This window comes from Aulonocara stuartgranti (assembly GCF_965226115.1).
Source record: "Aulonocara stuartgranti genome assembly, chromosome: 10".
Lineage (NCBI taxonomy): Eukaryota > Metazoa > Chordata > Actinopteri > Cichliformes > Cichlidae > Aulonocara > Aulonocara stuartgranti.
In genome coordinates, this window is record NC_138946.1 from 32660587 (window position 1) to 32802431 (window position 141845).

The following is a 141845-nucleotide window of genomic DNA, read 5'->3' on the forward strand; positions in this document are numbered from 1 at the left end:
AATCACAGGCTGCTAACAGCTAATTAAATTTTACTTAAATGGACTGCTAACGGCAGAATAGTTTACTTCATCTCAACACAGAGGTGGTATTTGTCTCAATATAGACAGGAAAAAAATGATATAGACTCAAAACGAGGACATTCTGTTCGTGTGTGAGGTATTTCAATCAAAGCGATCCCTGAGTAAACCGCACCTTCAACTTAAATCTGTTTCTTATTCCGCTGCTCATTTCCCTACACAAAGACCTGAGAATCATCCTCAGAATACCAATGGAGAGGGAGAGAAGTGATTTGTTTGCTGGTTTGGGAAAGCCTCGCTTCAAGGCTCTTTGTGAGGGATGAATTAACACACATTGTGGGCTGCCCATTGAGACATGCAGAGACAAAATACCCGGCCTTTCAGCAAGGCTGAGCCTTTTTTTCCCCTGCAACTTCCTTTTCCTTGTTCTCTCTCCAATGCAGCCCCTCTTACCACCATTGCTCCAGTTTGTGCAAGCTGTTGTCCGGTAACAGTGGCAAGGTGGGTTTTGCTTTTAGTGAGGGACTAGAATTAGCAATGCAATGATTGTACCGTACTTACAGTAACACAATAATAATGATGCGTATCATCTCTCAACAAGCAGATGAGTGCTTCAGCGATTCATGTGTATGTCTTACCTTAATGAAGCTAGCCTAGCTTTATCACATTGAGCATTTATTTCCCTTTATTTGAAATACTTTCATGTTCCCAGTTTTTTAATGCATTAGCTGAAGGAAGGAGATTACTGTGCAGGGGTTTGCCCTAAATATTGCCTACACCCCTCTGGAGACCAACTTCCAGAAGATCTGGAAGTCTGTCAAAATGCTTACAGAGTCCCGAGGCGCTTTGACCTACTTGTTCTTCTTGCAAGGCAAACTGTAGAGGCACAGACACACTGAAAATATTCCACAATTGTAAAGCCATCCTTCACCACCACCAGCACTCTAAAAAGAGCAATATGATATTATTCTGAGCTAGCGTGAACACAACACGCTGTACGCACTCAAACCTTCCTCTCTGAACACAACTAGTAATTTGCTTTTTTTCCCCTTTAAGAGTGAGATTAAAAAACTGTTAGACATATATTTATTGGTGAGTAAGTGAGGTGAGTTATTATTTAAAATAACTTTAAAATGACATTCTGACTGTGTTTGGCCCGCTACAAACTGTAATCAAATATTTAAAAGGTTTAATATTGAAAAATCCAGAGCAGTCACTTGTTTTAGCCAGTGGCCACAGGCTGACGTTTATATAATACTTTTCTTTCATTATAAACAATGGTTTAACAACTAGAGGCCTCACAGCTGAAAAAAAAAATAGCAATTAGGTTTTTAGCTCCACACAACCAATGTCAGTAAACGACTGCAGCTTTTCTTCTTTGCCTTGCAAGACAAGCAGTGTTGGTCAAGTTACTTGAAAAAAGTAATCAGTAACTAATTACTGATTACTTCCCCCAAAAAGTAATCCCGTTACTTTACTGATTACTTATTTTCAAAAGTAATTAATTACTTAGTTACTTAGTTACTTTTTAAAAACACGATTTACAACCTGAGTAGCTGATAAAGTGATAGATCTTTCAGCCCAATTCTACTTTTTCTGCATAATCATCATACAAAATGTAATCAAATGGAAAAGTCTCTTTTTAAAACTTGTTTTATTAGTTTTAATCTTTTAACTTTATGCATCAAGCAAAAATTTAATTATATGCAACATTCTCTGACTGGAAGAAATTAGTTTAACATTTAAACCTATTTTCTGCACATTCCAGCACATAAATTTTTTTTGTGTTTACACTCAGTCTTTCAAATAGATGCAAGTAAAACACAGCAGAAAATAAATAAAGTCAAAGACTCAGTGGTCCTGTTGCTCTATTTTCACCTGTAAAGCAGGAGTGGGGTAGGCGGAGGTTTACCCTGGTGCAGGTGTGCCGCGGTCAGTGGAAGAATCCGCGAGTTTCTCTGTGAGTTTCCCATTACGTCGTAGCTACTCGGTGCTTGTTTGGAAGTTTAGGGGTTTTTTCACTGTAAAAAGAAGTTTTCTTCCCACGCACGATGGACACTAATGTTTTTGTCACTTTTTATGGAATCAAACTCAAAGTAAGGTCAGTACTTCCCCGCTTTAAACGCTGCACGCTCATACTCTCTCCCACACTCGATATATTATCCACTGTTGATCTGCACACAGCTGTTGTCACCAACGTCGCACTCGCTTACGTCACTGTCGTGAGACACTCTCGCAAAAAAATCACGGTTTTAGTAACGCAGTAACGCAGCGTTCCTACGGGAAAGTAACGGTAATCTAATTACCGTTTTTGCAATAGTAATCCCTTACTTTACTCGTTACTTGAGTAAAGTAAGGGATTACAGTAACGTGTAATCGGATTACAGTAACGCGTTATAAGTAACGCGTTACTCTGTGAGTTACAAGTAACGTGTTACTGCCCATCTCTGAAGACAAGTGAAGTTGATCACATTTAGTCTTACTTACGAATCTCTGTGACTGGGGACAAACTTTAAAGTTCAACATTCAAAGTTTGAAATGCCACAGCTGTTGCACTGTCCAGGCTCATTTTGATGAAACTAGATGGATGATGCCTGTGCTGCTTTAAAAAGAAAATACACAACCAGACAGAGCACAAATAACAACTACTCGTGACATTTTATTTTGGAAACTAAGCAACAGCCTTGTTGGACATGTGTTGCCATAATAGATGGAAAAGACAATCATTTAGACTCTCATAGATGTTTAAATGCTTCTAGTCAGAAGTGTGTGTATGTGAAGCGAAGCAAAAATGGCGTCAGAGTGGAAATATTTCACAACGTGACTGATGGCTTTAGGAGAGTTATTTCACCTCATCGCTTCCAGACTGGAGCGCATGTCTTCTTTAAAGCAACATTGTTTTCTTGCGTTTAATAAATATACATGACTGAGTGAACTAAAGTGCACACAGCTGTGGACTTACAACTGTCGAAGCGAACCTCTGGAATTTTCATATTGTTTTTCAATTACTGAGGTGTCACATGATTCACAGCCACAATCCATTATTTAGTAAAGGTTAGATTCAAGTTTAGTGGCTAAGCATTTCTTCTAAATGTCACACCTTTCAAAAAGAGGAAAAGTAGCACTTAAGGGTTCCAGAGAGGTGATTCTTCACTGTCAAAAAATGTAATTGTGTCCAAGGTAATTTTATGCTTCTTTAAATCACCAGCTCCTCATTGTGTGCACCTTAGATCTCGAAGACACGGGAGGCTCTTTCATTCTCCTCTTCTTGTACGAAGTCGGCTGTTCATCCCTCTCTGATACATGCCAGTAGCTGTTTGTCTCAGAGAGGATGGTCCTTCCCTCTAAAGCAGAGATTCTCCTTCAGTTTCATATAAATACTCTCTCACAGATGGCTTGCTTCAAGTCGTGTCTGCCTCTCTCTCACGTACACCCTCTTGCTGGAATAAGACAATTACTTACACTCATAATTACAGCAAGACAAGAGGAAGCCGAGCAGTTGCTTTGAGGGGAAAGGCAGGGGATAAAAAGGTGAATAAGAGAGGAGACAGTGACAGAGAGAGGAACGGGAGGAGAGTAGACCAGAGGGAGGGTGGGATGATAATGCCAAATAAGCTGCCCTCTCTTCTTCCACGTCTCAGTCTGTGAGCGCTGGAGCACGCCATGAGCTCTGGCAGCGCTCTCCCGACATGTACACCTGTAAGCTCTATTCATTCATTCAGGGTTGCAGCGTTTGTGTATGAACGGCAGTGACTGCAGCAAAGAGTGTCTGAAATCTGCTTTGGCGAGATCGTTTGAGCTTGGAAGCAGAAGCAGTGCAGGAGAAGGCAACACGCAGAGAAGTGGATGCTGAGCAGCTCCGGTCTGCAATTAAGGTTTGAACCCTTTTTATCTTTTCTCCTTTGAGTCATCCATCTTTTCAAATATGTAGGATCAACAGATAAGACACGTTTTCTGCATGTTTATAGGTTTTTCCACGCCGTGTCAGTGCTTATCGAACTATAGACTAAAGTGTAATAGAGATCATCTTGACAAATCCTCCGGTGCTCTGAATAGCTCAAATACAGAGAACTTTTGAGGATCACAGGTGCGTCAGTTAGGAGTTAATGGGGTCAATGTTTTATACTTTTACGGATCATTAAATCTGTTTTGATTCTGAAATAAAGAGTGACACCGAGTGATTCGTGTCTTGTGATACAGTCTGTCATCTTTGACTGCACAGTACTGCTGATATCTACGTCTGTTAATTAGACTTTGGAAGATATTCAAGGAGTCTTAGCTGCCAACTTGTCTTTCTCAAAATACTGGCACTGATGAATATGCAGTATAACGCTTAAGCATCTTTTACCGTTTCACAAAGCCTTGCAGCATTTTAGATGTACTATTATAAAACTATATTGCCATCAACTGTGTCTTAACCACTGGCATAAACAGCACAGTAAAAGCAATAAAGATAAATAAAGAAAACTGCACTAAAAATGTAAATCAAACTGAAAAAAAAAAAGATATCATCAGAGCTAATTAAGATGTTTTATTCAAGTCAGTGTTTCAGTTTTGCTCATTTGCAGGTTTGAAACTTTCAGTTTTGCGACATTAAAGATTAAGTTGGCTTTAATGGTTTCAAGTATCACCAACAATTTATCAAATGATGGAGCAAATTATTAGTGTGCTGATTACTTGAGGAAAACTTGTTGTAAAAAGTTACAATACATTATTATCTTTATTGTAACCAGCAGCACGTTTAGAAATAAGTTATTTTACGGGCGACAAACACTGAGCATGACACATGAAAGAAACACAGACTGATTAGGTAATACGGTAAAAACATATGAACTAGTGCTGTCAACGTTAATCTCATTAAAATGACGTTAATGCCATAACTGCATTAACGCGGCAAATCTCCGTTAGCGAGTTATCGTGTTAAAACAAGCTAACCCCGCTAACGCTTTGACGCCGTGCAGCTCCACGCACGGGCGGTTATGGCATTAATGTCATTTTAACCAGATTAACGGTGACAGCACTAATATGAACATAATATACAGGAAAATCCAAAGAATTTATATTAAATTTATAATTATTAAAATATTTATAATTATTAAAATATTTATAATAAATATTTGAATAATTGTAATAATAGTTCTTTTTAAAAACACAGAGGTGTGAATAATCGCTGTACTGGTGACTTGAACAAATTTCCACACTGAATGTGCCAAGTGATACAAGTGGACAGTGTAACATTGAGGGATGATGAATATGAATCAATATAAAGATTTTTGTAATAACATATAGATGTTAATCATCGCTGTATGTGTGACGATGTTCTTGCAAACTAGGATTCAACCTTTTAAGTAGGAGATAGGGTGCATGTATACATACATACACTACTATCATCACACTAAGATTTGTAGCGATGTTCAATAATTTACCTCGCCATTTGTGCTTCACCTTCTGTTGTCGAACAAATGAGTCTTGTTGAAAAATCTTCACTGGAATTAAGATTTGTCTGGAAATTTAATAATAATAATGGATTGGATTTATATAGCGCTTATCGGGGCCCCCAAAGCACTTTACAATTCCACTATTCATTCACACGCTGGTGGAGGCAGCTACAGATGTAGCTACAGCTGCCCTGGGGCAGACTGACATAAGCGAGGCTGCCATATCGCGCCATTGACCCCTCTGGCCATCACCAGTAGGCGGTAGGTGAAGTGTCTTGCCCAAGGACACAACAACACAGACTGTCCAAGCCGGGGCTCGAACCGGCGACCTTCCGGTTACAAGATGAACTGCCAACTCTTGAGCCACGATCGCCCCAATGGAATGACATTTCACTTTGAAATCCTCCTGAACTATTTTGAGTTTGCATCAACTTGTGTTAGATCGGTATAAAGCAGAATTAAGGGTAGCTCTGATGGATAGGCCATTCAGAGGGTAAATCATTACCCTTTGAACCACTATTGGAGGCTTGCTTTTTTTCTGCACACTCTGCTACTCTATTGATGTACATTACAAAAAAAAGTGCCTTTGAGTCAGATTGTTTTTACCCACTTGAAAGTTGGTTCAGATCAGAGGCAAATTCTCACACGAAGTAGAGGGAATAGTGCATGAGCAGATCAATACACAGAGCGGTTCCTCGCCAAACCAGCACTATCACGCTATGAAGCAGGATGCCAGGTCCTCTGAAGTTTACTCTGAACTGTACTCTCTCATGTCAGATACACTGAAAAAAAAAGTGTAGACAATAGAGTGCTAACTGAGTGAGCGTTTTGTGTGCAATGACTACGAAGCAAGAGCACAGATCTATAGAATTTTGGACAATGACACTCTTTGCAAAATCAAACAGTCACAAAGTGAATGTTGAGCTCAGAGGCTGAAGAAAAATCCTGCACTCAAGAATACTTTGAAGGAAACTGGCATATTATTGTCAAAGTCTACATCAAAAGGGTGCATTCATGAATGGATATACAAACGGTTACGACAAGGTGTAAGGTGCAGCTGTTTTCACTCTTAGCCATCGGAAAGCGAGTTATGAAACACTTTATTGGACAGAGGAAATAATATAACCTGTAAAACATGGTGGAGGCAGTGTTATGGCATCAGCATATGTGGCTGCATACAGCAGCGTAGTGGAAGTGGGTCAGCGAAGTAGCAAGATTATTTTATTAGTGGTGGGTCCAAATTTATTGAGATGTGTGCTTGCTGTTGTGTTATGTTTTGCTGTTTCTTCTTAGTTTATCATTTCCTTGAGAGGCTTTGCCTTTTCCAGGCCACCATTCTGACATAAGGTCAATCACTTCTTCACAATTTGTTGACAGCTTTAGTTAATAAGGTTCAATTTTTTTGTCTCAACTCCATCATGTACTTTTCTGTATAATTAAATGCTCTCAAAATAGGGCTTCCCCATAGTTCTTGTAGAGTATGAACCTGATCACTGCTGAAACTGTGAACCACAGTTTGTGAGGGCACGATTTCAGAAAGCAAACACTGTACCTGGTTGTCCTTTTGTGAACAATTGTAGGTGTAAATTTGTTATTAATTACGATATCAAAATAACTTTTTTTGCATTTTATTTTGGAGAAAAAAGTTATGGGGAGTCATATCTGGAAAGTGGTGTGAGCACTGAGCTTGAATTGTATTAAGGCCCAAACATGCCAGAGTTCATGTTATTTTCACTGGAAACTTTTCCTCTGAATCTTTGAGGATGTTACAGGACATTTTATTGTTGACAGCTGGATGACAGCATGTTGACTGAGAGTTCTGTGAGTGAGAATGTGACTGTCAAAAAAACACTTTTTTGTTTTTGTTTTGTAAATTGCAGGCTGTGCCCTAAAAACCTTCTCCTTGGTCCTTGAGTTGTAGCTGGCTAGCTTTCTGGAAGTGGCTAGTTATTTTAGTTAGGTTGCTAAAGTACCCGATTTCCCTTAAAACAGTCAACCTACAAAAATAACTTTGTGTTATGGTAAGAAAATAGAAGCAAAACTTGAAGATATTTGAAATTTAAATACATTATTGTAAAAAAACAAACAAACAAACAAACATTTCCACTGGTGTTAGGATGGAGGAAGGAGCTGAGTTTGCATATTCTGACTACAAATGGCAACCACCAATTGCATACTTAGTGCTGGAGATCAGAGTATGGTTCAGGTAACATACTGACAAGCTAGATAGCCCTCACTTCCTCCAGAACAATGCAAACCTACAAACCCGACTGACTACGCTAGCAGCAGCCAGAAAGCTTTGTAATTCAATTCAATGCATTTTATGTTAGACTTGGACGATATAAGAGAAATGCATTTCTTTTGTATTACACTCAAATTTGTGCAGCATTCTCCATTTGTACTGACACTAAAGTGTTCAGCCCGACTGTGACTCAGTCTTACCAAATGCCAAGAAGATACAGAACGTCATCCTGCTGATTCATGATGAGCTAACGAGCTTCACACATGGGAAGACAGAAAATGGGCCTTTTTCTGAACGTGAGCAAATGTCTTACTAAAGCTGACTATTTCTTTTCTTATTTTATTTTTACACGCTCTTTGTGGGATGATTTTATAATATGACTGCATTATATTGATAACAATACATGGCTGGAGACAGGGAGAGTCCTGAGACAAGCAGCTTGCCACTAAAGTTGTGAGGTCTTATGGTAAAACTGCACCCACTTTACCTGCTAAATAGAAACAAAGCAATATTTTAATCTAGGCTAATGGTATTGCAGTGTCTGATACATTTCATACAGGACATGCTGGTGCTATTTGGCTAGTGTTTTTGTAGTTCACAAGATGGATCACTAACACAGAAAACACAATATTTGGCACATTTTGTTATTGGGAACTGCTGATTGGCTCATCATTGGTTGTGTCATTGCACATTTTCTGGCTGATGATTCCAATTAAAAGTGTTGAAACCGAGCAACAACATGTATATTTTCACACATCCAAATTAAACATAGGCATAACATACTGTAAGTGTAATGGTGTGATGCGTTTGCCAAGTCTTGTTTGAGTTTATTTCAAACATGCTGCAGTTTTCAGCCCCTATAACTACACTCTGCCCTTTTCTTTAGAACTCAGATTTGATTAAATGTAACATCTCTGAAGTAATTTTGATTCACAGGAACAGAATTACACAAGACTACAAAACTACATGTGTGTATCATATGCTCATAGGGGATCAGCTGATCATTGGGGTCTTTAGCCTGACTTGTTATTTTAATATTGTAGTTTTGCTACATTTACAAATAATTTATTACCCAGCCCACTTCTCAACTTGTTCTTTTTTTTTCGAATCATCCATATTTTAAAAAAATAAATGAATTATTATTAGGCCAGTTGTTATTCATTATGTCAGCATGATAAAGTGTCATTTGGCAGTTTCCCCATAGTGTTGTTGCCCCTAAATACCAAGCTGCTCTGAGGTCACATAACATTATAAATCGACCAAATTTTCCCACACTCAAAAACGATCCAGATACTTATAAATGATTAAACATGAAACAAACGATAAACAGATGCTGCAGTTTATCAGCTGCTTTGTGATACTGTGTAGTGCAGTAATAGCGCTGCATTAAAATGATTCTGCTTTTCCAAAAACAACATTGCAGCAGCGTGTCTGTTTGCCAAGCACATCCTCCACATCCAGTTAAAGCTGAACTTGAAGGAGCCGGGGCCTGAATGGGATAAACCCCCTCTTCAGTATCGGTGAAGTGGAGCAGCAGTGTGTCCTTCTTCCACTAAATGACCCATTCTGGCATCTGAGATCGGTCTACTTAAAAGTTATTGCACTACTTTTAAAGTCCCCCCCGAAGCAATCGCAACAACCGGGAAACTAGTAAACAAGTTAATGTATGCATATTGTGTATCTATGTGTTTTTGTAATCAGGATGAGTGGCATGGATAAAGTGGCTGTATATAATGGAAACGGCTGCGGCTGTGTGCATACATTTCCTTCTTGATTGTAGGATGATTGTATATGTGCTTCTGATTGTTTTGAGTCTATTTTTAAAGCCACTGAAAGATAAAATTGCCTCTATGTGTGGATATCGGGGGTGGGGACAAACTTCCATTCAGCGAAATGTGAGTGAATGCTAATTTATTTAAATTTAACATGAGGGTTGTACACACATGAATAATACATGTGGTTTTATCCCTATAGTTTGACTTTTCCAGTTGTTTTAAGTCTGTACTTCATGTTGATTGCACCACTCTCTTTTTAAAGGTCGGGACAGCACTGGTTTTTAATTCATCCCAATCTGCACTGATCTCCTGTTAGAGAATATTACCAGTTATCTTTCAGATGTAAAGACAAGCATGTTGTGATGTCACTTCACTGCAACTCACTAGCTGCTAAATGAGCATAAACCACTTGCAGAGACTTGTTGTTTCTCACTTTGATCATAAGAATAATTGGATTATCTCATTACATGTCTTGCAGAATATTACAATTCATGTATACACTGAGTTTTGATGGAACTGATTGTCATTTGCCTCTGGCTGCTGATTTGATTTCCGTTATAAGAATGGTCACATAAGTAGCTTAAAATAATTACTACTTCATTAAGGCCATATTAAATTAATTGATACACCGATAAGACATGAATTTTGATGAATACTGATTGCCTCGGGGAAAACAAGCAGATAAATTTTTACTCCGTCATCAAATATGCAAGTATGCAAAACAGCAAAAAAAAAAAAAAAAAAAAGGGAATATTAACAGAAGGACTCCAACTAGAGGCTGTAATCGGATTATGGTGTGCCCAAAACCAAAGTGAATGAGAGTAGGCGTAGACGGTGCCAGTGGTGATTTTGTGGTTGCATATTATGCTGACAACAGTTGCCAATGTTAAACATATTTTAAACATACAAACTCTTTAAATTGCAATCAATCAATCAATCAAGGCTTTATTCGCCATGTGCAGGTTGCCCTGCAGTGAAATAGGGCACCCCCCCCCGACCTTACACACACAACACAGACATCACATGGGGATACAGGTCGGAGATCGGTAGCGTTACAGAAAAAAACACTGAAATATACACTACAATGGGAAAGTACAAGAGGAAAAAAAGAGACCTCTACTCATGCTGGGCTCCTGGGAGGACAGCATGAGAACAGGAAACAAAAAAACTCCTCTGCACAAAAAGTACATAAATGTCCACAACACAACATTATGGAACGCGTGACAAGTCACAGGGTCGGGTGGGGGGTGAGGAGTAATCCGAAGCAAACACAGCAGCCATCCTGCCCAGCGCTACCATTCCAGCGTGGGCTCAGACCCGCCGTGTTCCCAGGAGGGAACAAGCATCGAAGGAAAGGGAGGGGGGGATGAGTGTGTGCATATCAGTGTATATGTGTGTGTGTGTGTGTCCAGAGTTCAGCTGAGACAGTGTCCTTCGCCCTGCTAGGCTAAGTAAACAGTCTTCCAGCCAACCCAGGTGGCCTTGCATGGAATGGGAAGAACAGTCTAAACACAGTCGTTATCAGGGTGTTTTTGTTCGGCGCCAGCTGCGGTCGCAAGGCGGGAGCCGAAGGGTCTCCGCATGAAGTGATGGTGCTTTTTACTTTAGTGCGAACAGCTCATATGAATTTCAAAGCAGTTCTAACAGTCCAACACTGGTCTCTCAATCTGCCGTTGGAGAGCCGTGAGCTTCTCCATGATGTTATCAAACTTGCCTCTGTGATGTTGTCATTCTTGTGCTCAAAGAGCCGATTCTGAGAACTCACGACCACAGTGAGCCTCCCCAAGATGTAATCCAGTCTGCACTCAGAGATCTTATTCTGAGTATTCACGGCAGCTGTAAGCTTCTCCAAGATCTTATCCGTGCTGCACTCAATGAGCCCGTTTTGAGAAACTCACGCCTCGTCCATCGTTTCAATCCCAGCGGGCAGCCTTGTGGAGGTTTGAACAGCCGGTTCCGCTTTCTTAATTCTTTGATAAGTCAGGGCCAAGCCAGCTCCGATCAGCAAGAACCCTGTTACCATGGTTCCAAATAGGTAGATATCTTCAGCACTCAGGCTCACCCAAGCCCAAACTTCTCGTTGAGAAAAGGGTGTCAATTGCATTTAGGGACCAGTTGATCAAATCCATAATTCCTCTTTTAGGTTTTAGAGAACAGACTGTGAGAGAGTGTTCCAGGGAAAAGTAATACAAAAAACACGAGACTAGACAAGGACATAAGAGGCTAAGCAGGAAAGCTAAGTTAGAGGAGGAGGAGAAAAGTGCGACCGCCTTCGTCAAGAGCAAGAGCTGGCATCAAGGTCTTGCTGCTATTTGACAGTGTAACACTTTCACTCCTCATCTTCTCATTGTTAGTGTCAGTGGGGTGGCCTCGTGCTTTGCCCAGGCAGCACAAGAAGGTTGTTCAGCATTCTCTATAGAGAGGAAATGAAAACAGACAACAATCTAAATCCACATTTCATTTCAAATGACTGTATAAATCTTTGAATGAATTTTATTAAGAGTGTTTGATGAAGGTTCCCCATCATGCGAGGATGAGACTACATAAAGGTATTGCAGAGAAGCTCGCTCTCCCTGAGCTCTCAGTTAATTCCAGCCTGAGGTGTGACAACTGCTTTGGCATCTTATTTTTGGTACATATGATTTTAAATGGCAATTATATTATTACAATGCTATGTGGGTTTTTCACAACAAACTGTAGATGTAGAATGGCATGTGTACAATTTGCCTTGATATGTAGGACTGTAGTGGCCAAAAAGTACTTGATTGCCAAGTAGAGTTGGAGTTTTTGGCTTGCTGTTTATATCAGGCTCCAAAGGCTGATAGCTGGCAATACATTACTCTATGAGGAGGCTGGTCGTGTGCATAATTAGATACAGTAACAGTGCAGCATGTTTCCTTGTTAAATGGTGGACAGAAAATGAATCCTCAGAGCCGCCAAGGCTTCAGATCTCTAATGTTATAATTACAATTTCAGGCTAATGCTTCCTTACTGTTCTTTAGAATTTAGCTTAAATTTCACGCTATTGTGCATTTACACATTACACCTACAGGAGCTGCTCGTCCATGAAAACTCATGCCAAGGTGTCTCAGGACACCGCTTTTGTGCTGATGTTAATACCACAGGAGGTTTGGAGCTCTGCAATCATTGAGTCAGCAGAGTGTTGGTGACAGCTCAGCACAGTGACCCTGCTCTGTAACTATGAGGTCTGCCACTGAGTTGCTGGGGTTCCTAAATGCTTCCACTTTGCAATAACACCACTTAAAGCTGAATAACCAGGAAGGAAGAAATGTCCCAAACGGACTAGTTGCAATGGTAGTATCCTATTATAATACCACTCTCAGTATGTTCTTTAGAACACGTTCTTTCACAAATATTGTAAAGACTTCATTTATTAGTGTCACGGTGTTTATTGTTTAGTCTATATTTTCTTATAGCAATCTCAGTATCATTATGAGCTGTGATATATACATCTCATCGGTTCCCGACTGCAGGGTGTATGGTTCCAGAGTTGATGATTTTCTAATTAAACTAATAAGATGATGCTTGTTGCAAACACAAACTGTGCTGAAAGTAGGAACATTTTGCCTGTCTGAGCTGTGAAATGTACTGTTGGCACAGCACTATCCGGTACTCATTAACGCTTTCACTGAAATGTTAGACTTCACACCGTCTGTACTTGTAAACATCTTCACAGTAGAAAGCTGTAATCACATACACCCACATATAAAATTATTAAACTCTCACTTGCTACACTTTTTTAATAACTCATATATACTAAATTCTTTTAAAACTATTTCTCAGGTTTTAGATATCTCAGGCTTATCTGATTTATTTTTCCCCTCCAAACCCAAACATCCCACTTGCTGATGTGAAATTCACTTTAGTAATTCTATTTACCTGTCACTGTTGAGTCCACAATGATAACAAATCAAACCAGGATGCACTCTAAAGTGTCCTACTGACAAGTGAGGACAGGTTGGCAATACGAGCTGTTCATCTGTAGAAAGTTTGTGTATGTGGAGGTCAGAGTTAACGGCTTCATCTATCAGGTATAATCAGAATAAAGTCAGTGCAATGTAGATTCAGCAGATCAGGATTTCAGGATGCTAAACTTTTCATAAGTCCTTAATTGCCTTGTGATTTGAACAGTAATGCGATTGTTCATTATCACTTGATTTAATACAGTCACCATTTAACTGCCCATTCATTAGCCATCCACAGCTGCAATCAAAAGCATGTTATTGTATAGTGTAAGTTTTCAGTGATTTTAAAAAGCAACAGTTGTGTGCACAAGTTGAAAGTCATTAAAGATGAAAAAAAAAAACAGTTTAAAGACATCATTCAGACTTTGCACCTTGGTTTCTGACTCCAGCTACTGGTGGCATTCCCATGCAATACTCATCCATCCTATGTTGTTGTGTTTAATTAAGTGAAATTACTTTCTATACATCAACATGTAAGCATTTTTATTTTAAGCATAAGCTTTCTGATATTAGTATTTAAATTACATTATCAAGTCTATCAAGTCTATGAAAATTCCAAGTCTGTCCATGTAAGTCTTTGTTATTGTCTTTTCAAGAAAATGCACTGCTATCCTTGAAGATAGCATTTCTACAGGGGCATAAAATGCATTGAAGTTCAAAAAGAATATTTATAGTTCTTGACAAAAGGTAATATAGCTGCTTCGTTGCAAAACTCAAATCCTAAAACTGTAACATGAATGGAGTCGTGTGAGTCTGTTTGCCAGGAAATGTAACTCAAGCTTTCTGCATAAGCATAAGAAAAATGTATTACTAGGAAATTTTAACATTCCGGATTCCCTGACTTTTGTTCTAATGCTGTAATTGGATTAATTTTGGTAAATTAACAAAAATGTAAAAAATAATAAAAAAGTGTCGATTCAATCATGCAATCATTCATAATAAGGCTTCTGAAGCAGAAACCCAAAAATGAATACCCCCTCCAGCGTCCTGCAACAATGAAGCTAGATTTGTATGTATGATGCAATAATTACATCTCTGCAAACCAATAAGTGTTTATACAAATTCTAAAGCAGAAAAAATACTTTCAGAGGAAGAAATGTTGCCATTAAAAGCACATGTCAGTGTTGTCATGGCCAGCTTAAGAAAATATTTATTGAATGTGAGACTAGGGATTTATGTTTTAATACTGTATCAAGGCTTCTTCTTTCTCTATATGACACCTTTGAAATTGTATCACAGTATCATTAATCTGATCTGACAAATTCTCACCTCAGGAATAAAAATCACAGGATGTTACATTCTTTCCTAGCAGGTTAAACTTGTGCATAATTTTACTCAACTTTTCCTTATTAACAAAAACCTTCTCAACATGCCAAGCACAGTGAAATGTCAAAAGAAGAAAAGAAAGAAAAAAAGACAGTTTTTTTCACACTCTTGATTGATGAAGAGAAGCCCACATCAAGAGGACTGAGATGTGTTCTTCTCTGATTAGTCTGTTTATATGCGCACATTATTTTGAATAGTTTCTTTTTCTAAACACCATCATCTGCTCTCTAATAACATGCACAAACACACAGGAAGGTGTTTCCAGCTGAAAATGAGGCTGACACACATAATAAAAATCCAAACAGGTGATCATCTGTACACATTTCTAAACAGTCTTTTTAATGAATAAGAAATATTGTTGATGACTGAATGGAATTTGATGCAGGGATACAGACTATGAATATATGAAAGGTTCATTCACTTGAAAGAAAACTGAGCCTGAATACTGCTGCCTTATATCTTCAGAATGAATAATTTTCATATTTAAGCTTGCCAATGAAAAGGATAAATGATAATTCAGCATCAGTTGTTTGACCTGAAATAACAATCTAACTTTAATCTTCATGTTATAGTGTTTCAACCTTATTCTCAAAATGAACAATACATTTTTATTTCTTAATGTGGTCCTAATACTCCATCACACTCTTAGGAAAGCTTTCTCGTAATTCCTTAAAGCAGACTTCAGGAATAGTTCTCCAGGCTTGTTGAAGGACATTCAAAGCTGGTCTTTGTGCCAGTCTATCAAGATGATCCCACGCTGCTTCAGTAATGTGGAGGCACTGACATCCATCCATGTTTTTGCTGCATTTGGATTGTGTTTCGTGCTAAAAAATGAAATTGATGCCAATCAGATTTTTTCCGAATGGTATTGTATAGCAGATATTGTCTTCATTTAAATTTGATCTATATTGACTAGGTCACCAACACAACTGGCTGACATGCAGCCCCAAATATGACCAAACTTCAACCATGTTTGACAGATACGCTCACTGTTGTACCTCCTCTTTATATGCTGATGACAATTTGAACTAAATTTCAAATTAAGATTCATCACTCCATAAGATCGGTTTTCATTTCAGTTCTCGTATAAACTAGCATACGTCATGCTTTTCTCCTGGTTTCCCTTCTTTAAGAATGGCTTCTTGAAAGCCGAGAACTGAGAGTATTTCTGATCAGGCTTCAGTAAACAGTAGATATATCAATTGAAAATCCAGATGTATGTAGATATGACTTTCAGATACTGTTCATCAGCTATTGATAGTTAAACTTGCCAACTGACCACCACTTGTCCGGTTTCCTTGAATTTTTTAGGGACACCCTGCTAAACCTTTGACTAATTGCTCTTTGGGAATCACCTTAGTGGTGCCACGATACAATTTTTGTCAAGTGCGTGCAGGCAGGAATGGTGGACCCAAAGTGCAGACTAGGGCTGGGCTATATCATACCGTTCATGGTAATACCGGTGTAATGTTGGTCAACGATAGGAAAATGAAATATGGCGATAGCATATGGGTAAAACGCACATGCGCAGTGCCTTTGCTTTCATACGCACATGGCGGCGACGCAGAATGAGAAGAGCGAAAGTGGATCGTTGAATGAAACAATGAACCAGAACTGGTTTGTAAAAATGCTGCAGCTTCACTGGTGGAACTGGTTTAGCTTTCGTCCGTCAGATACACAACAAAGCACTATTTTTGGTAGAGCATGCTAGCGGGCCGTCGTTATTACCGTGTTGTTTGGAAAATACGGCGCACTTAAAATCAATCCTTTGATTTTTCTGAAAGTCGACAGAGCCCCTTATAATCCCGTGTGCCTTATGTATGAACTCTGGTTGTGTTTACTGACCTCGAAACGATTTTATGTGCACGGCGCTCGAAAATCTGTCAAATGTTTCAGTACAACTTTGCTAAGCTACGAAGCCGCACCGCTTGATGGATTGTCGGAGCATTACGGCTATCGTAGGCGGAGCCTCGCGGAGTGATACGTACTGTGCTTCAACATAATCTGTCACGATCTGGTACAGGGATTCAAACGCAGAGCGGTAAGGTATCTCCAAGGTGTAGTTTATTTACAGTGCCAGTGCAATATATGTACAGTGAAGGGATCCAAAACTCCGGGGGAATCACAGGGTAACTCGCTCACGTCTTCTTCGCTCACACTCACACACGTTCCCGCAGCAGGGAGGTCGCAGGTCCCGGGGGGGGGAAGATCTGAGGCAGACGAGAAGGCAGGTCACCAACTAATCACAAATCACGAATATGAAGCACAAGAGCTGTGAGAACACTAACGTTAGGGGTACAATCATCCAGCGACGAGAGGATCTGTGTTCCAGCCTCAAATAGTGCTCCCGGTGATGATGGGTGAGTGTTGTCAGGTGTGTGTGTGGGCCAAGGGCGGGAGCCCACAGTGAGCTCCGCCCAGGCAGAGAGGGAGAGAACAGAAACAGCAATTGTAGCCTTGTGGGGCCGACCGGGCAGGCACGGAGACCATGACATAATATTACCGTATTGTGTGTGTATAACCTCTTTTTAAGTTGTGTGGATGTTATACATGGTTATGCTGAGGATATGTCGGCCAGTTTCCACTGGAAATGCCTTTTGGTTAAACTGTCAGCGAGGAATTTGCATTTGCACTGTTACATTTTTATATAACTTTAATGCACATAAAAAACAGCTGCTTGTTTAAGTGAAAATACATTGATGGGGTTTTTTGCACTAATAAAGTTGTGGAGTTGTAAAGTATTTTGTCTAGTGTCAGTTATATCGTTATCGCAAATTTTCAAACGTATATCGTGATAAATACTTTTGGTCATATCGCCCTGCTCTAGTGCAGACTCACGGAAACAAAATGACAAAACACAAGTCCACAAGAAGCCGAGGAGCTCAAGAAAACCAAAAGTCCGTGAAGAGCACTGGAACTCAAAAAACTGTCCATAAAGCTCTCCGGGGATTGCCCGGAGCAACACAGGCGAGGAAAATCCGGGATTTTTACAAACCAATTCTGGTTCATCAGTTACATTTAACGATCCGCTTACGCTCTTCTCATTCTGCGTCACCGCTATGTGCGTATGTAAACAAAGGCACTGCGCATGCGCGTTTTACCCATATTCTATTGCAATATTTCATTTTCCTATCGTTGCCCAAAATTACACTGGTATTACCGTGAACGGTATGATATAGCCCAGCCCTAATGCAAACTGGGGGAGCTAGGGATCGAACCACCAACCTTCTGATCAGCAACTAACCTGCTCTACGTCCTGAGTTACAGCCAGCCAGGTTGTGGACCAGACGACGGCGTGGCAGCAGCAGGACCAGATGAGGCAGGACCAGACTTAATTGATTAGTCTCTGATTGATTTAATGTTCATGTAATCCAAACATACAGTGTCTGAGTTTGTTGGTTCGGGCAGAACTGAATCCCGAGAGGAAAACAGTCTGATTCACAGTGAATGAAATGTCAGAAGGTTCGGGACCGGGATGCTCAAGCGGAACATTCAGCAAACAGTCACTCTTACTCACCGATGAAGTTAGCTCAGCAGCCCTGGAGTGACAGCGGCGTGAGCGACGCCTTCCCTTGTGGAAGGGGGAGGCGGCGAGAGAGAGGACGGACCAGTTCGCAAGTCATCCAGCGGATTGAGCTGCGACTGCTCCAGTTGATCGGGCTGCAAATCCTCCGGCTCCTCACACTGAAGCGGTTAACCTCCAGCAGAAACGCCGTCCTGCTGTGGCAAACGCAGCTGCTTCACAGAGAACTCTGTCTGGTGCTGCTGTGTTGGCGTGGAAAGAAAGATAGCTAGCTCACTGGCTCTTACGTGCTCCCTCCATGCAGCTATGGTGCTGCTCAGTTTAGTGTTCAAGGAGAATTGATGAAGCCGGGGTTGTTCTTAATCATTGCGTCCACTGCGCTCAGTCCCACAGACATAGCCTGTAAGCTATCGGCCTGAGAGATGCGGTCCAGCAAATTAACCAACCTCTCCATTTCGGAATCAACCTCAGAGGCGGAACAATCTGCGGGGTCCATGTTCTGGTCATGATCTTATGTCAAGTGCAGGTGAACTTAAATACAGCTTTAATGCTGGACGGCAAAACAGAAAACTGGCTGCATTAGAATACAAAATAAACAGAACACACAGTACAGAATGAGGGTAGATCGCGACACTGACACAGAGAAACACAAGGCTAAAATACACAGAGGGAGCTTTCTGGGAATGAGAGACAGAAGCGAAACACAGCTGGGACAAATCATACATGACGAGACCAAAGGGAAGCAAAACTCAATACATTAACCCAGACTTTCAAAGTAAACCAGGAAACATAACAGACTGAACTTGTATACATAGACTCACAGGCAGACACTGAAACCATAGACACTACAAAGGGAACACGGAAATCACAACCAAAACCTAAGAATTAATAAAGAAATATATTTAAAAACAAAATACTGGGTCAGCGACTCAGGCACCCCAACAATTTTACCCCTGTGAATCTGTGTCTTTGACCTTTTTTCTTAAACTGATGTGAACAAATGCTGGGTGTAACTCAGTTAAATTTAATAAATTCTGTTTTCATGGATGCCTGGATGTTAAAGCAGCAACACTGATCATTTTATTAAAGATGAAAGAATTTAGCCAGTGTTTAACTCTCAGTGATGCCGCAGTGTTCGTTTGACTTTGGGACCTGAAGGTCGATGGAGTTTAGGACCCAGATTACTCAGCGAGGCTCCATCACGCAGTGCCACCAAAGTCGTACTAAAACATTTGACAGATTTTTGAGCGCCGTGTAGCACATAAAATCAGTTTGAGGTCAGTAAGCACAACCAGAATTTATACATAAGGCGCACCGGATTATAAGGCAAACTGTCGATTTTTGAGAAGATTAAAGGATTTTAAGTGCGCCTTATTGTGCGGAAAATACGGTACTAAGGTTTTCAGCATCTCTGCCATGGCATCAGACTACACAGGCCCCCCTTCCCAAGTTCATCAGTGAGTCCTGATCGCCTAAGGCACTGTCACAGGTTTATCAGTTGGACCAATACCTCTGTTTACTTGTAAACAGACCTAACTGTTGTTGATGATGTCTGTTGATTTAAAATTAGCTTTTGCCTTTTATTTAAATGCAGTTGTCCATAATGAGTGGTTTTCACAAAGTACATGGCAGCTCCTGGTATCTTCCAATTTTAAGGCTGAACTAGTAAGTTTTTTTCCTCTTGGCTAATTGCATCTGTGGTTTTACTGATATTGCCTGAATGTGGCTTTACATCTGGGATTTTACCAATGTCATGTTTCCCCATACATTTTCTTCCCATAGTGTATGTGTAGACAAACGTGTATGACTGCAGTGTCCCATGTGTGATGTCAAAAGACTTACGCAGGCTTGAAGTTAGAGTCTCTTGTCTAAACCACCTGCTGTAAGCACCATCAGCCATGTACCAGTCCTCCTTAGTTCCTGATATGAGCGTTCCTCAGATTGTAGGCATATTTTTACCCTATTTCTCTTTAGGAGTTTTCAAGCAAAAAGAGTCTATTCAAAGTGCACTCCTTTCATACGCCTGTCAGGAAATGAAAAGAAATGCCCTTACTGTCTGACTAGTGGGCCATGTGACTAGCTTTTTTTTCTTTTGCCTTAGATAAACAACTCTCAGTTTTTTGAAATCCAGCTTCATCCCCAAGCAAAATTTCCATTTGTGTGGCTGTGACATTTTTTATGTGATTTATTCTATTGTCCCGAATCCCCCGGCCTTTGCTGCCCCTCCACCTCGTCCCCTTGCCATCAGCTTGACAATCCCAGCCTTTGTTTTTGCAATGAGAAGCAGCATTCTTCCAGAGGGATGACCTCCTCTGTCTCTATAGAGGCTGGCACTGGGGACACGACCCTCCCCGATGATTGGATAGCACCCGCCGGATGCTGTGAGTGAAATCCACTAGTTGTCACCCCAATGCTGCCCACATGTGCGCCAAACACAAGCTCATTCCCGAGAAAGAGAACTCGAGGGATCCCTCTGTTCATCCCAGCTGATGCTCCCAAGCCTCAGCACCGCTATCAGGACCATTAGCACAGAACACAGGATCCAACTCTGTGGATCATCATTCGTTTCTGTGAGTATCCATTTGATGCTTTTTAACCGTAGTTTTTAACAATATACTTTAGAGTCAGGACTCCAGTGATCATTATATTATTGTTCTTAACAACTGCCAAGCAGGGCAAATTAATTTCTCCCTTTTTAGAAGAAAAGAAAAGAGGAGGTTTTAGCAGCACCATAAGAGGAGGCTGAAATGAAAGGTACTGAAGTGAAAAACTATTTCAGAGAGACTCATCCTTAAAATCCCAAAGCACACTCATTATTAGAATTCCAAGCCAGCAGTACATCAAGGCACCCAGCTCAAGTTTTATACCTCAAACCAGCTGAAAGGGATGAGTGCAAACACAGGAACATCAAAAACCAGAAACAGTAATGCATTAGGCTACCTGCAGCGATGCAGGTATCTGTCATACACGGACACCTGCACAGATCTGGATTCAGGTTATTATGCAGTTATGTGGGTAGGGATAAGTGAATTTACTTTGCAATACCTGTATTGTACTTTTATTAAATACACAGCACATAATAACTGTTGCCGTTATGGCTGTCTGTGTGCCACCTGGCTTGAGGACTGTAGGGTGGGAATAGGAACTGCTTTGTAATGAGGATTTGCCGTGGATACATGGATGCTATAACACAGAGTTAGCTGGGCATTCACAGAAATGCAAAGCTGTGGTCAATGGTGCTATTTATTGAAATTCCATATCATGAGTGTATCTGTGCGACACAGTGCTTGTAAGGCTTGTTACCCTTTAAATTGTGGCTCTTTCATCAGTATGCCTTCAGTGTGTACATGTCACATAGCCCCCAGCAGTGCCTGCCATTTGACTCTCATTAGCACAAACAACATTTGTATGGATTTCCCAGCTGAAACCGAATTTATGTTTCAGGGAGTTTTGATACCAAGAGAGACCTATTTATAGTGTTTATGAGCTCGTCCATACATTTTAAAGACATGGTCAGACACTTTCAATCCTTTTAAGTGCGGCATGAGGCCTGCCTGTCCTCCTTCCACTCATTGCTCTTTAAACCAGTCAGAGTCTATCAATAATGAGCACTGCATTAGAATCATTTGGTTTGATTTGTAGATGTGCGTCTCTTTCCAGCACAGCTTTACTGCCAAGTCCCATTATGTACTTGAATTGATTTACAGCTATTCTATCATTTCTTATAGGTAACGCCATAAAAAAAGGCACATTAAAAGAACACAAGAAGATTGCAGTCACATTAAAACACTGGTGCCATAGTAAATGTGTAGTAGTGGTCAGTTGTGTGTTATATAAACAAACTATCAGCCTGTTGTTGCTGATTGGTGTTCTAACAGGCACAATCATCGGCATGCTTCAGTGCTCGCACACAGTGCTATTGTTCACGGCTGAGCTGAAGAAAATAATACTACATTATGTAGATGGATCAAAAATGAATCATTCCATGAAAGAACCTTCAAATTGTTAAAAAATTGTTTTATGTCTGAGTTTCATGCAATGTTCGTGTGCTGACTCATCTGCCCCCAGCAAAGGTCATTAGCAAGTGGCAGACCTGTGTGCTTAGTGATGTGTATGGACACGGGTGCTGCGCCAAGAGGATTCTGAAAACCAATCAAGAGAGCACTTTCTCAGCTGATGGGATTTAATGAAAAAATCAATTTGAAACAAACACTGCCAGCACGACCCATGTTATTTTATTTTCTCCTTATCCTTCAAAGTGCTTCCAGTAGCGATGGTAGCGGTACTGTCATGAGCCATGTCTTTGATTATGCGCATTTTCATCATGTAAAATTATTCAATAAGAAATATTGTATTTGTCATTTTTTAATGTTTTCTTATCAGTCGCAGTATTGGGTCGATTGCCTGATAGTTTTATAAAGACAGAAATATCATTTGTTTACTCTCTTTTTCCTAAGATAATTTTTATTTGACATTGTTGGCTCTGTTTGTCAGTTGTTGGTGTAAGGAAACAGGAAACAGGGAAAGGGTATGACATGCAACCTGCTGGGAGGAACAGTGAAAGCTGCAGGCACAGCATGGGGTATGTGCCTTATCCGTTAGACCAATGCACACTTTCAGCTATTTGATTTTAATTGCAAATACTTGTAAATACTTAAACGTTGTGGGTTTAACATTAGTAAAGGGACTCAGGCAGCTGGAAACCATATATCTATGTATGGATGGATGTATGGATAGATGAGGTGTTTTGTGATGTTCTCAAATTGATCTCCCTGTTGGAGCTCAGTCTGGGGGAGTTTTTTTTCTCCTCGTCTTTCCTCATGTTGTGCAGTTTCCATTGTTATACCTCTCTGACCTGCCTTCCCCATGTGATGTTTGTGTAATGTATGTATGGTCGTAAGGGTAAGATGGTGCTGGCAAGGCTGGCAGCCTTAACCCAATTTCCCTCGGGATGAAAAAAGTATTATCAATCAATTAATCAATCAATAGCCTGGCTGCAATTACACTTTTTCAACTTTATATTTGAGCTTGTAACAGACATTTATGCAATATAATGAAGGAAATGTAGAATAAACATAAAGAATGTTAAATGCTTAAATTCAAAGAGAATTTGAATAGTTTTCTTCAGTCTGTTAGCACAGGCTCTCTCCTGTGAAATGCAACTTTTTTAAAAACCTATATACTAATAGGTAAGTATACATTAATATATAATATATATTAGTGCTGCCAAACAATTAAAGTGTTTAATCAGATTCATCACAGGGTTACTGTGGATTAATTTTGATTAAATATCATGTTTATTCTATATTAATCAGATTTCATTTTGCATGAGCAAACAGACTCGAGAAAAAAGGGAAAATATACGAACTTAATATGTTTATTGAACATTTGGAACATTCATGTTAACAGAAACCTCTGTAAACGTTCATCCTCTCTCTCTGTCACTCCTGGGGAGGCTTCAAGTCCTTGAAACGAGGACCTGTGTAAAGGTTCTCAGTGATGTTAACAGGTCTGCAGTTTGTTGCAATCCCCTCGGCGTCAGTCGATGTGTCCGAGGGCGACTTACTGAGTCCCCGATGCTCCGTGAGGGGTTTGTCGCAATTGTGGTTTGACATATATATATATATATATATATATGTATATATATATATATATATATATATATATATATATATATATATATATATATATATATATACACAGCAAATCCAGCATGTCCAAATTAACACTGTCGGATTTGATTTCAACACTATTAAAGTGTCTATATGGGTCCACACCAGAGAGTGTTAATTTAACTCTTTTTGGAGAGTTGGTACGTTAACTCTGATTTAGTGTTAAACACCAAATCTGTCTGGAGTTGATAATTTAACACTTGGTGTTAAGAGTTTATATATTAACTCTCAAAGAGTATTTTAGTTTAACTACGTAAGAGTTATCTTCTAATTCATTCTAAAAAGCGGGAAATTTCCTGTTCTGAACTTCTAGAAATTTCTTTTGGAAATAAACATTTACTAAAAAGATGCAATGGTTTTTGAAAAACATTTATTCTGAACTGTGCACCACAATTTCAAAAACATTTTCTGAAAGATGTAACAGTATACATGTTCTCACTTTCATTAGAATTTTGTTTATCAAAAGGTCTGACATGGTAAATGCAAATAACAGCATCTCATCACTTATTTCTTCAATACAATATGCATGTCCTTCATTCATCCCTTTGTGGAACTTCAACGCACTTCTGCTCTCCCCCATATTCCATCTTCACAAGCATATCCTGTGTGGAGATTGAATAAAAATTAGTTGACACTAATTAATGGCACAAATAATCCAGTAAACAATTGCAGCACAGTAAAAAAAAGGAATCCTCTTTGAGCCAGGTAATACTGAACTAAATGTAAAACTTTTTCATTTTTACCTAAACCGTGTGCACAAAACTCTGGAGGGATCTATGCTAACGTAGAATCCAGTCAGGACGCCTGCTACTGCTGTTTGCTCGTTTTTTTTTTTTTATGGGCGATCGTTTTCAGGCTTCAAGCAGCACCATTATACCAACATTTCACATTCTAGACATTGTTTTAGGTGTATTTGACCAAAGATTTGACTGAAAATTCACATGCAAGCTTTTTTTCAAGGCTGTGGTATTTGCCCGCAAACAATACCTTTCAGCTAGCTAAAACAGAATATTATGCTATCACCGAGCAACATGGCTAATGCCTTTCACACAGCTTTGTCTCAACTCCAAAGAGCCACAGAAGTAAAAGCTCATAATAATAATTGAAACAATCTTTGAAAGAATGACTTACCAAGCATGGCAAACAACTCAAATATGTAGAGCAAAATGTTCTGAAACGGCTTCACTTCAGCTTCGATTGGAGCCGTGCTGGGGGCGGAGTCTGTGAATTTACTCTGTTGGTGTCATAGCCCCTGTAGGAGTTCAGAGTTAAGAGGTCAAGAGTTAATGTTTCCATTGTAACACCTCCAGATTTGACATAGAAACACTCATTTTTAACACTCGATTTTAACTACTATCATTTTACACCTCAGAGTTACATTAAAAGAATGTGACTCTACTTAGAGTAAAATTAACTCTACTTTTGCAAGAAGACTATTAACACCAAAACATTTAACACTTTTGAATTTGCTGTGTATAATATATATATATATATATATATATATAAAACACCCAGCACGCCCCTGCGGGCGGTTTATCCTTCAAGCTCGGGTCCTCTACCAGAGGCCTGGGAGCTTGAGGGTCCTGCGCAGTATCTTAGCTGTTCCCAGGACTGCGCTCTTCTGGACAGAGATCTCCGATGTTGTTCCCGGGATCTGCTGGAGCCACTCGCCTATCTTGGGAGTCACCGCACCTAGTGCTCCGATTACCACGGGGACCACCGTTACCTTCACCCTCCACATCCTCTCGAGCTCTTCTCTGAGCCCTTGGTATTTCTCCAGCTTCTCGTGTTCCTTCTTCCTGATATTGCTGTCATTCGGAACCGCTACATCGATCACTACGGCCGTCTTCTTCTGTTTGTCTACCACCACTATGTCCGGTTGGTTAGCCACCACCATTTTGTCCGTCTGTATCTGGAAGTCCCACAGGATCTTAGCTCGGTCATTCTCCACCACCCTTGGGGGCATCTCCCATTTTGACCTCGGGACTTCCAGGTTATACTCGGCACAGATGTTCCTGTACACTATGCCGGCCACTTGGTTATGGCGTTCCATGTATGCCTTGCCTGCTAGCATCTTGCACCCTGCTGTTATGTGCTGGATTGTCTCTGGGGCATCTTTACACAGCCTGCACCTGGGGTCTTGCCTGGTGTGATAGACCCCAGCCTCTATGGATCTTGTGCTCAGAGCTTGTTCTTGTGCTGCCATGATTAGTGCCTCTGTGCTGTCTTTCAGTCCAGCTTTGTCCAGCCACTGGTAGGATTTCTGGATATCAGCCACCTCCTCTATCTGCCGGTGGTACATACCGTGCAGGGCTCTGTCCTTCCATGATGGTTCCTCGTCTCCCTCCTCTTTCTTGGGTTTCTGCTGCCTGAGGTATTCACTGAGCACTCGGTCAGTTGGGGCCATCTTCCCAATGTATTCTTGGATGTTCGTTGTCTCATCCTGGACTGTGGTGCTGACACTCACCAGTCCCCGGCCCCCTTCCTTCCGCTTAGCGTACAGCCTCAGGGTGCTGGACTTGGGGTGAAACCCTCCATGCATGGTAAGGAGCTTTCTTGTCTTTATGTCAGTGGCTTCTATCTCCTCCTTTGGCCAGCCTATTACCCCAGCAGGGTACCTGATCACGGGCAGGGCGTACGTGTTGATGGCCCGGATCTTGTTCTTACCATTCAGCTGACTCCTCAGGACTTGCCTGACCCTCTGCAGGTACTTGGTGGTTGCAGCTTTTCTAGCGGCCTCTTCATGGTTCCCATTCGCCTGCGGGATCCCCAAGTACTTGTAACTGTCCTCTATGTCTGCAATGTTGCCTTCTGGTAGTTCAATCCCCTCAGTTCTGACTACCTTCCCTCTCTTTGTTACCATCCGACTACACTTCTCCAGTCCGAACGACATTCCAATGTCATTGCTGTATAGCCTGGTAGTGTGGATCAGTGAATCGATGTCTCGTTCACTCTTGGCATACAGCTTGATGTCATCCATGTACAGGAGGTGGCTGACAACTGCTCCGTTCCGTAGTCGGTATCCGTAGCCAGTCTTGTTAATGATCTCACTGAGGGGGTTCAGGCCTATGCAGAACAGCAGTGGGGACAGAGCATCTCCTTGGTAGATCCCGCACTTGATGGTGACTTGTGCTATGGGCTTGGAGTTGGCCTCTAGTGTTGTACGCCACATCCCCATTGAGTTCCTGATGAAGGCTCTTAGGGTCCCATTGATCTTGTACAATTCTAGGCATTCCAGTATCCAGCTGTGGGGCATTGAGTCATAGGCCTTCTTGTAATCAATCCAGGCAGTGCACAGGTTGGTCAGTCTGGTCTTGCAGTCTCGGCTGATTGTTCTGTCTACCAGTAGCTGGTGTTTTGCGCCTCTGGTATTCTTGCCAATTCCTTTCTGTGTCCCGCTCATGTATTGACCCATGTGCCTGTTCATCTTAGCCGATATGATGCCTGACAGGAGCTTCCATGTAGTACTGAGGCAGGTATATATATATATATATATATATATATATATATATATATACATATATATAGATATAGATATATCTATATATAGTTAAACATGGTGAAATGTTCGTGTATTGTAGACCAATAGAAACCAAAGTGTCTCTACTGTAGCGGATTTGTGTGTTTTGCATGATGCCCATGCAAGATTATCGCAGATATAGCAAAAAGTGACGAAAAACTGCAAAAAGTGGAGAAGTTGGGGCAGAGCATCCAGCACGGCAGCCGACCTCACCGGCGCCATTTTGTAATTATGCTTAACTATATGAAGCTTATTAGACATTATGAAATAGATTGTATGTAAAAGCAAATTTTGCCAAAGTGCTTAAAAGAGTTTTTTTCCTTAGCAAATTTTCTACTTAAATTTTGTATTAATTTAACAAATTTTTGGATATCATGTGTGATTTCCATTGCAAATATTAATCAAAGTTATATTTATGGGGCTTGGCAGAAAAAACACTGGAGCGGCGCTGTGATGATATCAAGTACACTGCTGTTCCAACTGCAGAATGATCGCGCTGCGTTCTCCCGTTCACTGAAGTACAGACGAGCAAGGAAGCAGCGGACTTCAGAGTGCTTGAAACACAGAGGCCATGAGACCATACTCTCACAGTCACTGTTCACTCCATGGTGTGTGTGTGTGTGTGTGTGTGTGTGTGTGTGTGTGTGTGTGTGTGTGTGTGTGTGTGTGTGTGTGAGGGGTGTTTAGCTGCCCTGAATCAGAAACTGCTTGCTGTTTACATAGAGCGTTTATAGATTCACACTGAGTTTATTTTAGGTCTTTTTCTCTCGTTCAGCATTTGTTTCAGTTCTTCTTCATCTTGATGAGCTTCAGCTCCGGATTTTGCATCTTTTTTTTTTCATTTGAAAAATAAAATGTCACTGGCTCTTAGTTTTCACACTTAAGATGGCTGATATTTTTGAAAAGCTTATTCAATTAAATTAAACTTATTCCTCAAGTTCAGCTTTGAATATTTAAAATATTTAATATATATTGCATAATATATCAATATATAACTTCCTCCTCATCTGTTCTGCACAGTCGTTCTACTCTGTATCTATGCAGACTGCTCATGAACCCCATTAGCAGCTCCTTGGTGTTGGTGCTGTTCAGTTCTTATTACTCCAGTCACTGAATTTTGTGATGCTTCAGTTTATATGCTGGCTGTTCTTTCCCACTTTTCTGACAATTTCTCACAGTTGAACAAGTTGTTTAGCGGTAACTTCAGCTTCTTCAGCAGTTTTCAGCTGAAAAAGTTTTATTTTATTATAAATTACTGAATTCACACTGCATTTTCACAGGAAATGGCTATTTTTCTAGTTGAGAAACAGGAACACAATCGTATGAATGCACTTTTGTGTTCCTGTTTCTCTTTATTCTTTAGTATTATTCGTCCTCAAGTAGCTTTCGTATGTTTTGGGCCCTTTAACTACTTCTGCATACTTTTAGCAATTCAAGTTTTACAGTATTTTGCTACTTCTGCTCTTTCTGGTCATATTTTCTGCTATTTCTGACTTTTTATACTTTTTAAAACATTCAGGTTTTTATGGATTTTCTGCCCCCGTTATGGAAAGCTTCCAGAAATCTGTTAAAACGTGGCTGTTTTTTAAACGTCACTATTTCCACATCCTTTCACTTAGAAGCACTATTTAAACTCAAAATGCTCTCAAACCATTTGGTTATTATGGCATAATTCAGCTTTTGCTTATCTTTTACCGTTTTCATAAAATCCCTGCTCAGGTTTTTTGTCGCATCATGATGATTTTTTATAAAACACGTGATTTGCTATGTTTTCTCTGCAGTTAAGCTAGAGTGCACAACTCTCTCTGAATCTGTTCCTCATGTCCAAATAAATTCTTCTTACTCGCTCAATTTTAACTCGTCCAACACAAATTATATACCGAAACATAGGTTTTTATGTTTTGATACATTGATGTGGGAGTTAAAGGGAAGTGATACAAATTTCACTCAAACCAGAGCTGGAAGTCTCTATTTCCAGTCGTCCCATCTCCTAAATGAAGTAGCCACAGTTGTTTTGGTGCGAAAAAGTAAACAAGCTGCTTCTGCTTGGTGGATTCAAATTCAGTAGATTCACACCAACGACTGTATAGAAGGCAGACATTGATTCAGACATGATTGGCATTGAAACACAGAGGCCACACTCTCACAATCACTGTTCACTCCATGGTGCGTGTGTGTGTCCATATTTGTAAACATTGTTTGGTGGAGATGTATACGTGTGTGCGTTTGTGTCAGAGGGGTGTTCACAAGCTGCCACCAATCAGAAACTGCCTGTTTAGAGTTTAGAGATTCAGGCTGAGCTTATTTCAGGCCTTTTTCACTCGTTCAGCACTTGTTTCAGTTCTTCTTCATCTTGATGAGCTTCAGTTCCAGGTTTTGCATCTTTTTGTGTTGTTTTTTTTTGAAAATGTAAATTTCACTAAATGCTCAGTTTAGATAATTTGTTGGCTTTATTTAGCATATTTTTCTCTTTTTTTGTACTCGCAGTTTTCACACTTAAGCTGATATTTTGAAAATCTTTTGCAATTAAGCTCATTCACCAAGTTCAGCTTTGAATATTTCAAATTTTATATATATTGCATAATATAGCAAAATATCAATATATATCTTGGTTAACTTCCTCCTCATCTACTCTGCACAGTGTCTATCTGCTCTCTGTCTATCCAGATTGACCGGCACAGTATTTTAGGTCCTGAACTTCATTAGCAGCTTCTTGGTGTTCGTGCTGTTCAGGAGGAGGCAGTTCTTATTATTCCAGTTATTGCAATTTTTAGCTTAATTTTGTTATGCTTTCGTTTATCTGCTGGCTGCTCTTGTCTGTTTGTCATAATCGGATGTGTGGCAGGGAGATTAGAACCCAAACGCAGGTCTCCAAAAATCACAAGGGTAAGTCCAAAACAGCTTTATTGCTGAGCTCTCCCAAAACACAAGATACAAAAAACTGAAATTCAATTGTAACCTGGAACTACTCGGCTCAAGACACACAGGCACACAGCTAGATGGATGACATGAGCAAGAGCAGAGGGAAATTCAGACAATACGTAAACACAGGATAATGAGGGAACAAATCCAGGTTAATGAGACAATGGAAGCAAAATTGAACATCGTACACATGAGGCAGGAGACTATCAAAGTAAAACAGGAAGTAACAGACACAGGAGCACATTAAGACACACAACTTGACCAGGGAAGACAAAAGCACAAACATGGCAGACAGAGCTGAAAGGCAGACAGAGCCAGGGAGCTAGAGACACGAGCGAACGCTAGAGAACCGAGGACAAGGGAGACAAAGAGACAGAGAGACAGAGACACCAAACTTGACATTCATAAAACAACATCATGGATAACACAGACACATGACAGAAGTGGCAGACAATTAAAATAGCGACAAAACTGACTTCAAAGAGAGACAACAATAACTAACACAGGAAACTAGACATAAGAAGACAGGAAACGCCAATTTAACCACATAATAACAAGCCTGAAAACAACAAATATAAAATACAGAACTATAATATAAGTAAACTAGAAAACTCCTGAGTAGAACTCAAAACCTTAGGTCATAGACGCAGGACCAGGACACTGCTTTTTTTAAAGTTTCTGCTATTTTTTTTTAAATTTCAATAATGTTTTTTAGCTCTGACCACAGCATCTTGTGTCATTTTTAGCTAAATGTCGTGTTTCTTTATCTTATCTGCGGGTGATTCTTTCTTGCCTTTTTAAAGTTGCTGGCAGTCTTCCACATTTCAACAACTGTTGAAATGTTCAACAACATTGCATTCTCCTCAGAGTGACAGAGCATGTTCATTATCTGATCACATGGAGAGACAGAAGAACCCTAAAATTTTAGCACCCAACATTATACAAAGAATGGCTAACATGATAATATTATCCCAAAATGTTGTGTGTGTGTGTGTGTGTGTGCGTGTGCGTGTGCGTGCGTGTGTGTGTGTGTGCATGTGCATGTGTGTGTGTGTGTGTGTGTGTGTGTGTGTGTGTGTGTAATTCTGTTTATATGGACGTAGCATTCCCTTATAAACAGTACATTTGCACAATGACTGAAACCAGCCCACTGAATGAACAATGGGCTGTGAGGTCAGTTCCTTGATCATTAATATGCAAATTCTCATGACCATTGATCAACAACCACTGATCAAACACCATTGATCAATGATCAAAGACATTCACAGAGAGTTGGTTAACCCTTTAAAGCCGGTCGGAGCGGACACGCTTCATTTTGCGTAACTATTTTTAAATCCTGGTAGCACTGCAACCACGTAAGCTAGCGCAATAATTTTTTTTGCATATGAAACCGTTAGCTTGTCCTAGGTCACAGTTTGCTTCCACATATAGCTTTGCCAAAACTGCATAAAAAGCACTTGCAGCAACAAAAACATAATATTCCAGAAACACGCTTTGCCGATCCGATCAGCTGTTTGTAACACTTCCTAGATCCATCAGCGTGAACTATCGCATGTCCGGCATGACCTGCCCGGAACCGGAAGTGACGTCATTTTGCGGAAATGTAGTTTTTTACCATCGTGGCCTTGTGAGCCTATACTTGTGTTTTTAAAAGTTATGTTTGACTTTATGACTTTCTGTGTCATTTCTGGGATGCTGAGGACTCATATTGCACTGCTGGAAATATTTTATTTTGATGCAGATGCTGTTATTTTGCAAATTTGCACGATAATAAATTTTTTCGTTTTTCCTGCAGTATATGAAAATTGGTGTATCTCAAAAATAAAACAATGAAGACACTTAAAATAAATTTCCTTTGGTGGGAAACTAGTTTGTGCAACTTTTTTGTATTTACAGTTTTGAGGGATAAGCCTCTTAAATTTCTCCAGCTAGAAATATATGTTAAAAAAACAAAAACGATTTTAAATTTTTTTTGTAGTTTATTGCACTTTTTTGCAATTTATGTAATTACTATGCACTTAATGCATACATATTATTAAAATTTGGGCTATAATGGTTGTATTGATGTATAGCAACTTGAAATGCTCCAAAAAATGGCTCCACAGCATGTAAAAATATACTATAAGCTCTGGCGGACTTGGTTCTATGGTAGGTCTTAAAGGGTTAATGGCTGCGATCACAGCATTGTAAGATGGCGAAAGATGTACCCTTAGGCCCCCTCCTTCATTCAGAGATGGTCTTTCCTTTTTCATGTACCAAAGTGCAACAGCTCCATAGGCCCTCTCTGATGCATCACAGAATACATGAAGTTGTCCATGTTGTCTATGAGTATTGTCAGGGAATGTGTAGGTGCGGAAGATGAGCAAGTTCCCTCTGTCAGGTCAACCACTGGTCGAGAAAGTGCTGCGGTTTAATCTGGTCATCCCAGCCTAGGTCTTGTTTCCAGAGATCCCGGATAACAATTGTCACACTGGCTAGCGAGTGTCTTATACAGTTTCTTGAGAGTAGGCGCTGTCAGGTTTCCTGGGTCGTTGACCCAGCGTTTTCAGTTTTATCATGTTCAGTTTATTTCCCACATTCAGTTTTCTCACTTCCTGTTTTCTGTGCCAGCATACCGCCTGTGTATTGTGTTCCAGTTATTTCCATGTATCATTAGTCAGACTAAGTTCAGCTGTGTACTCACTGGTCTCCAATCGTCATCATCAGTCAGAGTATTTAAGTCCTCAGTTTCCTTCTGTTCACTGTCGCGTCATTGATGTTATGTTGTTGCTGTTAGGTTGTCCCAGTTCTGTCAGTTCTGTCAGTCAGTCTTTCATTCAGTCAGCCGTCCAGCCAACCAGCCATTTCCTACTTCTGTTCTGTTCACTCTGTCTACAATAAACGCCAACCTTCACCCACCTGTGAGTCCAGCGTTTGGGTCCTCCTTCCCTCATCCGCACTGCAACTCCTGACAGACGCAAAGTCACTGGATTGTTGTTTATAGCCCAGTGTGAGACAGTTCCACTGCATGCCAAGGGTTAGCGTTTGAAGGCCACTACTGCTCTTTGACAGCCAGAGGTCACTAGCTGTGGACCTGGCTGCAGGTGGAAGATGTTCAGTGGTAGCGGAAATATTACAGGACCATTGACTTATCTCAAATCCTCCTTCTGCTAACAACTGTTCCAGGCTGTCCACCAAGCACTTGGCCTCTTCTGCTTTGGTCATACATTTTTGTCAACATAAAATGACTCGACTATGTTAGCCAGGTTGGTGGTTACATCCCTGCTCTCCTTGACACGGCGTTGAAAGGCCTATACTGCACAACAAGGGCTGCAATTTCTCCCTAATGTTAATACTTGCCACTCATATACGGATGGCTCCTCTTCTCTGTGCATCTCTTTCCAGAGGAAGCGCAAGAGTGGTCTGTCTTGGGGTGATAGGCGTACTTGGTGGAACATTCCTTTAATTTCGCCACTCACGGCCACAGCGTGCTGGCAAAATAAAATGAGTACACCAAGGAGTGAAGGAACTAGGGCCTTGGTAAAAGCTGGTCATCCAGTGACCGACCATGGTATTGCAATGAACAGTTAAAGACTATCCTGTTCTTACCATTATGCTGCACCATGTGATGTGCAATAAAACACGATTCCTCTGTCTGGCCAGCTTCTTTCAATGAGATCTTGGCTACGTAGTCTTCCTGTTCCAGTTTGTGGATTTCAGAGCAGCAGGAATCTGCCTGGCTGGGGGCCCAAGCAAGCCTACATTCAGTGCCGCAAAGACTAGATATTACAGCTTCCTTTGGGGCATAAAGACTGGTGATGGGTGTCCACTGCAGCAAAGGTCTGGCATAAGATAATGCAAAAGCATCGAAGGCAATTGCATCTCCTATTTTCAGTGCTGGAGTTCTTCAGATTGCACTCAACTCTGACTCGACTGGCTGTCTTGGCTGGCCATACTTCTGCTCTACATTCAAAACACGCAAGGACACTATACAATAGATAAAAACACATAATAGAACAATAACACAATGAAGAACAATAAAACAAAAGCACAAGATAAAATTAACAAACAGTGGGTTCACAGTGAATATGCAGATGTGAACAGATGGGTTTTGAGTTGAGATGTAAACTGGGAGAGGGCACCAGTGTTTCCTATATGTGGGGGTAGAGAGTTCCACAGCCTGGGAGCAGAGCAGCTAAAAGCTCTGCTTCCCATGGTGGTGAGGCGGAAGCAAGGCACAGAAAGCTGGATAGAAGAAGAAGATTGAAGTGAGCGTCAGAAAAGGTAGCGCTTAACAGGTCAGACACGTAAGGAGGAGCGAGGTTATGAATGGCCTTGAAGGTGAACAGAAGAAGTTTGTATATTATCCGGAATTTCACTGGGAGCCAGTGAAGTTCCTGAAGAACAGGGCTGATGTGCTGGTAGGAGGGGTTCTGGTGATAATGCGAGCAGCAGAGTTCTGAACCAGTTGAAGCTTATGGAGGGATTTTTGGGGGAGACCATGCAAAAGAGAATTGCAGTAGTCAATACGGAAGGTAACAAGACTGTGGACAAGAATGGACGTAGACTGGGTGGAAAGAGAAGGAAGCAATCTGTTAATGTTGCATAGATGGAAATAGATGTGATGTGAGATTTATAGGAAAGTGAACTGTCTAGGATGACACCAAGGCTCTTAACCTGAGGAGAAGGGAAAACTGAGTTATGGATAGTGAGTGAGAAACAGTTCGCCTTCAAAAGGTTGGATTTGGTGAGAATAAGGAGGATTTCAGTTTTTCCTCATTGAGCTTGAAGAAAATTAGAGCTAAACCAGGATTTAAATTCAGATAGACATTCTGTTAGAGAGAAGGTGGGAGGGAGGAATCAGGTCCGCAGGAGAAATATGACTGGATGTCATCAGCAAGTGAAAGTGAAGATCAAATTTGCGGAAAATGGTACCTAGAGGGAGGATGTATATTATGAAGAGAAGAGGGCCTAAGACTGGACCTTGGGGTACACCAGAAGTGACCAGGAATAGACAAGAGCAGAATGATTTCAGTTGAATAAACTGGGAGCGGTCAAGGAGATATGATTGAAACCAGGCTAGGGGTGTGTCAGAGATGCCGAGAGAGGAAAGTCTGTTTACAAGGACGGAAGGAGAGATGGTGTCGAAGGCTGAGCTCAGATCCAAGAGGATGAGAATGGTGAGAAGACCAGAGTCAGCTCCGATTACAAGATCATTAGTGACTTTAAGTAAAGCAGTTTCTGTACTGTGACATGAACGAAAACCAGATTGAAATCTCTCGTAGATGTTATTATTAACCAGGTGTGAATGAAGTTCAGCTGCAACTACTTTTTCGAGTATTTTAGAGATGAAGGGCAGATTAGAAATCAGACGGAGGTTGTTAAAGTTGTTACGGTCTAAAGAAGGTTTTTTCAGTATGGGAGTGACTGAAGCAATCTTGAATAAAGAGGGAACGATACCGCTGGTGAGTGAAGACTGGATGATAGCAAAGATGAGTGGGAGTAAGCAAGAGAGGCAGGATTTCCCTGTAGACATAGGGTGAAGATGACATGTGGCAGGCTTTGACCTACATATAAACTCAGAAATAGCAGATAAATAAGGAAGATGTGGAAAGTGGAAAACAGCTCAAAATAGAGAAAAGGTTCTGGAGAGGGGATAGACACAACATTTGAACTGAGTTGCTGGTGAATGTTATTAATTTTTGTACTAAAGGAACAGCATCAAGGAGTTACGGGTTTCAGAAGAATAGAAGTGTGGTGGTAAAGCGCTGGGGGGTTGAATTTGTTTTTTTGAGAACTGAAAACAAAATCCTTGCGTTACCCTCATAAGAACTGACAATACCTGAGTAGAAACTTTGTTTGGCCTTGTTGATGGAGTCTTTATACTGAAGTACATGGAATGGATTTCTGCATCAACAATTAAACCAGATTTCTTGTATCTACCTGGTGTCATTTTCTTTCTCTAGCTGCCGAGCTTTGGCCTTTAATGCTCGGAGGTCAGAGGTAAACAAGGGAGCAGAGCGAGCGAAGGAAACAGAGTGAGCTTTTACAGGAGCCAGAGAATCAAGGACATTGAGTAAACAATTATTATAATATAACAACAAATCACCAGGAGTAGAATAGAAGTCCGTCCATCCATCCATTCGCTTCCGCTTATCCTTTTCAGGGTCGCGGGGGGCACTGGAGCCTATCCCAGCTGTCATAGGGCGACAGGCGGGGTACACCCTGGACAGGTCGCCAGTCTGTCACAGGGCTAACACACAGGGACAGACAACCATTCACTCGCACATTCACACCTAGTGGCTCCGGCTTCCTCCCACCGTCCAAAGACATGCAGCTTGTGGGGATAGGTTAATTGGATAATCCAAATTGCCACTAAGTTTGAATGTGCGAGTGAATGTGAGTGTGAATGGTTGTTTGTCTCTGTGTGTTGGCCCTGCGACAGATTGGCGACCTGTCCAGGGTGTACCCCGCCTCTCGCCCTATGACAGCCTGGGATAGGCTCCAGCGCCCCCCGCGACCCTGAAAAGGATAAGCGGAAGTGAATGGATGGATGGATAGAGGAAAATCCTGCGGGACCCACAATGGATGTATCTCCAACAAGGCTGGAAAGTGATGTCCGGGTGGTAGTGGAGCTCTGCCGGCGAAGGGAGCGACAGCTGACCGCAAAGGCGCAGGAGCTCAGTGGCCGTATAGCGGAGCAGTCCAGCCATAGGAGCCAGACGAGCATCAGGAGAATCCACAATAGTGCCGACCAGCTCAAAAACATCTTCGCCCACATCTTGGACGATGTGGAGGAAAAGGAGCCGTGCTGGCCGGAGCGATGAATGGGTAGTCTAAAATAGCTCAAACAGTTAAGCTAGTGCAGCTCACTGGGAATAAGATGTCAGAGCACATTCAGCTGAAATAGCAGACGTTGAGGAAAATTGTTACAAATCAATATCTGGCAGAGATTGATCTGGCCTGAGTGTGAATGTCCCTTTTCATTCAAATCTGAATCCAAATAATCCAAATAATCGAAAATGTACCGGTGAGTAGCGACAGCCAGATGCACCAGCGTTGACTCAAGCCGGAAGTTCAAGTTGTGTTTGCCATTTGTAAAGCACTAGGGAGTTTTAAATGCCTGGCTAAGAAACACCTGATTTTTATACTGCTCACCAAGGTGGGTGTGACTACTCAGCAGGTCGTCCAATGCCATCTTGAGTAGAGCAAAATCACTCTCCCTTCCACTTTCAAATACCGGTAATGTAGGTCTGGGAATGCCATAAACAGAAGCAATTAGAAGTTCTGGTCCAGCGGATGGAATATGACTAGTATGGAGGGATAGACAGCATTAACCGGCAGTGTTTGAAGAGTAGGGATGATTGAAGGCTGGCCTGAACTGAACTGAACAGACTGAGCCACCGGTGGGACTGGTGCTATGCTCGCGGATGTGGAGATGGAAACCAAAGGTCCAGAGTCGATTTGCCTTGCCAAGCCAGGTGACCGAGTAGCTGAAGATGCAGCCACAGCTGACCTCCCTGGAGAAATAACTTCAGGACCCAGTGGGTGTTGTACAGAGGCCGCAGGGGTACCTCTCATGAATAATGCCAGTGGCCCAGCGGCAGGTGTTGGGACAGATGTTCCCATTTAGCAGTATTGGTAGGAACATTATGGTAAACTGGGGGACACTCATAGCAATTTGAGCATGCCCTGTCCTTATTTGGGAGGGTGAAGCTAGCGTACGGAAGCTGTCTGTGAAAATTGTGGCATTTCTGGTGAGATATCGCTCCTCTCTGACTTGAGGAGAGAAGTAAGAGGTTTGGCTCTTTCCAACTCTTTCTCTGCTTCCTTTAAACGGTGACTCCTGTCAAAGCGCTTAGTTAAGGTCTCCCTGCCCTGTGGTGCCTCCTCCTGCATTCATTGAGCTTCTCTCACCTGGGTCTAACGTTGCTGATATTCCAAATCAGCCTGAGTCCTCTTCAAACTGTTGACAGAGATTATCAAGCTCCATTTGTTTCATTCTCTCCTCCAAAAGTGCAGTCTTTTTTAGGGGAGATCTCCAGTGCATGGTAAGCCTCAGAATCTCCATCTAAACCATGCAGCTGAAGCTGAAAGGGCTGAAAGGGGGTGGCTGTGGGGTGGCTGTAGCTCAGGTGGCAGAGCAGATCAGCCACTAACCAGAAGGTCGGCGGTTCGATCCCAGGCTGCATGCCAAATATCCTTGGGCAAGATACTAACCCCATGTTGCTCTCCGATGCATCCATCGGAGTGTGGATGTGTATGAATGTTAGATACTTAGCACTTAAGCTTAGAAGTGATTGTGTGAATGAATTAGTTGTATAAAGTGCTTTGAGTGCTCAGACAGAGTAGAAAAGCGCTATATAAGAACCAGTCCATTTACCACGAAAGGGCAAACAGCCATGTGATGGCGATTAAACCTTTTGTCACTGCTAGGCTGACACCTTTATGTTATATCATTTCACATCTGTGGCTATTCTCAACCATGAGCTTAATTAGGCTTCAAATAGGGCTGCAAAATGGTGGTGAGGTGGAGTCATTGCTTTTCAGCTTGATGTGTATAGAAAATTAGCTTGTCTGTATCAATGACATGCTGTTCAAACATGACCGTATTAGTCCTGTTCTGATGTGTTAATTAGCTGGCATAACCTTTGATCTCAGACTGGGATTGATCTTCTTTAATCAAGGATTAATGATGTCTAAAGACTTGTGATTAACCAGCAGAGGATATGCCTCATGAAGAGAGGCCTAAAGAGAAGAGGAAAATGAAAGCATACAGAGTGGATGGCTGTATTGTCAGGATATCTGTGTAGATTGAAAGCTGTGGGGCCTAGACTGCAGAAAACAGTTAAAACACCCAAGTACACATGATGAAAGTCTTCTATAAAGCATTTGTTTTTGCAATCATCCATATGGACTAGTCCTCAAACATAAATCACTTCTGTTAATGAATCTCACCAAAAGCACACAAAAAATGCTAATGAAAAAGTGATTTATCTTATTTTAAGCGGGATGGTAAACATTTGGTTCACATATGGAAGTCTAGAGGGAGCCAATTATAAAATATAATCACATATGCAATGCAGCCCAAACCTTTCTAGGTGATATTCGACATGCATTTGCTTTATGCATCAAATGCAGTCAGTTCAGGTCATTAAATACTTTCATTTTAACACATTTAACAGGTTCTCTGAGGGTTCCCTACTAGAAAGTCAGTATAGTGTCTGGATGACCTCATTTGAGAACAGAGCAGGAGAATTCACAACGAGTGTCCGACATCATATATGCTGGACACATGAACCCTTGTCCTGTTAGCTGTGAGACTTTTGAACAATGTCTAAACCCTGATCTTCCCATCATTTCCTGGCATTGATGTCTGAGAGCAGCTTTAGTTTTATTAGAGATCGCATCATTTTAATTAAAGACTTGAAATGCTGATCATGCAGGACATTTGACCAAGAATGCTCTTTAACAGATCTTTTGTCTCATTAATTTTCTGTTGTGCCATCAGTTGAATCTAAACCCTCTGTATGTTTTCTTCTTTCTAGAGTTAAATGACATCACTGAACTGCTGGTCCTCAAGTTTATGCATACGGAGTGGAGCAGCATCTGTTGTTGGAATGGTCATGTCTGTTAGCTGTAAACATAGGTAAGGTAAGAATTCGCATTTGCACTTATGGACTCCATTCATCCATAATTATACAACATACATGCATTATTTGTTGTTGTATATTTACGTATACAACATCCATTCCTACAACATTCATCCCTATTTATTCCTGTACCACACACACAAATAACTGACTCTAAACTAATGGGTTCAATCCTAAACCACAGTATTGTGACCCATTATAATAGTTAAGTAGCTTTCATACAAGGTACACAAGGTATACATTTGAGTCTTCCTACAGATAAATTTGCCTGACTTGTAGTTAGAATACTTTTCAAGTATTTCCATTATCAGACTAATTCATGCAAAATTATAATATATATATATATATATATATATATATATATATATATATATATATATATATATATATATGATTCACTATATAAAACTCTCCTGAAACTCAAGTTCATCTCAGTGTTGGGTTCAGAAATTTCTCCATTATCCTGAAAATAATTAGCCATCAAGAATTTTCGACTGTCCCATAGCCTGGCTCTAAAAGAGAGAGTTATTAGCTTTAACTCCAATAACAAGGCAAAACTCTTCCAGATATTCTTAGCATCTCAAAACTCTCGTTCCAAACAACAAATAAAACTGATCCTCTTCCAGGTAGAGGCAAAAGCAGAGCATGCCTTGCAGCTTCATAAGCAACCTGAAGCAAGTTTAGTTAACAGAAAAAGATTCCTTCTCCCCTCCACCAAGCTGCCAAAATGCTATCTACCATTACATGCAGCTGCCTCTTACCTCTAATTCAGTCTATGCTGTTGGCCCCACAATATCAGTTCCATTCTTAACCATTCCTCCATTACAGCTTTCCTCTGCTACCATATCTGACACCCAGATTCCAGTTTTTCAGTCCTCCATCCAACTACAGCTTCCATTATCCTACTCAAAAGCCCACTTAGCTCCAAGTGCCCTCCCAAAACTCCTGAACCCATATTGTTAGCATGCTAGCAAGATAGCATGCTACTGCAACAAAGTATAGATCAGAATGTTACATCCACCATGCACTTCGGAGACTGCACAATTTGCAGTAATTTCAACAACTTTGGATGCTCAGTGTCAAAGTGTTGCTACCTTCATTCCAGTGGCCATTTCTGCCCAGCCTGCCCACACATTCCCACTAAGCAATTACGACTTACTATTAGTATTCAACCAACGAAAGAAGCCTTAAAAAATTATCTAAACCATATTTCATCAATTTTTCAATAAAAGGTTTTTCATGAAAGACGTTTACGAGGGATTCATGATTAGGCCTTTCCTTAATCGCCTTTTCTCAACAGTTTATTAGGCACTGCAACCAAAAAAATATTCCAGAAAAAAATCATTATAGATATCAGACTCATCCCAAACAATAATAGCTTAATTCCTAGAGATGACTTTTCCCTGAAATGCAAATAATCGTAGGTCACGCTAGTCAAAATTACAAGCGCCTTCAAAGTCCTGCCAATCCACCCTGAATTCAGGTTCCTCTTTAGAATCAAATGGAAGGCAGTTTGCTATTTTAGAGTTGGGCTTACATTTGGAAAGACAGCAGCCCCAAAATGTTCAGCTGTCTTTCCAAAGCCTTGTGCTGGATAATTACCAACAAGACAACAACCAGATGTTGCCATATCTAATTTATGAAATTTCCCCTTGTGGGACTAATAAAGGTATATCAAATCATATCTGGTCCATCTGATGATTTTCGAGTTTTTATCAGCCTGGATTTATCTCCTCCCACATCACCTCCAGCGCAAGGGTTAACCACCCTGATGTCAGTTTTCACTTAATTAAGCAATCTCTTGTCAGAAGACAAAACAGAAGGCCCTTGGACATCCCTGTAGTGTCCTGGCATGACCCTCAACACTATTTGGTTTCAGGCTTCTATGCCCTTGGAGAAACTCAGTGACATTAAACCCCCCAAAAACTTTTGACTTGCTAACTCTTGCACCAAACAGCAGCAGAAAGATTAATCCTTATTCACTAAACATGATCTCTGATAACAACGAGACGGCCTACCTGAAGGAGATTAGGAATCTGGAGAACTGGTGCCAGAGGAGCAACCTCCTTCTAAACGTCAGTAAGACAAAGGAGCTGATAGTGGACTTCAGCACTAAGCAGGAGAGGAACTACCAGACCCCTGTCATCAACGAGTGCCCAGTGGAGAGAGTGGACAGCTTCAAATACCTCGGAGTTCACATCACGCAGGACCTGTCATGGTCCTGTCACATCAACACCGTGGTGAAAAAGGCTCGTCAGCGTCTCTACCACCTCAGACGCATGAGAGACTTCCAACTGCCCTCCAAGGTGCTCAGGAACTTTTACTCGTGCACCATAGAGAGCATCCTGACGGGAAACATCTTAACCTGGTTCGGGAACAGCACCATGCAGTACAGACGAGCTCTACAGAGGGTTGTGCGGTCAGCTAAGCGCACCATCCGCTCCGAGCTCCCTGACCTGCACTCAATCTACAGCAGGCGGTGCTGGACCAAGGCCAGGAAGATGGTGAAGGACCTCAGCCATCCCAACAACAGACTGTTCTCTCTGTTGAGGTCAGGAAAGCGATTCCGCTCCCTGAAGACCAACACAGAGAGACTGAGGAGGAGCTTCTTCCCGCAGGCGATACACAGTACTGACCCACACATAGAGTTCTTACACACACACACTGGACATTCTGGACATTGTCTTCACTTCATCTGTCCTCTGTCAGTGCGCCCCAGGGTGGCTGTGGCTACATTGTAGCTTGCCATCACCAGTGTGTGAATGTGTGTATGAATGGGTGGATGACAGGTTGTGTAAAGCGCTTTGGGGTCCTTAGGGACTAGAAAAGCGCTATACAAATACAGGCCATTTACCATTTACCATTCATCACTTAAATCACTTTAAGCATATTTGCACTGCACAAGACATAATGTGGATTGCACAACACTGGTCACTATATTCTTCATTTCCAGTTAATACTTGTACAGCTGCTGTTATTGTGTATATATATATATATTTATTTATATTTCTTCATACATTCTTATATAGTTCTATACTGTGTATTGTGTATTTTGTTGTACAGTTATTTTATTTTCAACTTTAATTTATATATTTTCTTATTCTTTCCCAGTTAAATTTACCCTTCATTCTAATTTGTGTTGTACAGTTATTTCATTTTTAACCTTAATTTATATTTTATTCCTTCCTAGTTAAATTTACCCTTTTTAATTTTTCATATTTATTTCCTATCTTATTCATAGCCTTTTCCTTTTTTTTCTTTAGGTCACGAGCAGTTGTCTAAGCATTTCACTGCATATCGTACTGTGTATGACTGTGTACGTGACAAATAAAATTTGAATTTTGAATTTGAATAGCAAAGGCTGAAGCAACTCCCCATCTATCATGTCCTTCATGCATTACTTTACGTGGCTGTCGGTCACCCACCAATTCTTACTCAGAGCAGATGATGTTCCAGGCCGTCTCTTGTTGTCTCTTTCTCCAGACAGATCCTTGCCCCACATGCAGAATTAGACACAATCCAAGTACTTTAATATTCACCCATAATATTTAAGATTTAAACCCTAGCTTTGCAGAGGTCATTAGCTTAATCTCAGGAAGCCATCATTAACAGCCTTACTCACAGCACTTTGCCCACTGACTGAACCTCTTGGAATTCATTTCATTCCTTTCGTTCCTGTTTCAACCTACTCTTTCCGTCCTTCAAGATCATTACATTGCGTAGTTTTTTCCTCAAATACACATCAAACCCTTTCTATCAAAATCCCCACAATAAAATCTTACCTTAGTTGCATTTCTTCTTCAAAATCTCTCACAGATTCCCCTTGCTTATTTCTCCACGTTACCTCAGCTATCACTACTCATTGAAAAACTCCAGTATCAGAAGCTCCCTTCAACTTCTCTTCATCTTTGTAATTTGACCAAATTACAAATTTCAGATCATCACCTCTACATCAATGACCTTCACTTAATCTTCAAATGTTTGCCTCACATTCTCCAAAGAAGTAAGAAGTAACCAGTCAGGGCACCCCCTGTCCATATTGTATGTCAACAGAAAGTTACTCCTGAGCCCTCTCGAGCCCATTACCAACAGCTTTAAAATGTCATCATGCTTCCCCTTCATATCCTCTGTTTACCACTAGGTATGGCCAGGTTGCTTCCTCATTCAGTTTCTCTCAAACTTCAACTTTTTTCATTGTCCCGAATTTCTCCTGATCGCTTTTCCCAACATTTTTTCTGTATGAGTACGGAGGGCTACAGGCTAGGCTAAAGCTACCACCACACCGGCTGCCTTTACCCAGCATTTTCCTCGCCAATGTCCGTTCTCTGGCAAACAAAATGGATGAGATACGGCTCTCTATCACCAACAACAGACCAGGGTTTTAATAGTTTTGCAATTTTCATTAGTTTTTATTTTTATTTAGTTTTGACTTCAGATTTTCAATTTTATATCAGTTTTAATTAGTTTTTACCAATTGTTTGCTAGTTTAGTTTAGTTTTAATTTTTTTGAAAATCCTTAGTTTCAGTTATAGTTTTAGTTGTGTTTGCAATAATTAAGTGCAACAAAATCCCAGTTTCATCATATCAGTCATGCTCTTCTGCTTATCCTTGGGTATGTTGCTATTCAAGCTACCATACCCTGCACTCTGGACAGGTCGCCTGTCTGTCGCAGGGCTAACACGCAGAGACAGACAACTCACATTCCCACCTATGGGTTCTTTAAATAAATAAATAAAGGCAGATGAACAACCATTGATACCAGGCAAATATAAAATTTATATCTTGGCCCCAATGAGACTATTAACTCTTGCAGCACCGGGTGTTCGTAATTTTGGTTCAAGTGAATTGATAAACCTTTTGAAGGCAATTGACTCACACAGTTATGTAGATATCCCCGTCCTGTTGTCTCGGGATGCATCACGCTGCCTTGCCTGGGGTTAGCTTCTGTTTTCTGGGGATGAGGTTTGAGTGCGCTCCCTTACCTTCTCAAGGTAAGCTAGGTTAGCCTTCTTGTGTGAGCTTTTCAAGTGCACTTTAAGGTTTATGGGATTTTTTTCCCCTTTAGAAATGTCCCTCATAATTTGTCTCTTTCCACTACAAGACACTTGCTTTATCCAAAACACAGTCATCCATCCATCCATTCGCTTCCGCTTATCCTTTTCAGGGTCGCGGGGGGCGCTGGAGCCTATCCCAGCTGTCATAGGGCGAAAGGCGGGGTACACCCTGGACAGGTCGCCAGTCTGTCGCAGGGCTAACACATAGGGACAGACAACCATTCACACTCACATTCACTCGCACATTCACACCTAGTGGCAATTTGGATTATCCAATTAACCTATCCCCACAAGCTGCATGTCTTTGGACGGTGGGAGGAAGCCAGAGTACCCGGAGAGAACCCACACAAACACGGGGAGAACATGCAAACTCCACACAGAAAGACCCCGGCCTGATGGTGGAATTGAACTCAGGACCTTCTTGCTGTGCGGCAACAGTGCTAACCACCGTGCCACCGTGCTGCCCCCAAAAAAACACAGTCATATTCAAAGTAATCCCAAATTGGACTCTGGCGCTTTCTCCCGACTTTTCCTGACATGATTCTGCGCGTGGACGGAGCAGCAACACAGACGACTCGACTAACGTACTGCCACCTGCTGGCATAATGAGACACAACAAGGAAAAAAAATCTGGAAACTAAACTTCATTTTCACCCTCGACTATTGTATGACACGCACACATCTACGAAAACTAAACACATTTTTGCTATAAATTCAGTTAATTTTAGTTAGTTTTGTGAACACTCATTACAGTTTTAGTTAGTTTTCCTTTTTTTGTTTTTATTTTTATTTCCGTTAACGAAAATGTTTTTTCACTTCTAGTTTTCGTTATTTCGTTAGTTTTCGTTAACGATAATAACCTTGCAACAGACGGATTATGGACTCAAATGTCATGTTTTTCACTGAAACATGGTTGAACAAAAGCTGTCCGGACAATGCTATTGAGTTAGCAGGACGCTACACACACCAAGCCGACAGGCTAGCAGATGACTCCGGCAAGACCAGAAGTGGAGGTTTGTGCATTTATATTAACAATGCTTGGTGCATGAACTCTACTACCACTGAGAGTCACTGCTCACCTAATGCAGTGTTTTTAATGGTCAAATGCAGACCTTATTATCTCCCCAGAGAACTCACCTCTATCATACTCACTGCAGTGCATATCCCCCTGATGCTAATGCTAGGCTGGCCATGAAAGAACTTTCTGCAGCCATTAACAAACACCAGAATAAACACCCCGAGGCTGCTTTTATTGTTGCTGGCGACTTCAACCACACCAACTTAAAGACAGTCCTCCCCAGATTCCACCAACATGTCTCCTGCCACACCAGAGGAGACAAGACTTTAGACCATGTGTATTCCAACCTGGCTGGAGCCTACAAAGCCACACCCCTCCCCCACATTGGACAATCGGACCATCTCTCCCTGTTCCTCACACCTCGGTATTCACCACTCATCCAACGTGTGAAACCTGCTGTGAGGACAATTAAAGTGTGGCCAGAGGGGACAGACGCAGTGTTCCAGGACAGATTCAAAAACACAGACTGGAATATGTTCACCCACACAGACCTGGACCAGTACGCCTCATCTGTACTGGATTACATCTCCAAAACTACAGACAGTGTCACCACCCAGAAACGGATCATCATGTACTCCAACCAGAGGCCTTGGATGAACCGGGATGTTCGTCTCCTCCTAAAGGCCCGCAACACCGCCTTTAGGTCAGGAGATGCACACACCTACAGTACAGCCAGGGCTAAGCTAAAAAGGGGTATAAAAAAAGCCAAACACCATTACAAAAAGAAGGTAGAAGAACACTTCTCCAACTACAACCCCCGACGCATGTGGCAAGGACTCCAGACCATTACAGACTACAGGACCACCAAACCCTCCCCCGCATCCTCTGATGTCTCCTTCCTCAACGAGCTCAACAACTTTTATGCTCGTTTTGAGCGAGGGAATCCAACAACTACAACCAAAGAAAGACCCCGGCCTGATGATGGAATTGAACTCAGGACCTTCTTGCTGTGCGGCAACAGTGCTAACCACCATGCCACCGTGCTGCCCTATAACAGACCCATTTCTGTAATATATCTATATACCTATATTATTGCTAATATATATTTTGTAATATATCTATATTGGCTAAAGCACTTCTGGATGGATGCAAACTGCATTTCGTTGCCTTGTACTTGTGACGGATGCAATGACAATAAAGTTGAATTCTATGCTACAGTGGGGCAAAAAAGTATTTAGTCAGCCACCGATTGTGCAAGTTCCCCCACTTAAAATGATGACAGAGGTCAGTAATTTGCACCAGAGGTACACTTCAACTGTGAGAGACAGAATGTGAAAAAAAAATCCATGAATCCACATGGTAGGATTTGTAAAGAATTTATTCGTAAATTAGGGTGGAAAATAAGTATTTGGTCACCTCAAACAAGGAAAATCTCTGGCTCTCACAGACCTGTAACGTCTTCTGTAAGAAGCTTTTCTGTCCCCCACTCTTTACCTGTATGAATGGCACCTGTTTGAACTCATCATCTGTATAAAAGACACCTGTCCACAGCCTCAAACAGTCAGACTCCAAACTCCGCCATGGCCAAGACCAAAGAGCTTTCGAAGGACACCAGGAAAAGTATTGTAGACCTGCACCAGACTGGGAAGAGTGAATCTACAATAGGCAAGCAGCTTGGTGTGAAAAAATCAACTGTGGGAGCAATCATCAGAAAATGGAAGACATACAAGACCACTGATAATCTCCCTCGATCTGGGGCTCCACGCAAGATCTCATCCCGTGGGGTCAAAATGATCATGAGAACGGTGAGCAAAGATCCCAGAACCACACGGGGGGGACCTGGTGAATGACCTGCAGAGAGCTGGGACCAAAGTAACAAAGGTCACCATCAGTAACACACTACAACGGCAGGGAATCAAATCCCGCAGTGCCAGACGTGTTCCGCTGCTGAAGCCAGTGCATGTCCAGGCCCGTCTGAAGTTTGCCAGAGAGCACATGGATGATACAGCAGAGGATTGGGAGAATGTCATGTGGTCAGATGAAACCAAAGTAGAACTTTTTGGTATAAACTCAACTCGTCGTGTTTGGAGGAAGAAGAATACTGAGTTGCATCCCAAGAACACCATACCTACTGTGAAGCATGGGGGTGGAAACATCATGCTACGGGGCTGTTTTTCTGCCAAGGGGACAGGACGACTGATCCGTGTTAAGGACAGAATGAATGGGGCCATGTATCGTGAGATTTTGAGCTAAAACCTCCTTCCATCAGTGAGAACTTTGAAGATGAAACGAGGCTGGGTCTTCCAACATGACAATGATCCAAAACACACCGCCCGGGCAACAAAGGAGTGGCTCCGTAAGAAGCATTTGAAAGTCCTGGAGTGGCCTAGCCAGTCTCCAGACCTCAACCCCATAGAAAATCTGTGGCGGGAGTTGAAAGTCCGTGTTGCTCGGCGACATCACTGCTCTCGAGAAGATCTGCATGGAGGAATGGGCCAAAATACCAGCTACTGTGTGTGCAAACCTGGTGAAGACCTATAGTAAACGTTTGACCTCTGTAACATAACCTTTGTTGGCAATAACAAAGTATTGAGTTGTATTTTTGTTATTGACCAAATACTTATTTTCCACCCTAATTTACGAATAAATTCTTTACAAATCCTACCATGTGGATTCATGGATTTTTTTTTCACATTCTGTCTCTCACAGTTGAAGTGTACCTCTGGTGCAAATTACTGACCTCTGTCATCATTTTAGGTGGGGGAACTTGCACAATCGGTGGCTGACTAAATACTTTTTTGCCCCACTGTATTCTATTCTATTCTATCTCTGCCTCATACAAGGAGATCCTTGACCACCTGACCAAGGTCATTGTAAGCCTACCAGTTATATATTCAAAACAATTTTCAAACTCTTCATAACACTCAGTTATCACTGCTTTTGGGGATGCTGGCTCTGGTCCTTACTGAGTCCTTGCCCAAACCACAGTCTCGTCCAAGATGGTCTTCATTAACATGGTAATAACTGCTATGATGGAAAGAAGGCTTAAGTCAGCTCACTTTTAAACTATACAAATATATATATATATATATATATATATATATATCTATATATATCTATATCTATATATATATATCTCCTCTGGTAGAGGACCCGAGCTTGAAGGATAAACCGCCCGCAGGGGCGTGCTGGGTGTTTATATATATATATATATATATATTGATATATATTGATATATATTGATATATATTGATGTAATAATGTGTAATGGGTATATACATATTCATTGTGAATTCATGACAACTACTGTCTGTCTGTGCCCACTGTGTTGAGAAGCACGGTAGCCCTCTTCAAATCATTAGCTTAATTGCTATAATAGTACACCAGTACATCTTCAGCTGTGATAAAATAGGAAGCTTAGAGCAGTCTCTGACCTATATTCGGCCTGCTCCAGCAGACTGTGACTATTTATTAACAAAATTCCTCTTTCCTTGAAGTTTGTGCCTTGCAGCTACAGCATGACAGTGTTAAATTGAGGGCCACCGTGTTCTATGCAACATACACTTCAAAATGTAATCCACCTCTAGCAAAGGGCCATTATATCTACAGACTCAAAAACCAGCTCATCCACTCATGTTAAAGAGAATCTGCTACTACTTTTGAAAGAAGGGAATGTTTGAAAAGCACTTCAAACCCAATTATACAGGGAGTGCAGAATTATTAGGCAAGTTGTATTTTTGAGGAATAATTTTATTATTGAACAACAACCATGTTTTCAATGAACCCAAAAAACTCATTAATATCAAAGCTGAATGTTTTTGGAAGTAGTTTTTAGTTTGTTTTTAGTTTTAGCTATTTTAGGGGGATATCTGTGTGTGCAGGTGACTATTACTGTGCATAATTATTAGGCAACTTAACAAAAAACAAATATATACCCATTTCAATGATTTATTTTTACCAGTGAAACCAATATAATCAGAATCAGAATCAGAATACTTTATTGATCCCTGGGGGAAATTATTTTTTGTTAGAGTGCTCCATTATAAACCAACATAAACCAACATTAAGACAAGACAGACAATACGCTAACTAAGAATAGTATAATATATACATATATATACATACATACATAAGTCACTCATAAATAAATAGCTGGAAAAGAAACGTGTAGTTGTAGCAATAACCAGTGTGTTAAGTGGATGCGTTGTACAGGGAGATGGCCACAGGCAGGAAAGATTTCCTGTGTCGTTCAGTGGTGCTTTTCGGTAATCTCAGTCTCTCACTGAACGAGCTCCTGTGACTGACCAGCATGTCATGGAGTGGGTGGGAGGTGTTATCCAACATTGTCTTTATCTTGGACAGCATCCGCCTCTCCGACACCACCTTGAGGGAGTCCAGCTCCATCCCCACAACATTACTGGCCTTACGGATTAGTTTATTAACATCTCCACATTCACAAATATACATTTCTGACATTCAAAAACAAAACAAAAACAAATCAGCGACCAATATAGCCACCTTTCTTTGCAAGGACACTCAAAAGCCTGCCATCCATGGATTCTGTCAGTGTTTTGATCTGTTCACCATCAACATTGCGTGCAGCAGCAACCACAGCCTCCCAGACACTGTTCAGAGAGGTGTACTGTTTTCCCTCCTTGTAAATCTCACATTTGATGATGGACCACAGGTTCTCAATGGGTTCAGATCAGGTGAACAAGGTGGCCATGTCATTAGTTTTTCTTCTTTTATACCCTTTCTTGCCAGCCACGCTGTGGAGTACTTGGACGCGTGTGATGGAGCATTGTCCTGCATGAAAATCATGTTTTTCTTGAAGGATGCAGACTTCTTCCTGTACCACTGCTTGAAGAAGGTGTCTTCCAGAAACTGGCAGTAGGACTGGGAGTTGAGCTTGACTCCATCCTCAACCCGAAAAGGCCCCACAAGCTCATCTTTGATGATACCAGCCCAAACCAGTACTCCACCTCCACCTTGCTGGCGTCTGAGTCGGACTGGAGCTCTCTGCCCTTTACCAATCCAGCCACGGGCCCATCCATCTGGCCCATCAAGACTCACTCTCATTTCATCAGTCCATAAAACCTTAGAAAAACCAGTCTTGAGATATTTCTTGGCCCAGTCTTGACGTTTCAGCTTGTGTGTCTTGTTCAGTGGTGGTCGTCTTTCAGCCTTTCTTACCTTGGCCATGTCTCTGAGTATTGCACACCTTGTGCTTTTGGGCACTCCAGTGATGTTGCAGCTCTGAAATATGGCAAAACTGGTGGCAAGTGGCATCTTGGCAGCTGCACGCTTGACTTTTCTCAGTTCATGGGCAGTTATTTTGCGCCTTGGTTTTTCCACACGCTTCTTGCGACCCTGTTGACCATTTTGAATGAAACGCTTGATTGTTCGATGATCACGCTTCAGAAGCTTTGCAATTTTGAGACTGCTGCATCCCTCTGCAAGATATCTCACTATTTTTGACTTTTCTGAGCCTGTCAAGTCCTTCTTTTGACCCATTTTGCCAAAGGAAAGGAAGTTGCCTAATAATTATGCACACCTGATATAGGGTGTTGATGTCATTAGACCACACCCCTTCTCATTACAGAGATGCACATCACCTAATATGCTTAATTGGTAGTAGGCTTTCGAGCCTATACAGCTTGGAGTAAGACAACATGCATGAAGAGGATGATGTGGACAAAATACTCATTTGCCTAATAATTCTGCACTTCCTGTATACCTTAGAATACAAATTGAAATGACTTACATATTGGCGTGGTCCTGGGTCCTTGACCCAGAATTCAGAGTTTTGGACTGTTCATGTTTAGCTAGTATTGTGTGTTAGTATTACTTAGCATTACTACATTAAGACTTAGTTATTACAAGTAGTTGAGTTTTTTTTTTTTGGAATTTTCTTTATTATTGTAAAGTTTCTGTGTTTAGTTTCTTGTTCTTGCTACCTTTGTTATCTGGTTTTCTTTTAGACTTTACTATTGTTTATACTTTGATCTTTAAAATTTGAGTTTATTTTCCCCAATATCTTTTTTATGTGTTGTTTAGTTACTTCATGTTTTATTTTGGTAATTATTTGTTTCCTGTGTCTCGTATTTCGTCTTACTTCCCTTGTCTTGTCATGATTAGTTTCAGCTGTTATTGTTTTCCAGGTGTTTCCACTAACAATAATTTGTCCTCATTGTGTTGATGTATATCTAGCCCAATTTTCTTTTGTTCTTTATCTGAGTGTCTGTTAACCAATCTTCAGTTTCCTGCCTGTGTATTGTGTGTCTGTTTGAGATTTTGGATTTATTTATGGACTTTGGCATTCCAGCTAATAGAAGGCTGTTTTTTAGTTTATTCGTATGTGTCTGTGACTTCTGTTTGGGTCCCACCTGCCCACCTTTGACGTAAAATTAGTTTATGTCATAATGAATGCCTCAGTTTATTCAATGTATTAAATATAGGAAACAAAATAAAGACCTTTTAATTGGTTCAGTGAGATGCAAGTATGATCTCAGACAATTCACAGCTTTCTAGTTCTTATAACTGTGCACCCATCATGTGTTACACACCCTTGCAGGTAGGAACATGATTCAGGTCTGACCCTGGAGATGCCGAAGAGACGAGACATCGTTGCCATTATATTGATCGTGTTGCCTTGGACACTACTCATCACTGTTTGGCACCAGAGCACCCTCACTCCTCTGCTTACCACTCGAAAGGGTAAAAAAAAAATGTGTGTTGAAAAAACTTAAGTTCAGACAGTCAAAAAAGACTGAAATTTACATCTGCAGCAAATTAAACTTTGTGGCATAGTGTAGCTTAGTGTAGTATAGTATGTCAAAGGCAGCAAGACCCAGTATATAGCAGAGAAAGAGATATCAACACTGAATAAGTCAGATACAGATTTAAAGGAACAGCTGGTCTAGAGGCAGGTTACAAAGTAGCTTGCAGTTGTACAACAACTGTGAGCAGGTTATAGAACCTTAAAGCATGCATTTTATATTAGATTTGCTCATTGGAAAATCTTATATACAAGTGTTAACTGATTTGGCCTGAGCTGTGACTGCCTTTGTGGCTTACATTTTGAGTGGAATGCATTTCTCCTAGATTCTATATGTGACATATAAATATGTTTGTTATCAACATGCCGTTATTTTTGCTATTTTGTCATTTCTTACTCGTTTTACTCAAAATACCAAGAAACTGGAGAGCTACTGAAAGTGATTAAAATGTGCAAGGGTCTCTTCTCACCCAATGCATGCTCTGTTCCTAAATGTAATCATGTTTTTTTTAACAAATAGAGTATGGAAAACAAAAGTCTGTTGGAGGAAGGTCTTCCGCCTCCTAATGCAGTCTTTGTCTTTTGGAGAGAAAATACATTTTAAATGTTATTGTGAATGTATTTCACTTATACAGGAATGCATTTGTTAGGAGACCAGGTTGGATATAGTGCATATTTTTTATATTGTCGTCAAAGTTGTACGCAGGAAAGTAAGTTACTTCTAGTGTGTACCTCAGCAAGTGTTGAAAATATTACATCTCTTTATTGATGCAGCTTAGCATCTGATCAAAGAGTATTAACATTGTCTCACATAGTAAAATTAATTATCAAGAAATAAATCTTACTGTACAGAAATATACTGTAGCATGAATGCCAATCCATATTTGTGAGCACACAGAAGCTCATTGTAATGTGTTTTCTTACTGACTAGATGACAGGACTGATGGTCACTCCAACTCCAGAAACACCTTTGCTTTTAAGGAGTCATGCTCGCTTCAGAACCGGGACATTGTGGAGGTGGTACGCACGGAATATATATACAGCCGCCCTCCACCCTGGTCGGATATATTGCCCACTATCCACATCATCACTCCCACTTACAGCCGCCCGGTGCAGAAAGCAGAGCTGACACGGCTGGCCAACACTTTGCTTCATGTGGTCAACTTGCATTGGATCCTGGTAGAAGACTCCCAGAGGCGGACCAGTCTGGTTAGTCATCTTCTCCACAACACAGGGCTCAACTACACCCACCTCAATGTGGAGACACCTAGGAACTATAAGGTACGCGGGGACACCAGGGACCCCCGAATACCACGTGGTACCATACAGAGGAACCTAGCTCTCCGGTGGTTACGGGAGACCTTCAGCGTAAATAACAGCCAGCCTGGGGTTGTCTACTTTGCAGATGATGACAACACATATAGCTTGGAGCTGTTTGAGGAGGTGAGGAAATTTAATTTGGCTTTCTTAATCTACGACTTCATGAAACACTTTTCCAGTGAGTTTATGGTTTTAGTTGCTAGTTACAAGTCTTATATATATATATATATATATATATATATATATATATATATATATATATATATATATATATATACATATATATGTGTGTGTGTGTGTGTGTGTGTGTGTGTGTGTGTTACACCTCACATAGGCATAGGTAACCTCCAGTAGCTAAGGAAAAAATGTGTATATCTCAAGTAATTGATGAAGGCTTGCAGAAGGTTACTGGCTTCTGTTAAGTGAAAATGATTGCATAGAGGTTTCTGCACAACAAACAGGAGAAGTAAACGTTCTCAATGTTTTGTGTTGCTACACACTTCACTGCTGCGTAGCTAGTGAAAGTACCTGCAAACAAGCTAGCATTTTTCATGTTACTACAAGCAAATGTAATAATATGTTAATAATAAGCAATAACAAAGAGACTTTCAGTACAGCTTTATACTCTTCTTTATAACCAGTTTCACACTAGCAACTGCCAGAAACCGCACCCTAACCGTTTGCAGAATAAACACTTTTACTTTGGCAACCAGTGACTAGCAGCAGGTCAGTGACTGTCTCCAGCCCTGCGTTTTTGGGAGCTTTAGCAAACAGTTTCTTTCAGCAACTACTAACAGCTGGTCAGGGGAGTGCACATTTTTCCCTAGTGACTGGTGATTGCCAGATGGTCGCCGACAGGTCTGTGCGACTTGCTTTAAAACTCTTATATTTTCTAAATGATGATTCCATTAGAGTCAAAAAGCAACTAGAGGACAGTAGGCGTGTGCATTAGCACGTCATTGACAAGCACCATCCCGTGCTCATTGCAGTGTCCTCAGCTCTAACTTTTTAAGTCCCTTTTCTAAACACCAAGTTTGTGATGCAGATTTCACAAACTGACATCACACTACGTCCATTTTTTACCATCTGTGATCTTTAGCTAAATGTAATCTTTTGTATGGGTTTTTAAATGACTTGCATAAGTGGTTTATTTCTGTGTCTGTTTTCAACTAACAGATGCGTTCCACTAAAAAGGTGTCGGTGTGGCCCGTGGCTTTTGTGGGTGGCCTGCGTTATGAGTCACCCAAAGTAAACACCTTGGGGAAGGTGTTTGGCTGGAAAACTGTATTTGACCCGCACCGGCCCTTTGCTATTGACATGGCTGGGTTTGCGGTGAACCTGCAGCTCATTCTGTCCAAACCTCAGGCTTATTTCAAGCTGCGTGGGGTAAAGGGAGGATATCAGGAGAGCAGCTTATTAAAAGAGCTGGTCACTCTCAGTGACTTGGAGCCTAAAGCTGCTAACTGTACTAAGGTAAGAAGAGGAGGCTTTCTATATGTTTAAAATGTCATGCAATGCCAGTGAAATGACAATGAAACAAGCTGCATCTGGAAATGCTGGTAGAATAAGAAGACGAGTCTTAGGATCTTGTGTTGTCAGAAGAATTTGTTCTTAAAGTCATTAAACTGTCAGCTTAGCGCCAACCCTTTAAGCTCAGAGGCTCATTTTAAATATGTTATGTTCTGCGTCTGGATATTGTGTAGCAGATATGAGGCAGCCTATTACCAGCAAACAGCATTTCTAGCCAAAATGTCTGTATTAGTATCTCATCATATTGAGTATTTTTTTGCTCGTCCATGCCTTTCTCCTTACCTCTAGGTATTAGTATGGCACACAAGGACAGAGAAGCCTGTGCTGGTAAATGAGGGCAAGAAAGGATTTACAGACTCTAACGTAGAGATATGACATCCTTCACGTGACACAGGTAATAACGGAGATTTAGAAATGCAAATTACTGCATTTCAACACAGTGATTACTTTGGGTGTGCGGGAATGGAAAAGCAACTTCAAACCCAAAGAATATGGGCACCCAGAATACACACCTAATTTGAAATGAATGTCTGACCTTTGTATGTAATACATTTTCAAAGCAATTCATTTTGTCTTAGTGGACCATCAGTGCATAGACCTGAAGAAATAGTTCACCGGGGTTTTTAGTCATAGTTGCCACTATAAGACTTTAATGATAACTGAACAGATGGCTAATACGGCTATCAGACTGGCCGCTCCCTGATTTCCAAAGGGGCTGCCGCATTGGATGTCTGCCCAAGTATCTCGGCGTGGGTCTGGCACAAGAAGCTTGTGACCCCCTGAGGTTGGGTTTGTGACTATGCGGCAATTGCTCATTGTTAACCAGCTAACATTTACATGCCATTTCAGCCAGATCAACATTTATGATAACGTATCTGTATCTCATTGTTCTTCTAACAGAAGCTGTACTGACCCCCAGAATTCTTCAAACTGTTGTTCAATGTTGTTAACGTCACCAAGTTTAGTTGCTAGAGAGGAGAGGAGCTGCGTGTCTGCCTGTCTGCAGCGTGCTGTGTGAAGTTATGTCAAATAGAAACGGCAAAGATTGCACTGTTGTTATTGATACTATTGCAAATGAGCATCTACATTTTTAGTATCTATTGGTATCTGAGAATTTTTTTTTTATGACAGCCATAATAGAAACCCTGTTTCTAGGTCAAGTATCTACTTTGTTGGATGAGGCTTTTCTCTTAGCTCTGCTGTATTTTAATAAATTCAAGCCTCCAAATAATATTCTGCCCCTCCAGATTGTTATCAGTGCCAAAACAGAAATGTCACAGGAAGTCAAATTTTGCCTTAAATTTTCAATAAATTTGGTTTTCTAGAATTTTTGCAGCTATTGAGACAAATGTGTGATACATATCCATAGTTAAACAGAAGTAGTGACCTGGATGAGCTCCCTTCTCTTATATTTTCCCACGCGTGGAATCACAGATATTACAGGTTGTTTCAAATGTTTTTTAGAAGCTTTTTTAGAAGTTTTTTTATTGAAATGAAAAACATTAAAAAAAAATAATATTTAAACAATATAAATAAAAACACAATTTAAATATTTACTAATATTTTTCAAAACCTCTCAGTTTAAATATTTGATATGTTTTCTGAGTTCTATTGTGAATAAAATATAGGTTTATGACATGCAAATCAATAGATTCTGCTTTTATTCACATATTAACCTGTAATGTAGTATAGTTTGTTCTTTGTTCATATTTTGCTTATAGAGCTCTTTTGAGTTGTAAAAACTATTCCCACAGAAATATTTTGAAAGGCTGTTTCTCCACATTTCTCTTAAAGCTTTCACACTACTGTTGATCACTGAAGTTGCCTTGATTATTGTCATATTGACCTTGGTTCTAATGTGGGTTTATAACTTTTGGGACATTGGGCACCATAATTATTTTGACAATATACCCTCCAACATGGTGTCATAGTTCATTCCATGGGGCTTTGTATGTCTTACACTATTTTTCTCAAACAAGTCAGACAACATATATTGAACACAGGCAGCTGACTGTTTTCTGCTGTCTACAGCATGTAAAAAATGTTCTACTGACACATTCAGTGTGACTGAAGTGAAAGAGCCAGTGTGTCCATACAGAAGAAAAGTATGATGTGAATATGTGAGTGGAGTGTCAGAAACGAAACGAGGGACAGTGTCAGCATATGTAACAAAACCACTTTTCATTTACCAAACCCAGGTTACTGAGCTGAGAGGAAACGTATGGTCTAGACTTTTGTATGAGTGTTGTTCAGTTTGTATTTCTGACTGGGTAGACTTTCAGTAAACAAACGTCAGATGAAAATTGTTGTCACAACAAAGTCCCTGAAGCCATTTCTGAGCTCTCTAAGGCTACGTCCACACGTACCCGGGTATTTTTGAAAACGCCGATTTTTCTATGCGTTTGCGCCTTTCATGCAAACGTAAACGGCGTTTTCAGTCACTGAAAACTGAGATTTTTTAAAAACTCCGGCCAGGGTGGATATTTTTGAAAACTCAGTTTTTGCATTTACGTGTGGACGAGAAAAACGCAGAAAACGCAGCGTCAAAGGTGTGCGCCTTTTTTGACGTCACACAGTGCGCCACGTTATTGTTTCGGTGAAATGAATTTCTACAATACTGTTAATTCTACTCTCTGCAGTGTTTAAATGCTTACATATACACACAGTTACTGTCCCTCCACACATACGACTCGGTTCTGCTTCTATGCCCCAGCTTTGTTTACTATTTCCCACCGAGGCTTCTAGACTTCTGATTGGCCAACATTTCTACAGGTTAGGAATATATCGCCACCTGTTGCTTTGGCATGTTCCTAGCACCGTTTTCCTTCATTTCTGCGTTTACGTGTGGACGGGATTATTTTTTAAAACGAAAACGGAAAATCTCCGTTTTCAAAAATACCCGTGTACGTGTGGACGTAGCCTAAAATGGATAACCATTGACTTTAGCATAATATGAAATAATGTGTATTTACTGTTGGAAATGTGGATCTAATCTGAAAGTTATCCATATTTTTATTTTTATAGTTTTCCTTTTGAGTTTAGATGCATGGCCGATTCTCTGATGTATATCTGTTTCTACCTGTTCTGATGCTAGCATGGCTAAAGCTAGCCAAGCAGAAGTAAAATGTGAAGCAAGACAGAAGGATATACTCACACACACCAACGAGCACAGCAGATGTAACAAAAATATGTTGACATCAAATAGTATGTTGTTTGAAATCTATATGAAAAAATTACATATCTAGTTTTTCAAACATTATTTTCTTTTTCTTTTTCACAATGTTATCCAATTGTTCTAATTAGTGTGTGATTAGCCTTAGTGCCCTAGAAATCATTTTTATATACAACTAAAAAGGACTCGCAAATATGTTTGAGGATAATACCTCAACTTTATGATGAATTGCTAAGTCCTAAATTTGATGCCAGTGGTTGGTTTTAAAAAAGCCCCAACAATCTAAAGATCCATATGAGCAACACTTGGCAATAGTAGGGAGGAAAAACTCCCTTTTAATGGGAAGAAACCTCCAGCAGAACCAGGCTCAGGGAGGGGCGCCATCAGTGATTTGTTCACTGACAATTTTTTTCCTGCACCCAATTTTTTAACCACTATAAACTAGAGATGGACCGATCCGATATTACGTATCGGTATCGGTCCGATACTGACCTAAATTACTGGATCGGATATCGGAGAAAAATAAAAAATGTAATCCGATCCATTAAATATCACGAAAGCACCTCACAAAACTTGCCACACGCCGTAACTCACCTCAGAACGTTAGCACTCGGAGCAGTATGCATCACGTGATAGAGCGGCTGTGGCATGCGGGACCTGTCGGTGGTCTGGATAGCATTTGGAGCTTCGCTAGCAACCCGGCATTTCATCTCCGACAAAGTTATCCCGAGAGAAGTAAAGCAAGTGTGTAAGTCCATCTCTGAATGTTTGTAAAGCATTCCTGCGTTAAGCTTAACAAACGATATATGGAGCGACTGCCTCTCCTGCTGCTACTTCAATCATGAAACTGCTTAACGATCAGCTGATCGGCTTTTCTGTCGCGAGTCCGTGTCTCTAGTTTGCTTTTGGCCCACTTTGCACCAGAAAGAGGAAACCAGCAGATAAACAACAGCAGCACGTTTAAGCTTGATAAGCTGTTGTTAGAATTTATTTAATATTACTTTCTACACCAGGATCTTTTTCTACGTAGCTGACGCTGGTAACTGTGCAGGGGCGGATCTAGCAAAGTTTAGCCAGGGGGGCCGATAGGGCATGAACAGGGAAAAGGGGGCACAAAGACATACTTTTCTTTCTTATTCTCATTTAAAATGTCTAGCTTTTAATAAATAATTATCTGACACCCAAAGTTTTAATTTGATGCAAAATGAATAGAAGTCAATTACTGTACATAGTGACTATTAAGTCTAATATATATATATATATATACCCTAGTAAGCTATAGTACTTTTTCCTTTGGGAAGGTACCATCTGTGCAGTCTGCAATTTTGTTGAAGAAAGATGTTGAATCTATTTAATATTTCTTGAAAAATAATTGATTTCTGTGCATTTTTTTTCACACTGCATCAAATTAAGGTTGATTACGTCGATTAAGCATCATGAGGTGGAGCGTGAGGGGTGGTTCCCTATTTTTTATTTATTTATTTTTGTTGTTGCTGGGAGTTGGAACACTATTAGTTAGGTTGCTTAATATTTACGCTAAGTACTCTTTAAAATACCAGAATAGGGAGGATGGTGTAGGTTTAAGTTTATTAGATTGATCAGTGTTGCTGAACTATGAAACATTTTTTTTGCATACAGGTATAACAGAATAGCTTTAGTGTAGTTGTTGTTTTAAACTTGAGTATGAACTTATACAAAATGCAGCAAGATATTTAAAAAACAGTTTTGTTGATTAAAAAACACTATATCGGATTCATATCGGTATCGGCAGATATCCAAATTTATGATATCGGTATCGGACATAAAAAAGTGGTATCGTGCCATCTCTACTATAAACATGTAGTTGTATATAAATATGATTTTTAAGACACAATGTTGAAACGAGTTAGGTGAAAAGCCAAAGCAGCCACTTTTGCTTCTTCTTTTTTTATTTAGTTTCAGTTTCGAGTTCAGATAGCTTGATAGTATAAATTTGCTGTCTGTCTTTCTTTGCAAAGAGTCATGTAGAGACAGTCGGTGGCAATAAGTCCTTTTTCTTCCTTGTCTTGTTCTTCTGTGTCTTTTTCTTTCAGAGGCTCCCGCAGAGAGTTTGTGGTCTCATAAGCTCTCCTGTGATATTTAGAGCTTGAGCTAGCCTCATAAATTAGTCAGTAGCTTAATCTGATACAAATCATGTTTTCTGTTTGTGTGATTAACACAGTCCCTGAAAGAAATAAACAATAAAGATGCAGTATCATGAGAGAAAATCTTGAGAGAAAAAAAGATGGGGAAAAACTGCACGCATAGCCTTCTGGATAAACCCTCAACTACAGAGTGTTGTAATAAACATAATGACATAGGTAAAATGAACGTTGGATGAGAGACTGTCAGAATAAAACAGGAAACATACTGAGATGCAGACTAAAACACACAGGCTTGACACTGGAACTGGGGGAAGTACAGACATGCATGCACATAACAGGCAGGGAAGACATGGAATGAAACACAAGGAGGGGAACATGGGAACAGGAAAGGGAGACGAGCCACAGAGGGAGACACGGACATAACACAGGAAACATATACAAAGGACTGACAGGCTCTCACAGGAGATACAAGAGGAACCTAATGCAAGAAACCATAAACAAGGCTGACTGTAAAACTTTAACTGAACCCATCCTTAAAATGGAAAAAGTGACAAAAACCCTGATGCATAGCACAGTTTGTCCAGCCAACATTTAAGAAGGCTGTCCAGCATACAGTGACATGGTATTGCAGACACCCGTGAAACTTTCTTTTTAGAATAATTTTTTCAACCAAGATTAGATAATGAGAAAGAAGATCAGCTGATGAACATTCAGCAATCATTTAAATGGTGAATGTTAGCTGGCACCACAAAAGTCCTAATTTATTGCATTTAAATGAACACTCCTTCAGGTGTTGTTGAAACAGCTATGTTAGCATTTGGCGCATACACAGTAAAAAGAAATCGATTGAAAATATATGCAAATCTGGTAATAATTTCACCATTATTAATATATATTAATGAGAAGAAGAAAAGAAAAGATGGAACGTTGCCATTCTTGCATAATAATATCAGCCATCTCCATCTTTTTCAAACATAAAGGAGACTGCTAATTACCGCTTGTTAATATGTGAACCATTTGCACTTGTGAAAATTACAGGTTTATAAAAATAAACCTGTAAATTTTATACATGATTTTAATGTCATATTTATGATTCTTTACGAGCATCTACAGACAAATTCCCCGAGGTAATTCTTTTCCATGCAGTGGCAAAACAACATAGCCCTGTGATAGACCACTGAGCCTGTCTCTTCCCCTACATCAGCTAGGATGCAGGCTCACATGGATCATTGGACAAGTTATGGATTACTTATAAAAACAAATTAGTTACAATATTAGAAACAGGTCATTTAAAGCCTGTGCACACAGATTATATTGCTGTATTTTTAAAGGGATTATATACAAACAGTGTTTGGCAGAACCTGTACTTAAAAATCTGAGGTTTCGCATTGTAATTATGACACATGGAAGTCAGTTTGCATGCTACTGCCATGCTGGAAACTTGGGAGTATGATATTTTGAACATCATATTGCATTGATAAAGCTTTACATGGCCTCTATCATGGCTAATAATTTATTTTCTTTTTTTCCTGATTGCACTTATTAAGTGTAAACTTTTTTGTTTCAGGGGAGGAATGTTTCTACTGAGCTCTCCCTGGATTCAAACCAACCTGAGCTCCGAAAAAGCAACAGTCACGGTCAAAAGTATTACCAGGACGCAGCAGCTGTATTTCACCACAGCTTAGCATGAAGCTACGCGTGTCCAGTTGAAGAGGCAGAGCAAAGCCATGTGTGCTTGAGCGACCACAGAGTATCAAAGCACAACTGCACAAAAACGACTGGTGTGTTCTGGAGCAGCACTGAAAGGAGTTTGCCACCTGAGGTCTCCTCTGAGATAAGGGATGTCACATGACTTAGCTGCAGGAAGAGATGGTACAGCAAGCAATAAAGAGCCTTGTGAGCGACATCAACACCAGCCAACCATCCAATCAGAACTGAATGGGGCCCTTTTGTTTTGATGCAAGCTGGCTGTCAGGGAAAGAGCTGCACAGGGAAATAAAAGAAGTCCTTGTTTCAAGAGAGTCAGCACCGACTGTTAGACAGCACTGATGGGATCTGAGCCCTCCCCCTTTTTGTACTGTACAACAGTGAACCCAGTACTAATTAGGAGCCCTGCTACTTTTGAACATACATTTGCGCACACTGAGCTGTCACACTGCTCACAGACACACATGCACACAAAAACATGGAGCAGTGGCTTATTAACAGCAGCGTCCTCTCTCGCATTCATTTACTACAAGCTTAACATGCTGTAACAGCGCTGACATGCACTCATATTTAAAAGAGGATCCAGTATTGCTGTTAGCCTGTCAAACTCAAAGACTTCCTCATAAGCTAATTAAGACTGCGCTGGGTGAAGGTTTCTTAGCAGTTATTTATTGTTTCAGAGTAATTTGTAGCATTGGTATGTTAGTTGTGAACAGTACGTGTGAGAGTCGATGGAATGTAAAGCCATTACTCTGAAAATCAGAAGTGCATTCTTTCAAATAGCTGTGTTATACATTCTAATTATTCTCACCGTGGATGGAAGGCTTGCGAGTAATGAGTTCATACTCCACTGACTTGCAGCAACACCACTTAAGAATGCAAATGTTCTGTATGACTTTGTATCGTTTTAAGAGTTCCGTCAGTTCTCAGTGTTAATTTGCAGACATTTGAAACATTCAAACACTTGAAACATTGAACTTTGACTTGACTTGATTAGGGTCTGATGCTACTGCTATGTTGCTTGTGTTTCATTTGACAGCTGCTCAAACTACTGCCTCATGAAGCTGATTTTTGCTTTACAGACCTAAGATTGCAGTAACTGCTACTTGATACATACTCAAGTATATTCACATAGGCAATACAGATTTAACAATCTGACACACCGGCCACAGCCAGACTCCCTAAAATTGTTACTCTAAGACTGTAAATTCACAGAACGTGATCATTGCTTAATAATTCTGCTGTATGTGTAAAGATTTATTGTAAATAAGGGTACTGTATGTACATAGGTTTAAACTGCTCCCATACAATCGTGACTCTGTCTTTGATTTAAAGAGTCATGTCTCTCTCTCTCTCTCTATATATATATATATATATATATATATGTGTGTGTGTGTGTATGTGTGTGTGTGTGTGTGTGTGTGTGTGTGTGTGCATATATGTATATGCCCATTTCACCAGAGTTCTAAATTCGCTTTTCATGGATTTAGACACAGAGATTTCAAAATGTGAGGCAACTGCACATAAATCATATTTCCTTCGTACATCAAGCTGTTATAAAGTAGGATTAGCTATAAAATCTACCAGACTAAACTGTGCCATATTCAAAATGAATCCCGAATGAGCCCCCAATATATATGTAGGTGAAATTTATTGGATTTGACAGAATTTATTGTTTCCCTGTATTTCAATTCCTCCTGATATGATAAACACCTAGTAATACAAAAGAAATGCAAATTTTACATACATACACACATAAACACAAACATTGGAATTGTGACGTGATGTTGGTCACTGGATGTCAGCAGCCATGCCAAGATCAGCCTGATCCTCAAAGTGGACCTTGAAGTCTCCCTCTTGTTCCTCAAACACAATGACCTAATTTATTTGAGTGTGAAAAAAAAAACACAGACAAGTGTTAGAGATTTGTTTGGTTTTTGCAATTATAGTACAAAAATACATTAAGAGTACAGCAGTTTACAAAGCTAGAGCCAGCAGATATTTAGTATAAAGAGTGTGAAGAGGAGGAAACGGCTAACCTGAGTCGCCCAGAAGGTAACAAAATCATCTTACAAGCAAATATGAATGAAACATACAACAAACAACATGTAAATTAGCTATGGTGATCCTAGGCTGGGCTAAGCTATTGGAAGCCTTGGAAAACCTAAACACATTAATATCGTCAGTCTTCTCGTCTAACACTAGATAAGAGAGAGCAAGTAAGCAGTGTTAATTTTGTAGACCAATAATTTTCATCATATTTTTAGTCAACAACCTTTTTTCTGACAAAAACAAGACAATAACTACATAAAAGCTAAAGTCACAGGGACAAAAACTATGATGATGTCTATTGACTCTTTCATCAATGATTAAAACAGGATGAAGATATTATAGAGAGAGAGAGAAATCCAATCAGAACTAATTTAGTTGTGTAGAAAGATGGGACGAGTGGGAGTGATCCAATCAGAAGTATGTCCTTGTGCCATCACTTTAGATGCAAACATATGGAAACGGAGAAAATAAGACACATTGTAACCTGTGTGGCACAACTTTCACTATTACAACACTTTAACAACTATTACACTTCATGTTTTAGTCAAACTACAATTTTTACTCTGAGTATTGCTATCAGTCTCAAGTAGTTATGACCAGATGGCTACACAGCCAGATCCATCCCTGGGTGACATCATGGTGGCTGCAACCATCTTTTACATAAGTCTATATTCTGTCTTATACTTTTTTAAGAAATTCTTTGTCATCTATTTCCTATTCTAGCAAACCTTTAAACCAATCATCTTTCTGCCTCCACATAGCATCATCGCCAATGATCGATGAAGCTATGTGGAGGTTTTTTGGAGGACTGCATGCAAGCACTTCTGCTTTGGCTGTGTAGTTAAAGACCTACAAGAAAGGACACAAGCGCTGTACCATTTTGTATTTATGAGAATAAAAAATATTCTAGAACAGAATATTAGCCTAAAAAATTGTGTTGCTCTACTTTTTTATTTAAATTACTTTCAGTTCTTCTGCTGTAATTCTTATATGAAATGATAATCGCTTGCATCCAGGGAAACAATCATACAAAGCCACTATTGCAAAAGCTAACTTAGTATATAAGCAAAAAAAGAAAAGAAATGAAGCAAAACAAAACACAAAGGCTGAAACAGTTTAACAGTAAATCAGGTCACGGTTGTCAGATACAGAAACAAAAGCAATAATTAAAATTCTTAATTAAACTAAGGAGAAAAAAATGTGAAACACATTTACATATGTGAACTTTTGGGATCAACAACTCATTAGAACCAACATTACAAACGCCAACAACAGCTGTTTACAATCATACTGTGACAGCAGATATCAAACTACAAGCTCGTTTTATTAAAATTAGCTGTTCTCCGACCTGAAGGATGCATCCACGGACTCTGGATGTAGCTGTAAGCGGCGCTCACACAGACTAACAAAGTGCTACAATCATCATAATTCATCATTTGCTTCTGAACAGTTATACCTGATTGATTCCACTATTGAGAAAAGGACCTGGGAGGTAGAGAGTCTGCTGGGGGCCAATGGACCAGTAGCGCCCAAGGTTCAACCCATTGATAAACACAACACCTTTCTCCCAGCCCTGCGGATCCCAGACACATACATTTATTAAAACAAATTCAAAAAATAAGTATAAACACACCTGGCTTCTTTATGTATGTTTTTAACATATTTAGATGAGGAAACATTTGACTATTTTAAAAATGCCGCAGACAAAAGATGTTTTATAGTACTTGAAGGACAGCACAAATGGTAATTCTTCAGTGGTTCATTGAATAAGATTACCAACAGATCTCAGATACTTCTGTTTAAAATGAAATAAATTACACCCACAGTATCAGAAGCTCATTTTGCCCCCATTGGCACTCCTTGTAGGAGTTTTGTGTACGTCCACCAGTACCTGCTTTCTAAACTCTCTTCCCTGTAAAATGATTCTCCTTGGTTTAAATGCCCATTCAACATTTCAGTGACACTGAAGGTTTTATTATTTTCAACCAAGTCATTGCATGACCTTCCATTTCTTCTTTCTGAGCCATTCTTTCACGAATGTGCTTCAGATCATTATCCTTTCAAAAAGGTCCACTTTCAGCTCACTTTTCAGATAAACGGATTCACATTACTGTATATTCAGGCGATGCTGAAGAATGCAAAGCTGAATCAATGCCTGCAAGCTACCCAGCGGTGAACTGGCAGTAATTTGATTTTCTTTACAGTTAATTTTGTTATTTCAAATAATTTGAAGAGCTTTTTATACCCTCTTCCAGACTGAAGACTCACAGGCAGACACTTCAACAGGATAGAGCACAAAAGATCCTAATGACAGACATTTAAAAGTCAGTTTCCACCTGCTACTCCACAAGGAGGTTTCAGTCATCGGAATTCCTTCTTCTAATTTATTGGATTTCAAGGTGTAACAATGTGATTAGTCTTTTCCGTTCATTTAAATGTCATTTACTTATTTTTTAACATAGCTGTTTACTTACTGGCAGCTTCACAAACGTGTCACTTGGATACCCATATGCAAACAGTCTGCCCATGAAAAATCCAGGGAAGCTGGGTGTTTCAGAAAGACTTTTCCAGGGTGCTTGATAAAGACTGAAATAAGGCCACATCAAACACACTATTACAGACAAAAGCAAGTAATATGCAGCGTATTAGATTTAATAAAGTCTACAAACCTATCAAGGAAGCTGGGTTTCATATCCAGGCTGTATATTGTAAAATCTCTCAAGGGGATATTGTTTAATAAAATGTCTCCCACTAGTCCTGCAAAAACACAAATCGAAATTGGCTTGCCCTCTACAAACTGATTGCTTGAGTGATTTAAAAGCAGGCAGAGCGATGAACAGCAAAAATTTCAGTCAGTCACCTTTACGTTGCTTGTCAAGCTCCCTTCCCTGGTGAACTCGTCCACAGTTCTCCACCAATAAACTCAAGGTACGACGTCCCTGTAGGGATCAATCACATTTATGTTTTTTGATCGTTTTAACAGCCAGACAGCTGCCTCTCCAGCATCCATCACACTGAATGAAGCCTTTCTCTTCACTGTTCAACTTGATATCATACCTTACCATCAGGAACCGCCAGCTCCAGACTCTGGCGCTTGAAAAGGCCAATGTAGCTTCTGTCTACAAACACCTGGAGTAAAAAACATTAGTGTCAAATAACTGTAGTAATTTAGTTTAAACTGTGTCCTGCTGGAAGGCACCAGAGCAACGCTCCACCCCTTTTTCTTTGAAGAATGAAATATCCACTTAAGCCGAAGTTTAATTGGTTGGTCCTCACTCTAAGAGCATTTCATGCAATAAAACTGGTAAAGACAGCATGAGTGGTCAAACCTGTCAGTTTAATATCTCAAACCAGATCTACTAATATCTGGGCCAGTGCTAAACCCTCTTTTAGGGCTTACCAAAAAGGCCGAGTGTCAGTGCTGTAGGGCAAATTAGCATGATGATGCATTTACAAAAGTGTGTCCATGGAAGTGGAAAGATCATATGGTGATGCAAACAGTGAGCTATCTTTATATCCAAAGATGCAGTCAGCTTATTTTAGTAATTACCTGACAAGAGGTGTACAAATTAGTGTCTAAAAATAAAGGCCTTTGATGAGGGAGTGCAAAAGAAGCGAATGAGGGTCTGACAAAAATAATACAATTTAAGCTAATGCTGTACACATGGTTCTTTATGAAAACAGTGTGACTATGTAGAGAAATGAAAAGAAGAGGAAGAAGAATCAGGATGATTTTCTTTGGGGGGAACTCATCTGTGAAAGTGCTAAAACTGTGTGAGTTTGAGGACTAAGCCTCAGGTGGACCTCAGGATTTATCCAGAGGAGAGCGGCGTTATGATAAACCATAACCCTGAATTAACCTGAAACCATGGGACCTGCATGATGTGCAGAAGAACACTAAACATTATTTACCAGAGAGATGTTTAGATCTCTATGTATGTGACTAAAAACACTGTTCAGTTCACTTCTGTTTGGTTTCAATTAAATAATAGACTGAAAGGGAGTCTGCAAGCATGCAGGTCGAGGACAGGGCCAAGGTTTTAGCAGTGTGCTCAGCTTTGACTGATCCAATTAATGCTTACTTTAATAAATATCTAGCATTATATGTTATATATATATAAACAATGGTAATTTGCACAACTGCAATATCCAGACAGGTCAGGAACTATAATGGAATTACAAGATTTTGTAATCCTTTTTTTATTTGTGGAAAAAACAATGAACTGTCTGAAGATTTTCTGCACACCGTAGGAGCACAAATCTCAGATTTACACAGTGGAATAGTTTGTCATAAAGCAGTCCTCCTCTGGCTCAATCCTGCGCTGCACCTGAGCTGTCAGATATAGCTGTGGCTGACATTAACTTTGAGAAAATTGGTAGAATTTAAAATTCACCAGAGAATATGTGAGGGAGAGAAGCCCATCAAGTGTAGAGACAGAGCGGGCAACTATCCCGCAGGAACAAATGAAAGTGAGAGAGGAAAAAGCTGGAAACGACATCCACGAGCAGAGAGCTGTAAACAATACATAAGAACTTGTGAAGATGGTCAAACAGATGAGTTTAGGTTTATAACTTCAGTGTGACATTTGATCACATTTGTTCAGTTGTTGAATAACGTAAGCAGTTCTGACATCGAACTGAAGTAAGCTGTTGGTAAACAATTCACAACTGAAATATGTGCCTTTAATGGAACTACAAGATTTTGTAATCTTGAGTAACAGTGAGCGAACTGGACAGAGTCACTGTTTCCCAGTGTTTTTGCTCTGCTAAGACCTCAGTCAGGGCTAAAGTGGCAAACTCTAGAGGAAAGTGTATAAAATGTATATTCCCCAACATGTGCTAGCTGACCACTCAGAGGTAGTGTTTGCAGACAAGTCGGCATCTCAGTACAAACTACAGGTGGCCCTGGCAACAGTGACCAAAGCAATCACAGCACTCAGATAACTGGTTACCATGAAGTCACTGATTGTCTTTTTCAGGAATGAATAGCTTATACTTAACAGCTTAACAACTCACAGCCGGCTGCGAAATATTAATTTTCTTATAATGACCAGCAGTTGCCGCGTGGTTGTTAACTTGTCTGTTGGCCTGTGTGACTGATGTAAACTAGGCTAACTGTCCTCTGGCTCCTGCTTATATTTGATCGTTCAAATTTTCAGCAAGAAGGAATCATTTTGTTCTTGCAGGGTTTTTTCTTATTATTTATTTATTTGCTGTTCATTTTATGAACAATATCAAAAATGTTTAATGAATGAGCTATTAGGAGGATATTTTTAACCCTTGGACAGAGTCTGGTTAGCTGTTTTCCCATATTTGCAGTTTTTCTATGCTGACTATCTTATGCCACTAGGTTTAAGATAAGATAACCTTTATTAGTCCCACACGTGGAAAATTTGTTTTGTCACAGCAGGAAGTGGACAGTGCAAAAGTTATGACGCAAAAATTAGAATACAATAAGAATAAATACAGTACACAGCTGTACAGAATAGAATAAAATAATATACTATATACAGTAGAATAAAATAGAATAAAAATATACAATAAGATAAAAATAGAATACGAATGCTATATACAACTGAGTAAAAATACAACGATGCCAGAAAAGATTATTGCACTTAGTGTTATTGCACATGTGTGGATGTGTGTGTTTGTTCAGTTAAAGTTCAGTTCATATTTAACAGACATATATCTTTTAGCAGTAAGACATGACTTCCTTGTTTTTAATAAATTTGTTTTCAGCAGCTACAAACACATTATGGAAGCTAAGCAATTAGCTTATGGATAAATATCATGCACATGTATAGTGTGCATTAACTCACCAGGGCACGGTCTCTGACATTGTCCCCTGACTGTAACAGCCCTCCCCTCGTGATGATAGTCTCATACAGAGTGTAGCCATAGGACTGTCCATTTCTGTTGTTCACGGGTAGATTTTCCATGTTTACTGGTTTGGTGGACTTAAATGGCTGCAGAGACAATTGAAACAGTTGAACTGTCTGAAAAGCAAAATTCTTTACATTGCAGGATACGTACGTCACAGATAATCTCACATAAACGTACTCCTTCTGTGAAGCTTAAAGCATCCCATAATGAAAGGTGCTGGTACATAATGGCTGGTTCATAAGCCTCCCTGTAATGCAGGACTGGCATGTCCGGGAGACTGTCAGAGCCTCCTGCTGCACAGAGAGGCAAAGAGGTCAGTAACTGAATAAAATAATGTGCTGCATATCTCGTGTTTTTCTTACTGTTTTTGTATCGGGAAAGTAAATCCCTGAGAAGATGGTACTTTGAAGTGTATTCCCCAGATTCAGACAGAGGAGCGTCATAATCTGCGGAACATCAACAGTGTGCGAAAACTGTCATTTGCTGCCACCTGCTGGGTGTTAAGGTCAACAGTACAGAACACGACATTTTCCAGCTCTCATACGGCAGTTATTAATCACTCAAACGTCTTTGTGAATTTGCATGAGAGTCTATTTGAGACTGAGCACAGTACAAAGGAACCAACCATAGCTGGGGACTAAAGCTCTGTATGAGGGATTGGCGAGTGCTCCGCTCATGAAGCCAAAACTGGATCCTCCGTGGAACATGTACAAGTTGACAGACATGCCTCTCCTCAGAATTTCCCTTACAGTGGATACCATATCTGACAAGAAATGAGACGTGTTCACAGTGTTTAGAAAAATGGATTCATGCAAATACAAATTTTGAATCCCGAAACTCTTCTGACTCATTTTCTTAAATGCTTTAAGTGACTCATTCAAAAGCAGCATGACCCTGACATTTGCATGTCCACTGTGGGCATGTAGCTGCCATTTCTCATGCAAAAATCTACACTGGGGTGAGAAAGAAAGCACATTTACAGCAGTTTAGAGGAACTGGAGATAGAGTAGCACTAGTGAAACAGACAATAACGCTACCCTTTGATTGGTTTTACTCATATATGCATTTCTTTCAAGGGTTAGTAAAGTATTCGTAAAGTAAGAGTATAGATTTCTGTATCCAAATTTCTTTTCACAAGCAGGTTTTCCATGTTTACTGGTTTGGTTGATGTAAACGACTGTTTTTAAAACAAATTTGCTTTAAAGCAGTAATTATAAGACAAAAACCCAACAGATTTCAATTTCCAAATTTGGTTTCTGAAGCAGGAGATTTAGACCGATTTGTATTTCACTGCACAAGCTGCACACAAATGTATAAAAATGAATGAAAGACTAATAAAATAACTACAGGCAATGATTTCCACAATATTTTTCTTTTCATTTTATAAAATATAAGAAGAATTCAATTTGCACAAGACACTTTATGCCTGTTTTTTGCTAATGTAACATCACTATGTAGCATTGGCTTTCAGAGATACTAAGAGAAGGATGTGTACGCTTCTTTTACCACCTCGCTGAATTATGAAGACTCCCTTGAGCGACACTCCATTGTTAGACCACCCAGGTTGATTATGAATAGCAGGGGAGCAACATGCCACTAGCAGCACAGAGAACCCTCCTTACCCTCTGGGGGCAGCACATGGTGGAGCTCTCCCCAGATATCATACCAGCCGGTCCAGTAATCCATCACCATGGTGGGGTTGTTGGGCTGAAAAGCAGCACGCACACAGTCAGCTTGCATCTCCTTACTGTCATCAGTGATGGATACAAGTGATGTGGAAAGGTGAGACTCACCTGGATAGCAGTCAGCTCCTGGATGTTTCTCTGATTTAGCTTCTGAAGCTTCACTGTCCTGAGGGCTACACGAGATTAGGTTAACTCTGTGTGTGCATGTTTATGTTTAGGTGTGTGATTATTAATATACCTCCATCCACACCCCCAGACTTTAACGTTTTGTGCTTGTCTGATGTGAGCAGCAGTTCGCTGATCCCTCTGGATTGCAGAGCCTTTCAAAATAAAACACAAAGGAAGAAGTGAAAATAATCCTATTGATCCGTTCTATCCCATCAAGTTTCATGTGTAGTCACCTCTTTAATGAAAAGCATGTAACTCTGATCCTTTGCAAAGGAGCCATACTCGTTTTCCACTTGCACGGCAATGATTGGACCTCCTTTCTTGAACTAGAAAAACACAAACAAGCATTTTTTTTTTAATTAAAAAGATTAACAGACTCTGCTTCAGCTGGTATGTTTCCAGCCTGACCTGCAATGGAACCAGTTTTGGTATCAGCTTGTCAAAAAAAGTGTTGACAGCCTGAATGAACCCTGGGTGCGTCGTCCGCAGTCTCATGCTGCTGTCTTGGAGGAGCCAGCTGCAAAGACATAGAAAACATGCTCAGTTAACACTTAACAACAGAGCCACAGTGAGTCTAAAATACTGGACAAAGCTTGAGACACTGAGCAAGCCTTTACTTTAAACAAGATGCGACTCTTCCACCCTGATTTCATTCAGAAAGCAAAAATGGCACTTTGTGCGTTAGATCAAGTAACTCTTGTGCTGTCCGGTTAAATTCACTTAAATACAAATCTATTTACTCAGGACAGGCACTGAACAGACTTGCAGTTTAAACTAACGTCCCTTTTCATACCATATGAATATACACACAAAAAAATTCTGAATTTCTACATAAACCTACATACAGAGAACACCGTGACTACCTCGGCAGTCCTCCTAGGTCCAGCTCAGAGGAAATGTAGGGTCCTGGACGCAAAATCACCCACAGTTCCATCTCGGCTGCAAGACTGATATAGGCTCTGAAATCCAAACAGAAAAGAAAATCAACAAGCAACTTTTTCCTGTGCAAACCCAAAGTTTAGACTCACAGTGAGGCTCCATTTCTTATTGTTTGGTGAGTGTGAAAAGTGCCTGGCAACAACACTGGCAGAGGCAGGACCTCTCTCTTGGCTTATCATCGCTGTGCAGTTAATTGCTCGATAAGCTGCTTTTGTTATGGAGATGCTGCTGTTGTCAGGTGGGACTCTCTGCCTCTAGCATCTCCCCTGAGCACTGAGGACTTAGATGATGAGGAGAAAATGAAGAATATATCCAAAATACCTTAGAGCAGGTAATATTGTTAGAGAAGCTAGGAAGGTGGTGTGAAGGATGCTGTGTGGTGATTAATCATATAAGAACATTCTCCTTACTGTAAATCCAGCTGTGTCTGGAAGCTAAAAACCTCTCTTTCCGGCTGGTGCAGATTCCACGGCACATATCTGCAAGGATGGAGGGCGCCCACAGTTAACATTCAGCAGTGACAGTGCTTGTGATTCTAAACTCAATCACTGGAGCAGTGTTCGTACGTAGTGAGGGTATTAATCCCACAGGCTTTCATCTTCATCAGGCGGTCCCTCCAGTAGGCCCTGGGCACACGGAAATAGTGGATGGATCCCCCAATGATGCGGAAGGGCTCTCCCTCGAGGGTGAACTGGGACGTGTTGGCACACAAGCCGACCTTTCGGCTCATCCTCCTCCCCCTTCCCGACATGCTGGAAGAGGAGTTCCACTCAGTGTGTCACAGTCACTTAATGCCTAACACAGGCTATTGTACTCTAACTGACCACATGACATGCTTGGCAGGAATTTGCAGATGTCTTGAGTTGAGCAGGAGGACATCAGACTTCAGTAAACTCATAAGAGCTTCTTTTACATTTTCTTCATCATCCATTAGTTTCTTATTATTCACTTCCCAAAATAAATAAAGTTTCTTATGACAACCGTCAAACTGTGTGTAATACAATGACACTGTTGTACTGTTATAGAAGCCACACAAACAATATTACTATTGAGACTGTTTGAATTGTGTGTCTGTGAAAACTACATCAAGCTGAATCGTTGCATTGAGGGGAAAACAACAGCCTCTTACTGGAACATACGTAACATTTTAAGAACTTACCCAAGATATCTGTACATGATGAATCCAGCAATGCACAGGCAGATGAGTGCATATTTCCTTTTGTGCACATTTCTTATCCTGAGGACAACCATGGATGGAGAGCGAGATCCCTTCTGGCAACATAAGCAACAGTCGAGTTAAGTTCACAGCAGCATCTGTGTGCAGATGAACGCATGATGCTGGTCTGAACAGTGCACCGCCTCGTGGGAGTGCCTCTGCGCGGAGCCATGGAAATCTAACTCACCTCATTAGCAGCAGGGTTTGTCTTCGGTATTGTTTGGCTTGTAAGAACTACTACACAGCTTCCTTTTTCTTTTCTTCTTTTTTTAGAGCTTTACCAGAAAAAACAACAAACAAAATGAAAACATTTAATCCTGAAAAAGTTTCTTCCATCTTAAAAATAGTGTCTAGTAATCTAAAATATAAAAATAACGAGAAATGCGGCAAGTTATATCATATCTCCAAAGTGTTCATTATTTTATCTTCTTTTGAAACTTGTCTAGATGCGTGGAGCTAATTGCATATTGCTGCCCTTCATTCGTCATTCATAACTCATTCTATGGAGTTGCTCCTTATTTCTACATGTGCTGGGGACCATAACAACCCCACAGTGGTGCCCAGTTCATGTTCTTCACTTGACACATGTTGAAATGGGGTATTTTGCTTTGTTTGCCTCTACTATCCCTACCTTTAAGTGCCATTAGTAGTCCAATAGACTCTACACAGGCCTGTACATTTCTTAACCTCTCCCAGCCACTCACGATCCACCCAGGTTCCCACAAGCTCTGTACCACCACAACACTCATATATGACTTAGCTAGTGGCCAGCAAGCAGCAACTCTTGTAAGTGGGAAATGGCTCTTCGATCCCTTATCTTATGACCCCTGTAAATACTTTCCTGATGCGTTTTTTCAACTTTAGTTGCTACTGCTCTGGTTTCAAGACAGAAAAGATGATTATTTGTGCTCCTCAGCAAAGGAAGACAAACCAGGGTTAGCTGTTAGAGCCACTAGCTACAGCTAATTGTTTCTATTGGTTTCATAGTCGGAATAGCCCTGCACACGTAACTTTGTGGTGGTTAGTGGTCGTGTCGATTTTCAATATGCAGCTGTAGAAGCTGTTAGAGTCACGTGTGTAAACCTGCCCTCCTTTTCTTTTTGGTGTGCTCTTTCTCTTCCACTGTGAAAACACACTCACTCATAAAATTTCTCAAACTCTTAATGAGTTTTATTTAGGAAGGTTCCTAAATAATTGTCATGACCTGGAATTATCTGCATGGCCACAAGAGCTGGTGGAATTCTCTAAAAACTAAGGAATGCTGCTTCATTGCTTTCTTTCTTTCCCTTCTTTAGGAAAGTATGCAGTGGATTAATTTATAAAAGAAGATGATGTCTGGCCACAGTTCATATGTTATACACGGACCCACCATCATTACAAAGGTGGAGCAGCTAGACAACACTGCATTTTCAGTTTTAAGCAATATGCTGTTTATGTCTCTGTGATAGAAATGGCTCCTTATCAAGTTATTATAATAAAACTCCCATATTTACATTCCAAATTTATATAAAGTTCTTGGGCGCTTTATTAAAATAATCAAATCGAATTTAAGATTGATCTGTGCCAAATTAACATCAGGGTGTACACCCCACCCCTGACGTCGTTGCCCACCTCTCAATTTTAAATACACTTAGTCATTGAGGGCTAGCAGGAGGGACCATGCGCTTACCTGCTGCTCTCTGGCAGGTAGCTCCATGCCCTCCTGGGTTTTAATTGCACCTTAGAACACATATGCATCAACACTACAATGAGCGGGTGGAGGGAGGTTTGGAGTCTTCTCCCACCCCCATTCTCTGCGGCCTGCTGGAGCGGGAGGGCTAGTAGGAGGAGTTGGCCGTCCGACTGCGGTCTGGAGTGTGGGGCCTCCCTGCTGCTGCGGAGTCGGGGTGGTCTGCCTCTCCCCACCGCAGGGAAAAGGGTAACACCACCTGGGTCTGGGTGCAATTCCCCCCTCCAGGGGCAAGGGTACCTAGACCCGGTTTGTAGAGTACGCTTGGGGAGTGTGATTGTGTGTACAGCGTCTCTTTATGTCTGTCTCCACGTTGGTTGAGTGTGGAGTGAGTGCATATGAGAGCATGAGGGTGGGAATGGATGTTTGTGTCTGTGTGTGCCTGTATGTCTGTGTCTATATGTCAGGTTGGGTATCAGACGCCACCTCTCTGGGGACACCTCAGGCCCTCCAAGGTTTGGAGGCCTATCTCCACCCACCACCACTTCCCCTGCCGGTGGCGGACTCCCTCAGGTGTCGGTGTGTTGGTGGTTCTTTGTGTCTGGGGGTGGGCGTCCGGGTACACACCGGCTCACTCCTTGGCGGCCGCTTGTCGGGGCCTGGGGCCTGGGGCTCGCTCGGGCCCCCTTCGGAGGTGGGGTGCCCCCGGCCTCTCGGCCTGGGGCTCGGTCACTTAGGCACAGCTGGCTGCCGGCGGAGCTCACGGGCGCGTCACTGCAACTCCCCCTGACTTCTGCTCCGCGGCTGCTGGGCGAGCCCTCATCTGGGACTCTCCTCAGCTCTTACTGGAACAGTGGCGCGGCTGCCCCTCTGTTGGTCTTCCATGGTCTCTTGTGTTCTGGGGGCCTCTGGATGTCTGGAGTTTTGATCTCCTCCATACCCGCTTCACACCCTGGAGGACGGGGCTGTGGCCCCCCCACACTCCCTAGCAGATCATTACATGGAGAAACCTTTGGAATGCAAGCATGCTGATCCACACAGGTATGCACACACGGGTATTCACAGACGCGGACTAAAGCTTTCTTGGCTGCTGCCTCAAAGCACACTGTGCGCTGTCTATCTTGCGTGCTGCACAATATCGTTTATTACTTAGTAAATACTGATATCTATGACTAGCTAGTTTATTGTGATGGTGCTTTGTTTTCTCTATTATTATGTTGCTCTTTGTTGTTTGCTGTCTCCTCTGTTTGTTTTTTTTGTTTGTTTGTTTTTTTTCTCCATACAGGTGACCCAGGAGTTCTTTTTTTTTTTCTCTCTCTTCCCCCCCCTTCTCACCGTTTCTTCTCCCCTTTGGTTTTCTTTCTTTCTCTCCCCCTCTTTCTCTCATTCATTCCCCCTGTCCTATTTATTAAAAAAAAAAAAAAAAAAAAATGACAAAGGATGAACTGAAGCTCTGCCATCACGTAATGTCGCATACTGCTGTTTCTGATGTCATTAAAAAAAAAAAAAAAAAAAAAAAAAAAGATTGATCATAACACATTTTGCATTAGTTATGTTTGTTGTTGTAGTATTTTTAAATAATTGACTGTAGGCCTCTTCTTTAGCTTTATATTCGTCCTTGAAGTTGTCAGTGCTTCAAAAAAAGACACTTTGCAGGTATTTAAGGAGCTTTAGGTCAGCGTTTCAAACGCAGCTTGCTCTTTCTCTGCCCCACTGCAGCTTCTCCATTTCAATTACAAGCTCATATGTCTGCAGCTTTTAGTCTTTTACCTCCACCCCTAACCTCAACCTTTCTTTATCTGCTCCTCAGTCAGTTCCCAGGCTTTCACACATTTTCTCTGCATGAGGTCTCTCCAAGGCGTCCTCACTTCAAACACACACATGAATTTGAATATGCTAACTTTCATTGTTATACAGCCCGAGGCCCAGCTGTGCTGCATTTTTCTAACACCACGTACTTTGCGTGTGAGATTTAAAAATTCCATTTATCTTGTCATGCTAATCGTTGCTTTATTCACTACCTGCTGCAGTTGCATGTGGATATGTTCTAAATTTATTTCCTTTTATTCCATCGTGAGCCGATAGCAACACAGCAAAACTTAATTCTGCAACCTTATAACAAAGCTAACAAAGCTATCTAGCTTCTCTCACAATCATATAACATCAGAGATATAGAAAATAAAATATCGCTGTCGTCTTAATAACTTATTATAAATACGTAATGAATGCTCGACACATGCGTCATAAAGTGGACACACCCCTTAGCATTTTAATGAGCTTTTACTCCACTTTCTGTCTTCGCCTTCCAGTATTGAGGACTACGCTTCCCATGCTCCTTCGAGGTTGGAGCTTGCGCAATTTGTTTTCCACGGCCCTAGCTGCTGGCAGTGGCTGTATGCTGTTTGTTGTGTTTACATTAAGGAAGAGAAAGAAAGAATTTCCCAAGCTATTGTAACACCGTGGCTGTCGCATGAGGTAAGCACCAGACCTTTGTTAAATGTGTGCTCTATCTGTCTGTTAATCATTTGTATGGACGTTATCAGGAAGAAAAAGTCTACAGTTAAATTAGTTGTTGAGCGATAATTTAGCTAGCATCACAAACAGACAAGCTAGTTGAACACTAAAGAAGCGAAAGTCATCGATTACAGGGCCATAGTCAACATGCTGAACTCTATATATGAGATTATGCCAGTTTTAGAGGATTTTTAAGCAGACCACAATGAGCCAGTTAGCCTGAGTGTGTGTTATCATCTTTTTTGCGCTAACCCACTGAGTCAGCTTGCTAGCGTTGAATAAAACAGTATCGCACAGAGACAATAGGTGGACAAACGTTTGCATCTTAAGACAAAGGAGAGGACATCGCTGGTGTATAATGTCACCATGCAACAAATAAGACGATAGCAGCGTTTATGAAACGCACATAAGCTTTGCTTCTCTTAGCAAGGCATTAGATGCTGATAGATTTTGTCCAGAAGTTATTAAGTTGTGAAACTCGTTAGGTATTCTGTAAGAGCACGTGTTTAGTGTGCGGACAAGTATTTTTAGAAAGATATATATCTATATCTATATAGATATCTATATAGATATAGATATCTATATGTCAAATGTTGCTGATAATGGTTTTTAAAATAAAGACTTACATCATCATCAGCTTGTGAAACACTAAAAACGGTGACCAAATATCAAAACTCTGAGAGAATTTGCCAAACATTGTATTGTTGAACTTTCTTAGTATTAGAAGGCTTTTTCTGATGTATGTAAAACACAAACTAATGGAGGTTTATTTTTATGGATGTGCATGGAAAACTACCAGGTTTAGAAAGGCTACTGTTTGTAAAAGCCAAATGATAAGCTTGTTATACAGGTAGCTGATTCATTGAAGAGGTAAAAACATTAAATATTATGTGACAGTTGAGTTAACAAAAATCACAAGAAAATAGGTCTTCAAGCAGTTGTGTGTCTTAGCAAAGCAAGTAGCAAGAGCTGTTAGCATCTGCATTTCAAAGGTTGAAGGTTTTCCATTCAGCCCCTCACTTTGTTTCCTTGGGTTTTGGTTTGTTGCAGGTTACTGGGTGAGCCCCTCCCTGCCATGAGAGCGGACCACCAGGTCACCAGCCCCCCCTCCTTCTGCAGTTGATGGATCTGCAGCTGGTGCAGAGATGACAGACAGCGTCAGGGCTTTCCTCCGCGATGTTGCGACGGTTAGCAAACACAAAGACACTGCACTCATAAATAATTTATGACATAATGTGCAAGTATGTAGTGTATGCAAACTGAAACAGAAACATTCAAAACAATGGACCCATTCAGCCCTGCTGGTTGAAACAGTAGAAAGAGCGAGCTGAAGATCGTAATTCTGACTGATTTCTGTGACATACACATGATTTAGCAATCTTAATGTAGATAGTATGTTCCATCCATTTGGTGTCAGAGTTTTGGATGTTAAAGTTCTGCGAGTAGCCAGTTTTGAAACTTGGCAGCCGACATCTTGGAATAAGCCCAGACTCTCATTTTTAAGTCTCTTTCTAAATAAAAGTCGAGCGATCATTTCAGTGGTCACTGGGACAGAAAAACTGCTTGTACAGAAACACAAGTCATATTCAATAAAAACAATTTCACAAGTTTGGAAACTTTGCTCTAAGTTTAAAGAGCTTTTTTGCCTCTTAAGTTACACTGTTTAACATCATTAATGCTTCAGTAACGGTCCAGTGCAGAGCCAAAATGAACAGCTTCTCTACTCAACAAATGTCACGCTAATTCACAATGTGGATCCACAGTAGGGACATAACGAGCAGAGAGAGGTGCCTCCATGCAGCAGAAACTGTGTTGAAACCTCTGCTGTGTCCATGCATCTGTGCAAACACGAGGTTGTTTCCAGTTTCAGCACTCACTGAGTGCATAGAAATACTCATCAGAAATTGAATCTGTGACTGAAGTGTAAGAAGAAGAGAAACTCAACCAGACAAAACCTCCAAAGACACAATAATGTTTGCATATGTTTCTCTAAAGAGCTTTACTGTGAAGCAAGTTCATCATAGCCAGGTTTTCTGTGGATTAGCTGGCTTCACAAAACCTAAAACCCCAGGCATTGGTCAAATCAGGACATCATCAGCTCACCCATGGAAATGCATGCAATGAAGCTTGCATCACACAGTTTGAGCTGATGTTAATGCCAGAGGTGGATGTTGCTCTGCAGTTACTGATTCAGCAGATCATTGGCAATGTTTAGGCATTATTCAGTAAGGTCTTTAGAATGACTCATTCTTTTACAAATGTTGGTAAAACCAGACTGCATGGCCATGAGACTGACAGTGTTTGACTTCAAAGATTAAGATGTGTGGCCATGACCATGCAAAGCACAGTTGGCACTACTGTAACTACAGCTGGGCTCCAGTGACGGTGTTATTAAGCCATACTTTGAACCTGTGCAGCCTGAACGTGTCCGGGTTACTTCAAGAGCCTCCAGAAATAATATTTGTCTTTGAAATAATGTCAAATGTTCTTTACTGACCTCACGGGGATCATTCATTACAGAGAAGATTTAAGACTTGTAGAAATGCTCCGACTGTCTCTTTTTGTATTTATGCTCTACAGGGGATCAAGGACTCCATATTGGGGATTGGAACAATCTCCAAGCTGGATGCTCGTATCCAGCAGAAAAGGGAAGAGCAGCGGAGGAGAAGGGCCAGCGGGGCCCTGGCACAGAGACGGGCACAGAGTGAGGAGCGCAAACCGGACAAGTAAGCACCCGAACACATTTTGGTCGCATTTTGTTTTCTTCACTAGTAAATATAATAATGTGTGAATTACAATATGTTATCTAGTTGGGGCCATCATCATATCCACCCTGCAAACTGCAGCACGCTGACAGTTCTCAGGAGTTTGTTTAGAAGCAATGAAATCAAGTCATGCGAAAGTGAAACATTAGTGTTGTTCATTTTTCTTCTAGTGATCCCAAAGTAGCCAGCAGGATTTTTCAATGCTGTGCCTGGAATGGAGGAGTGTTCTGGGTAAGCTTAAACTGTTACTGCCTCAAATGTGAAACATCATTATCCACTAAAGTATCAAAGCTGAATACCAAAGTTAAACAACCACGCTATGCAGGGAAGCACAAGTTAAAGAATAACAAAGGTATTTCTCTTTCTCTTCTCAGCTCAGTCTGTTTCTCTTTTACCGGGTGTTTATTCCACTCCTGCAGGCTCTCACGGCAAAAATCATTGGTATGTATGGCTGCTGCTCAATCTGGACCAAGTTTTCCGGTGTGTTACGGGAAGCAGATAATTAACAAAGCTGTTTTTACTCCAGGTGACCCCTCCCTCCATGGCAGTGTGTGGTCCTGGTTAGAGTTCATCCTGACGTCCGTCTTCAGTGCTCTCTGGGTCCTCCCCTTGTTTGTCCTCAGCAAGATCGTCAATGCCATCTGGTTCCAGGTCAGGCCCTTCTTTAAAATCAGACTTCCACGCCATGCACACGAGATGGTAACTTTTTTTGTCCCCTTCAGGCATCAGAGACTGTTATTACTTCTGGTGTACGATTTTCTGTAGTAGCATTCCACTTTAGCTCACAGCGCAGTAGACTATACTGAATCAGTGTCAGCTGCTGAGATTTATAAAGCCAGCGCTGCCTCAAGGGCTGCTGACTCTTCCTTTGCAATAGTTCAGACTGCTCTCTCATCAGAAATAGCCCCAAAATGTAAAGAAAGACAGAGGATACAGAGAAGAAGGGGTGTTTAATAATGTTCCCTCTAAACTGCGCGTGTGCACAATTGCGCACTGCTGGCACGTCTCTGCGCACAGAAAATCTGCGTTGCACACAAAAAAAAATCTAACCTGAATTGAAATTAAAATTAAAACTTTAACAATTCTGTTTTGCAGTGTTAGTCAGTGAGTGACTGGCTGCTCCCGTATGGGATTACAACGATGCCACCTTATCCCATAATCCAGCCAATAATGCGATTCACATTCGTATATACGCAGCTAATCAACGTGGTTGACAGGCTATGACAGCGTCCTTATGTGCCGACGCCGGTGTTTTAGCAAAGTGGCTGATGTGGAGTGAAGCCACGTTAATGACAACGTGTACAACCATTGGAGATGTGAGCAGGACAGACGGAACAACTGACGGAAAAAGTGCACACGTCTGCTGTTGCTCACAGTGGTCCAAGTGTCCGCTCAGGGAGTTTGTGTGTTCGCTCAGACACATGAAAAATTAGAGGGAACATTGGTGTTTAATAAAGTCAGCTGTTAGATGGTATTGCAGCGCTTTATTAATAAAGAAGCTGTAGACACAGATGTTGCTTCTATTCATGGATGAGGCCATATGTGACGTTTAATTATACAGAAACAGTCTAAGGTTAAATTTTTGGTGTCCTTCCTGTACAACTATTTTTAATACAAATTTGGATATTGTGTAAAATGGAAATAAAAGCTAAATATGATTATTTGCAAATTATAAAAGCAACTATTACAAACTAAAAAATGTTGTAATAAAAAACCCCTGAAGTTATGCAATGCTGTGTGCACCTCATAACTATGTTCTTTAGCAAGAGATAAGTAAGTGTAAAAGAGCATCCTGGTAAGTTAGAATGGGGTCGTGATTTTTAATAACTCAACCATACGGTTACAGAATAATGTTTCTCACAGTAAAGAAAGTCGTGATTGGTTTATGCTAGGGTCCCACAGCTTAAAAAAATAACTTTAATCAACCCAACACCAGAAGTAGCACATCCAACACACCACACTGCTGACCACCAGAGGAGACTACCAGCTCATCATCAGGTGTGATTTCCACACGTAGGAGCAGATGAGCCAGGGAAAGGAAAGAGGTCTCCAGAGCACTCACCGATTCAGCAGAACCTAGTGGCATGTGTGCATCATGTCTTTGATCTAACTGAATATGAATCAATTTGTGACTACCACACTAACAACAGAAAACCGAAAATATTGTAAAGTATTTTTTAATGGTTAAAACAGATTAATCACCCTGCTTCCACAAGAAAGGGCTAATCACACACCCTTCTTCTGGCTGATGGAACAAGCACAGTGCCACACACTGTCAGAGAAATGGCCCACTGGTGCTGCCGGCGACTCTCATCGGTCTCATACTCCTGACTCTGATGAGCAAGTGGAAACCAACTGTGCTCAATCACAGAGCTGCAGAAAGGGTGATACATGAAGAGACAGGAGAAAGCAGAAGCACTATGGGATGTAAAATAATATGGCACATAATATTATTCAAATATTCCCTCTATTAATTCAAGTCTTTGTGCACAATATACAAGGCTGAAAATCAATGTGAAATGAGCATTCTATTAAGATCTTAAAAAAGGGCATCTTTGTCAAACAAGACCGGGCTGTTTTCAGCACGATAATGCCAAAGCACAAAACCTCAGACCTGTCGATGAACTTCTGACAAACATTTGTTGTTGTGGTTATTTTGAGAGGATGATATTCGAAAATAAGAACTGGAAAACATTTCCCCAGCAGGGTCAGATGTCCATTACAGAGTTAAAAGCAGTTATACGTCCTGTTTGGCTGCAGTGACACTGATATCATTACGTTGCTCTGTGTTATAGGACATAGCTGACCTTGCATTTGAAGTGTCTGGCTGTAAAGCTCAGCCATTCCCCAGCGTCAGTAAGATCATCGCAGACATGCTTTTTAACCTCCTCCTCCAGGCGCTCTTCCTCATTCAGGTACATTTTATCCTTTCTTTAAAATAAATCTGCATAGCTGCCTGTGTTTCTCACTTTATTCCAACGAGTGTCGCTGTGTGTATTTTTGTGGTCCTCCAGGGTATGATCGTTAGTCTCTTCCCCATCGATGCTATTGGACAGATGGTTAGCCTCCTCCACATGTCTCTGCTCTACTCCCTGTACTGCTTTGAGTATCGCTGGTTCAACCATGGTGAGTCCTCTGTCAGCTTCTATACAGACACAGACTCATCTGAATTCAATGGGAACCTCTAAACCAGGGGTGTCAAACTCAAATACACAGTGGGCCAAAATTCAAAATGGAACAAAGTCGCGGGCTAACATTAATATTTATTGAAAAAAAAATCTTCCTCCAGATGTAAGAATGAATCTTTTCTTATGTACTCAAACAAGTTTTGCTGAAAAACTGAATATGGAACAAGCAAAGCTTAATACTAAACAATATATATATTAGCTGTATAATACCAGTAGGCCAGCTCTAATAGTAATTTGGTATGGCTTCGCGGGCCAAATGTAATTAGGCTGTGGGCCAAATTTGGCCCGCGGGCCAGAGTTTGACACCTATGCTCTAAACGATGTGTTTTTTTGTGTTTGTCTAAGGCATCGAGATGCACCAGCGGCTGTCCAACATTGAGAGGAACTGGCCATATTACTTTGGCTTCGGCTTACCCATGGCTCTGCTGACTGCCATGCCCTCATCATACATCATCAGGTTAACACTGCGTGATTTTTTTGTGATCATTATTACAAGTATTATTTTGTTTGTGGTCCATTTTCACACACACACACACACACACAAACTACAGAAATATATTCAAAACTAATGAAAGGCACATATTGGAGAACAAAGTGCTCAGAAGTAGGTGCAAAGGACTTGGTCTGAGTAGAGAGTCCGTATGTGAGTGGCCTGAGTGATGGGGGTTACTAAGACCATGGCTCCGACTGGTGAAGCGGGTGGGGGGATAGTGTTTGTTAACAGTCCGAATGGCTCAGGGGAAGAAGCTGTTTATGAGAGTGGAGGTGTGGGACCTGATTGACCTGAGGTGCCGACCAGCGAGTCAAACAGTTGTTGGGCGGGGTGCAAGGGGTCACGTGGGATGGCCCTGGTTTTCCTGAGACAGGAGGATCTGGTGATGGCCTCCAGGGGTGGCTGAGGGCAGCCAGTGATTTTTAGGGCAGTGTTAATTACCCTCAGTACAGCCGTCCTGTTCTCATTATTGTCCCCTGTGTACCAAACACCCAGGCAGTAGGAGAGCACGCTCTCCACTGAGGAGCGGTGAAGGCCAGCAGCAGCTTCTGGTCCAGGTTATTCTTCCTCAGGACAGGAGGAAGTGCAGCTGCTGTTGGGCCTTCTTTACCAGCGCGTTGGTGTTGTGGGTCCAGATCAGATCAGCGGAGATGTGGCGTGCCCAGAAAACTGAAGGTGGAGACAGATTCCGCCTGTTCTGCGTTTATAATGAGAGGTGGACCTGTCTGTGTCTCCTGAAGTTCATTATGAGTTCTTATGTTTTAAGGACGTTCAGCTTTGGGTTATTTCTTGAGCACCACCGGGACAAGTTTTCTACCTCCACCCTTTATGCTGTCTCATCTCCATCAGAGTATGGCAGTGACAAATAGCAAACATCAGAGTCCACACTGATGCCTGGCAGGTGTGTTCACACGTAACAAGGAGGAGTTACTGTACAGTTTTATAGATAATGATAGGAATGATTTCCTGAAGTGTTCTTTATGGCAACGCTGTTGAATTATTCTGAGGGAGATGGAGCTGTGCTGCCTCAGAAGTGCGCAATAGAGATGGGCTGTCCATGATGGAGAGCAGTTTGTTCAGCGACCTCCTAAACCTCACTGACTCAAACGCCTCCAGATTCTGGTCAGTGATGGTTCCAGCATCTCTGGGTCTGTTGCTGACCCTTCTCCCCAGCATATAACAGCAAAACAGATGTAACTCGCTACCACAGACTGGTAGATCTCCACCATCCTGCTGCACTCATTAAAGCTTCCTGAGCTTCATCAGGAAACAGTCTGCTCATCCCCTTCACTTTGAGAAGGAGAGGAACTCCACTATTTATAATTACAATATATTACAAAGGAGTAATTAGTTATAAATAAATATAGTGAATGGTCACAAACATGTCAGAACTTTCTAATAGAGAGGAATCTGGAATTTGGACCTTCTGCTCTGTTTTTAATGGTTTTTAAATGCTATCTTTGTTTCCTATGCAGCGGTTGCTTGTTCTCCATCCTTTTCCCTCTGTTCATCATCAGTGCTAATGAGGCAAAGACACCAACAAAGCTGTAGTGAGTGTCCAACAACACACTGTAAGAACAATAAATAAAAGGATCTATTTCACAAGTGACTGATGTCGATTTCACTCTTCCAGCCACTTCCAACTGCGTCTCTTCTCCCTGGTCGTGCTGATCAGCAACAAGCTTTTCCACAAGACTGTCCACCTGCAGTCATCACTGACGTCATCTGCCTCCACAGAGAGGCTGTCAACACCTCACACCTCCCCGACCCGCCAGAGGCTGCTGCCCACCCAGTGAAGGAGATAGGATAGTCACCAACAAGCGGTTTCACTGAAAAAAATTTTTTTTTTCTTTTTCTAGAAGGATCGCCCTTAATGAAGATGAGTTCAGCTGGTTCATGTGGTTCAGGACAAAGGGTTTACATGTTTTTGTGTAATCTGTGCCACCTCAGTTACTCATTTTTATCCACCTTTTCTGTGTGACACAAAAATCGACTGACCTGTGCCTCACACTCAAAACACTTTAAATACTAAGATCCAGACTTCTTTTTACTTTTCTTTCTTTCTTTGCATAATGTGCCATTTGAGTGACTCTCCTTTTAATAAATTACAGCACAAGACATCACAAAGTTTTAATTTCTTTAACCAAACGTGACTAAAGAAGGATATTTTTCTCTTTGAAGGGGCTTTTTTGTGTTCAGAAGCAAAGCACAGGTGTGTTTTCTTAAAAGTCACATTCCTCCCTCACAGATCCAACACTTTCTTGCACACGGACGTGTTTCTCTATTAAATTCTGCTCTCCTCACAGTCCCGTCTGCAACCTTGTACAGTTATAAAGGGAGGCTTTTTAGTTTGAAATCCCCACAGCTTTGTTTTCAGTAGAGTACAAGCATCGTTTCAGGAGCTGCTATTAAAAGGCAGAGTGACCTTTTTGTAACGGAAACCAACCAGAAATTCACTTGTGTGCATTGACATAACTGTTCCTCTGCGTCCCATCCCAAAAATAAAAAGTCTGGATTCTGCTGTCTAACGTCACAATACACACGGCTACACCGGCAAAGGGCAAGCTTCATTAGAGCTTTTAGTGTATTGATAGATGAGACGACACTGCCAAACCGCTGCATCTTTAACTTTACTTTGACCACTTCAACGCTAAGCTCTGTCACAAAGGAGTCATGTAGCTCGTAGCTTTACAACAGACGGGTGATCAGCCTCGACTCGCTTGCTGTAGTGCCCCTTGCACCTTAAAGAGAGCTTGATGCAAATATAACTGATCCCCAAATATCATTGGCTGTTTGGTTATTTGTGCTGTACATAATGTTAATACCTCCTGAATGTTCAGTCAGAAGCCCAGCGCCACACAGTGACCCCACCCCAACCTTTGTCTCATCAGAGCTCGTGGATGTGGAGCGGGGCCATGATTTTAAACAGTGTGCAATTATTGTAAGAAGAGCATAGTGTTTGTGCAGACTGATATTTGTGAGTGAGGTTTTGTAAAAGTAATACTTCTAATTTGAATAAAATTGGTCAGTATTCAATATTTGAGCTCTTGTGTTTCTGTGTTTTTTGTTTCTCTACGACATTTCAAACTCAGCATTGCAAAGATAAGGATAGATAAAGGATTTATATCACTGAAAATCAGATTAGGTCCTTGGGTTGCACTCCAAATTGTTCATGGTTGATAAAAAAAAAATGTTTCAGGCATCTAACAGAAAGGTATCAGAGATGTTTTGAAAACTGGCTTAACACAGATGCAGATGGACTTTTGTACTTGATTGAGCTAAAAAAGACCTGTGATTAACTGATCACCAAAAGATACAGTGGGAGGATTAATTATTTTTGGGCAGTTTTATTTTAATAGAGAGAGAAAGAAAAACTTTACTCAAAAGTAACACGTTGATTTGTAAGAGGAAACAACGTGAAAAATAATGAGAATGAATCTACACCAACGAAATGAGGTGAAAGTATTTTCAACCAACAGGGGGCTGTGTTCTTTTCTCGGTAAGGACACGTCACTACACTACAGCGGCGGGGTAAGGAACAAAATCTGATTGACATCCAAAGAACCAATAAGATACGAGAAAATAAAACGTTGAATGACACATAACCAATAAGCACGCAGTATGTTCTAGTCGGGGCGGGATTAGCTCTTGGTGAGGGTTGTGTGTGAAAAGTGAGTAGCAGGAGCGGAGCGGGTAAGTGTCTGAAGATTACATATTAAAAAGCGTTAGCTTTTCCAGGACTACCAGTTTTTATTTTCTGTTGCTATATATGAAGGAGATGCAGATACTTCTTTTTAAAAAATAAGCCAGGGAGTTGGCGCGTGACTGTGGTTTTCATTAAAAAGAGGCTAGCAGGTTAGCCTAGCAACTAACACACTTTGAAGTGGATGCAAGCCGGCCTGACGCTAACTAGCAATAAGACGCTGCACAAACTACAACTATGCCTGAATGCACTTTATATGTGCAGTTGTTGAGATCTGGTTTAACCGTATTAGCTGCCGTTCATTTGCTCTTTCGGTGATGTGGGTTAGCTGTCAGCACTTGAGGCTCGTTCTGATAGTGGTGCTGTCTTGAAAGCATGAGGGCTCGTTGGAGCTTAGTGGTTCGACACTTTTCGTAAAACCTTTTTAATGCACATGTGAAATAGACGGGCACAAATCCATGCAAACGGTTTCCAGAGTGTCTACTTCCTGCTTTGTGACGCCACACGTTAGTGCGTGGCCTTATGTGGTTGGGCTGGACGTGGAAGTTAACTCCTGACATCTGGATTGCTGATTCTGTTTCTTAGAACCTGACTTGGAAACATATTCCGCGGGATTTTTATACATGCATAAACATATGTCTAAAAGTGCATTTGTAGTGCCTTTTCTATTGTGCTTAGAACCATTGTCTTTCTCCCATTAGGTAGTACGGGTAGCTTTCCCTAACCTCGCCAAGATGACCAAGCTGGGCTTCCTGCGTTTGTCCTATGAGAAACAGGACACGCTGCTGAAGCTACTGATCCTGTCTATGGCCGCTGTCCTCTGTGAGTCCTCTGCTCGCTGAATATGATAGCATGGACAACACTATACAACACACACATCACAATGATCCATGTAATCTTTCTTTTCCCTCCTCAGCATTCTCCACCAGGCTCTTCTCCGTGTTGAGGTTTGAAAGTGTCATCCATGAGTTTGACCCGTAAGTACTGTCTGCATCATCATTCATTACATTAATAGTTTTTCCTCCTGAAGAGTCCTGTCTCACCTTCACCTTAATGTCACAACCAGGTACTTCAACTACCGTACCACCCGCTTCTTGGCAGAAGAAGGATTTTATAAGTTTCACAACTGGTTTGATGACAGGGCTTGGTATCCTCTGGGGAGGATCATTGGTGGCACCATTTATCCGGGTAAGACCATAAATTGTCGTAAGATTCTCCTGTCGTGTGGAGCAGTTTGTGTGTTACGTGAGTTTTTGAAGGCTCACGTCAAATTATGATGGTGTGCTTCTGTTTTCTTTCTCCAGGACTGATGATCACGTCTGCTGTCCTGTACCATGTCCTACATTTTTTCCACATCACAATTGACATCCGTAATGTCTGCGTCTTCCTGGCTCCCCTGTTCTCCTCATTCACCGCCATAGTCACGTACCACTTAACCAAGGAGCTGAAGGTAAAAAGAAAATCACCCTATAACACAGACACATTGTTCATTAAGAATCATGTTACAGGAAAACAGAGGCGGTGGTTTACGACACCAACTGTCTGCCATCTATAATCCAGTTTTGAGATCCTTCCCAGACGCCTTAACACCTACTCACATCCTGGGCCATCTGACCTCAGGAAATCGCATGATAGGGTGGGGCCAGGTTTCCCAATGAGCTCACCCAAAACCTTGGCTGATTGTGACCCACACCCATTTTCACACCTTGGCTCATGTGATTAGGTAGAGGACCATTAGGGGGTCCATTCTCCCTCTCAGACTTAAGCTCCCACAGAGCTTAAATGAAAGTGTGTGAAAGTGGCTTAAGACTGTTAGAACAAAACTGAACATGGTAAAGACTCTTTATTGCAGGACTGTGGTGTTAACCTACACTAGTTTTAACTAAGTGTGTTTTTGTCTCTTCAGGATGCAGGTGCTGGGCTCCTGGCAGCTGCCATGATTGCAGTGGTACCTGGTTACATCTCTCGTTCTGTTGCTGGCTCCTACGATAATGAAGGTAACAGAAACTCAGTGGCTGCTCATTTTATTCATCAGTCAGAAAGTGCTTTTTCCCTGGTAAACTATGTTATATATTCAGTCAATAATGAAAGTAAAGCTGTAGCATTAGAGGATATACACCGAAAGTGCAAAACAGTATAATAAGAAAATGATCCTCCCTGCTCAGGTATTGCCATCTTCTGCATGCTGTTGACCTACTACATGTGGATCAAGGCTGTGAAAACAGGCTCAGTGTATTGGTCGTCCATGTGTGCGCTGGCTTACTTCTACATGGTGAGGAGATGCAGCTGATCTGCATGTTGTACTGAGTGCATTACGAGGTGACTTTGGTCATGAAATGGTCTCTGTGTGCATTTAGGTTTCCTCCTGGGGTGGCTACGTGTTCCTCATCAACCTTATTCCCCTCCACGTCCTGGTTCTGATGCTCACAGGCCGATTCTCACACCGCATATATGTGGCTTACTGCACAGTCTACTGCCTGGGCACCATCCTCTCCATGCAAATCTCTTTTGTTGGTTTCCAGGTAAAAAGAACAATCTCATTTCATCACCTGACACACCCTCCTTCCAGGACGGTTTTTTGTTAAAGATTAAAAAGTAGTGATATTCTCATGATGAGAAGTTTCACTTTGCTTTGTATCACACTGTTCAGTTCCTTGTCTCCCTTTTTTCATTTACCAGCCGGTGCAGTCATCGGAGCACATGGCAGCCTTTGGCGTGTTTGGTCTGTGCCAGATCCATGCTTTTGTGGACTACCTGCGCAGCAAACTCAATGCTCAGCAATTTGAGGTGCTGTTCAAGAGCGTCATCTCTCTGGTGGGCTTTATCCTGTTGTCTGTAGGTGCTGTTCTCATGCTGACAGGTAAGAGGATTAACAATAACAGTAATGAATGGGAAAACCTTTCTAAAAGCTTTTGACGTGACATGATAAGCACGTTTCTGTCAGGTAAAATCTCTCCGTGGACCGGGCGTTTCTACTCCTTGCTGGACCCTTCCTATGCCAAGAACAATATTCCCATCATCGCCTCTGTGTCCGAGCACCAGCCTACCACCTGGTCCTCATACTACTTTGATCTGCAGCTCCTAGTCTTCATGTTCCCAGGCAAGGCAGCAAAAGCACAGCGTAGCACTGGCTTAATATTCTGTAATCACTCTATATTTCATTCCAGTTTACCTTTCTCTTCTTACAGTCGGTCTGTACTACTGTTTTAACAACCTGTCGGATGCCAGGATCTTCATCATCATGTACGGCGTCACCAGCATGTACTTCTCAGCTGTCATGGTACTGCTGCCTAAATGCCCTTCTTTTATTTTCTGTAAACGTGTGTGTGTGTGTTACACATGCCATCTGAGACAGTTGTTTGCTTCTGGGATTTTAAAAGCAACCTGATAGCATCACTTTTACACCATTAAATGTAACCGAAGCAAACAAGAAATGGTGTCTAGGATGTTGTATGCGCCCCGTCTGTGTCATATGTTGGTTGTTTTTGTTTTTTTTAACTGCACTGCTTGTTTCCTCCTCAGGTGCGTCTGATGCTGGTACTCGCTCCGGTCATGTGCATCCTGTCAGGCATCGGCGTGTCCCAGGTTCTAACCACTTACATGAAGAATTTGGACGTCAGCCGGCCAGACAAAAAGAGCAAGAAGCAGCAGGATTCCACCTACCCAATCAAAAATGAGGTGAGTTGGCTGACAGGATAAGCTTGCTGTGTAAGGTGGTGACAGTGACTTTTGTTATGCCATGGTCGTGTTGTGACATGAAATCTGTGCATTCGGACAGGTTGAACCTGTACAAAAAAAAAGAACTACTGATTATTTTAAATAATCCATCATTGTCAAGCTCTCAGCTCAGTGTTTTATAGTCTTGATTTTCATGTTTAAAATCTTGTCCAAGAGAACACAAACCTTTTCTTCTCTTCTTGTATTTGATATTTCATGCAACTTGAAACAGATACTACACTTAAAGGTGAATTGTTGTATAATTACTGTTAGGTTTACAAACAATTGTGGGATAGGTACACTGCATTGTTGAAGGTTCACAACCTTGACCAAATAAATGTGTTTAGTTGAGATTCTTCCTCATGATTTAGATGATTTTTCAGTGTAGCGATGGGTGCAAAGCTACACCAGTCTGACCTGCACCTGCCAAGAAATATAACTATGCATTTACACAGATCTCAACAGCTATGATAGATCTGCTTGATGGTAATATGCAGTGTGACCTCAGTGTGTTGACAGCACAAAGATGAGACCTCTATAAAACAAAATGGAATTTGCTGCAATTGCATCTAGTTTGTGCTAATGTTAGTATCCTGGCAGTCTTGATGTGCTGTTGACAAAATGTATAGACTCAGTGTTTCCTCCTTCGTGCGTCTCAGTGTCAGTAAATGTTGTTCAAAATTTGTTTGCTCCAAGTCAACATAAGCACTCCATTTTACTTGTGCCTGCAGAGCAATACAGACACTCCCACAAAAATTATAAGTGCAACAACAACGTTACTCACTAGAGGGAATTAAACACACAAATGAGACTTTAGAAGGTTCTCTCTACACTTTCTCACTTGAGTATTTGGCTGTTTTCACCTTTGAGACAAAACTCAAAGATCAGAGAAATCTCCTCCCATTCTTTATTTCACACTCCCTCAATTTATTCCATTACCCGTTAAGTGGCCCAGTTCCTGGTTTTAAACTACCTGATCCCAAATAAAGTGTAGTAATAATGAATATAAAAGCATGTTGACATGGTCTGTGTAAACCTACCAGGTTGCCAGTGGGATGATTCTGGTAATGGCTTTCTTCCTCATCACGTACACGTTCCATTCTACCTGGGTGACCAGCGAAGCCTACTCCTCTCCATCGATTGTCCTGTCAGCCCGTGGAGGTGACGGCAGCCGCATCATCTTTGATGACTTCAGAGAGGCCTACTACTGGCTCCGCCACAACACACCTGAGGTCAGTTAATCCCACGTGAGGAAGAAAAGGTTGATCATTAAACTATAGATCGTTGTCATGAGTGATCAGCAGTCACAGCCGTTTGATCAGATTTCCCATCTACGTGTCTGAGTGTTATTTTTCCTATCCAGGATGCCAAAGTCATGTCATGGTGGGATTACGGATATCAGATAACTGCCATGGCTAATCGAACCATTCTAGTGGACAACAACACATGGAACAATACTCACATCTCCAGAGTTGGACAGGTGAGCTGGGTGACCTTTAAGGTGAAATTGTCTATGAAATGCTGCTGTGCTGACTATGCTGCCGTTTCTTTTGCAGGCCATGGCATCGACAGAGGAAAGGGCCTACGAGATTATGAGAGAGCTCGACGTCAGTTATGTTCTGGTCATCTTTGGAGGGCTGACGGGCTACTCTTCAGATGGTACGCCGCCTAATACTTTATAACTAGTGCAGCATGTAAGGTGTTGTGTTTTTAAGCTTCTAAATAAGTGAAATTGAATTTTAGGAGTTCCATTTTTTGTCAACTCATTAAACATTCAGCACATGAAGTAAGACATTGCTGTTTGGACGGTTATGAGCACCTTTCTAATTGGTGTATGTGTTTGCATGACAGACATCAACAAGTTTCTGTGGATGGTCCGTATTGGAGGAAGTACAGACACCGGCAAGCATATCAAGGAGCACGACTACTACACTCCCACCGGAGAGTTCAGGGTGGACCGCGAGGGCTCGCCAGTCCTGCTTAACTGCCTCATGTACAAGATGTGTTACTACCGCTTTGGCCAGGTCTACACAGAGGCCAGTGAGTGCTTCTAGTACCTTCTACCCCTAGTCTGATCTATTTATCACTTTATATGAGCCTCCTAAATTCCAACTGGAGGAATGTGATTCAGAAATTAAAAAAACAAAACAAATACACAGCCAGTGGTTTTTCTGATTAATTCTGGTTCCCTCTTTTGCAGAGCGCCCACCTGGTTATGACAGAGTGAGGAATGCCGAGATTGGGAACAAAGACTTTGAACTGGATGTACTGGAGGAGGCTTACACAACAGAGCACTGGCTGGTTAGGATATACAAGGTAAACAAGCTAACTTTGTCTCTATAACAGTTGTTATAGTTCTGTATTTTCATGTTGAGTGTTTGGTTCCAGATTGTTTCCATTGTAGGTTTACTCATTTCAGTTTTTATCACTTTGTTTTTCTGATTATTAGAATATGAGGGGAATTATTGCTTAAAACTGAATCAAGCTTCTCACATGCTTATCTTACATTATAGTAAACATTGTTTTTAATTTAATGAAATGTTATATGACTAAACTATAAAAGCTTAAGTTTACTGATTAATGCAAATTCTTGTGATTTTACCTTTTAAATCACTCAAAGATTAGTTTGTTTGAGGACGGGCTTTTTTTGTTTTTTGTCTTTTTAATAAAGTGACCTTTCCACAGTTTAAAGTTAAACTGTGTAAACATCTAAAATCAGTTTCAGAACAGAACTTTCTAAGCTAAGTGTTCTCCTGTTCTTTAGGTGAAAGATCTGGACAATCGGGGTCTTTCAAGGACATAAGGCGCACAGACAGCAGTGAAAACGGCCTTTAAGCGCACTGAACGCCTTCCTCTGTGGTCAGCAGTCGAGCGGGAAAAGAGTACCTTTTTTATATGCCTTTTGTTTGGGGGAAGAAAATGGCATCACACATGTCTCCTTTTTCTTTATAGATGATTTTCATTTTTTTTTAATTTTGTTTATAATGAAACATCTCATCTGGGATCAGAGGGAGATGATGTCAAAACGTCCAGTTTGATCTAGGAAGTGTATTTTGCCAAGAGGTGGTCATTTGTGAGCGGTTGAATTTTTACAATGTGGTCAATTAAAGTGGGATTAAATCGGAATACAACTGAGTGTCTTTTTTTTTTCCTTCCCCGTCACTGAAATGAAATGCAGTGTAGGCTGTAGTCAGCTGTTGATATTCAGTTGGATCAGTTTTGTTGGCTGCCCGATCCTCTTGTTTCTCACGCTTTGAACAGTAGGCTAGGAGCAAAAATGTTTGTAGAGTTTACTGCTGACCAACCACGCTTGAGCAGGTAATGGTTCATATGGAAAGCAAGAAAATGATTGGATTTAGTCTCCCCACTCATTTTCTGCCAGGGAACAAATTATCCATGAGCTACTCTGGAAGCTCTGAAATGTGATGGTCCGACATCAGTGAACAACAGCCAATTAGCTGCCAGAATGTAGGGTTACTTATAATTTTAACTCTTGCTCACTTTATAGATGGAAGACAGTTTCAATTCATTACATAGGTTCTATAAAAAGATGCACTCAAGACTTCATTTTTTAAAGACAACTTCAGAAAAGTGTTTAATTGTCGTAAAGTGTTAACTTTAGAAAAGTTAGTATTCAAGGAAACAAAGCAGGACAGCATGAACATAAATACAGTAAAATATTTCATATTAGGACAATTCAATATTAAAATCATCTTTAAAGTGTCAATTAGGTTGAGTACCAAGCATTGCTGAATACACCCCCCCTTAGAAATAGTACAAATATAGGTTTCTTTAGAGGCTGGACTTGTCCGGGAGATCCGCGACGAGTGCAGTGTTCTTTCTGTAGATGTAGGCGTTAGGATTATCATCCAGCTTCACCAGCTCAGCCAGCGATGACACGCAGGGATCGTGATCGACGAGCATCTTGGGCAGCTGGCTGGATTTCTTGTGGATGCGGGAGGAGCGGCGCACAGGTGTCAGAAACTTGAGATCATTAATGTTGCTCTTTCTCCTGGATGCACTCGTGCCGACCTCGCCTTCAATTGTTTTTCTGACACTGAAATGTTGAGAGAATCATTTTGTAAGAGTTAAGAACGAAGTGGCTCAAATACTCAACTGAATAGATTTGCTAAGACAAAGTTGACCGGCTCACCTTTGCAAGTATGGCGTTGTTTTCACGCTGTATTTGATCACTGATGCATCCTCCATCTCTGGAGTCGTCTCTATCACGTCGTCATCATCACTTTCTACATAATCCATCTCCACTTTCTGATCATCGCTTTCTTCTGCTTCATCCTTCACCTGCTTACCAGCATCCTCAGGCATGTCAATCTTCAGTTCCTCCGCTTTACATTCATTTATGCTGTCCTCCATTTCACTGTTGCATTTATCTGTCAAACCTGTGAGTTCTTATCAACACAAATGACAAATATGTAAACAAAGGCATCAGATATTTAAAGAACTGCATAATGCTGATTATTTTACCATTGCTACATCTCGATGGCGTTTCCATGGCCTCCAAGGCATCACAGAGATTCACAACAATCTATAAAACAAAGGGAGATCTTTGATGTTCAATATTATACATTTTAATCGAGCTAATTAGAGGATGAAACCATGCTCCATTTCTGCTTACATCATCCACTCTGTCTTGTGACTCAGCAGACAGATCCCCATCAGAAGTTTCTAGGTCTAGTGTAGTGTTCATGATCACTGGAGTTTGGCTGGATGCTGTTGGTCCTGCCCTCTGAGTATCTCCACAGGAAATAGTGCCTACAGCAGTGTCAGCGTTGTACATTTCCAGTCTTGGCTCAGGCATGTGGCGTGCAGCAGGCTGAGATTGAAGTTTGACGACAGGTTTTGTAGAAACGTTGGTTTTGGAGGGCTTTGCTGTCGACATGGCTGGTCTCTTGAGAGCCTTACCCTTTGAAGCCAGCCACTCAGCCAGTTTTGCTCTGTAGAAAGCACACAAATAAATTACCTTTTTTTTTTTTTTTTTTTTTAAATTGTAATATAGCAAACATCGCATGTATGTGTGGAACATCTTACTTTCTCTCTTCTGCAGTCTCCATAGTAAATCTGTATTGACTGATAGTGTTTGAGGCAAGAGGCTTGCTGACCTTCTTGTCAGGTTCTGAAATCTGTGTCTTTGGGTTGTGAGTCCCACCTGCCTTGGTGGGAGCCACAGTAGTGTTTCTAGAGCCAGCAGTGGTTAGTGTTGCTGGGACGATTCTTGCAGGCGGGCGAGCAGAGGAGAATCCAGCAGGACGACGACTGCTGGCAGCAGGCTTGGAAACCTGAGCAGGTCCATCAGACACAGACTTGGACCTCACTGGTGCAGGTTTTTGAGTACCATGTCTCTGCATCTCAGCAGCAGATTTGGACCTTCTTCTTGCCATTTTTCCAGGCCTTTGGTTCTCCATTTTCAGTGCTGATGGGTTAGGATCCATCATACCTGCACTTGCCTTCCAAATAGACCCAATTTTTGACTGGACAATCTTTCCTTTATACATTCCTAGAGCATTCCTTGATAACGACACAGCAGCTGGTGCCAGTTTCTGGGCCTCAGGCACTGACCTAGTGTCAGTTTGTTTAGCCTTAGCTCTAAGGGGCTGACTCTTTGGTAGGGTCTGCTGTTTTGGGCCATTTTTCAGTTGGAATGGCACAACAGATGTTTTCTCTCCTTTTATAATTAACTTTCTTTCATGTGCAGGCTGGGCATTTTCCTTGTTTTCCTGTTACAAAAACAACAACAACATTACATCATGATATCTTCTAAATTCAAGATGGGCTTTCAAAAAAATGTCATGTTATGTCAGCTTACTTTCTTACTGATGTGGTTCCGTCTTGAAACTGCAACTTCCATTGTGTAGCCCCTCAAAACTGCTTAAATCAGTCAGGAATGCTGGAATGTGAGCAAAGCAAGGAATACACTGCGTGATTAGTTATTAACATCATCTTGCACGCGAAGTGCTCGAAACTCAATAATTTAGTAAAACCGACGAACTTAAACTTCACTTTACGTGTTGAATACGCATATGCAGTACTCTGTCGTAAATTAACGTTAGCTAGCTAATATAACCTTAAAGAATACAAGTTGGACATAATGAAAATTTGCCGTTAGTCTCCGATAGTGGGCTAAAGTAATGCTTATATATGAAACACTGACTTACCCCTTCGTTATAATCTTCCAAGAAACCCCTCCACCTCAGCCCCACAGCTCAATCTGAGGGAAAAACACGCCTCGTTTTGCTTCTTCAGGATTTGACTTGGCGCTGCAGCGCTCCAATTGGCCACCTCTGTATCGCGAGAAACCAAAACCAACCAATAAAATATCTCCAAACTAAGCGCGAGAACAACAGATAACGTTATTCTTCCAGCCCTTAGGTTTTTATCCCCCCTTCTGTTTAAATGTTTGAACCCAAATAAAATTCCTGTAATACCGGTCCGTGCTGACCGATACACACCCAATGTTGCCCTTAAAAAAAGAAGTCGAGACAGTTAAACACCAGCTGTCAGGAAATAGAGTTGGAACAAACGAATACACGAGAGTGTGACTTATGAAAGCCTCTACTGTATTAAGCGGTGCTTTTATGTCAGTCTTCACAAGCCTTTAACTTTGTTTTCTGCACAAGTACATAAAAGCTAATTATCTTTTTAAAATAAGCATAACAGTCAATGACTGTGTGTGATATATTAATATTACGGATCCCACGCCTCAGCACAAACACAAGATACATTTGGGATTATGCCTCGGCATGTTTTCAGAGTTTGAAAAGACCGCTGAGGATTATGGGACAGAAAAGAAACGCGCGCTCATTTGATGCACGTTATTTTCCAAGTCAAGCTACTCAATAACAGCCTTCAGAATAAAGTCGTATGAGCACATAATGGCATATATTGCATACCGAGGCGGCAATTTATAATTTTATCCATGCATTTGTTATTTGTTTGCTTATATGTGTCGCGTTCTAGGCATTTTCATTAGGTCTATTTAAATTCATAAACCTTTTTTGTGCGTAAGCTAGAAATATAGAGTAGTTTTTAAAAAAGCCTTGAAAACTGTAAAGAAGTACAGTAGTTTTTGAGTTGATAAAGAACAAAAATCTTTTTCTTAAAAATACTAAAAGTATTTTATAAAATTATATAAAATTATTACCCAGTTAGCCCAAAGTATTTTATTTTGAAAGCACAACTCGGAAGCTCTTTTAAGCTTCCGCTATTGACGTTAGCAGTTCTTTTGCTACCCTCTGAAAATAAAACGATTTTTATAAAAAGGGTTTCTTTCGTAAAATATATAGAATGCAAAATCACTGCGCTGTGCCGAACTGTCCCAGTGGCAAATCTGACCCTCAGCCCCTCTTCCGGTTCCCGAATGATGCAGAAAGGTAACTGATGTTAGCATCGCAAACAGTAACCCCAAGCTAGCAAGAAGTGAGACTTTGTTATAGAGGAAACTATGGCACGCTTTTTGCAACCTTTGCATTTAACTGTTTAGTACCGTTTTTATTCAAAAGCATTTGGTAGTAAAAATGTTCGTAGGTTTGCTTTTTTGCATATTGCTAAGCACATCTGGAAGATCACGGTTTGTCATAACAGTTTGGTAAAAGCAGTGTTACAAGATTTAAGCAGGGTAGGAAATAAAGTTTTAAAAATGTAAATATCAACGAGTCAATGGCAGTTAGGTGTTCAAACTCACCGGCCAATCCTTGTAAAACTTTAATTAGTGTCTGAATTCTACCAGCAGCTTCTATAGTTTGTGAGACATATAGTCTCACAAAGAAGTATCATGTGCAGTATCCTGTGTAGAGCATGTTGGTTCACTTAGTATACAATAAAGAACTAATTGCCGATCTCCTGCATCGTTCCTCGAGAATACACAAAGCTATAACGTTGAATTTGTTACTGGAAGCTTTTGAAAATTGCCTTGTGTGATCTATATGCACTGAAGCTTCTGTGTGCATTCATAGCTTTCATATTCAAAACATTGTAAAAGCATCTCTTGTAAGACAGTCACTATACTTCTAACCCAACCTAGCAATTGTTTCCAAATTCAATAAAAATCTGTTTTTCAACATTGTATATTCAGTCAGTCTCTGTATCATTTTAATATCTGCAAATGTGCAATAAAGGATCTTGTTTAATTAGTATACAGTACTGTTGAAGTTTGTCCACAGTTTGGTTCCTTGTTTCAGGTCCAAGAAGTGGGCTGAAAAATGCCAGAGGCAAGACCTGATTGACAGATCACCAGAGCACCTGTACAGATACTACAGAGTTTGTGGGAAACATTTTGAAACGTCTTTGATTGACAGTGTAAGTACTATTGGTCCAAATTGTCCGTATTACAAGAAACAATGGAGTTTTCAGTCCTTATATAAAATCTGAAAAAATAAATTGGGGTTTCAGTTTATTTTTGTTGTAGTTCAGGTTTTACCTCATTAACGAGGTCATCGTATGTGTTTTGGTTACAGGATGCTCAGAGTACAGTGCTGAAGGATGATTCCATACCAACTGCTTTTGATATGTCAAGCCAACCTCAGAATGGACAGGCGAAGCGCACTAAACCGACGGTGGGTTAAATTAATCAGAAGTGTTCAGGGATTCCCATCAGGGATGCGAATCCCTGATAAAGTCAGACATTTTTAATTATTGATGATCTATTCTGGTTTTGCAGTATACTCAGGCTTTAATGCACCAAAGTTAAAAGAATAAATATACATGAAAATATATTTGATATAGAGCATACCAAAAACTAAACGAGCAAACCATCTTGGTGGATGGGAGGATAAATAGAGGAATATTTGTGACAGAAATGCCTACCAAAAGCAAAATGAGATAAATGCAGTTACATGGGGCACGTGACATTTAGTGTGTGTCAGCACAAAAAGAGAGGAAGAGGAAAAGCAGTCATTCTGTGCTCTCACAAAGTGAGAGAGGCATTTTGTGTTTGCATATAAGGGGTGAAGATAATAGTAGCCGTTGCATGTTATACAAACCAAAAAGAATGAATAACTACTGTATTTTTAACACAACGTGGTTCAAAAGATAGTCAACAGTTCTTGTATGGAGCAATAAGAGTGAGCAATACAGCTCCAAAATTATATCACGATATTTCCATCCTTCTTTTCCACTGAACTACTGTCAGTTATGACAGACTGCCTAATTTGTAATGTGAGTCTACTGACACACGGCCCCAACAGCACCGTTATAGTGCGATAATAAAGACACAGGAGTATATCCAGTGACAAATGTAAGCGTAGGCAGTTTTTTTGCTGCACATTTTAAGTAGAAAATAACTGCGTGACACTTAAACAGTAACTAAAGTAAACGTCTAACTCTTCAGGAGCCTGAACAATATTGTAACACAATAAAACTGGAAAATATTGGGATTAGGATGCTGTATCTTGGGCTGAGCTTTTTAACCAGCTGCTTAAAGCCCTGCATGTCCACCATTTAACTGCAACAGTAGTTTCCATGAGCCTTTTGGTCTTCCTGTCCTATGGAGTGTAACTCTCTTGTGCTCCAGCAGTGCTCGGTGGAGTCATTTGTATATGATGGTGTGTTTTTAAGTAATGTGCTTTGTTTGTAGTGAATGATCAACAGAGGCTGACACGCAGCTCTCAGACATGTCTGCGCTTGTCTCATGGTTGCACAGTATGAAATGTAAACGCATGGCTGTGTTATAGCAATGAAGTCGAAAAATGACTTTTTTTATATCACAAAAAATGTATACCAGCATTACACAAATGAAGACTTTATTCATGTTTAACATTATGTCTTTAAAATTGAGGAAAGATTTTAATATTCATTACAAAGACAGCTGAGAAAGGACACATACCTTTATTCATAATTAAACATCTGGATCTTGTAGTAATAGAATAGAATAGAGTTCAACTTTATTGTCATTGCACATGTCACAGGTACAGGGCAACGAAATGCAGTTTGCATCCATCCAGAAGTGCTTTAGCCATGATATAGACATATTACAATATATATTAGCAATAATATAGATATGTAAGTATATTACAGAAATGGGTCTATTATGGTATGTTATAATGTACACGGTATGAAGTATGTTGTGAATATTCTATAACTATAAGTATGTACAGGCTGTAGTGAGTACAAGCTATGAACAGGATATAAATATGAAATAAAAAACTATACAGAAACATGATATCTCATGTTTCTGTATAGTTTTTTATTTCATATTAAAAAAAAAAAAGCATCTCATTACAGCATACATCTGTAATGAATTCCGAAAATACAAGAATTTGGTGCAGAACTTTGAATTTCTTTTGAATTTTCTTTAATTCACACAGGTTTGAAATTGGACATATTTGATTAAATAGCAAGTTTCACCTTGACCACATGCCTTTGGTAGTCATTAACAAGCATCTAGGATAGTTCTGGTAGAATATTTGATCACTCTTGGCAGAACTGGTTGGCTTCCTGGCATGGAGCTGTTTTTTACTACTATAGTCCACAAATATTCAGGAGGGTTCAGTTCTGGGCTTTGGGCCTTGCTTTTATCCATGAAGGAAGACATTCTCATGTGTGTCAGGAATCACTGTGCTGTTGATCGTACTCTGTTTAGCCACACCACAGTGCAATATCATCAACACATCAACATGCACACTCTCTTTCCTTTAGTTCACTGGGTTTCTACTGTGAATAGCTTACTCTACTAAAGCTGGGAGACTTCTGTAATATAATTGTGCTGCAAGTGTTTTGTTTCCTTCTTTTTGTTTGGTGTTATCTTCACTAAAGCTAAAAACGTGTCTGAATAACAGGCACTGCTTTTTATTTAGCACAAGCTCCTCAAGCTGGGCAGTCAGTTAAGTACTCTGTTATTCATCTTAGGAAAAGGACACTTTAAAAGAATTATTAAAGGCCTAAAATTACCATAACAATCATGCATGTTTGTAAACTTCTGACCACATGTGTATATTATGATTGTATCTCAGTGGCATTTTAAGTGGTATATATTAACTCTTTTTTTATATCTTTTTTGGTAGACCAAAGACAATGAAATGGAAAGCAAGGGAAGGAAGAGTAAGTAGAAACATCAACACACACACAGATATTTATTAATGAAAAATGGCACTATAAACATCCCACAGGCTCATTTGTTACAGAGGAGTTGTTGAGTTTTCCTTCAAGCGTTTCCTTTTCTTTTTCAGAAATGAAAAAGTCTCAAGCAGCAACAGCTAAGGAAGACATCCCGACGTTATCAGAGGAAGAAGAATACAAAGAGTATCTGAAGTCATTATTTGAAGTCCTTCTCCTGCTGGGAGAGCAAAGCATTCCTCCTATGGGGCCTGCCAATAATAAGGACCAAGGCCTTGGGTCCAGCAGCTTTCAGGCATTGCTAGATAATCGCATCATGTGTGGAGATGAAGTCCTAAAGAAGAGGTACAATGACAACAAGGAGTGCTGCTCCACCGAACAGCTGAATCAGCTGATTGAGGTGTGTGAGAAATTCGTCCGCAGTAAGCTTGTGGAGGAAATTAAACAAAGCAGTTTTTTCTCTTTACTCACTGGTGATCCAGTGAAGATCTCGGGAGAATGGCAGCTCCCTGTCTTTGTTCGCTACGTGGACGAGTCTAACTTTCAGAGGGAAAGGTTTGTCGGATTCTTGAACTTCGAAGGAGATAGAGATATCCTTGCAGAGAAACTGCTGTCTGAAATGACTGACAAATGGGGGTTAGATATGGAAAAGTGTAGAGGACAAGCTCACTCCTGCTCAGGGACGCATTTTAATCAAATAAAAATATTGGCTGCCAAACTAATGGAGATGCATCCGAGGGCTGTGCTCACACTGAGCTCCAGTCAGTCCTTGAACATGTCGCTGGCCAGTGGGATGGCTCAGTCAGGGGTTCAGCTTGTCATGTTTACCTTTAAGAAGATTGAGTCTTTTTTCGGTCAGTCAGCGTTACTGCAGCTGGAGCTCGAGAACGCAATTTCGATTTTCTACCCTGACAACGAGGAGAAAGCCAACGAACTGAAAGAGATCTGTCGCACCGGATGGACCAGAAGAAATGATGCGTTTGAAGTGGCAGTGGATATCCTGGAGGCACTGCTACTCTGTATAGACAGCGTGCATGACAATGAAGATATGAAATGGAGTGATCAAGTCTCACAAAACGCTTTAGAGATTTCAAAAGCACTGACCGACTTTGAGTTCGTGATAGCGTTGGTTGTTCTGAAAAACGTGATGACGCTCACCCAAGCCTTTGGGAAAAATATACAAGGGAACGCAACAGAAACCCATTTAGCTGCAGCCAGTTTAAAAGCTGTGTTGCATTCTCTGAAAGAGGTGTCTGACAACATCGACGTGTATCACGAATTCTGGAACGATGAGGCTCTTACCATAGCTGCAACCATGGAAATTTCAGCGAAGCTTCCTCGGTCGTTCTTGAGGAAGCATCAGGCAGAATGTGGATCCATGCGGCCAGAGAGTTACTACAAGGAACACCTGTCTGTTCCTGTGGTGAATCACACCATCCGAGAAATGAATCGACTCTTCTGTGAAGACCACCTGAAGCTTCTCAGGTGTCTGTCGCTGATCCCTGCTGTCATAGAGCAGCACAAATCCACAGAGCCCGAAGAGGTGAATGTGCAGGCATTTAATAATGACATCCCAAATGCAGGAACCCTTTCTGCAGAGTTGCACTGTTGGTGGGTTAAATGGAACAAAAAGGGGAAAGGTGAGACTTTTCCCTCCAGTCTCCATGAAACACTGCAGCTGGCTGACGTCAAGTTCTTCCCAAACATGCTGGCGGTCTTCAGACTGATCGGTGTCCTGCCTGCCTTGGCTTTAGAGGACAACTGCAACGTGGCATACAAGCGCTTCACAATGTACATGGAGAGCACGCCTGACAGATTTAAGTCCAAAAGCCTTGCTCTTTTGAACATTAACTATGATGTTAGGTTTGATCTGGATTCATTGGCTGATACCTACGTGAAGACATACCTTGAGGTGCAGCAGGAGTCGTAGTCGGGAATCACGCTCAGCGGAGCAGAGACAGGTGTTAGATACTTCCTAACACATACAAGCGTCGCTGTGCTGGCTCCAGAAACTGAAGAAAAAATGACAAGTTCACCATCTTGTTTTGCCGATGACGGCCCTCCCTTTACAGGAAAACGGCCTCCTGTGCTGCAGCGTGGCTGCTTGGTGAACGTTGAGTGCAGCCCTGAACGCTGTTCAGGTTTTGTTTTTGTTTTCTTACACAGGTTTCCATAATTTGGATGCATTTTCTTTGTTAAAAAAAATAAAGCCATAAAATTATTCAGACGAGTGATTTCTTGCTTGAACATATCCCCTTTTACTGTGGACATTTAAAACAGCAGAAGAAGAATTTTGGCATAGTTCTTTATCGCCTTCTTCTAAATAAACCCAGTGTTCACTCCATAATAATTTAACATCAGTGACTCTTTTATGGGCGGATAGGTTAATTGGAAAATCCAAATAGGCACTAGGTGTGAATGTGCGAGTGAGTGTGAATGGTTGTCTGTCTCTGTGTGTTGGCCCTGCGACAGACTGGCGACCTGTCCAGGGTGTACCCCGCCTCTCGCCCTATGACAGCTGGGTTAGGCTCCAGCACCCCCCGCGACCCTGAAAAGGGTAAGCGGAAGCAAATGGATGGATGGATGGACTCTTTTATAGCCAAACAACTTGCTGGAGTGCCTGTAGAATTGTATATATAACCTAAAAGAAGACAATTAGGTCAATTACATGCTATGTTCATTGTAAATATTACTTATAAGGGTAAAAAGCCAGTAAAGTATACTTAAGGTGAGCCATAGTCATCAAACCTGCTGCTGTGTCCTCAGAAGTCTGGACTCTTGAGTGTACTTGCCAAAGAGGAACTAGCGAGCATGCAAGGACAAACTCTGCACTTTAAACTGACAAACGCCGACTGAAAAAAAACAACTCCCGGCCAATTCAAAGGCTGATTACTTTGATGGCTAAGGTCGAAGGATAGAATTAATTCATGATGCAGCACAGAAACAATTGAGTAATTAAAAATGTAAATTATTAGATATGTCAAATTTGTATTAATTCTTATTTTGGAAAACTATTCATAAATGATTTATTTCCACATTTTATTTAATGAATTGTCTGGCGTTTCACAGACAGGAGGTATTTCACTGAAATGAAAGAAACAATCAAATGTGCTCAAAGAAAAGGAAGCGCCAAGTCAAATTCAAAGAGTGTTCAGTTAGAACAAGAAAAGTACGACACCTGTGCTTGATGTTTGTGTAATGCCATTTTATTGAACTGTACCAGTAGCTGATGCATACGGAGGATTTTAACGACGCCATGCCAAAAGTTGTGAATTCAAACCTCGTTTATTTGTATATCCCAACAAAACAAACCTTACTTTTATTTAATTCCTGCGCGCATTTTCAGGCTACATCAGAATAGGGAGTAAGTCATCTTGACAATAAGGCTCTTTGGTCATGGTATTCTGCCCTCTGCTGGTGAATATTTTTATTGCAGCACTCAGTTCCTGGTTGATGGGATAACACGCTTTTGGCGACTTTGGCTCAGCACGCAGCATCAACTTTTGAAAGCATGGAATTAGTAGGTTCTTAGTCTGGCAAAGAGGCAATAAGCGAGAATAACAGTGAAAGTCAACTGTGTTGGTTGCAGGTTTTGCCCAAGGCATGACTCTGTAGACTGTCCTACAGGTTTGCTCACAGTAGGCTTGCCAGCTTGCAACCGCCAGCTAAGCTAGCTAACTTGCTTGCTAGCTTCATTGCAATCCAAAATGACTGACTGCTGCGCCGCAGCGAACTGTGATTACCAGCAGCGGGGATCCGAAAAGACCACTCCACTTTTTAGCTTTCCATTGGATCCGGAGCGGTAAGACTTATGCTTATTTCATTGAGATGCAGCTAGAGAAACGAGTCGCTGAGCATGCAGAATAAATGTGTTGGCTACAGGCTGTTAGCACTGGCGTTAGCCTAACATCATGTTGGCTAATAGTGACACAACTCGGTGGAAAATGGCGCAGACTTAACGTTACTCCTGAAAGAAAAGTCCGTGTGAAATAACACTCCGGTCACTCGTTCAGCCTCAGAAACGGACACCGACGTGAAAAACGGCCTTTTGGGAATTTCCTTTAAGTTCAGTCATTTCACACACGCTGAGAAGCCTTAGTTAAAAACTTTTTTTTGTGCTCTATTTAAATCACCATCAGTGCACAGCACTTACCATCCCAGCGGTGCGGCAATATGAGAATGACTCGCGTTAGCTTAGCACAATTAAAACACCTGTAATTAATAATGCTTTTGGTGGTGTTTTGGTTGTTGCTCACAAAGCTGCGCAGTTCCATAGTAATTTTCCATCGCAGCTCATTGTGTAGCGTATAAATATTACAATATTTAAGCAGTGTCCACGTGATCGCCCTGTGAATTAATAGTTATCTCGTCCGTCCTTTTAGCTTTTTGTTGTCGTGAATCATAACTGGCTCTGTTGACCGACTTACAAATAAATTCGAGAATTAATAAGGACTGTGGCTGAGTGACAGATGCACGCTAGCTGACTGAATCAAGGTACAGTGTCTGTGGACAGGAAGTCCTCCATGCCAGAGGAAATACTGCCTACTAGCAGATCATGAGGTCTAAGACATATTTAAAGGAGTTTGCCTTCAGCTTTGGCTTAAGTGTAAATAAGCGCCCATCTGATGTCAAAACAGCTAATAATGCACTACTAAAGCAATTTAGTAGAGATGAATAATAATAAGGCTGTGTCAGAGGGAAACGAGCGCATGTGAATCAGCCACGGCAGTCATTCACACTTAATTCATTTAATTTGTTCCAGTAGTGCCACCAGTGAGGCAAAGTGCAATTATGCGCTCTGAAGAAATAAAGAATAAAACTGCATTGGCTGTAAGTTTCAGTGTTCATAAAAACACAAGCAGTGCAGTCATAGTTCTGCTTCACAGTGAACAGCGTTGAAGTGAAAGTAAACAGGAGCTGCTTAGGCCAGGTGATCTGAACTGTGCCACATCTACAAGGTGGACCCCAGTTTATTTGTGATCACCTAGCAGCTAGGTGAGCCTGAGCATAGCACGGGAACAGCGCCCAAACACTACACTCCAAATGCTCTTCAGCAGCTGCTGTCCTGCGTTAAGTAATTCATTAATCTATGCGACGTGGGTGTGTGCCACTGCTTCCAGAAATGGCCTCAGTTAAACCACAATGCATAAAATCATGAACCTCATTGTGCCCCTTAAGAGAGCTTTCCAAATACGTGTGTGTGTGTGTGTGTGTGAGAGAGAGAGAGAGGCGGGTTTGGGCGCTGTGACAAACTGTTCATTATGCTCACTGTGAGTGAAGTTCATCAGGGGAGTTGGGTGGGTGACGGCCGTGCTTGGATACAGCGCATAATTAAGTACATCCTAAGACATTTCAATGCTTTGAGAACCCAAATGATGTTTGGGGGCTTTTATGGGTTTTTTGTTTCTGCTCGGTGTTTCGCTGGTGTCCGTTTTACTCTGTATTTGTTTGTGCCTCCAACAACTGACACCTTTGTCCTCTTGTGTTTTGCAGCTGCAACCAATGGTTGGAGAACTGTCTTCGTCCAGATTTGGCTTCAGAACCTCCTGAACAGCTGCATAAGCTTTACAGACTTTGTGCAAAGCACTTTGAGCCGTCTATGATCTCTCACCAGGTGAGAAGCGGGTCTGCTGCTCATTGCTCTCAGTTAAGATCAACGAACTAAACAAAAGGCTCTTTTGCAGTAACACCTACTCGGTTTTTAGACTTTTCCATTAGGTGGTAGAACCTGGTACCGGGTACTGTTTTAGTACCTACACAGCCGGGGTTCCAAGCAAGCAGAGGTTTTTGTGCCACCGACAGAATCCAGAGGGATTGTAAGGATGTAGTATGCAAATGATGTCACAGGGCTTTCAGCCCCACCCACACTGAGGTGACACTCGGTGTGGGGCGAGTAGGTGCTAGTAGAGAATTCCAGTTCATTAGGTACACGTGGGCAGCCTGATATCATACAACAGGAGATTAAAAATCCCCATGTTTGTGCAGCTTATTGATGTCAAACACAAGTGCTTTTTTGCAAGCACATCTGTGCAATCAGCATAATGCAACTTAATAAAACTATAAAAGATTCTTCAGTTTTATCAACACCACTCAAACTATAAGTGCAAAAATCTGCTTTGTTTACAAATGTCAGATCATTTTGATTTCTTTGTTATAATCCCCTGTATTGACATTTTGATAGTAGAGAAATGCATCAGTGTGATGCTTCATATTTTTGTTTGTGTGCATGTTTGTTTTGTCAGAGTTCATCCAGTTGTGTGTTAAAGGAAGATGCTGTTCCAACAATATTTGACGTCACAAGGCCTGCGAACAATCAGTCGACCTACAGCAGGAAGCGAGCCAGAGATCCTGTAAGTGTCTGTCCAGGTCTTTGAATTGCTCTTGTTGGAATGTTTTTTAAATCAAACATTAACATCCTAAAAATGTTTAATTATCCATTTCACCAAACTAGTCAGAAGAGGATGATACTGCTGTGAAAAAGACAAAAGGTACAGTAACTGCTTCGATTCATTTTTTCGTGTATTTTAACGAATGTGCTCGTGTTGTAAACGCTGACGGACTGAATAAGTGTTTTTGAAATCAGTATGTCTTCTCATGCTTAAGAAAACACAGCCGCAGAAGTAACGGAGGAGACGAAAGAAGAGAGCGGATGTGGAGAGAACAGCGCAGCAAGTGAACTGCAAAAAGAAAACCAAACCCAAGAGGATGCAGCCACCTCCAAAGCAAAAGAGACTCTGAAAGTCTACTTTAAGGAAATCCTGGCATTGACGGGATTCAGCATCAACGGTGCAAACATCAATGCCGACGAGCCGATCGGAGGCGCGAGGGGTCAGCGGGCGCTCAGTCAGGTCTGTTTGGAAAAGATCGACAAGAAAGAGATCCTGCAGTTCAGCGAAGGTCTGATGCGAGAGGAGATCCAGAACAGCCTCAGGCTGGCAAGGTTCTTCTCCATTCTGCTTCAGGATGTGACCAAGATAGAAGGAAAGGAGCAGATCCCGGTGTTCATCAGGTCCGTCACAGTAGCTGGGTTTCCACAAAAGCACCTCGTTGGGTTCTTGCCGTGCGACATGGATGGAGAGAATCTGTTTTACATGCTCCTGTCTGAGCTGCGAAACAAGTGGGGGCTCAGAATGGAGCACTGCAGAGGACTCACTTATCTCGTTACAGGTAGCATGTGTCAGAAAATGCGAGATCTCACTTGCCGAATTCTGCAGGAGTTTCCACAAGTCGTGCTGTCGCCAAGCGACCCGTACGCTTTCAACATATGGATCATTCGCTGCATGCCCGTGCCCTCCATCCAGACGGTTGCAGACACTGTAGAGGAAGTGGCCTCGTTACTCAGGAGAACACCAGAGCTGTGCAAGCGACTGGAGGGAAAGATCCAGATGACATACGGGCACATAAAAGGGGAAGTGGACAGGATCAAGGCAGCTATTAGTGGGAACTGGGAATACGGCACTGATGGCTTCCAGACCATGCTAGATATTCTTGAGCCATTCCTGAACTGCATCAATGAGATCATTTCAAAGGTAGATGAAGACACTGCTGAGCAGATGGCCAAGCTCAAGCCCATTTTGAAGAATTTCAATTTCATTATGACACTCGTTGTTCTGAAGAACACCCTCTGCTGTGTGAGCATACTCAACTCAAGTCTCAGGGGAATAATTAGCATCAGCAGTACTTTGCAGTACACAATTTCCAATGCCTTAAAGTTGGTAAGCAAATACCAACAAGAGCTTGCAATATTCCACAGGAAATGGTTTTCAGACGCAGTCGGTCGAGCGAAGAAGCTGGGAGTGGAGGTCACCAAACCGGAGATGGCTCAAGGGGACGCCACCGAGACGCCGCTGGAAGACTTTTACAGAGAAACTCTGAGCCGGCCCATCTTGCAGTACCTCGTCGCAGAGGTGAAGAGAGTGTTCAGCACAGAGATGGTGAGGATTCTCAGATGGCTCTCGTTGGTGCCGTCTTACATGGCCGACCATAATTTCAGCATCCGCAGGGATAAAGTAGCAGACGCCAACTTGAACAACCTCGCGCGGCCCGACACGTTCTACGAAGAGCTCGGCTGCTGGGAAGTGAAGTGGAGGCACGCGAGCAAGCGCAGGATTCTTCCAACCACGGTCTTTGCTACCCTCAAGATTCCAGATATCGGATTTTACCCGAACGTGCAGAGCTTGCTGAGGGTCTTGGGAACTGTTCCCTGCGTAAACGCGGAGGCAGACGTGTATGGTCAATACCACATGGTGCTGGAGCGCTGCCACTCGTACCTGACAGCCACGCCAGATGATCAAAGACAGTGCAGCATGGCGTACGTCTACGTTAACCAGGACGTGCACTTCAGTGTTGAACAAATGGTGGATTCGTATGTCCAGAAGCACCCAGACATCCTACTGATGCTGAAAATGGTGAGTTGATAAGCTGAGCAAATTTCATATCTGACTTTAATCAGTGGTGATCGTTTATTTATCCTGACATGACGTCACATTGGTGCCTGTTTGTGTTACAGGATGATGATACAAAAGAGAAGCCGCCACAAGGTGAGATTATGAAAAAGCAAATCATGAAATAATTTTCTGCTTGTTGTTCACACATTATTTATCAGCCACTGAATATAGTTAAATGCAGCTGTATATAGGAAAAGTGCTCATTGTGCACAATGTAAGTAAGTAAGTGGTCCTGTAACAGAAGTCAACTAAACAGAACTTTATTCACAACAAAATACGGTCAGCATGGTTGGCCTCTGCACTTGAACCAGCTCCATGCTCGGCCTCCTCCAAGAAACTACTGCAACGTACACGAGTCACTGACTCAACAATGTAAGCCAAATATGCACACCATCATTTAGAGAAGCGGTCCCTAACCACCGGGTCACGGACCGGTACCGGGCTGCGAGAGTTGTGGCTCAGGTGTGAAATTTATGGTTTTCAGGGTTTTTATCATTAACTCGCTTTCCCTGGGTCTTTTCCCCTGGTGTAGTTGTCTTATTTAAGAAATATTTACACGTTACCATAGCGTCCAGAGAGCATTAAGGGGCAGAGAGGAGGACGTTACTCTCAGTGTTGTTGGTGCATTTCAGGAGGGCGCTGCTAATAAAGTTACACAATTACACACTGAATTCGCATTTATTATTATATTTACAAAATACCAGCGTTTTTGTCTTGTTGTATCATTTTATTTTGTTGTATTTATCCGCGACACCTTAAAGGCCGGTCCGTGAAAATATTGACCGACATTAAACTGGTCCGTAGCACAAAGAAAGGTTGCTGGTTTAGAGTATAGAGTAATCTCATTATGTAATAAAACAAATTAACCACATTAAATCAACTGTTTGCTATTTAACTTTGGTGACTCCAAATAGGCCTGTTCGATATGATGATATGTATCTGATGACGATATAAAAACATCGTTTCATATCACGCTATCGTTTGTTTCATGGTGTCACAAAATAAACTATTTATGGCAATATTTTATCGTTTTGATGGTCACTGCAGCAGCTATATTAATTTCTTAAAGTTCTCTCTTTCTCTTATATTTAAAATAACCACACTACGGCCGGACAAGCGACTGTTTTTATGTGTTGTCGTTAGCAACAACGACGATAAACCCAGCGTGTGGCTCTGCCGTCCCCTTGTTTATTTTCCACATAAACCTTTCACAATAAAGCTGAAGATCCTGTTGAGTCTTTTCAAAATAAACTAAAATGATGACAAACGGAAAAACCAGTCAAAACAAACCAGGACCTTATTCCTAAACGAGGGGCTGCCTCTGTAGCACGGACATGGGTTGGTTATGAAAAGTCTGACACGGACCAGAAAACTGTACTCTGCAAATTATGCAGGAAGCCGGCCCCCACCTCAGACTCAAACACAGCAAACGTCTTCAACCACCTATGCAGGAATCACGTGAAAGAGTGTGGAGAGAGTTTACGGACGAGAAGCAAAAAAAAGAGCCGTCAGGTGCTCCAGATAACCTCAGACTCAAACGTTAGAGCACGCTTTTTCCCCGCAGCACGCCGTGTAATAAAGACTCACAAAGAAAATGGCTGTTAAAACTATGCTTTTTCAGACATAAGTTTGTATGCTCGACGCCAGGTACATGACGCCCAGCTGAAAACACTTCATGCAAGTCGAGTGTAAAAAAAAAAAAAAAAAAAAAAAAAAATTAAAAATTAAAATTTTTGTGATTATTTATCGTCGTTGGGACGACAAATGTCTTATATCAGGATGTAAAAAATTAGGTCATATCGCACAGCCCTAACTCCAAACTAACTCAATGAGGTTGAAGTGTAAAACTTTACTCCGATTACATTCATTTATATTTCAAATTCAAATTTTCAAAATCAAATCAGAAACATTGTTCCTGTTGTTTCAGTGACTTCCTTTGGAAACCACGCAGAGAAGGACACTGAGGAAGAACTGCAGCTCATAAACCTGGAGATGGATCCAGACAGGCTTGTGGAGATGAAATGTGCAGAAACCGACAGAGAAGCTCTGAAGTCGGCGCTACAGGCTGCAGTGACCTCTGCATACAGCAGCCAAAGCAGGCTCCACGGTGACGCCTGTCCTCCTCAGGATGGAGAAGTCGAGTACGTGACCAAGTCTGAAATGAAAGAAGTTCTCAGTGTGTGCGAGAACGTTGTCAGGGAGGGAATCATCATGGAGGTGGGGAGCTCGTTCTTTTCCTTGTTTATTGACCGCGTTGTGAAGCTGGGCGAGAGACTATCTTCCGCTCTTTCTGCGGTTTGTGGACAGTTTCGATGTCATGCGCTTAGAGCTGATGGGATTCCTCGAGGCGGATCTGGAATGCGATGTCATGGTACAGCGTCTTATGGGAATAGTCACCATGGAGTGGCATCTCGATTTGAAAAATTGCAGAGGTCAAGCGTACCTGGGCTCTGGTGATGTTTCCTACAAGCTGAAAGCCTTTGCTTGCAAAGTGCAAGAGAAGTATCCTCTGGCTATAAGCACACACTGCTCCTGCTATTCTTTCAACACGTGGTGGTCAAAATCCATCCCAGTGCCTGCTGTTAAAAGAGCCCTGGATACATTTGAAGAGGTGTTGATGTTTTTTGGCAGTAGCGTTGCTCTAGAAAAGCAGCTCGACCACGTGATAGACTTTGGTCTCAGAGAGAGCTACGAAAAAGTCCAGGAGTTGCAGGGCAAGTTCTGTTCCTGTTGGCAAGAGAAGCACGACTCTTACGAGGTGTTTGTGCAGATGCTGGAGCCTCTGGTCGAATGTCTGGAGAAAGTCAAAAACAACCCACAGAGATGGAAAGCGTCTGTATCGGAACTAGCTGGAGCACTTCTCCACAAGGTCATGGAGTTTGATTTCATCATCGCCATGGTGGTGCTGAAGAACGCGTCCTCTTTTACCAGAGAGCTGAGTGCTGGTATCCAGAAGGACCAGTTCACTGCTGCATCCCAGCTTTGTCAGATCAGCGGTATTGTGGCCACTCTGAACCGAGTGAAAACAAACATGAAGGTGTTTCACCAGAACTGGTTCGACGAGGCCTGTGCGATGGCACAGAGTCTGAGAGTGCAGATTGAAGTGCCTGAGAACTCTTTACCACGGGACAGCATGATAAAGCCGGTCGGTTATTATAAAGATGGCCTAAGCGTGCCACTGGTAGACAACCTGATCAATACTGTGAAGGATCATTTCTCAGAAGACCACAAAGAAGCTCTGAACTTCCTGTCCCTGGTCCCGTGCTCGGTCACAGTGAGTTACGTGTTTGAGAGCTTGAAATCAAAGCCGCCCCTCTACAGCAGCGATCTGCCCGACGCTGACAACTTCTTCACCGAGCTGTGCTGTTGGAGAGTGACGTGGAAGACCAAAGTGGCGTCCGTGACCATCCCAAGCTCCATATTTCACACGTTACGCCTGCCGCTCATGCAGTACTTTGGGAACATCAACACACTGCTGAGGATTATGTCGGTGCTGCCCAGCACAGCGCTGGAGGACTGCGGCGTTGTAATGCGCCACAAGAAGTTCCAAGAGTACCTGAGGGATACGAATCCCAAAGATAGGTCGCCGTGCTTGGCTCTGCTGCAGGTGGGCACGGACTTCAGCAGAGACTTGGACCGCATGGTGACCCAGTGTTTGAAGGTTACGCCACAAGCCTTGGAGGGTATCTGTCTGGTATGTGCTTCTGTTTTTTTTAATAGTTTGTTTTATTTTGGGTTTCTTTAATGAACACTGGAATAATATACCTCGGTATTCTTACAGGATAAGGAATCCAAGAGCTTCAACAAGAACACTGAAAATAATATGGAAGGTACGGTTGCTGTGAGACATTATGGTTTTTTTTGCCATGTTTCTAATACTTGTCAAAGTCACTGTGTTGTTGTTTTTTTCTCGTTTATTAGTTGAATACATAAAGGTGGAGGCTGAGGAGCTCCAAATCCCCCAATCTCCAGACAAGATGGAGGAGCCCGAGCTGAAACTGGCAGATGAGAATGGGAGCAAAGGTGATAATCGTCAGAGTCTGGCAACACTTTTCCGGCTGGCTGCACTACTGGGGAAAAAGAATAGCACTCTTTGTGAGCTCTCAGAAGAAGACCAAGAACTTTTTGTCCAGGAATTAAGGATGTGTCACTGGTTTGGATGTGAGGGAAAAAACACATCTTCTATAGGCAGTGACGAAATGGTGAAGCTCCTCATGAATGGAATCAGAGACGTCATACTGAAAGAAATACAGGAGTCTCCTTTCTTCTCGCTCATCACAGACAAGGCTGTTAAAATTGGTGACAAGACCCATCTACCTGTTTTTGTGAGGTACGTTGGAGAGTCGGCTCCAAAAGTCGAGCTCCTGGGCTTTCTGCCGTTCGATGAAAACTGCCATGTTGATAGACAAGCGAACAACCTTGCAAAGATTCTCACGGAAGACTGGAGCTTGCCTATGTCGCAGTGCCGGGGGCAGGCATTCATGCAGCTGGGCCCAGGTTATCAAAGCTTGAAGAAAATGTCTTTGGAATTCCTCAGGAGCTACCCGCTTTGTGTTGTGACACCCAGTGAGTCTTGTGGCCTTGCCCATTGGCTGGCGAGAAGTGTGCCTTGCTCATCGGTTGCAAAAATGCTGGATGTTACAGAAGACCTGCTGCTGTTCTTTGACGAGTCTCCGAGTTTGGAAAGACAGTTGGCACAGGCTATCGACGGGCTTTTAAATATGCCGAGGGAGGCCCTGGAGGAAATTCCAGAAACCTGTTGTTCGAGGTGGAAAAAGAGGGAGGACTTCTTTGACATACTCGCTGACACATTAGAGGGTGTTCTTAGCTGCCTAGACGCTGTGAGCTCTACTGCCACAGGTGCCAAATCAATGCATGCGCAAGTTTTGTCTACTGCTCTGAGAAATATGGATTACATCGTCACCCTTGTAATACTGAAGAACGCGTGCGCTCCTCTTCGTAACTGTAGCACTGTTTTTCGCTGTGGAAACCCTGCTGATATTCTCTGTGAAGTGGAAAAAATCCCCTCCGTCATAGAGATTCTCAACAAAATGTTAGAAAATGTTAGCGCTATGCACTCCACTTGGTTTGAGCAAGCATTCCAGCTGGCGACCAGGGTCGCTCCGGAGCAAGTGTGCTTCTCAGAGGAAGCCAACAGCTATGAATCACCGGAAATATATTACAGAGAAAATCTCAGCATCCCTCTTCTGCAAAGTCTAATTGATGAAATGAAGTACAGCTTCTCAGACAGCCACCTAAAGGCTCTGTCAGTCCTGTCGTTGCTGCCTTCTTGCAATCCACAGCCTGTATTGTCCGAGTCCACATACAAGCCTTTCAGTCTCTACCTTACAGATCTACCCGAGCCCGAAGTTGCCGAACAAGAGCTCAACACCTGGGCAGCCATGTGGAGGGAGAACTACCAAGATGTTGCTCTTCCAACATCCATCGCTGAAACGCTAGTCCACCCCGAGTCCAAGAGCCATCCAACTGTTACCTTACTGCTTAGGCTAGTAGCTGTCCTGCCTAGTGTCAGTATGGAGTGTGATCTGATGAAGACCACCCTGAATTCAATGAGGGACCTGTTGAGAAACACTGTATGCAAAGGAAGCAAAACAGATCATGTGATGCTCCTCTCTCACTGCACAACACTAACGAGGCTGCCAGAGGTCATTGAGAAGTGCGTGGAGGTTGATCCAGAGAGCAGCCCATGCCTGTCCCAGGTAACTTTAATACACTCTTCATTTTGATTAACTAGCTCTGCCGTTAATTCATCCCACCAAGTGTTCAAGTCAAGACTCTTTGCCAGTTTGGAAAAAGCTGCTATTTTATAGCTCAAACGACTAATGCAGCCATAGCTGCATTAGTCAAACAAACAAACTGCAAACAACAAACAACTCACATGGTTGTACATTTATTTTCAGGTAATGGAATTTCTGCAAAAACACAGGCTGGACAGCGGTAAGTGCTTTATTGGCAACAAAATATCGGTAGAGTAGTTCTAACAGACACCAAGAGTAGAAATTTGTGTGTGTGTGTTAATTAATATTTGAATACATTTGTTATCTTTTAAATAGCCGCCATTGAAAGAAAACCAGCAGCCCCAACAGAGTCAGATGGCTCCAGTGTAGCAGAGAAAGCCAAAGACGGTGAGGTGAAATCCGCCGAGGATGACGTGATACCGGAGATGGTTCCAGGACCGAGAACAGCCGTGTCCTTCTACGAACCCCAGCTACGTGAAGAAATCCTCAAGGAACTCTGGGACTCTCAGTTCTTCACAGTTATAACTGAGCAATCAGTTGCAATTGATGGTGAGCTCTATGTCCCGTTGTGCATCAGGTACTTGAACAAAGAGGACATCCAGTGTGAGGAAACGCTGGCCTTTATCCCCTTTAGCGAAGACCCAGCCACCCTTGCGAATGCTATCGAAAACGCCCTGTCGGAGAAGTGGGGGCTCAACATGGAGTACTGTAGAGGTCAGGCCTCGCTGAGTGTTGGTGAAGTGGGAGCTCAGATGAGGGCTGTAAGTTTAGCGATAGCTAAGAAATACCCGCATGCCATTAGAACTGTCAGCTCTGCTTTGTCTCTCAACGTGTGGCTCGCTAGGTCTTGTCCTGCCGAAGAGGCAGCCGATGGAGCGGTTCTCATCGGTAAGCTGTTGCATTGGCTCACAGAAGACGCGAAACGCCAGAACAAGCTGGAAGACGTGATCATTCAAGTGTTCCGGCGCGATGAGGGAAAGGGCAACGAGTTGAGGGACAGGCTCATGAAGAACTGGGAGAAGAGTCACGATATGCACGAGGTGATTGTAGATATCCTAGAAGCAATCATGCTGTGCTTGAATGAGCTGAAAGTGGAGGGCAGTACTTCAAACCAGCAACAAGCATCTCAGTTCTTTGACACAATCAGAAACTTTGAGTTCATTCTGTCAACGGTGGTGCAGAAGAACGTCTTGGTTGTTACAAAAAAGCTAAGCCAGTCGCTTCAGGGCAAACCCTTAGATATGTTGCTCGCCGTGAACAACTTGCCTGATGTCAAAGCATCCCTCAGTAAACTGAAGAGTGAGCTTGACAGCCATCACAAAGTGTGGTTTGAGGAAGCTGTTGCCCTGGCGTCTAAACTCCACGTTACGATGTTGCATTCAGCGCTCCTCGAGCCGTTGAGCGAGTTTTACAAAGAATCTTTAAGCATGAAAATTGTAGAGCATTCAATAGCAGAAATCGATGACCTCTTTGCAGAAAAGGTGTTGGATACCTTAAGGTGTCTGGAGATTGTGCCTTACGCAATGTCCAAAGTAGAAACCAGCATTCTTAGTGGTCTTGTGTTCCGCCTGTACAAGGAGGACCTGCCAGATCAGGCCTCCCTTCACTCTGAGATTAAGTCATGGAAGGAGAAATGGCTGGATCCTCTGGCAGGCTATCTTCCAACTACTGTGCTCGACACACTCAAGACGTCACACATTAGAAGTTTCAGCAACATTGAAACTCTCCTCCGACTTCAGGTCATCTTACCGTTTTCAAGGAGGGAGAGCAACTTCAGGCAGGGAAGGAGGAGTTTACAGGAGTTTTGTGAACAGGAAAAGAGATCCCTCGCTGAGCTGCATCCTCTGTAGCGGCTAGCACATTTGAGCAGTGAGAGTCAGTGCGATGTCACCCCCTACCATACTGAAGAACTCGACACAGGTGGAGGTCCCAAGATCTGAACTCAATATTGCTGTGTACATTTATCGATCCGAATTCTTTGAGATTCCCTTTGGTTATAATCATGCAATGTCCTATCTTATGCTTTTTTGGTTTGTTTTTATTCTGTAGTTTGTACAGCTGTACTGCCAAGTGGGACCAGTGTCTTGGCAAAAAAATCAAGAAAACAAATGATGCTCCACTGACAGTTATCAATGCTTGTGTGCCTTGATGCAAAACTAATAATTCACCCCACCAAATCATAACACGGATGTTTAAAGACGTCCCATTGGCATTCAAAAATACTTGTTTTTTGGGTTTGTTTGTTTTTCATTATCAGAAATGACTATACTGATTTTTGTGTCACTGTTATCAGTTGATTCTAATGATTAAATTGCACCCTTGCATTTTACTGGGCACAAATAGAAATGGTTAGCTCCATCATATCTGTTTCCTGTCTCTTTGCAGGAATGAATTTGCTGTAAACTTATCTTTGAAAGAATGTTTCCTTAATAGGAAAACCTTCATATATATTTGTCAAAAAAGTAATAAAATGCTCCAAAAAGATGCTTTGGGTCTTGGACTTGTGGTTTCCTGTCTTTGTACATGAGGTAAGAACTGCTTTAAGCCTGTTGCCATATCAGTGTGTTAACACAAGATGGCGCAATGGGGCCATCAGAAATACTTGACTGGTATGAAGTGACTGATGAATGCTGGGATGTGTGGGGTTGGTTATAATGTGTATGTTTTCTTCTGAGCCAGGTTTTATAATAACTATGCGTTCTTCCTGAAGCTACTTGATGATACATCCATGATTGCTAAATGCTGGTCAGACTGTTGTATTCAGTGGAGCGTGACTTGCATGATTCACTTACTGATCAACAAGGATGTGGGTTTAAAGGGAGGTTTGTTATTAAGGTCATACAACCACTAAGTTATCTGTGGACAGCAGGTAAATGTGTGTTACACAATTTCTGTTTGTCCTCCAGCTATGAGTAAAAGCACTGCAACGCTCGGCATGTAAGAGACTGCCGGCTACTTTCCGCTAGTGATGCAAATCGGCGCTCTTTGCCTGCATTGTTACAACTACGCTTTGGTTAATGTGTGATGCTTTCAGTGTAGATGCATTGTGTAGGTCTGCTGCAGGGCATTGTCTGACTTTCTTGTCAATTATTTGCTATTAATTCCAACATGGTGAAGAAGCAAAAATTTCAAAAAAAACCCTGCCGCGCTGAAAATTGGAGAAACAAGGTTATGTAGCTGTTAGCATTTAAGACTTCGTTTGAGCAGTAGGTTAATACTTTCTGTCTGGCTGTTGGAACAATGGCAATATTGTTGCTCCACATTATAAACTAAATTTAAAGTGGCGTTGCACAATATTTTAATTTCCTCTGGGTTATTCCAAGTCTTCCTGGGAACCTGCTTATTTACTGACAGAATCTATACCGACAAACACCAGAGCTTGTTTCAGATCTGATCAGATTTTCAGTTTGTGTTTTGATTTGACTAAATGACTTCTGTGTCTGATTGTTTCTGTGACAAAGTGGCTACATTTCCAGGTTTCGTGACTTATTGAAACACGTTTGCTGACATGAAAAGCTTCTATCATCTAACATTTTTTTAAATAGTCATGTATTCTTCCTATGAGCAGGAACAGCACGTCTCCCTGACAATGGCCCAATTGTCGGTGCCCAGCTCGGTGTGTAAGGAGGCTCTCTGTCCCCTCTCAGCTGCTGATTCTGCCTCTGCTGTGGGCCACCAGCCACAGGGTTTGAGGGCCTCGCTGCAGCAGCACGTATATATGCTGTTTTGCAATAACTCTCCACACTCCCCTGTGAGCTGTACACCTCCTACAAGCTGCGCTTTATTTATTTACATGCTGGATGTGGAGCTGGACGCTGTTACTCTCAGGTGTGGCCCGTACGTTTGAGCATAAAGAGCACATCCTATTGCCTTAATTGACCCGTGGACCGGGTTTCCTGCTGGAAGTCAGGGTTCTGCGCTGATGTAAGATCCGTGACACTCTGTAATTATGTCCATACACAGAAAGGATTTAACTGCACTCTGGGGGGAAAGACAGAGGGCTTAAGTGGATTTTATTTCAAGGTTCCCTTTCAGGGAAAATTGGCAGCAGGGGCAAGAATTCAGATCCTTCTTGTACTAAGAGCAAAACTTTTGGTTTGAATTATTCAGATGTCAGCTTATTGATTTTATTTTTCAAGAACACTTCATCTGTACTTGCCATTGTAAAACTATATTGTTTGAGACAGTAAGTCATATGTGGAGGATTGTACTTGAGTGTGCTCCTTTACCAGCAAGTTGTAGAAGACATCCTCTGATCATGAATAATGATTTTATGCTCACAAGCTTCATTTGTGTCTCTGAAGTGACCCGTGTCAGGTCGGCTCGCTTCCTGAACCTGCGCAAAGCGCGACTTGGTGTTTGCCCTGAACCGTTTCCGCAGAGCAACGGGCACACAGCTCGCAATTTCAAATTCTTTTGTATTCCTTGAAGAAGTTGGCTTTGATCATTTATAAGGATGCTCTGGTGCTCTCACGCCTCCATCAACCACAATCTAAAGGGGTATATTCATAAGAACCAGATGTATCTGCACAATTTATCTATTGTGCTGTTTGGAGGCCTGCAGCCAGGCTGGTGCCTGTCCTAGTGATTCTTCTATCGCTCTTGGGTTTTCTGTTTACCAGGAGGGGTGCGGGCGGAGAGACGGCGCGTCCCAAGCTGCTGAAGTCATCTCCCCACCCACAGGGTTCACTTCAATCCCCTCTGCCCTCAGCACCTTTTGCTGCTCTTCAGCAGCACCTCTGCAGACACACTGAGATGGCGTCACACACGCAGTGATTAAGGATCCGTGCGAGGCGGCGCTGCTGTCCTCGACACGGGGAAAAATGTCTCTTTTTCTAAAGGGGGAACTCAACCCCCCCAAGCCCCGAAAAACAGAATCCACATTTGTTCGTTTTCGAGCTCCGTTTTAATTGATGGCTCGAACTGGCCGAGCAGGGACGAGTCAGACTGTAGCGGTGATGTCAGGAGACAAATCCTGCAGCTGCTCTGTAGACGGTAAATAACAGAACAGACCCTGAGACGTTTTAATGGATTATAGACACATATTGTAATTCGCAGCTGTAGGTTGCGGCTCTGTGTTCAAGTATAGCTCGGATAACGTGAAGCGGGAGAGGATAAAAAAGGCATTTGTGATGAAATCGTTAATTGTCCTGATCTTCTCATTTCCATCTTTGGTGACAGTGTTTTGTGCTCACTGCAGAGAAAAAGAAGTATTTGAGCGTGTTTGCTCTTTTCCGTGCCACAACTGGACTCGTTTAGCTCTGATATTTATGATGTTCTGATGATATGGCAGGCCTGCAATGCGTTTGATTGGCTGCATTACTGGAATCCACTCCTCCTTTGGATGGTTAACCCATAATGTAGGCGAGTTTTATGCCCCAAGCTCAGGTCACCGCATCCATAGTGATGGTATTTATTTCGGGAATGATCGTGCGGTGGCTTCGCGAACACATAGCTCATCGTGGTTGAAGCGCAGTCCGAGCGCTCCTGGAGGACCACATGACATGTTTCAAAAAGTGCATCCCATCTGTCGCTTGATGAAAGGGCCCCGTCTTCAAAGCCCACTACAGACCAGGGTTGTAAACACATGGCAAACGAAAGATGTGGGCCCAGGTTTGTGCTGCGAGGCACAGACTTTACAAAGGTCGCCGTTTCTGAGGTGAGCCCCACTGTGAGCTCTGGCAGGCCTTCACAGCGGGGACACCACAGAGTGATGGGATTTTCACCTGACTGATGTGAAGCTGTCACGGTCTCTCGCCACGTCAGATTGGATGATTTTCACCCCTCCGAGGAGGCTTTGACATCCCGTTCTCGTTATTCGTCGACAGTCAGTCAGAGCAGAGCCCTGCGCTGTTCAGTGTTTGGTTGGTGATGAGAGGCAAAATGAAAACTAAACGATACGGTTCACTGTTTCCATTTGAACGTTCCCTTTCAAGTTTTTGGCTTTATTGCATTCATCATGAATGCTGTTAATCAGACTCCTGGTTTGAATTTGAATATGGAATGCTATCTGTTGTGAGAGCAATTACACTGGTGAACAGGCAGATGTGTATGTAGGGCCACCTCATCAGTTAAACCTTTATCGTTTTTATCACAGCGCTTTGCATATTTCTGTCATTTTAGCAAACAGACAAAATGAAAGGGACCAGATTTAAAAAATAAAAACATGACTGAGCTTTTTCATTTGTACTAAAATCAAAGAGATCTCATCTTATTTTACATCATCTTGAAACATTAAGAACGCGTGATTTAATTCTGCGCTTTATTTTAACATGAAACTTTTTTCTTTTGCACTGCGCCCTTGGTCGAAGGTTTAGTTTTGCAACTCAGCAGCAGCATGGGAATATTTTCCCCAGGCATAATAGCAGCTCTGCACCCATTCAGCCCCTGATCCTCCTGGGTGAAAGTCGAGTGTCCTTATTCCACTTCCCCCAGTGAGCCTCCTGACTCACGATATTGGCTCGATCCTCTTGAGATCCACGAGACAATGGCCCAGCGCTGTGAGACTCATTCTTCATCAGACATTAATACTTTATTGAGCCGGAGTCGGGCCACTCCGCGACAGAGCAAAAACAAGAAAGAAAAAACTCAAACATTTACACTGTGGTGAAAGTTTTGCAAAACAAAAACTGCGATGTGCAATTTGCACATACAATATTTCTCCGCGGCTGATAAATGACCCTTTCTATTTATGCACATTTTACATGTTTTGGTTTTTTGAAGTATTTCACTGTAATCTGAGGGGATTTATCTCATTTGCTGCTTGGCTCATTTGAAAATAAACTCCCAAGCTCAGGCTCAAACCACTGGGTTAAACAACAGTGCCATACAAATGCCGGTTTTGGGAACTGTAATTATAGAAGGTATTTCCATAGACACTGGTGCTCACCAGTGATCCCAGCATGTCTAAAGCTGATTACAGTGACAGTTAAAAAAAAGAGCGTGTAAGTGTAACCCTAACCCTATCTGCGTAAAGCTGGTTTTCATCTGAGATGTAGATTATCTGTCATTCCTCTGCTGGTATATGACATGAGTTATTTCGCTATCATGAACTCCAGTGGCTCTCTTCTGTAGTCAGAAGAGTTGCTTGGAAGACAAGATGTGGAGATCAAGGGCCGGCGTGTTGATCTTAAACTCAGGAATGGAGAGCCTGTGTGTAAAATGTCTCTGTAGACGGGCCCGGTCCTGCTGGAAGCTCCACGACTCCCACACACACCCCGACGCCGTGCCCATTCACAGTTGACTGCCATGTAAAACACATCGAATCTCTCTTGGAACCGAGGATCGCATACCTTTGTCCCGTGAAAAAGATACATACATGCAACGCTATCGTATGCCTTGATCTGTTTGGCAAACAAATTTTTACAGAGAGCAGAGGCAGAGGGCTCGTTGTGGTCTGTAAATGCTCCAGAGGACAGCATGACAGCACCTGGCCTGCTGCTCCCTGCAGTGCACCAGGCCAGCCGTGCTTAGCTGCACCAGTTGCAAGGTCAAGGTCTGGACAACAGCTCAGTACTGGCTTCTTGTCTGGGCGTTGGAGGTGCAGGAGAGTCTCAGGGAAACTATACATTACTTTCCCACAGCTGGCTCGGCGACGTATCACTTTCAGTGTGGTTAAGATTTAAGGAAATCAGCCAGTGAGGGAAAGCTTGCTGTAACTTTAGGAGGCTTTTATTTGATTTTTTTTCTCAAATAATATAAGCTGGAGCGTATTTCTGTCTGTGTGCATATGTGTGTGTGTGTGTGAGTACCACAATATCATGTCACGCTGTATTATAGTATATATATTGTAACATTTTTATGGGATCCACTCTTAATAAATAAAAGCTGTCACTGTGAATTCAGAGCATCGTTTACCTTTCGCACTGGTTCCAATTTAAAAGTTTTAGTGAAGATTTATATTTCACGTCAGGGCGTGTCCACCGCTAGGACATTTCCTTTATTCCATTATTTCCAAGATTTAATACAAACACAAAAAAGAGAGAAGGACCAAACAGAGATATTCTCCTGCCATGCCCCTGTTGTATAGTTGGTGACTTGACTTTGATGCAAAGCATGAGACAAGTATAGAAAATAAAAGTGTCCACACACCAGTTTGACACAGTTTTTGAATTTCTTTCTATTTTTAACCACATTTAATATAATAAATAAGTCATAATAAAATACGTTATTACTTTAAAACATGAGAACAGAGCAGGATTGTGGCATGAGAATAAGAATCCACAAACAATCTGTTCATATGAAGTCTAATATTTGAGGTGAGAATATTTCCGCGGGTCTCGATGAGCAGCCACAGGCTGTGTTTAAAAAGCTTCAGGAATACCGGGATGTCGGGAGCATGACAAGCCTGAGACACTGTAAATGCTTTTAAAATAAGATCAGCGCGTGGACCATTCATCATCAGTGACACGCCGTAAGTCAGTCCAGCTCCCTGTTCCGGAGCACTTTCAGTCCAGCAACATTTCCCAGTAGCCCTGCATGCTCGGCTCTGGACTGCTTTCTTATGCTAATGCAGGTCTGACATCAGCAGTGAGATCAAAGTGGGGCAGGGGTACTTTAGAGCTGAGTCTGCCCTCATTCAGGCTCACTCACTCATTCTCCTCTAGCCCAACCTTGCTCTGTCCCGCTCGCACTCACTGACCGACACGGCTGTGGTACACACCATGCGTACCTGCCCGGAGCTATTCTGCCACCCCGTGCTGGATTTTACTAAAGCGTCTGGCTGACTGCGCCACGGACAGCTCTGTTGAAAGGATACTGAGACTGGGACTGGACTTTTCTCCGCTTCTGTTGATTTATTGAACGGGAAAGCCGAGATCGACGGCAAAGGTGAGCCCCAGTTTGGCTGCAGAAAAAGCCCCACGGGCTGTCTGAGAACTCAGTGCGTAAAAGTTTAGGATAGAAATAGAGGAAGGGAGTTTTTGCTGGGAAAAAACGGCAGGAGGAATTTTTACTAAAAATATATGAAGACTATTGAACCCTGTTACTTTGGTTTGCTGGCACAGATTAAAATTTAAATTTGGTGTTTAAAATATAAAAACGTCGACATCAGCGTGCGTCGTGAGATTTGACTAACAGCGTTACAGACTGATGATAAGATGACATTAGATTTAATTACATTAAAATATGATTGTTTTGCATTGAGTGTTAGTAGCCAAGCTTCAGAGGCCACAGTCGTTCGAGGGGGAAAAGAAGGACTAAATAATCCACGATGCGCCCTGGCTCGCTTAGCCTATCTCGGCGTGATGAGGGGCTCACGTGTGTGTGTGTGTGTGTGTGTGTGAGAGAGAGAGAGAGAGTTAAAAAAAAAAAGGTTATCAGCCGTCATCTTTTAGAGAGAAACACGAGCTGCCCCTTAGACCGCTTTAACCAGCAGGGCCCGCAGAAGTAAATCTGGACAGAGGGAATTACGCATTTGACGCCAAACTGCAAACAAGGGCCGACGCTGTTCTGGAAACTTTTTTTATTCGATTTAAAAAAAATCTTAGAGCATAAAGTAGGCGTTTGAAAGGTTATTAGTCACACCGCTAATTAATATGTGTAATTTTGAAGGGGCCAGTGAGCGGCGAGGAGCGGAACTGTGCCTTCACAGAGCGCCGTTTATCAGCCGTTTATTACCTGCAGCGATAACGCGCTCACTTTAAGCTGCCTTCAAAGAGCTTTCAAATCAGCGGGCAGATAAACGCCTGTGACGCGCTCCCTGTCCGCTGGCCCTCCATCTCTGCCTTGATCCTCGCTGGTGTTCTCCTAATGCCAGTCTAAATTGTTGAGATTTTTCCGCAATTTTTACAGCCGAAGAGAGCAAAAAAACTAAAAAATCTTAAATATAAAAATTAAAAATATTACTTTCTCCAGAGCGTTTAATTAAAGGTTCTCCTTCTGCCTCGAACCAAAAAAAAAAATATCTCCCTAAACATCACATCAGGAATGATCCTGCGCTTTGTGGTTAGTATTAATGATTAACTGTCTTTTCCAGGTTTTTCCAAAATAACCAAAAGTAGGCAAGAAATAATTTTGTTCTTCTTTAGTTTCTAGTGTGTGTATCTGCATATTTAAGCTGAATGGATTTTCTCTGTCCTGTCCTTGAGTGCTTACATTGATGTTTTCATCTCCCTCTTCACAAAAAGTCTGGAAATGCTTCAGCTTGGCGCATCACGGCAGCTCTAAGTCACTGATGTTTTCTTTGTGATTTATCACAGGGTTTAGAAGAAGGGGCATCGTGCCGTGAGCGCTGACCTTTGAGTCTGAGCCGAGAAGTTCATCGAGTCTTTTGTGTTTTGTGTCCTGCGTAAGCCGGAGCTACTGTCCAACCATGAGGGGCAGCTCTCATGTCCTGCCTCTTGGTGTGATCGCGGCTCTGATGCTGTCTCAGGTCTGCTCTGGCATCAAATGGCTGTAAGTATTCTGTCGTTTTGCCATTTTTACACAACGCTTTGCTTTCAAGGAGCGTCAAAACAGATGACATCATGAAGATACACCACACTGCTCTTTGCTGCATGTTTCATAGAGGGGAGGGCTCATGGCAGCTTTGAAATGGGCCCCAGCATTCCTGCACTGTTTCTGCTGGTGGTGGTGGCGGTGGTGGGGAGCTCTGTCCATGTGTGGTGATGAGTGCTCCAGCGTATGAAACCATGCCAGCAACTATTTTGTGTTATTGATTGTAATGTGGCCTAAGTAAGAAAAAAGAAGAAAAGACTGCATGAATATTTCAGTTTTAATTTACCATCCACAGTATTCAAAGGCAGAGAGCAGGAAATAAAATCGGGCTGGCGAGGCCTCATGGTGGCGCAGACAGTGATGTCACTGCTTTCTGCGTGTTGTCCAGTTTTTTCCTCAAATCATAAAAAACAGCTCGCTGCAGAAAGACGCAGTGCAAGCTGAAAGAAAGGACCATTGCAACTACTTTCTGGTACATGCAAACAATAACTTCCCAACGAACAAGTCCACAGACATCCAGGTTTTATTTATGTTCGTCAATCTTACGAACCCTGGAAGGTTTTCTTCACCGTTTTCATGTCGCTTTGTGTGTTAACATTTTCCGTCTTTTTTTGGTGTTTGTCTTGTTTCTCTGACCTTCTGGGAAAAGTCTGCATTTAGCTGTAGCAAAAATATCTGTGACTTCCTATCAGAATGAAAAGTTGCAATGCTCATAGTGGGAGCGCTTGAGCAGATGTGCCAACGAGCGGTGGGATGGCACGCACCAAGTCCCATGAGAAGTCTTACAGTCTTCATAAGGACGGAGGTGCAATGCCAAACGGATGCGGCTGTAAACACCTGTGGGTGCCAAAAACTGATTTCCAATGTTTCTGTGTCATTTTTTTCTGTGTAATATCTTTATGTTGGTAAATAGACTTGGTGAACAGGGTTTACAAAGGGGGCTTATATATAGAATTAAAACATTATCTGTGTTTCAAGTATCTTTATAACTCTGTGTTATTGTACTTACATTATAACCAATCCGGTCCTTTATCCCCACTTAAAATATTTTTACTGAACTATTGTAATATTTCCTCTTGGCCAACTTACTCTTACAAAAGACATTTTTAATGTTAATGAGATTTTTTTAACTGCATAAATAAAGTTTCTATAAAAGTCGCTGCCAAAAACTGATAGCAGCTTCTACCTTGTTACACGAATGTTGTTTGTGGCTCAATATGACTTTGTGTCATCCATGAGGGATGCATTTGACATATGTTTCACATATTATAGTCCAACAAGTTACTTATAGCAGTTTAAATACGAGCAATCAGTTTTTGGCAAATACCGGAAATCAGTTTTTGGCAGACGATCACTTTTTGGCACAACACCAGGTTACTGCGAGCCCAGTGGAGTCACAGCTTTTCATGGGGCACAGAGCGGCGGCTCCTCGGCCTCCTAATGCAAAACAGGCCATGGTGCAGGCTGCCCTGCTCGGTTCTCACAAACCAATCAGCAGTGTGCAAAGGGACAGATCCCACAGATCTAACCTGCTCCACCTGTGCTTCCTCTGTCACATTCATTCCCAGTAAATTGTTCAAATCAAATATGTGCTCCCTTTGATAGTGATTTATGTCAAACCGAGGCCACAGAGGGCAATGCTTCCTGCAGAAACACTCAGACGATAAGGGGATCTACAATTTTCTATCTGGCTTCTAGATTTTTTGGCATATCCTCGAGGCCTCTCGTGCACTTTAACCAAAGACCAAGAACGTGTCACGTGTATTTTATGAATCTGCAGCTGACTTTCCTCTGGAATTCTCACCGTGATAAGATGGTTTTCTGCTGCAACGCATGCCAAAAACGTTTCCCTGCCCGGAGCGTTATCTGCTGCAGTTTTCCAATTGTTTGTTAACAGCCAACGTGTCTCACTGTGGGCTTGAATTGTGCCTGCGCATGGAATTCAAATTGCTTACACACCATTCCAAATAAAACTCACGGCGTGCCTGCATTTCCACAAACGCGATAATTTAACAAGTCATAAAACAAGCCTTTGTTGCCGTCACCATGGCAATGAAAAGAATAAGTACTAAATAATGTATGCTGACACAAAAGCTTTTGTTTCTGCTTCTTTCCACTCCACGCAGAGCGCTGTCTCATACTCCCGCATCATTACACATCAACCAGACCCAGCACTGTAAGCAACTGCCCGGCATGGTGTCCTCCCAAGCTCAGCTGTGTCGCAGCAACCTGGAACTCATGCAGACCATCATCCAAGCTGCTCGAGAAGTCAAGAAGACGTGTCAGAAGACTTTCGCCGACATGCGCTGGAACTGCTCCTCCATTGACATACCCATCGATGCCCCGAAGTACCGACCAGACCTCGACCGAGGTACGCTTTATAAACCGAACAGAAGAACGGGGCAGAAGGGGCTGTTGCCTTTAAAAACATGCTCCTCGTGTTTTATGCCCACGATTCTATATAGTTTGATACAGAGAGCCAAATCACAACAACAGTTGCCTCAAGCTGCTCTATGTTATAAGGTAAAGACCCCACGATAATACAGAGAAACCCCAACAATCAGGCCGTGCCGTATGAACAAGCACTTGGCGACAGTGGGAAGGAAAAACTCCCTTTTTAACAGGAGGAAGCGTCCGGGCTCGGGGGAGGTATACACATGTCTGCTGCATATGTGGTTCCTGTCTAAAAATAACCCCTGACACAGATTTTGGCCTTTTGTAAACAATTTTTAGTTTAAAGACTTTCTTTTCCTGCCAGCATGTGTTCCTGCAGAGCTGTACGTTCAGCGATATATAAATTATGTCGCTATTTCTGAAATCTCCTAAAAAGAAATTCATGCTGCACTATTGCTTACAGTGTGACAGTTTTATTTTGCTAAAAGTATTTTTGAACCAGCAACAGGTGTGGATGGGATTGGATGGGGCGAGAGGGGTAGCCATGGCTGCCATTTGCCAAATGAACAGGAAATGGCTCATCTCTGTCTTTGATCTAACAGCCCACGCTCATACGTGATTTCTTCCCCTTATTTGCAATTGCCCCCCATCCTATAGCATGTGTGCTTCCCATGTGTGCACATCACCACCAATTACATCAGCGCTCACTCTGTGTTAGAGCATGACCACCGATGTTTGAGACAGAGAGAGATAGAGAGCTTGAACACAGACTGTAGAGAAGGTGGCCATGCAGAAGAAACCTGATGAGTCTTTTTCTTTTGTCTTGTTTAAAAGAATCATTTTACATATATAATCTTGCAACGATTATACGGAAAATTTGAGCGTTATATGTCTGTGTAAATAGACTTTAAGGTACTTTTTCTTGTGAGAGAAGACTCCACATTTTCATTGGCTATGTGCAAAAGAAAATCACAAGTCACCACAAAGTCAGAATGTATGCAGATTTCTGCATAAATGCGATGGCCACTACCACAGAGAAAATTAAATCCAGCTACAACAAAAACTACTGAGATGAGGGGAAGTGGGTGGAAGGCGATTCTCTGGTTTTATTTATTACTTTTTTCAGTTATTTTGAATTTCACAGGAGGATAGCACGACACAGTACATGTGAAGCTCACATTATCACGAAGATATATCGAAATTTCAGACTCACCCTTAGATTTGGTGATACATTGCTCTACATAAGTATACTCTGCGCTCCACATTTAGTTTGTTGGGATATGGTGAGGAAGGAGCAGCTATCTCGGAGTTATTTACAAGAGATGGCAAAAATAGGACAAGAAGAAAACGGCAAAACACAGAGAGAAAAGTTAACAAGCAGTAAAGGCTTATAAACTCATGGGAATCCCCCCAGCAGCCTGAGCTTTATAGCAGAATAACAAAATAATGGGTCAGGGTCACCTGACCCAGTATGTCCTATTAGCTTTACTAAAAGGAAAGCCTGAAGCACAGGCCTAAAACCTCGTGGTTACTTCTTTGATTATAGTATCGCTAAGTTTTATTACTTTCATTTTTCTTGTTTGTAAACTCTTGGAGAAGAAGAAGCTGTCCGATGACATCGCACTAGTCTTTAGCCTGGTGACGATGATAGGGAGTGTAATCACTGGTTTCATACTAACAAGGGTTACTGATTTCCAAACACTTGATTTGAGAGCAAAAGTTGTCTTTTGAACTGCTTTGAATATCAGCGCTGCTATTTTACGTGGCATATTTTGCCTTTTCACCTTTGCTGTTTCTGTTTCCATCAGGAACAAGGGAGGCTGCGTTCGTCTACGCCCTGTCTGCGGCTACCATCAGCCACACCATAGCGCGGGCGTGCACCACTGGAGATCTGCGGCTTTGCTCGTGTGGTCCCGTCCCGGCTGAGATTCCAGAGCCCGGCTATCGCTGGGGCGGCTGTGGTGACAACCTGCACTACGGTTTGATTATGGGCTCCAAATTCTCTGATGCTCCCATGAAGATGAAGCGCTCAAGCTCTCACGCCAACAAACTGATGCACCTACACAACAGTGAAGTTGGCAGACAGGTACAGAGTAGAAGAGTGAAAAAAATGCAGACTCGTTTCCATATTTGCCTGTCCCGTATGTCGTGGTTTAACTCCCTCCATCTTCATGTCTAGGTACTGAGAGAGTCAGTAGTGATGAAGTGTAAGTGCCACGGTGTGTCTGGATCCTGCTCTATAAGGACCTGCTGGAAAGGACTGCAAGACCTTAGGGATATCGCCATGGACCTTAAGACCAAGTACCTGTCTGCCACCAAAGTGGTTCACCGGCCCATGGGGACACGTAAGCAGCTGGTGCCCAAAGACATTGACATCAGGCCGGTGAGGGACAATGAGCTCGTCTACCTGCAGAGCTCTCCGGACTTCTGCTCCAGGAATGAAAAACAGGGCTCTGTTGGAACGCAGGGCAGGTAAGACAGCCACGATGCACCAGTTTGTGCGTATGTGTGTGTGTGTGTGTGTGTGTGTGTGGGGGGGGGGGTTATTATAGCTCTCTGAGCATGAGTCAAATGAACACCACAGCTATGTAGCTGACAAAGAGGAAATGATCAGCTCTGAATGTCCGCTCATCCAGGATGTTGACTCAAGTGCTGTCCTGCTTGGTGGCAGTGTTTGATTTACAGGCTGGCTGATAACAAGTGCCTGCCCCTGAGAGAGCCTCGTCTGTGGTGTGTCTGAGCATGTGCCACTGAAAGGCCCACTGTGACTGGAGTCCTTGTCCCGCTATCTGAAATGAATACGAATGTGGTTATTCTTAGGGCCGAGGGCACTATAGCTGATATTGATTTGAGAGGGCCACACAAACAGGGAAATCTTTCATTGCGCCACACAGATAAAGATTTACTTTGACTGCTCACCTTCAGTATTTGACAGGGAGGGTGCTCCTTTGTTAGAAGTTAAAGGGAGAGGTTGGGCTAAGAGATGCCAGAATAATAAGACACACATAAGTTTATTTAATTTCTCTAGTGTATGTTGCTGGAGACCGTTCAGGTCCATTATTTCTTTGTGAATTACAGTACAGGAGGATAAAGTTCCTGCTGTAAAGACCTGATCTTACACAGATTCACTTCAAGTCCTTTCAGAAGTGTCGTTTAAGCTAAACTGATAAAAGAACAATGACCATTGAATGCTTATAAAAACCTCTCAAAAAGACTTTTTTTGTTTTAAGGTTTTAAAATGTTTGTTGTTGCACAATTCCCCAGCAGATTTCAGGGTTTCAGGAGTGCCATGCCTCTCTTTTATGGTATGTGAGACGAGATGCGCACTGGTTTACAGGAACACATGTAGTTTTGTGGACTGGAATACTTCCATTATACCAGAATACAATCCTGGCTGTATGAGCTATGGAGGATATAAATATATAAATAAGACCACCAGACACGTGTGCACATATAGCATGTGACTAGCAAATCATGCGTCCTTCAGCCTGATGTCACTGTACAGATAAACATGGACATGCTTCATGTCAAGGACACTCACTGTGCTTGCTGCATCCTTTTGGCAGGCTGATAACTGCAGCAGCCTCACAGTCTGCAGCATTAGCGCTCCTGCAAAGTCACCAGACAGCTGTTTTGCTGTTGTTATTAATTTAAGTGTTGATCTGATGCTAACTGTTAAGCGTTCCTGTGTGCCTATTAATAATTTCTGTTAGTATGTAGGCAGATTTTTCCTGCTTCCCGGCTTCATAGTCGAGGAGCAGTTTTGTTCTTTATCGTTTTAGCTGCTTGACTTTAAGCGTTTTTGTGCTTGAGTCCTCATGGCTGCTCTGTGGTCAGGTATATATAATGAAAGAGCATTTAAAGGCACTTTTCTAGTCTTTGTGACCCTCAACATGATTTGCACTACAAGCCACATTTACTTGCATTCTTTATTTTATAGACTTTACTTACATCTAGGGCCAATTTCGAGTCACCTGACATGCATGTCTTTGGACTAAAGCAGCAGCAACGGTTTGCCAGTTTTTCTCTGAGACAATCTGGGACAGGCAAAGTTAATGTGAGCCGCACTCTGTAAAATAATGGATCAAGCGTGATCACCGGTGCAAAAGAGTCACGTCCCCAGAAAGAGGCTGGGCTTTTGTCTCAAATGACTTTAAACCAGCAGATGTGAAACCACAGAAGATACTTCTGACAAAACATAACTGTCCGGGGTGGCAGCTCCCACCGATGTCATAAACCTGTCTTGCATTCTCAATGACTCTTGTCCCTCTTCCTCCCCTTCTTTCACTCGCAGCGCAGCAGCCATTAGCTCGGTAGCTCTCTCACCCTGCTGGTCATTAACACTTTGCCATCATAAAACAAAGCAATAATGTGAAGAGGGCCAGATAAAGAGAGGGAGGGCAGGCCTGTGTACTCGGTGTGATTTATGGCGGGGCTATTCTCTGCTCATTCTAAAAGATGCCCCGGGCTTCTAAACGAGAGGCTCCAGAGCATCCACCGGCCAAAGACAAGGAAACAAAAAGAAAAAATGGAAGAAAAAAATGTTTGGGAGAAGGAGAGCGCAAAGGTTAAAGCGCAGAGTTCGGTCAAACCATTTTAAAGGACTATTGTTGACTCTCGACAGGCTGCGAGATTGTGCAAAACGTTTTAGAATGGAGCTGTTAGCTTGATTGTCTCGGGCAGGAACTGGAAATATTTTAGCTTTCACGGCTGATTGCTCGCTCCAAAATGCGCCTCCTTTGTCCTTGCCTCGGCTACAGAAATCAGCTATTGCAACGGAAAATTAAAGTCACAGTCTAACTGCATGTTTTTCATGTCTGTCAGGCAGTGCAACAAAACCTCGTCAGGCAGTGACAGCTGTGACCTGATGTGCTGCGGCCGTGGCTACAACGCGTACACAGAGAAGCTGGTGGAGCGTTGCCACTGCAAGTATCACTGGTGCTGCTACGTAACCTGCAAGATGTGCGAGCGCAACGTGGAGAGATACGTCTGCAAATGAGTCCACCAACCTGCCGGCCCGACCAGCAGCCAGCCGGCCGAGGCTTCCGATTAACCAAAGCACTAAAAATACAGAGAAGGCTTACTTCTGTCTTAAGCTTTAGCACGCGTCTCTCAGTGAGAAGCGGTCCCTTCTTGTGTCAGTGTCATTTTTGTTTCCCACCAAAATCCCCGAACTACCAACTGGGCTTCTGAGCTTTTGCGCTTCACAAACCTGGAGTGTGGAGACAGTGCCAGTCAGTTCATGCGAAGAGCGCCGTCCTCCTGAGTAATTTCTTTCTCTTATTAATGATTATAAATCCCCCAAACAGGGCTACTGGGTCCAAGTCTATTTCATTCTATCTCTAATAAAAAGAAACAATATTGGATTCGATGCTGGAGGAGAGAACGTCGCCTTCTCTCCCGACTAGACAAAGGCTTACGTTTGGCTTTAATCCACAGAAATCGAAGGGTTCCCGTGGATCCATCCTTTTTTTAGGTACTTTTCCAACTTTTTTCCTCTTCAGCAATGGACTATAGAGGAAGAAAAGCAACATAAAGGGAACTTGAGCATTTTTCATTCACGGAACATATCTGCAGTTGATGTTTTGGACTCACGGCATGTATCCCGTGTGGATCGTGACATGGATGCATCCCTGTGGATTGAGAGGACTTTCTGAAATGGTGCATTATCTCATTTTTGTCTGACATGCAGGCAATTCCAAATATATTCTATTTTTCAGAGCATATGAGCTGAACTCATGGATTTTTGTAAACCACTTTTGTGTGGATGTACATACTGTTATTTTGTATACTGAAATAAAGAAAGAAGTATTTATAAAATAATTAAATGATCTTCACTATCATCTTTACTTGGATACTGTATTTGTTTTTTCAAGACTCATTAGATAGAGTAATTAGTTTTACGCTGAGCAAATTTAGGTGTAGCTCACTTCAACTCCAAAAGGTCATAAAATGCCAGTTAACCACAAATCATATTGTGCAGTGATTGTAAATCAGCTCAGCTCAGTCAGTAATGAGTTGCAGAGTTCAACAGCCTATTGGGATCCCTCTCTGAATTACCCAAACCCTGGGAAACTGTTTGTTTGGACATTCCACCTCCTCACAAAGGCCATTGCAAAAGGATTTTTGTCACTCCTACCACAGCTTCAGCAGTCAAACACTCATCTGTCTGAGGCCCAGACCTCCAACGCGCAAACATGGCGTCTTTAAAAAAAGACTAATCTAATTCAGTTTGAACATATAGGCAGCCTGCCGCCCTGTTAGAGGGAACAGACTCAGTGCTGTGCAGGGACATTACCCTCTGACCAGCCTTGTGTTGGATAAAGCGGTTCTCATGATTTTACACTGACAGAAATAGCCGTGGACGACGTCGAGTCCACGCTGGGCGCTCACATGATATGTTGCAGCGCCGAGCAGCGCGCTCACTCAAGCTGTAACACTACTTGACCCTAGCCTGTGGATACACAGAGAAACTGCCAAAACAGCCCTGCATACTCTGGAAAAGTGAGGCTGAAGGGAATGTTATCAGCAGTCATTTAGATTTTAGTGGTTCTTTTATGACGCTGTCCTCCTTTCAGAGCTGTCCTCTTAATTTAGCTTCATTCTTGGCAGGTTAAGAAGAGTTGATTAGCCATTTCTATTTCAGGTAATGAGGAGAAATGTGACTCTGGATCGAAAGCCAAGAGCCCTGAAGACACAAACCTCTTTAGTGTTTCAGCAGAGAACCAAAGATGACGCATGTTGACAGTGTGACTCAGGGTAGTGACTGAACAACAAACTCCTAAGAAGTCTCACACATACAAACATTTGATCAGAGGTTGCTGTTCTGCAGGAACAGTCTAAAGTCGGTGACCGGCGGTGGTACTGCAAACTTTTGGTTGGGGGCAGGGAAGATGCGCTATGCTCAGGTGAGCGGGGGTCTGCTCTATCTGCACACAACAGCCCCGAGGACCCTTCAGTCAATGGCATTCCTCAGCCTGGCATTTAGAGAGAATAGGTTGCGAGCCCACCCACCGCCATCTGTCACCGAGTTCAACGCTGCAGAAATGTGAAGCCTCACCTGCCGAGTGAAGCTTCCACAGAGGACGAGACATTCCTGCAGAGGATGCAACCCGAGTATTTGAATGCATTTAAAAAAAGGTCATGTTTAACAGTTTTGTAAAAGTGACTTTAATGTTTATGTGAAGTTGAGAAATTCTCCTAAAACACATAGTTATGAAATACTGACGTAAGAGTATGTGCACCACACGTCTAAAGATTAGATAGGCCTTTACTCTGACCTGCTTTCGTGTGCAAAGGCTGGAGCTAGCAGCCAACTGACCCCGTGAACAACTATTGTTATCGTTAAGCCGTGCAACTATTCGGCTGACCTTTCGCTAACCCTATGGAAGTATCTCACTTAGACACATGCTAAAAAATTTCATGTTGCCTCAGTGTGTCGCGGCAATTGTGAGCCCGTGGTTATCAGTTATTATTCAGTTGTTTCATCCGTTTGCATAAAGATGTGGCGGAGCAGAAGAGTGAGCGTGTGAGTAAACTGGACGTGAATGGGCTGCTTGTTCTGGCCCACCTTCATCCGGCCCGTTAAGCACTTTTGTGTCCGAAACGATGCCAAAGATAAAACGGAACTAATCGCTGCTGCAGTTTATGTTTCTTTTCTTTTCTTTCTTTCTGTTGTTGTCAGAGTATCTAAGTATCTCTCCACGGTTGGTCTGACCTCTCGCTCTGTGGGAATTGCCTGGTAATAGAGAAGGAAAAGGGGACTCTAACAGAGAGCAGTGGAAATATCAGGGGTTAATGTCAGTCCGGACAATATAATGCCAATTGGCTTTTGTGCAGCCTGCAGTCCAGATAACTAGCTGTGAATGGGGGGGGAACAAAGAATTTGGCTGGAGTGGTAAAGGCTTTGAGATGTACTGACCCGTACTGTAAATGGACTTTTGAGGACCCCACCCCCACCCTCAGCCTCCAGCCTTTAAAAGGAACCCAGCAGTTTGTGCTGTTAAAGGCCATTTGTGTGTGTGTGTGTGTGTGTGTGTGTGTGTGTGTGTGTGTGTGTCCGTGTCCTCAGGCATGTTGCTGGGAGATAGCAGATCATGCAAAGCAAGCGCCTTTCTAGATAACAACAACCCAGTTACTCCCATATGGAAAAGATATATATAAATCCTATAAAGTTTGTATCTGTCTTGTGTGAAACTTGTATGAAAAACATACAAGAGTGAAAACAGATATAAGATCCCTTGAAAAATTATATTATGAAACTTGTATGTTTTGGATACTTCCTAAAACAATATATGAAAGTAATGAGAAAGTGGCCACTTTCATGAGTAAATCATATTAAGCCTTACATGATTCACTATATGAAGTAGGCCACATCTGATGCAAGTCTGTTATAAGTCTTTTCTATTTCTTTTCCATATGAGTAGCTGAGAAACAGACAGTGACAGCGGCAGGAGGTCACAGAAGAACATTACGTGAATGCAAGTGAAGATTTTGGATTCCACTGCAGAAATAATACTAATAATAAAAAATATAATATGTTTTTATTCCTGTATTATTGAGCTGTTTAAAGGTCATTTAAAGGTCTGTTTATAGGCTTTTTAAAGGTTCATGTGCTAATTGGCTTAGGTTTTCTTTTCTGTGTATATTAGTGTGGATATTATAGGTTATTATTGGTAGAAAAAACAACCCCTTCCCTTTGAGTTTTAGAAAAAAAAAGTGTTTAAGCGTCATCTGAGCAGCAAACGGGGCCCAAGATAAAAACTGCTTTTCCGAGTATCCTGGCCAACATATGTGTTTAATCAAAACACACATATATACCATGAAATAGTATATAAGAAACGTAGAGTGAACAAAATAAATAAAATCAGTTATTTATTTTCATTTATTTTGGTTCATCTCCTAGTTTAACTAGGAGACGTTTTATTCGTGTTTTATTTGTGTAACTTTATAATATCAGTTCTCTCTTGTAACTTTATTTCTTTTAACTCTTTGGATTTATTCAGAAAGAAGCCGGGCTCCAGCGCATATTATTTTCCTGTTATGAATCACAGTGCGTCACACTGAGCCTATGATTTAACACACAAACATAGTAAACGAGTAATCTCCAAGAGCCTGGCACATTATGTCAAAGAACTTTTACTTTGCTATAAAGTAAAAAACCGTCTGTAAGAGTAGAACCACACTACCAAAGCTAAACGGCATGTTGTTCATTTAACTACAAATTTCCTGTAATATTCAGACTAAACAGGATTTTAAAACCCTGAAACAGATAAACTATAAACTTTCATAATCTCAACATAAAGATAATGAATCAGCTCTGATCTGGATGGCAGAGCTTCAGTAAAAGCTACCAGAGACAGGACAGACGATGGGAGCCGTGGAGAGGGAACGAGCGAGAGTGAATTAATATGAATAAAAGAAACAGCCGGCTAAGTATGCTGGGAAAAGTAAACACTGGTCCGTGTAATCACGGTAAATCTGTCTGGGGGGCCAACGGAGCAGGCTGTGCCCTCGGTCGAGGAGTCAACAAACCCCGAGAAAGAAACAGCTAACATTACTGAGAGGGGTTAAAGAGGAGAGCGTTGCAGCTTTATTCACATGAAGATCAGTGAAACACCGCCGTGTTTACCCAGTGTCTGGCTGAGTTAAACTATGTAAACTCTCGGCATATGATTCATGGAAAGAATTCAGGATCACAAATGTAAAGACGACTTTAATGGCACTTTCTGAGGTGTGCTTTGCACGATAAGTGTGTGCCCTGTGAGGCCGGCTGTATGTGGACAGTATGGTTGAGGATATTTTAGCCAGCGGCCGACATAAAACCTCCCACCGTTTGAGGCCAGATTGAAAGAACTAATGAAAGACATTCACCTAGCCAGCAGTGCCGAGATCAGCTGCCTGGCACACACACACACACACACACACCAGCCGCAGATAAGTTATCAGGCCGATCGCCTGTGCGAGGCGTTTCATCACCCTGCATAAAGGATTCGTCTGTATCCTAATTTAACGGGCAGCTGTCACACCGAGTTGAATGATGTCATATAAGCGCATCAAAGGAAACTTGTTATATGTAGAACAGAGAGGGAGTGGATATAATAGAAAACATGGGGACAAAGGTGAGGTTATGCAAGAGATTTGGATTCTTTTTCATCAGTCGGTTTATGCAAAGGAAGCGAGGAGGACAATTATATTTTCTCTGTTTTCGGATGTGTTTGCCAGATGTCCAGACTTGGTTTTTTATGGCTCCGTTTTCATATTTCTGACAGACAGGACAGAGACTTTATGACAGAAAAATTCAAAACAAAACGGACTGGCAACCTGTCCCGGGTGTACCCCGCCTCCTCACCTCCTACTGCAACGCTAGTTTGATAAGCGGTTTTAAAAAAACGAAAAAAGTGGATGGATTCAAAACATTTGGGATAAACTAAGTGTCCCACTTGGTGCTGATTTGTGGATGTTCATCTGAAGTGCCGCACAGCTTTTGTGTTTCTTTGTTTCAGTGTCCAGTTTTATAAAATAAATGCACAAGTGGATATTGTTGGGAAAGGACTTTGTTTGTCATATATACTGATATATTGAAAACAGATGTGGGTGCTGTTTATTTCGAGCAAATATTCCACTCTCATTGTGACTGTGGCCCAAAGGTTGAATTCATTTTTCTTTGAGGTTTGTTTTGTTTATTTGCATCAGAAAATTTAGGAGGTTGACGATCACCGTTCAGCTTCGTTAAAGTATTTCATCAACCCGGGCGACCACTAGAGCACGAGGACGAGTTCAGGCCCAACTGCTAAAACTGTACGTTCATCCATACGCACAGCTTTGCCTTAAAGCAGATAAACCATGTGAGCCTGGCATGCAGTTAAAAATGCAGCCGTTCTCTCAAGTTGCTCAAATAAATGGCCGAGGCAAATAATTCAGACGTTTCTTCTCTTGCTGCAGTTCAAGCGCGTCACAGTAAATCAATCTTTTGCCCTCGCAAATCTTTCAT

The 141845-nt window shown here is 41.7% G+C and overlaps 9 protein-coding genes across 19 annotated transcripts; 7 read left to right on the forward strand and 2 right to left on the reverse strand.

Moving 5' to 3' along the window:
* The first annotated feature begins 1893 nt into the window (after nt 1-1893).
* On the forward strand, nt 1894-64066 carry b3gat1b (beta-1,3-glucuronyltransferase 1 (glucuronosyltransferase P) b). 6 transcript variants are annotated; one of them, XM_082548428.1, is made up of 8 exons: nt 1894-1978; nt 3769-3893; nt 39950-40050; nt 52701-52843; nt 53836-54347; nt 55401-55697; nt 56043-56148; nt 62617-64066. In XM_082548428.1, the coding sequence occupies exons 4-7, from the start codon at nt 52732-52734 to the stop codon at nt 56127-56129; spliced, it is 1008 nt and encodes a 335-aa protein (XP_082404554.1). In that variant the 5' UTR covers nt 1894-1978; nt 3769-3893; nt 39950-40050; nt 52701-52731; the 3' UTR covers nt 56130-56148; nt 62617-64066. The 6 variants fall into 6 exon arrangements, with proteins under 6 accessions (XP_082404554.1, XP_082404553.1, XP_082404552.1 ...); XM_082548427.1 differs by lacking the exon at nt 1894-1978 and adding an exon at nt 2015-2119 and having other exon boundaries at nt 3249-3893; XM_082548426.1 differs by lacking the exon at nt 1894-1978 and adding an exon at nt 2015-2119 and having other exon boundaries at nt 3741-3893.
* Nucleotides 64067-64390: 324 nt separating this feature from the next.
* Nucleotides 64391-74807, reverse strand: LOC309715904 (beta-galactosidase-1-like protein 2). 5 transcript variants are annotated; one of them, XM_082549378.1, is made up of 19 exons: nt 74643-74807; nt 74050-74235; nt 73894-73962; nt 73408-73503; nt 72953-73061; nt 72778-72870; nt 72615-72696; nt 72485-72549; nt 72314-72398; nt 71317-71454; nt 71054-71137; nt 70869-70981; nt 70628-70774; nt 67866-67937; nt 67669-67747; nt 67478-67565; nt 67283-67394; nt 66265-66381; nt 64391-64634 (listed from the first exon to the last, which is right to left on the reverse strand). In XM_082549378.1, the coding sequence occupies exons 1-19, from the start codon at nt 74732-74734 to the stop codon at nt 64548-64550; spliced, it is 1914 nt and encodes a 637-aa protein (XP_082405504.1). In that variant the 5' UTR covers nt 74735-74807; the 3' UTR covers nt 64391-64547. The 5 variants fall into 5 exon arrangements, with proteins under 5 accessions (XP_082405504.1, XP_082405503.1, XP_082405505.1 ...); XM_082549377.1 differs by having other exon boundaries at nt 70869-70984; XM_082549379.1 differs by lacking the exon at nt 71054-71137.
* Nucleotides 74808-78670: 3863 nt separating this feature from the next.
* ei24 (EI24 autophagy associated transmembrane protein) lies at nt 78671-88371 on the forward strand. The gene is made up of 11 exons (XM_082548425.1): nt 78671-78843; nt 79933-80069; nt 81463-81608; nt 81818-81878; nt 82022-82088; nt 82174-82298; nt 84443-84562; nt 84662-84773; nt 85181-85292; nt 86804-86878; nt 86962-88371. Exons 2-11 carry the CDS (start codon nt 80028-80030, stop codon nt 87122-87124), a joined length of 1023 nt encoding a protein of 340 aa, XP_082404551.1. The 5' UTR covers nt 78671-78843; nt 79933-80027; the 3' UTR covers nt 87125-88371.
* Nucleotides 88372-88927: 556 nt separating this feature from the next.
* On the forward strand, nt 88928-95879 carry stt3a (STT3 oligosaccharyltransferase complex catalytic subunit A). Its single transcript, XM_082549870.1, has 18 exons — nt 88928-89021; nt 89733-89853; nt 89948-90008; nt 90098-90219; nt 90336-90481; nt 90938-91028; nt 91197-91303; nt 91389-91553; nt 91711-91891; nt 91976-92131; nt 92220-92311; nt 92554-92709; nt 93792-93980; nt 94112-94228; nt 94305-94407; nt 94600-94788; nt 94949-95064; nt 95513-95879. The coding sequence occupies exons 2-18, from the start codon at nt 89766-89768 to the stop codon at nt 95549-95551; spliced, it is 2118 nt and encodes a 705-aa protein (XP_082405996.1). The 5' UTR covers nt 88928-89021; nt 89733-89765; the 3' UTR covers nt 95552-95879.
* Nucleotides 95880-96315: 436 nt separating this feature from the next.
* LOC309715368 (uncharacterized protein) lies at nt 96316-100769 on the reverse strand. Of its 2 annotated transcripts, XM_082548423.1 has the most exons (8): nt 100448-100769; nt 98922-99047; nt 98573-98653; nt 97798-98483; nt 97385-97703; nt 97234-97294; nt 96902-97157; nt 96316-96805 (listed from the first exon to the last, which is right to left on the reverse strand). In XM_082548423.1, exons 3-8 carry the CDS (start codon nt 98612-98614, stop codon nt 96541-96543), a joined length of 1629 nt encoding a protein of 542 aa, XP_082404549.1. In that variant the 5' UTR covers nt 98615-98653; nt 98922-99047; nt 100448-100769; the 3' UTR covers nt 96316-96540. The 2 variants fall into 2 exon arrangements, with proteins under 2 accessions (XP_082404549.1, XP_082404550.1); XM_082548424.1 differs by lacking the exon at nt 100448-100769 and having other exon boundaries at nt 98922-99469.
* LOC309715367 (52 kDa repressor of the inhibitor of the protein kinase-like) lies at nt 99950-106036 on the forward strand. The gene is made up of 5 exons (XM_082548422.1): nt 99950-100136; nt 100944-101061; nt 101220-101318; nt 103764-103800; nt 103929-106036. Exons 1-5 carry the CDS (start codon nt 100051-100053, stop codon nt 105743-105745), a joined length of 2157 nt encoding a protein of 718 aa, XP_082404548.1. The 5' UTR covers nt 99950-100050; the 3' UTR covers nt 105746-106036.
* A 1486-nt stretch (nt 106037-107522) lies between these two features.
* Nucleotides 107523-114411, forward strand: LOC309716225 (52 kDa repressor of the inhibitor of the protein kinase-like; the record flags this gene model as incomplete). Its single annotated transcript, XM_082549903.1, has 8 exons — nt 107523-107617; nt 109309-109429; nt 110058-110165; nt 110267-110303; nt 110419-112223; nt 112325-112355; nt 114190-114313; nt 114390-114411. 8 exons carry the CDS (start codon nt 107523-107525, stop codon nt 114409-114411), a joined length of 2343 nt encoding a protein of 780 aa, XP_082406029.1.
* A 56-nt stretch (nt 114412-114467) lies between these two features.
* Nucleotides 114468-120505, forward strand: LOC309715365 (uncharacterized protein). Its single transcript, XM_082548418.1, has 5 exons — nt 114468-115956; nt 116044-116092; nt 116184-117982; nt 118184-118220; nt 118337-120505. The coding sequence occupies exons 1-5, from the start codon at nt 114580-114582 to the stop codon at nt 119869-119871; spliced, it is 4797 nt and encodes a 1598-aa protein (XP_082404544.1). The 5' UTR covers nt 114468-114579; the 3' UTR covers nt 119872-120505.
* A 5923-nt stretch (nt 120506-126428) lies between these two features.
* On the forward strand, nt 126429-136701 carry wnt11 (wingless-type MMTV integration site family, member 11). The gene is made up of 6 exons (XM_082550213.1): nt 126429-126850; nt 128221-128416; nt 130585-130829; nt 132661-132938; nt 133032-133324; nt 135677-136701. Exons 2-6 carry the CDS (start codon nt 128334-128336, stop codon nt 135849-135851), a joined length of 1074 nt encoding a protein of 357 aa, XP_082406339.1. The 5' UTR covers nt 126429-126850; nt 128221-128333; the 3' UTR covers nt 135852-136701.
* Nucleotides 136702-141845: the final 5144 nt, after the last annotated feature.

What these genes read in the sequence shown, in the direction of transcription:
- LOC309715904 (XM_082549376.1), bottom strand. Translation starts at nt 74,734, where the DNA reads ATGGTTGTCCTCAGGATAAGAAATGTGCACAAAAGGAAATATGCACTC. An exon ending in AAACCCAGCTTCCTTGATAG is followed by an intron (nt 67,395 to 67,477) that starts GTTTGTAGACTT and finishes GCCTTATTTCAG; the next exon opens with TCTTTATCAAGCACCCTGGA. An exon ending in ACACGTTTGTGAAGCTGCCA is followed by an intron (nt 66,382 to 67,282) that starts GTAAGTAAACAG and finishes TGGGATCCGCAG; the next exon opens with GGCTGGGAGAAAGGTGTTGT.
- ei24 (XM_082548425.1), top strand. Translation starts at nt 80,028, where the DNA reads ATGACAGACAGCGTCAGGGCTTTCCTCCGCGATGTTGCGACG. An exon ending in TCAATGCCATCTGGTTCCAG is followed by an intron (nt 82,299 to 84,442) that starts GTCAGGCCCTTC and finishes TCTGTGTTATAG; the next exon opens with GACATAGCTGACCTTGCATT. An exon ending in AGGCGCTCTTCCTCATTCAG is followed by an intron (nt 84,563 to 84,661) that starts GTACATTTTATC and finishes GTGGTCCTCCAG; the next exon opens with GGTATGATCGTTAGTCTCTT.
- stt3a (XM_082549870.1), top strand. Translation starts at nt 89,766, where the DNA reads ATGACCAAGCTGGGCTTCCTGCGTTTGTCCTATGAGAAACAGGACACG. An exon ending in GACGGGCTACTCTTCAGATG is followed by an intron (nt 94,408 to 94,599) that starts GTACGCCGCCTA and finishes TTTGCATGACAG; the next exon opens with ACATCAACAAGTTTCTGTGG. An exon ending in GGCTGGTTAGGATATACAAG is followed by an intron (nt 95,065 to 95,512) that starts GTAAACAAGCTA and finishes CCTGTTCTTTAG; the next exon opens with GTGAAAGATCTGGACAATCG.
- b3gat1b (XM_082548428.1), top strand. Translation starts at nt 52,732, where the DNA reads ATGCCGAAGAGACGAGACATCGTTGCCATTATATTGATCGTGTTGCCT. An exon ending in GCTTGGAGCTGTTTGAGGAG is followed by an intron (nt 54,348 to 55,400) that starts GTGAGGAAATTT and finishes TTCAACTAACAG; the next exon opens with ATGCGTTCCACTAAAAAGGT. An exon ending in AAGCTGCTAACTGTACTAAG is followed by an intron (nt 55,698 to 56,042) that starts GTAAGAAGAGGA and finishes CCTTACCTCTAG; the next exon opens with GTATTAGTATGGCACACAAG.
- LOC309715365 (XM_082548418.1), top strand. Translation starts at nt 114,580, where the DNA reads ATGCGCTTAGAGCTGATGGGATTCCTCGAGGCGGATCTGGAATGCGAT. An exon ending in CCTTGGAGGGTATCTGTCTG is followed by an intron (nt 115,957 to 116,043) that starts GTATGTGCTTCT and finishes GTATTCTTACAG; the next exon opens with GATAAGGAATCCAAGAGCTT. An exon ending in GCAGCCCATGCCTGTCCCAG is followed by an intron (nt 117,983 to 118,183) that starts GTAACTTTAATA and finishes ATTTATTTTCAG; the next exon opens with GTAATGGAATTTCTGCAAAA.
- wnt11 (XM_082550213.1), top strand. Translation starts at nt 128,334, where the DNA reads ATGAGGGGCAGCTCTCATGTCCTGCCTCTTGGTGTGATCGCGGCTCTG. An exon ending in CCGACCAGACCTCGACCGAG is followed by an intron (nt 130,830 to 132,660) that starts GTACGCTTTATA and finishes TGTTTCCATCAG; the next exon opens with GAACAAGGGAGGCTGCGTTC. An exon ending in ACAGTGAAGTTGGCAGACAG is followed by an intron (nt 132,939 to 133,031) that starts GTACAGAGTAGA and finishes CTTCATGTCTAG; the next exon opens with GTACTGAGAGAGTCAGTAGT.
- LOC309715367 (XM_082548422.1), top strand. Translation starts at nt 100,051, where the DNA reads ATGCAAAATCACTGCGCTGTGCCGAACTGTCCCAGTGGCAAATCTGAC. An exon ending in TTCCCGAATGATGCAGAAAG is followed by an intron (nt 100,137 to 100,943) that starts GTAACTGATGTT and finishes TCCTTGTTTCAG; the next exon opens with GTCCAAGAAGTGGGCTGAAA. An exon ending in AAACGTCTTTGATTGACAGT is followed by an intron (nt 101,062 to 101,219) that starts GTAAGTACTATT and finishes TTTTGGTTACAG; the next exon opens with GATGCTCAGAGTACAGTGCT.
- LOC309715368 (XM_082548423.1), bottom strand. Translation starts at nt 98,614, where the DNA reads ATGGAAGTTGCAGTTTCAAGACGGAACCACATCAGTAAGAAA. An exon ending in CACAAGACAGAGTGGATGAT is followed by an intron (nt 97,295 to 97,384) that starts GTAAGCAGAAAT and finishes TTTGTTTTATAG; the next exon opens with ATTGTTGTGAATCTCTGTGA. An exon ending in GCCATCGAGATGTAGCAATG is followed by an intron (nt 97,158 to 97,233) that starts GTAAAATAATCA and finishes TGTGTTGATAAG; the next exon opens with AACTCACAGGTTTGACAGAT.